Raw genomic sequence first — 144,179 nt, forward strand, 5'->3', positions numbered from 1 at the left:
TCCTTCCCAGTTCTGGAGTCAGAAAAATGTAGAATCGCGGTAAAAAGTGGATTGATATAACAGCGTAGAGTGGCTGTCTTCCTGGAGTATTAAATTGGACGTTTAATGACATTAAATCCGTATCTTCTCCTTTAAATGGAATTCCTGCAGAATATCTCCTCAGCTATGCAGGAGTGCAACAGGATCCGAGGGCCTTGGCACACAACTGATCCGAAGTTGGCAATGATGGTGAGGATGTATTGCCTATGCAAAATGCTGCCTACGTAGTCTTAGATGCCAGGCCAACATCCAGGGAGACAATGTGAATCGAAGCCAGTAAAAACAGGGAGGTGAGGATTTCAACTTGCTAAGAAATCAGGAAGAAGTGCAAAGTGGAGGGTACCTGTGTGCTGCGCAGCTTTCAGCCTACCTAGCCTTGTCAGCACTGTTTGAATACTGCATATTCATTTTCCCCATCCTGCTAAATATCAAAATCTGTGGGGCTACCTTTTCATATGGGATGTATTCTATTTTGTAACAATGGTTTCTGCTATAAATTTTTAACTTCTTGGCATTAATATTGTGTAATGAAAAAAACAGTTTGCCTGTAAAATTGAAATAGAAATATTTCCTTCTTTCCCCCTTCTCAGCATCTAGGTCATGGTCCTTAGGTGTGACACAGACTGTAGCTTTTATTTCATGAGTGCTTTAATGTACATGTGTTCTCTCAGTTACTTATTTCTTTTTAATACTCTGAATTGTGAATTAAAATTAAGAGGATTGGCAACAGGTGGGGTTGTTCAACAGGTATTTATTTGAACATTGGTTCTTTATGAACATAAAGCAAGCTCTGCCAGGACATTAATCTAATTGATGGAAGTACAGCAGGCACCCGTCCCTGTATAACTCACATGGATTTCTTTCATCTATTTACCCTTGTAGGACACACAGACATGTTACTCATCCTAGCGCATGAACTTGTGCATGGACTCACTGTTTATGAGCACTTCCCAAGACACCGTCACTTCCGAACTCTGAAGCCCTCGGTCAGTCATTACCAGAAATGACTCATGTGTCTCTCTCAGAGCTGTCCCTGGGTTTCCTCTTCGTGGTGTCACAGAAGCCCTGCAAACAGATAGTTCAAGGTGCAGCTACCTAAGGCAGAAACGTCAGCTTCAGTACCGAGCGCGATCCAGTAATGACCAGTGGGCAGATTGTGGTCGGGAGAGCAGCTCTAGCTGCCTCTGCACCGAGTGTATAAATATGTGTGCAGCTCTGAGTCAAGGAGGAAAATCTGTACTTCTGCAAGGAGGAGGAACACTAATTAATTGATACTAATGAAAGGACAATAGCAAAAAAAAAAAAAAATATTAAAAAAGTCCCCAGCATAGAGAAAAGTGTTTTCTTGATAGATGAAATAAACCTAGAATCCCCCTCTGCCCCACCCTAAAATAACCTCTGCAGACTAGGATGTCTCAGTTTCCTAAGAAACAATGTCTTTGATTCAGTTACATCATTCTAATTATAAATATACCCTAAGGATACGAAACTTTCTTCCTCATCCAGACACAATGTTGAAAAATAGTTTCTCACACACAAAGACTGTCTCCCAGGGTGTTGCTTCTCAGACCAACATTTGTCTGTATCTACAAAGAATAGGTCATAGGAGAATAGATACTGTGAGAATTATTGTACTCTTCAACAATATTCCCTTAGATTAACACTTCTGTCTTAAATAGATTTTAAGGCATTTGATATCAACAGTCTCAGATAATCCTGAACTGTATATTGCATATTATAGAAACCAAGATTTTCTATATTTTGTAGTATTTCACCTTTTTGACTCTCTACAGCTGCTTTATACATATTTTAGTTTTTCAGAAAAATTATTCTTTATTACAGTTCACCTACAGTGATTAAAAAAAAAATCTAATTCAGAGAATAGTTTGCTTAGTGCTCTTTATATTTGCAATTTGAAATGCGGCATGATACACTCCCTTTGCTCTACATGTCTTTGCTCTTTAATGATGTGTTTTATAGCACCCTGTTGTGTCTGCGTGTCAGTGATCACAGGGGCACTTGCCAAAAGCATCATATCTACCAGAGCTGGTTTGGTTTCAGGCTTGGTTCTATGCACATATGGATTACTTGCACATTAGAAGAAGCTATTTTGTTGGCAAGGACCAAACAAACTTTCTTCTTCACAGGAAGGACTGTGGGAAACAAGTAACTTGATCGGTTCCACTACAGAAAGATCACTAGAATTTTTGTGTTTTCAAGAAAAATTAAAAGTTGCAGAGGGAAGATACTGAGAAAATATTTGATTTTTAAAAGAGATTCTTTTTTGTGGAATTTTACAACTAACGTGTGTTATCCTAGCTTTTTAATGTGATGACAAAATGTAAAATTAATGCCAACCTTCTCAGCAAAACATTTGGGTATTTCCATTTTTGTCATCTGTGAGGGGTGGCCACAGAATCAGAGTTTCTGTGGTATGCAAAACTGAGTTTTTTGTTAATGTATTTCTGGGAGGAGCTCTTGCGAAGGTGACATAATTTACACACAGGAGGCCAAGGTGTATGGTTCCAGGTTGCTCCTTTGATATGATTTGTCTGAAGATGTTAGTGGGAAGGGCTACCAAGTACCAGTTATTATTTTTGGCAGACACATGATGTCTGTGACAAAAATGTTGTGGTAAGGGCTGCACTGAAGGAAAAAAGAATAAGCTACTAAAAAAAAAAAAAATCTAAAAAGGAAATGTTAAAATTAGCTGTGAGGATGTAGTTTAGACATTAGCAATATTTCAGTTTCAGAATTAAACTGGAAAAGGTCAAAAATACACAAATGAGATTTTAGGAATTATTTAGGCAATTAGTAGATAATGAAACAGAAATTTGCTATGCTACTGTCCAAATCACACATTTTTAACACTTTGTGCAATTTTTGTTCAATCGTCTCAAAATGCTATAGTAGAACTAGAAAAAGTTGAGTCAGAGTAAGGAAGGTGGGAATGGCCTCAATACCTATGGCCTCAATACCAAGGTAAATTAGGACTCTGCTCTGGAAAAAAACCATGCCTTTAAAAGGACATAGTAAATATATAATAGAAGGCGCATGGATCAAGCTAATGGGGTCAGTTGAACTCTCTTTTACAATACGTGAGGGAGGGATGTCTGATGACCACATAGCAAGGTTAGAAGACAAACAGAAGACGATTCTTCTCCCAGGGAGCATGCAGGCGCAGATTGCAGGGCTGTAGGGTGGCTGATGTTTAAAGTCGACCTGGGTTCCCAGTCCAGATCAGGGAAGAGAAATCCACCAAGAATTGCTAAACACGTTGAAACCTTCCCAGCCCATGAAAACCTTGAGCTGCAAAAAAGGCTGGAGGCTGGAAGAGTGCTTTTGGAAAGCTGGTCTTATGCTTTTCCCTTGGTATCTGCTTTGGCTGACATGAGACAGGACATGATACTGCATAGACCTGTGGTCTGACCCAGTGTTGGTTCTTTTATGTATTTCCGCTATTGGGCCAATGTATTGTTTTCTATGCAATTGATTTAATTATAATGAATAGTCAGGAAGACAGACTTAGTATAAGGATTGGTTATTTTTAGTATTTAGCTCATTCTATGATTATTGAGAATATCAGGGCTGATTTGACTTCAATAGATATATTTCGGAATTCTTAATATGATATTAGTACCAAGATAGTCACCTTCCCCTGCTGGGAATCTGCATAGAAGGCAGAAAACTAGTGAAGGCTGAAAATATCCTATAGTCTCGCTTCCCTTTGAAATCCTCTGCATGCAAAGGGTGGACAGCTAATTCAGGCAGTAAGACTCCCTCTATGTAGATTTCAGAAACACCTATGCTACTGTCTTGAAGGAAATAGAAGTCCTATAGTTCAGGAGGACTGGTGCGTCAGACACCTGAAGTGGTGTGTAATGTGTAGGGTAATGTGTGAAGTGGCGTGTCGAGCCCCCTCCCCAGGCACACGCACACACGCACACCCTGTGTGAGGCAAACTGAGCCCCACGGTTAGTTCCCATTCCTAGGCTTTGTGTTCACAGTTGAAAAGCCACAAGGTACAGCAGTTAATGGATCACACCTGCCATAGGTGATTTATTCTTTCTGTCTCTCTCTTTGTCTGTGCTTTTAAATGAAGGCAAGTCTGGAATCAGTTTCCTCTTTGCCCAGCTGTGCGTTCCCAGCTCCACCTCCTGTGGTGGCACTAACACTTGTACAAGGGTGCAGGAAGGCAATCGGGGGTTGGTGTGGCTGAAAACTAACACACACCCACAGGCAGACACAAAGGGAGTCACAGATAAGTTACAAAAGCAGACAAAAGGCAAATTGGTTTAAAATCCATGGAGTTGCCTCCTCTACCTTGCCATGCATCTCAAACCCACTGAGAATCATCCAGACCCACTTTGGGAAGCTGATTTTCTTACATGGTGATCAACAGTAACCTACCTTGTTATACAAGCCATCCCAGAGTAAAAATTTTAAACCAAGTAACCTGTTTTCCACAAAAGCTGTGGGAGACCTTACAGCAGCCTTCCAGTACCTGAAGGGGGGCTACAAGAAAGCTGGGGAGGGGCTGTTTGCAAGGGCATGTAGTGATAGGACGAGGGACAATGATTTTAAACTAGAGCAGGGCAGGTTTAGATTGGACACTAGGATGAAGTTCTTTGCAATGAGGGTGGTGAAACACTGGAACAAGTTGCCCAGAGAGGTGGTGGAGGCCCCATCCCTGGCAACATTCTAGGCCAGGCTTGATGAGGTGAGGCTCTGAGCAACCTGATCTAGTTAAAGATGTCCCTGCTTACTGCAGGGGGGTTGGACTAGATGGCCTTTAAAGGTCCCTTCTGACCCAACACATTCTATCATTCTATGAAAAAGGGCTAATAGTGATGACAAAGACTCAACATAGACCAAGACCAAAGGTCTGAAAGTCCAACTGGATCAGCGTGCACTTGCTTTCTTAACCAGGTAATATGAACCTCGGAGGGACTAAATGGGACTGAATATTGAAGAAGTCAGGATTTTAGGGAGAAAACACAGCAACCATAGGTAGTTTAATGCTCCTTTTCGCTACAGACAAAGACAAGTATGCCAGAGTTCTGATCTGAAGAGCAGTCCTGCAGGAATAATATTCATGTCCTTTAAAGTGATTCTATTGAGACACTGGAACAGGTTGCCCAGAGAGGTGGTGGAGGCATCCCTGGAGACATCCCTGGAGACATTCAAGGTCAGGCTTGATGAGGCCGTGAGCAACCTGATCTAGTTGAAGATGTCCCTGCTTACTGCAGGGGGGTTGGACTAGATGGCCTTTAAAGGTCCCTTCCAACCCAACACGTTCTATGATTCATTGTATGATTCTCTGATTCTGCCCTCGGAAAAATAAATATAAAGGTGATATTCAAGACAAGGTTCAAAGTAAAACCACTAAAAGGCATCTAGAGCGGGCATCATATGCTCAGCAATAGCTGTATCACTCCCCAGTCCTTCTCCTAATGCACAGCACTGCTTCCTACTCTAGACGTGTCAGCACACATTTACCTACTTCATCCTAGCACAGAGTATCTACATACTTTTGCTGAAGGAGAGCAAAGCTTGTACCTGTCATAAGGAAATTATATTAATGGGTAATAAGGTAGCCAGTGAAAAAATGTTCCCATTCACCTGTGATCCCCAAAAGTGGGAACCTATATGGAGCCTGCTAATGCAGCCTATATAATTTCATGCTCTCTGGAGCAGCTGGTGTGCTACCCCAGCAACTGCAGCCTATTTAACAAAGCATTAACCTTGTTACAGCTCCAGTAACCACTCGAACTCATAAAATAGTGGATATCTTGAAAATATTTCTCAGACAGGAGTTATAAGTACATGATGAGAATCACACAGAATCACAGAATCACACAGAATCACAGAATGATAGTGGTTGGAAGCAACAACTGGAGATCATCTAGTCCAACCCCCCTGCCAGAGCAGGGTAACCTAGAGCAGGCGGCACAGGAACGTGTCCAGGCGGGTTTTGAATATCTCCAGAGTTGGAGACTCCACCACCTCTCTGGGCTGCCTGTTCCAGTGCTCTGCCAGCCTCAAAGTAAAGAAGTTGTTCCTCATGTTGAGATGGAACTTTCTGTGTTCCAGTTTGTGCCTTTTGCCCCTTGTCCTGTTGCTGGGCACCACTAAAAAGCATCTGGCCCCCTCTTCTTGACACCTACCCTTTAGATATTTATAAGCGTTGATGAGATCCTCTCTCAGTCTTCCCTTCTCCAGGCTAAACAGACACAGATCTCTCAGCCTTTCTGCATAAGAGAGGTTCTCCATTCCCTTGATCATCTTTGCAGCTCTCTGCTGGACTCTTTCCAGTAGGTCCTTGTCTTTCTTGAACTGGGGAGCCCAGAACTGGACACAGTACTCCAGATACGGTCTCACCAGGGCTGTGTAGAGGGGGAGGATGACCTCCCTCGACCTGCTGGCCATGCTCCTTTTAATGTACCCCAGGAGACCACTGGCCTTCTTGGCCACAAGGGCACATTGCTAGCTCATGGTCAACTTGTTGTCCACCAGGACTCTCAGGTCCCTCTCTGCAGAGATACTTTCCAGCAGATCGGTCCCTAACCTGTACCGGTGTACGGGGTTATTCCTCCCCAGGTGCAGCACCCTACACTTGTCCTTGTTGAACTTCATTGGGTTCCTCTCCACCCAACCCTCTAGCCTGTCCAGGTCTCGCTGAACGGCAGCACAGCCTTCTGGTGTGCCAGCCACTCCTCCCAGTTTTGTATCATCAGCAAATTTGCTGAGGGTGCACTCTGTCCCCTCATCCAGGATGCTGATGAATATTGTGAGCAAGACTGGACCCAGTACTGACCCCGGGGGAACACCACTACAGGTCTCCAGCTGGACTCTGCACCGCTGATCACAACCCTCTGAGCTCAGCCATTGAACCAGTTCTCAATCCATATCACTGTCCACTCATCTAACCCACATTTCCTAAACTTACCTGTGAGGATGTTATGGGAGACAGTGTCAAAAGCCTTGCTAAAGTTGAGGTGGACAACGTCCACTGCTCTACCCTCATCTACCCAGCCAGTCATACCATCACAAAAGGCTGTCAGACTGATCAAACATGATTTCTCCTTGGTGAATCCATGCTGAGCACTCCCGATAACCTCCTTTTCCTCTACCTGCTTAAAGATGACGTTCAGGATGAGCTATTCCATTCCTTTTCCAGGGTTGGAGGTGAGGCTGACTGGCCTGTAGTTTCCTGGGTCCTGAGAAGATGAGAACCTCTGTCTCCTCAGAACATGCCTTTATTTACATTTTTGACCATTTCTATTTTGAAAACATAGTAGTTGTTTTCTGTTTTTTGGAATTAAGACCTATCTATTCTTCCTTTTTATTTGCCTGTCACAAAAAGTTGCTCAATCATTTCATAGGCTTTTTTTAGTAAATCTGGCTCCCTTAACAATTCCTACTGAATCACACTGGATTTTAAATTAATTAAGAGAGATGAATTTAAGTCTTAATGCACTGTTGTATTGTTGGGTTTTTTTTCTTTTTTTTTTATATATTGATTGCATTGTAAATGTGTTAAGCTAATAAATAATACTGAATAGAAAAAAATACCCTTTGTTATATACATTGCTGCGGAATTGGAGCTATTTGCAATTGATCATTTGCTACATTATCTACCATTAGCTACTAAACCTTGAGTTAAAGATGAAATATCAGACAGGTTGATGGGGGATACAATGTGGTAACAGAACCAAGAGTCATCTAGTTGACCGGATGCACCAAAGTGCTTTATATCAGATTGCAGAAATCTTACTCACCATATAAGAAAAATTCTCTTGGGGGCGTGATGAGGGGGGGGCAAACAGGCCAACCCTCAGTAATTGGAATGAAACCTGAAGGTGCTTTGCATTTAAGGGATGAATTATGTTGCAGTAGTATCTTATAAGACATATATTGCTCTCTAAATATACTTACTAATGGCTGTTTGCTGAGAGCTTCAGATGTCTTTCCAAATACTGGAAATTCATGACATAAAGGAGGCCAGAGACTGTGAATTAATTTTGGCGGATCCCTCAAATAAACAGCAAAAAGCAACTCAGTAGTTTTTGAGGTTCCTGAGAGTCTCAAAACCTACAACACCAATACCACCAAACCCCATTTTTCTGGCTAACAGGGTAGTGGGAAGTTTCATCAGAACCCTAGAAGTTTTGAGATGTAATAGCATCTGTTGTGGCATAGTGCAAAATGACTGAGGCCAGAGTAATAGGCTCTTGTCAGTGAGATTTTATGATCTGGCAAACAAGAAAGTGAGCTACTGATGGCTATTAATTTAGACCATGAGATGAGAATACGCAGCGAGATTTGTGTCTACAATTCCCCCAAAGGAAAAGCATTATTTTTCCCAGACTGTATCTACCGTCGCAAAATTGCAAAACTTCCAATGCTTTTCAGGGAAAACTGAGAAGCTCCTCTGTTTTTCATCTTATCCTCTCTGGTAAGATGAAAAGGCTCCTTAATGGAAGACAATATGAAGAAACTTTCACAAGAGAGAAAGAGATCTTATTCCTTTACCCCAGGAGAAAGAATAAAGGCACCCTTAATATGAATAAACCTTAAGGACCACATGTAATACTGAATCAGATACTTGAAGCTTTCCAATAAATATTAACTTCCAGTTCCAAATCAAGCTGAAGCTTTCCAATAAATATTAAGTTCCAGTTCCAAATCAAGCTGAACCATAACTGGGAAGCAGGATTTCACCATGGCCACTGCTAAGAGTGGACAGAGAATATGCGAAGGCGATGGACAAAGTATGCCAAGACAACTGGCCCGCTAGATGTAAATGTGCAATCCACTTTGTATACTTCTCCCTCTCCCATTTCTTTGAAAATCCCTAGGAGGTGCAACATTCAGTGAGCCCTTGAGGAATGTCTGTCCTTTCTGAGAAGACTTACAACACTGAGAAAAGGAGACGGGCAGAAGCATAAGTGCACGAGAGGGGCAAAGCAATAAAGGAGCATTATGCCCCACCATACTAGAGTCAGCAGAAAAATCTGCCTGAGGGTCTTTTACTCACCCTTTTGTTTGAATGAGCAAAGTCCACTATCTCTGAGGTGTCAGCCCTCAGTCTTTGTAATTAAGACATAATTGCATTGAGGGCAGTTCACTGCATCATACACTGCTTTAAACAGAATCCGGTTGTGCTCTCTAAACTGTGGAATTGGCCAGTTGTTACTAAAACTTCATCAGTGCCTTCATCTTTAAGACTTCATTTTTACACGACTCAAATCACATCCACTGCATGGACTGCTATTGCCTTTGAACTGTGAAGCCTTAGGGCTGCTTCTGCTAAATGCAATGAATTACAATCTAGTTTTGTGCAAGTGATACATAATATTACACTTCTTGCTGTGAGAAAGTGATGCTAAGTCTTTTTTAATTCCATTGAAAAACAATGTAAAACAAACAAAGAAAAATAGAGGTGACTTTTTTTTTTTTTTTCCTGATTTTCATTGAAATACTCCCATGGAAAATGTCCAGCAACTCTAATGATCAGATATATACAGAGTAGGATATTTGGTGAGCACTCCCCACTCCCCTATGACTGGACAGGATGTTGCTATTAGAGAATTGTGATTCACCATCAAAGTAGTCTCTGATGAGATAACAGTTAAGTAATTACATGGTTTGTAATGTTTTCTTAAAGCTAGATGTGATATAAAAGGTGTAATCTTTGTCTTCTAGGAAGTTTTGATACAAGTGTTTACTAGCCTTTAAGGAAGATGATGTGAATCATTTACAACTATGCAAAATAACGGACTGTTTGGGTCACAGGAATAATTTGTACAGAAGAATCACTGGATAGGAAGAATGGTTAGATAACTGAATGTGTCTTCAACTTTTATGCACGTAATGTTATGAAAACAAGTATATGTCAGGAAGTCATACGGTCCTCTGGAAAGCTTTCAAATGTAGCTATTAAGTACAGAATCCATACAATTAATGGCAATGTATTTCTGACAGCTTGACTACATTTGAGGTTTCCTTGATGTTATACTGTGCAAGAACGCTTATTTCTACAACAGCTTTATATTGACAGCTAGATGGATTAGTTTTCAGGTACTGAGATGCCTTGGTATTATTCTCACATGAATGTAAAGCAAACAAACTGCAAAGGAGGCTTGTTAGACTCTTTAAATTTTTTTTTTAATCAATAAAACACATGGAATAATTTTACACAAAAAATAAAATGCTGTGCAGAATGTTGTGTTTTTCTTACAAAGGATGCGAATTCCCTCTTATTCCTGCTAAGTGGTATAATTAACAATGGTACACTCTGATTCTCTTGCTCTGCTTTTATTTTTTTAATGGGACCATCACCTACACAATAGTTAATACAAGAAATTAAAACAATTAAACAATGTGGAATTCATTAGATGAGCGTGACCCTAACTCCAGCCTCTCGGGGCCAAGTGAGATGAAAACTCTTGGCTCCAGTTGAAGGTGGGTTCCCCGGAGTCAAGCTCTGCAGAAGAGGAATGTCATGCTCAAAATGACTCAGCACAGGATATGTACTAAAGGGCTTAGGTAGTGGGGCAGGATCATTGGGTGGCGCAAAGCCTCCTAATACAGACCCAGGGTGACACCAGACAAGCACAGGAGCGTAAGCGGCAGCCCAGGGAGATTGCTCTAACGTAGCTGCTGTTTTCTGAGTCTTACGAAATTACACACAGGATCAACAGCCTCTGGACCAGCCTCAAAATGAAGCGGGAGTGATGGTTTAAAGGTCTTGCGCCTTTCCAGGGAAGTTCTATGCTATAGAACTTCTATAGCATAGAAATTTCTGTAGAATAGAAATGTATCTTGTCCATCCCCTCTAAGGTTAGCTGCTTCAGTGATGAAGTTTGGAACTGAGGTGGGCTAGACTCCGCCCGTTGCCTAAGTTCTGGTTATACACCCAATTTATTATTACTGGTTTTTTACAGGCTTTTATTCGAATGAAAAAATGTTTAGTGTGTTCATTATTGGAATCATTTTACAACCCTAATGTGTCTTTTTATAGGAACAAAACAGATTACATGCTGTTCTGATGTTTTTTGTGCCTGCTGAATTTTGGTAAGGTGTTCCTGATGTTTGCAATATTGCTTTCAGGAGGCTTTTCTGTTGTATATAGTGAAAAGCAGCAAAACACTGCTCTTGCAATAGTGTGTGGAAAGGGTTTTACGGATAAAAATAATGATTTTACTAATTTATCCTGTGTAAGAATAATGTGCTATAGTGCTATCCCCTTTATATAGTTATATTTTAAATAGATACTATAATTGAAAATCTGATAATAGAACAAACGTGAAAAGAGAAAAAGCATCATGACAAAGACAAAAGCAGTGTGGTTATATGAAGCTTATTACTGCTTTTACAGTGCAAAGCAAGTCTAAAAAGAATGGAACACTGATCTCAAACATACTTTGCATTGATAAAATACTTATGTATCTAGGGAAATAGACTGTTCTATTGACTTATATTTTTTCAGTTAGGCTGATGCTTTAAAATAAGACATGAAATTTCATCAGAAAGGTAAAATGCTCTGGTTAACAGCTTATCATAACTAAAATGTGAAACACTTAAACAAAATAAAAGTATGCTGCATAAAAATGATGTGTGGCTTGCACAATTTGTGAGTAATTTTATGAAGCCAGGAAAAATTACCTCATGGTTAACAAACTGGCTGAATAATAATAAATATAAGCATTTCCTCTGCTACCACAGACTTTCTATGTGTGCATGGGTGAGTCAAAATTCCTTCATAATTCTGTTCCTTTACAAAACCATAATAGGGTAACAGCACTGTTACGCCTTTACAGAGATACTATGAGGAAAAAAAACATTTACAATTCTGAAGCATTTGGATGCCACAGCAACAAGTGCCATTTAAGTCTTTCAAACAAATTGGCAAAATCATACAATTTCTCAAAATAAGACCTGCATCTCACATGGGACTGAAAACACCTCTGTGAATATTAACTTATCTTCACCCTTCAACAAATGGATTTTGCTTTCCTTCGAGGCCTATTTAACTCTCACGGTGAATGAAGCAGGGAGTTCTCACCGCACAACTCCTCCATCTCATTTCTTTGCCTCCGTGCCTGTCCTCCCTCTGTGCTCAGGACCAGGGCAACTCACCTCCTACCCCTTCAGACAGGGTGCGCTTCCAGGCGCGCAGAGGAGGACAGAAAGCCAGCCTGACGGCTCGGTGGCTCTGCCAGGCTCCGCAAAGCGCAGCCACCCACCGCGTTCCCACGCAGGGCTCTGCCTTCTCCTCTGAGTCACGCCGCCACCTTCGGCAGGCTCCTCTTACGAAATAACCACCTTTCCCACAGGCTCGAGGAGAAATTGCCAACGCTTCCAAACTTAATCCTACTCGCTGCGTTCACGTAAGTCCAAGCCTTTCCCAATGACTACTGCCTCTAATTTAGGACCTAAATTGAAGGGACTTAAGAGTGACGGCATCTTTCAAACAATAAAGCACCTTCTGGCACGCTTCCAGAGTTGTACTTGCTAGCACATTCAGCTCAATCTATGGTCTCTTCTTAAAGAAAAAAAGTCTTTATAAAATATATTACTGCTATTTAAGCTATTACTATAAAATCAGTGCTAAGTTAAAACCTCTTGGCAAACTGCAGTGATTTTTTATTTTTTTTTTAATTTCAGTGACATTTGTACCAAGAGGAAGAACAATTTTTCCTGGCTCTTTCCTGGCAAGGCAAAGCTTTTCTGCAAACAAGTATGTATTATAGAACTTAGTATGTCTCCTCAACATCTTCTGATCTTTTGGCAATCAAAACTGAGTTGTCTCATGCTGAGGCAACATCGCACTTTGCCAGCACGCCTGCATTTTCCACTGTTAATTTTGTGTGGCTGCAAGTAATACAGGAAGCTCTCAAGGACAAGGTACAGCCCAAGAGCCCCGGGGAGAGGTCGTCGTGGAAGGAAGACAAGTGCGTGAAAGAAAGGAGGAAATTGGATAGTCTAAATAGAAAGAAAAAAAAATTCTTAAGGAAATCTTTTGCTATCTACATTTCAGTGTATTCTTGTATAAACTTTTAATCTTTGTCACAAAATAAACATCATTTGTTAAGTGCTTATTCAGTATGCAAGTTCTTCTTCACTTCTTAAACTCTTAAGTAACAAAGATGATAACGTGACTTATAATACTAGTAGAAGCTTGTCAGTGCTGAATTTCCTATCTGTGTCTTTTGTTAATTATAATTTTGTACACTTTAAACTCATTGGATTAAATAGCTACACAATAAATTTACAGTGACAGCTTATGAAGCACCCTCCTGGCTACTCCAAGATATACAGTAAGAGTCAAACTTTCAGGGTACCTCAAAATATTTTCTGCATAAATATGGACATTTCAATTTGCAGATACAATTGTGTCCCTGCTTATTTGAGTACAGTGTGCAATCAGGTGGGCTTGAATGTTTTGTGTATACATTTTTAGGCCTGCCAAAAAATCTGTTTCAAGTTCAAACAGTTATGTAATCTAATGGATCAATCCTTTATGGTCTGTTTGACCATAAAAATCTCTTTCTTGGGGTATCCTGCGTTCATCTGGATGTGCTAAAACCAGCAGAAAAGAGAAGTCCAAGGTATTTCAATATGCAGGTGCTTCTATCTTCTGAATTGTCATTACATCAGTTACCATACAGTATTTGGTGCATTCCCAAAGTTTGGGTGTTCCGCTTTGTGAACTGACAGTCTGCTTTCACAGAACTGACATAGGGAGGAAATTTTTAAAATTATGCTTTTTCCTTTTGAAAATCATAAGGTGATAAAAAAGACTGGGATTGCTACATACAAGCTGACGTGTTGCATAATTTGGAATGAAAAGTGATTCCACATACATTTGTATATAAAAATATGATTACACATTTTCCTTATTAAAAATGTTAGAATCTTTGAACTCTGTTACTCTCCAAAAATGAGTAACACTTGAAAGTATGTCCTTGAGTATCACAAAATGCCGTAAGGCTGTTTATTCTTCCTTTGCATCATTCCTTTGCGTGTGTGCTTGATTTGCTTCTTGTTGTTCTGCTTCTTGTTTTTTTTTTAATGCACTAGAGTTTAGAAAACATTGTGACCACTGCATTTAAGTTTATAATTTTACAGTAACATTTTTGAGGCAGACCTGAGCAAAAATTTCTCCATCTTTTTTCTTCATTTTTCCATTTTCTTCTTTAGTGGTCTCTTGAAAAACCCAGCCTGCAGAAAAGAAAAAAGTGACTAAGAACCGCTCAAAGCATAAAACCTGTATTGGTAGCATTCATGTGCTGGTTCTTACTTCTATTTTAATACTTTCAGTAAAGTAAAAAGTCGTTTACTATTTTATCACTGAAGTACAACATTGTTTTTCCTGGAACAGAAAAACTAAAGAGCCATGTCATGACAGCAGACAAAAGGAGTACACTTAATATATAGTGAGCGATTGCCGAATCATTGTTACGCTTGCATAGTCTCAAAGGTTGAAACACTTAATACTATTTGGTACTCAATTGTATAAATAATACTTAATTTTGTACTTGTCAAATTTTTCAAGAGATCATGCATGTTGAAATTTATAAACTGTAACCTTCTAACGCAAGCATGAACTAAATATTTAGCTTGGAGAAGAGTGCCCACTTGTGGCAATACTTACACTACAGGCCTAGCATCTCTTGCACAAAGAGAAAACCTGATTATCAAAGGCCACAGTCAAAGCTAATAAAAAACTCCCTTAATAAACCCTTAATCGTACAAAAATCTCTTTCTAGTTTTCTTTTCATAACGTACTGTCCATACAGATTTCAATTGGTTAGCATTGCACGTTACACATCAGAAAAATGTAGTGTTATTAGTTATTTTGTCATTTCTACAAGATTTCATTCCACTTATTAGACAATATTAGTGTCTCTGAGGGTGAGATACTAATAAATAAAATTGTCTCTGAGACAATATTAGTGTCTCTAAGAAGCATACGGCACAGAATTTAAACATATTTGTTTAGTTTCATGAAGACAAGAACATGCAGCTTACCTTCCACAAAGCAAATATAAGCAGTGCAAGTATCAAGAGTCCAGCGAAGATACTCAGGAGGATAACCCACAGGGGGACTGTACCCGGTGGCAGTTCTTTGGAAATCTTAATCATGGTCTACAAAGTGTTCAGAATGTAAGCAATAAGTAACTCATCTTTCTAAAATATCAACAGAGCAGCATGACTTTTATCAGTATGCAGTGATTTTCCAGGGTACCACTTCATTTCTAAGTATAGGAATTTGTAGGAGGGAATTGGGAAAGTAATCTCCAACATGAAACCCTATGTTTACCTAGTTATCTTGCACTTTGACAGTGCATTCATTTCATGAGGGTTGTCCCTGCTATAAGTCAGTAGTCATTGGCTATGGGACCAAAACCATGAGTAGCTGAAGTGTATGTTAGGCAGTTGCTTTCGAGTATTCTTCATTACTCAATGCCTGCGTCCCTTAAAGATGGCTTCTAAAGCAGTTACAGGAAATAAGTGTAAGTACTAATTTGATTTTAAAGCAGTCATATCTGGTGTAAACTAATCTGAAATAAGGAATATTCACATTTAAATAAATGTGACGACATAGGAGTTTGAATTATTTTAACTTAATAATTTATTAGAGACACAACCTTCAAAAAAGCATTGAAGAGCTGAACACTAAACATTCAATTTGACATTATATCTTAAAAAAAGTTAATTCTGAAATTCTTTAGTTTCTAAAGGCAGGTCTCATTATCTGCAATCCTCTCAGCTGCATTTTCACTCCTGGATTGAATTTGAATCTATCACATAAAAGAAATGCCTGGATAAAATACCAGCTAACACTTGACCTGTGATGTTTGTATTTCCAAAAATATTTTGCACAAGATGTAGTTCACACTGAATATTGCTTTGCTCTAAATTTTGGGGGTACTAACAACAATAACACATAATAAGACTTTTGCTTAAAAATGTACATTGTAGTAAATAACTCCCAGCATGTACAAGTTATCACAGAAAAGCAATGCATTAACCACTATAAACGGAATAAAGAGTATTAAAGGATAAATAACAACTCTAACAAAAAATTAAAGAAATTTCTCTTTATACCTGGCACCCCTACTTTAATGTTATATAGTTTCTTATCTAAGAAAATGATACAGAACTTCTGAAAAATAAAAGATGCTGTTTAAAATATATATCTTGGGCAACGAAGTGGAAAGAAATAATAAATAAAGAAATAATAAATAAAATACAATGTACAGAGTAAGATCACTTCGAAATGACCCAGGACCAGTATTTTTAAAATACTATTAATTCATTAAAAGAATACTAATTATGCTTTTAATTTACATAGATGCAGAAAGCACTTATGCTGCAGCAGACAGAAGTACTTCAGGTAGTACTTCTTACCAAGGTTCATTGGTGGGTAATGGGATTTTGGTATCATCATCTGACTAATTACGACATTTCTACTGTAATATGAAATCACTTATTTTTATTTAGAGTAGGACAATACATTACAACAGGTAACAATCAGTTTGCTAGTAACGAATGCAAGTGAATGAATCAGAGGCATAAAAAATCCTATGAAGAATAAACCCATGAATTATCATGTTCTTACCTCCAGTTTTTGATGGTCATTTCTCAGAATCAGTGATGAGTTCTCACTCCTAAGTAATGCTTTCACAACAAGGGTTAAGCTGTGAATACTTGCCTGGAAGAAGAAAGAAATGGCTATCATTCGTAATTAAGAATTTTGAAGTAGAAAGCTTTGTAGAAATGAGAAGGGTGAAAGGAAAACTTAACGCTAAAGTTTTGGGAGATGCTGAAAAATGTGAAAGTCAGTGGAGCTGCTCGTGTGTGTCACCTTCAGCACACACATCACTGTTTATGAGACAGCAATACACCTTTGAAGGAGTAGAGAGCAGAGATTTCAAATAAGTTCTAATAATCCTGGAATACTACTTTGGCCACCGGGACAGATTTGGACTTCCTAAAGTTCTGTTGTATCTCCCCTCCTGTCCTGCTATTTTCTAGAGAAAAAAAAAGGCACAAACCAGGAACTCAGTATCAGAAATTTATCAGCTGAGGAGAATGGACCACAGCCTGGTCGTTGTTGTCATCAGACAATACTAAGGTGTGGTCTGAGGTGGACCTCTCCTCTCTGCTCTTTTTGACCAAGAAGTCCTTTCTAGACTTGAGAAATCTTTCCAGATTAAAGCTTACTTAAACATTATATGCTGCTCTGTACCCCTCCTTACATCTGCTGAATTAGAATATGTGGATGCATAATTAGCTATTAAAAAAAATGACCATCAATATAGAATAAGGAAGAGGTGTATTCGTACCATGTTTTGAAATTTCTGCAAAGTTCTAAGTACTTACTTTAAGGATAATAAAATGTATGTAACTTAGTTTTGAGGAAATTTTAAAATAACAAGAGAAACGATATCAAACACCAGGGGACTGTGGAGGCTTAAGAAAATGAAAGGTATAATTTTAATAGACGTTAGAAACATTGGCTTAAGTTTCTCAAACCCAAGAGTATTCTGAATACAAACAGGATTAACTTACTTTTATGATGGTAGGTTTCCATACTCTTAATGAAACATTGACTTGATATATGTCAGATGGGACCAGAGCACAATTAATAGATGCACAGCTGTATGTATCACAGTCCTGTTTAAAAGGCACCAGAATGAATCAATAGGAAGAAACTTTTCACATTACTAAAGTAAAAACATGTAAACTACTATATATAGAAAACATAGTCTTGCTATGACACCAATGCTAAACTGATAGTAATTACTGGGTCTTTTGATGTAAAAATGACACTGCAGGATATAAAACGAGTTGAGATATTCATGCTGTGGTGGAATAGGCTCAGTTTTGGCAGGCTTGCTTAGCCTTGAGGAAGCTCTGTTACCGTAGGTATGTAGCAAAAGGCACCAGCAGAACTCCTAAAGGAGGCACAGCCTGTAACAGCAAGTGTTTTTCTGCCAACACAGTTATGGCTTCTCTGCAGTGTTTTTTGATCCTTTCAAATCATGGGATACCTGAATCTTTCAAGCAGGGCAGGATGTTTGTGTACAAATTCAAGTATCTTTACTTCTCAGTATCACTTGCTAGCTGTGAGGGCAGCAGAATTATGCCCAAACCTTTGGAAACATTTGCTCAGCCTAGAGGTTTATCACCTCTGTGAAGGACTATGATAAGCATGGCAAAATACTCTCCCCACAGCATGGTTTCATTTGCACCAGAAACTCAACTTGTGCCTCTATACTGGGGAGGCAGCATGACGGATTTCCCCCTGACATGGCCAACATAATGCGGCAGCAAAACTACTTTGCAACTCTTCCATCTAAAAGTGAGAGGCTAATTCTTTCCAAATGGGATCACCAATTACATTTCTACCAGTTGCATGGAAAATCTGTCAGATCAGAGTGCTAGCACTTGGAAGTATTTTCAGCTGGTTGTCTAAAAAAGTTGCAAGGGAGATGAGAAGCTTTTAAAATATTACTATTTATTAATTACAGTGGGAATATAGAAGGTGAAGATTTACTCAGCTGTCAAATGTGATACTGCTATTTACATATTTGCTAAATTAAAAAAAAAACCCCACCCCAAATTCAGTTCCACATACAGTTCTGTAGCCAAATAAAAACTATAGCTAGTCTACACAAAGATGACTTTTCAGGCTATTAAGACAAAGTGAGTTTCCACAGGATACAGTTTAAAAGAAGCTTTTACATATTTATTGCAGATAAATATAATATCTGTCATGAATATATATACTATATCTGGGCTTACCATAATTGTATCTTTTGTAGGTTCTTTTATTTTTGGCAGCACAAATGGTTTCCCAGCACCGATCTTTAAGGGATCTACAGGGTAACTAGTTTGGCAGATGGCATTCTGCTAGCAGAAATACAAATATTATTTTTATTGTCTGAATATGCATTCTACTACAGAAAAATGCTCTGGAAACAAGCCAACATTAACAATATGGAATATTTAATAACAATAATATTTACTAACAGCTAAATGCAATAAACTGCATATTGCAAGAGTCCAGAACAGGAAATTCACATGGTGTAGGTATCGAAATATCATTATTCAAACAAAAAAATGAGCTTTTTATGAAATAATTTAACCTAAACTCTATCCAGCAACCTAAACATCTGTAGAAGCAAACGAGCTTCCTGCAAGAGGACCACTACATGAACCAGGAAGAGCTGGCTATTAAAGGAGCTAAATAGCTTTTGCACGGGAATCCACAGAGGTTCTGCCTTAGCAAGCAGACAGGCAGGTTAAGCGCAGGATTCAGGAGCCTCTGCTGCAGTACCCAAAAAGGGGGAGTGTGTGCTGGACCTCCATGGCTCCTTCAAAGGCAGCTGGGAAATCTTCGTGGGTGTCTTCGGTGCAGGTGAAAGTTGACTTTTTTTTCAGCCCTCTCAGATTACTAGCATGAAGAGGATTGCAAAGCCCCTGCAGTGCACTTTGGCACACTACTATCACTAGGGTGTAGCTAGTGGTTGATGAATTATACCCACAGAAAAAGCAGAGATTTTTTGAGCTTATGTGCAAACTTGGGTCAAATGTGGTGATTGCCTAGGGATGCAAATAATGGGGGAAGGAATTCTGGGGGTTTTTGATTATTTTTTTTTTAATTTTAAAGTGAACCTTGAACTTTAATTTAGACCGTTTGGTTTATTTTTCAATGGCGTAACACCTCAAAACTAAGTGAAATATTTGCATAGACGTGCTCATGTGTGTGTGTCTCTGAGGGAAAGACTCTTTTTAGGTCACCCCTTAGCAATATTTGCGTTCTTCAGCCATCCAGCTACTGATATAGCTCTAATTTTAATATCTACAGATCTGGAATCATGGGACTTGCTGGAATTGTGATCTCCTCCAGCTGCTCTTGAGGAGTGAAATGGAAAACCTCAAATGAGGGCTCTGATGAAGAACATTTGAAAGACATGACCTACCATCCCCTTCAAGATGTCTCAGTGCCCCAGAGAAGGAGGAAGCCAGAGGACTGCTAGTGCTGGGGAGCAGACGTGCAGGAAGGCTAATAGCAGCAACAGAAAGAAGAGGACTGAACAGCAGATTGAGCTCTAGATGTACACAGCAGGACCAGAGCATTTGCAATAAGTGCTGCTGACAACAGAGATAATTTGAGGCTTAGTAGGCAAAACTAAGAAAGAAACTCCTGTCACTCATATCTCAGTCTAGGCCTGTCATCACTTGGCAACATATCAAATTAACCGTGTTATAGTCCAGTTACTGTTCAACACCATTTTAAATTTGCTTGTTTCCTTTTAAGAAAACTTGTCTCTCTGTCTTCTCATGCATAGCTGTACGTACTATTAAAACATCAGCACCTTGTATTTTAGACTGGAAGCAATATCTACCTTGAAGCAAGGCATAATCCCAAATGTTTTCATTTTACAGTTCTTTACAACAAAATCTTCACATTTAAATTAATCATAAAAATACGAATTCCTGGCTTACTTGGGAATGGGACAATGCAGTAAGATAGAGAAGAGTGTTCTTGGCTGCTGTTACATTGGGAAATAAGATCTGCAGTGTGAGGTTTGGCATTGGAAAGTGTTCACCTTTTTCAATCTAGTAAAAAAAAGAAAAATATTTTTATTAGTACTTTCCTTATTTTGTTGGTATTTGATTGTTTTTTCCTTTCCTGTATTTTTCTTTACTTCTTTGTTGTTTGTTTTTTTTTAGCTTTTCTACAGTCAGTTATGCAAAAGTAGTGTGATGAACTCTTACTTTTTCCCCAAGAACAGCCTGTTGTGAATTAGCAGACACATTCTTCTGTGGTCTTTGGTCTTGTTATCTTGTTTACTGCAACCTTTTATCATCATGAACTTCTATCTAACATAATTTTGTTTCAATTTTTAATAAAGCCCCCCAAAATGCCCTAACATGGGGGGGGGAGCCTCTGTACCAGCGGTGGCTCATGCTGGTTCCTCCTCATGTGTGCTTAGACAACAGCCCTCCTGCTCCCCGGCGCCTCTCCCCTGTTTCCCCTGGGAAGCTCACAGGGCATATCTCTGTAAGCTGCTGCTCCTTCTGAACAGGCCTGCTGTGGCCGAGGATGGAGAAAATGGCTAGGTGGAATTTCTGGCAGGAGAACTGACAATCCTCTGTCTTCAGTGGATGAGCTTAATAAATACTCAAAAACCTGTTTAACTTTTGTTCTTCTGAGTAGTCATTTGTGATAAGCTGCTTGCAGAGGTGAGTTTTGCTCACAAGATCATAAGTGGTATGCTCTGCAGTCCACCAGCTTTTACATTCAGAAAGCAAAGGTTTTGAAATGAGATGAATAATGTCTTAAACAGCCAAAAAAGCCTCAAGATTCTGGATTTTAACTTTTAGACTAAAAGAAGTAGCTGACTGAAACACTGTAGGTGGGCTAAAAAATAGAAAAAAACCCTTTGCCATTGCTATTTAGTGAAAGTGAGAACATTCCCATGGTCCATTTTTTTTCACAGACAGAAGTTGATTCAGAGACTTTTATCACTTTTATATGGGACCATTGTTCAGCTTTAGATTTGACACTGGGAAACAAGAATGCTCTCAAGAGAACTAAATTCAGTCCTACTGCAACTCGAGTCTGGGCTTCTATTCCATTCAATATCTTTTCTATGTGATTTTAGTTTGCAGTATTCATTCCATTAGGAAGACAACATTCTTGGAGCATGGCATTTGCCTCTTTCAAAGCTGACTGGATTTTGGAAATAACCTGTTCTAAACTGCAATGAACGTAGGTCAAGTTGTCATTTACCAGGGCATGCTTTCTTTACCCTGTTGAGGGCAGCAGCTCTAAACCCCACCAGAACTACTCCACAGAGGTGAGCCACTCTGAGAACCGCTGACTCACCTTATTCCAAAGAAAGCAAGTGAAAAAAAAAAAAGGTGTTAAACACAAAATACCCATGTAGACAGTTTAACATATTGCATAGCTGCTATTTAAGTAATAGGCTATCACATTAAGTGATTCAAACCAAATGAAAGGAAAAAAAAAGATTAAGCCAGTACCTATATCATACAGTTTTAATTGGTTCTTACCCTATAATGTAGAGTAACTTCATCCCCAATCTGCTCTGTTGTGTTAATAGCAGTAGGGACGGTATCATTTGCTGCAATTATAACATGGTGCTCTTTGAAAACACTGTGGGTTAAAAAAAAAAAACCACATTAAAAAAAACCAATAAGCACACAAACTTAATAAAAACTCTAGCAGTTAATAACATAGGTCTTTTCATTATTTCATGAATCCTCCAGGACTAGTCTTGGAATTAAGAGTGCACTGCTACTTCTGCTGAATTTCAACTCATCCATTTTCTAAGTAGTACTCACTTTTTATGATGTGCATTTTAAATGTTTTATTCAGATAAAACTACAAAATGAGCAAATGTTGTTCCCAAAAATAATACATCAGGGCCTGATTTTGCTGTTCTTATTCAGCTGTGCAGTTCCTTACCCTCAGTATTGCCATGTAAAACAGGCAGAGTTCTACAAAAGACAGAATCAAGTAATAAAAAGCAAACAAAACCAGCATGTTCTAAATTCAACATTATTCCTGATGGGACAAAGGCTAGATTTGAGCCATGAAATGCATCCAAAATGAATTTGACTTAATTATTTACACCTGCACACCATACAATATAGGCTACTTATAATATTTGTAATGCTTTTCAGGGATGGAATTTAACTGAGTTTTAGCTATTTCTGAAAATAAAGTGTACTACCATACCTGCATTAAAATTTATGTCTGAATTGATAAAAATGAACCCTAAGAATCTAAAATTAAGGCTAATTTTTAAAGCTGGAAGTCAAACACCACACCATGAAATATTATAGTGATACAGACTCATGGCCATCAGGAAGCTGGAAGTATTTGCCTTCTTATGTACCTGAAACACCTTTGAATGAATAGACCAAAGTACAGGAATCAACAAAAGCTGCTGTTGTACTTGCAAACTGCAGATCAAATTTAAATAGATAAAATGGAGATACGGCAAGATAGGGGCAGTAACTGCTCCATCGTTTTGTGTAACTCTGTGGGAAAGTAACGTAAAATCAGTGAGGAGGACTGGAAACACGCTCAAGAGACTCGCACGTGGTGTGCTGGAAAACACATATATCACACTAATTGTTGTTTAGTCTTATACGCTCAACAAGTAGAACATCTGCACCTAGATAAAGTGGGCCTGTGTGGTGGACTCAGGGCACCTTATCAAACATGCCCGAGATTCCTGCCCTGCTGTTGAAGATGAAAGCACAGTGAAAAACTATGCCTGCCTGAATCCTTGAAATACAGGCAAGAACAGCAAGTCTGAGCTCTCGCTCTCTCACTCTCATGCTAACAAGGACTCTCGTCCTAACAAGGACTCTCTCTCGCTCCGCGGTGCCTTGCGTGCCTCTGCCCGGGTGTTGCTTCGGAGATTCCACGATCCCCGAAGAACTGAGATTAAATTTGCTCTTTGCCTTTCATGCGTGATTTTGTGGTTGTTCCCGTGTCCTGCCCATGTCAGCTCACACAAATGGCTCTTTTCCATCAAGCCTGTGCTTCCTGTTCATAAGCCTAGAAGCTGTCATCTGTAGATACTGAGCACAGTTCAACAACAAAACCATACTGTATTCTCTTTGAACACCTGTTATTTACTGTGGTAGCCAATAGAAGTACAGAGAAGCACCAATACCTTACAAATATTAATCCTACTTCATATTTTACTGGAATTGTAACGTGTCCTCTGTTGTCCCTCAAGGTCTCAGGTGGTTCTTCACTGTCACTAAAATAAAACAACATATAGCACTCAGATCAGACTGTGCAGACGCAACAGGTTTCTCAAGAAACTGAAATACCTACAGCTCTGGGTAAGAAAGCACGCTACTTGTTTCCAGTTAATTACTATCTCCTAAAAATAAATTAAAAAGATTATTTCCAGTAACTAGTTAAGTCCTGCACCAGTCCCAGCTCAGAAACACATCTTTGTTAAAATTAGAGACTGCAGTTGGCTGAATGAAAATGGAGCAAGTAAGGACCACTACTCGCACACTATCCCTGGATTTTGCATGGACAGCAAGCACTGAGGGCAAGCGCATTCCTTTATCACAGACAACTTCTGCGACGCTCTTCCTCTTTGAAAGCCAGACTTTTTTGTTTAGCGTGTGATTCATGCTAAAGTATGCAGTAATTTTGTAAGAGAATAAACCTTTTCTGAAGGTAAAACTACTGGAAATTATGACTCATTAGTGACTGTCAGGTTCTAGGGACAAACAGCTGTTTATTTAGTCCACTCAGTCCACTGCTGGACCAAGTACGTCTGTAAAGCTGCCAGCTCTACAGATTGTTTAACAATAACTGAGTTCAGGAAACTCATCCTTGTTTTACTACGAAACACAAAGCTGTAGAGCTTTCTAAGAAAAAAAAAAAAAAGAAATCAGAAGGTAAACAAGTAATGATTGTAACTAACCTTGTTGCATATACATGAACAGTAGCATTTTCCAGGAGATAAGATGCATTGAATTGGAATGATATTTTGAAGGAAATCTGTTTAGAGAAATACATTACACATTTTAAAAGGGAAAAAAAAAGAAAAAGAAAGAAAGAAAGGAAAGCACACTAATAAGGTTTGATCTGATGAAGAATGAGCAAATTTTTGCTACTTTTATCTATAGAATCCTTATTCACATTTTAACACTTTTCTATAAATGAATCCATTTTTTTGAATCGGTTCCAACCAAGAAGGAAATCTAATAGTTATCACTTATTAAACAGAAACCTCAAATTTTCAGAACCGAGAAGCCTCAGTAAAACTTATTATATGGTATATTATAAATACATAACTAAATAATTCTTAATAGAAATCCACTGGTCTTGCAAGCAATTTATCAAAGCTGTTTTGTTTTCTCTAATGAGGAAGAAAAAAGCTTCAAAGCCTGGCAATTACCATGGAGATGAGCTGTCTATAGAATATATAGTAAAACACATAGAATATGGAGCAGAAATGTTTACAATGTAAATAAATGACTACTAGGTCTCACAAAAATTCCCTACTCATTGTAACTAGGGCAAATCTATCGCAATTTGGGACTAACAGGATTTGGGAACATTGACCCAAACATGTCCCTCTTCATGTCCTGACACTTAAGGGTAATTTTATATGAAGCAAAAGATTTTTCAGCTCAGACTTATTTTTTCCTATAACGTGCACAAATCTTTATTACAAAGTGACCCAGAGGAAGCTGTCTTAGATATTTCTTCATAATTAAAAAAAAAAAAAAAAAAAAAGAGCTAGGAAGAGGCTTTAAAAAGGGATGTATTAGGAATGCTTATCGGTGAATCAGAGATTAATTGATTTCTGAATGCAAAGGAGAGTATGAAATTTCTAAATTTAGGGATCTATAGCTACAGGCAAACTAACAATTAAAGCATGAAACGCAAATGTGAAAAACCCAGTAAATCTGGCAATGGAGCATTGTAGGCACTGGCATTGGGTCGTATGCTTACTGGTCTGCAAGAAAGTAACAGCTGACCTAATTCCTACAAGTCAAAGGCACAAGCCAGAACATGTTTGTGGGAGGCAATGTAAGAGGACATCTCTCCTGATCGTCCCTCTGTTATGCATCTGCAACACAGACCTGATATGACAGAGGAACAGGCAAGAAACTGCCAGGAAAGACAGTTGGTCTTATTTGCATGTAATTTGATATTTTCCAATTCAATAGTAGAACTGTTCAAGTGAGGCTCAGATGCATATCTTCAAAGGCTTAGTTTAGCTAAAGCTCCCTCTCTATTCCAGCAAGAGATGCAGCTTTATCACTGGAGCTGTTCAAGCTGGAGCTTGCCTTTAATTGGACTGGCTGGAAAGGCCCCCGATTCCCCACCAAGCGGAGGTGAAGTCTTGATGCCTGGCTTTGGAAGATACACGTTAGCATTTCCACATACCAGCTTATTCTCTTTTCAACCAACTGGCTAAATTTTATATATGAAATAACTAAAGTCCCAGGCTGCAACTTGTGGAAAGCCACAGTATCTAATGTCTTATCAGTATATCTTAACCAATAGCCTCTACACCTGGAGACAGACCCTTCTGACCGGGTGTAGCACTTGCCTCCTGACAGTGTCAAGGATGGCAATATGCACCTATTACCTCCTCACATACCACAGCTGCCTGCCCAGGGGCTGGAGAGCTGATGTTTTCCTGTCTGGCTCAGTGCAGTTCATATCAAGGATAGCTTGGGAAACTTGAATGGACAGATTTTGGGGTGAACACGAGAGAAAAGAAATTCAGAGGTGACAGGGACCTCCCTGGCCTTAGAACTTGCATGCAGGGGGACCTTTTACCTCTTCTGAAGGTTTTAGAAACGGATATCCCACTTTACAGGTGATGTTGTGATTAGATTCACAGCTATCTTTCTGTATATCCTAAAGGAAAAAGAAAGTGAAATTGTGACTGCGCAAACTCTTTTTAAATTTTGACTAAGCATCAAGGTCCTGTTGAACATATATACCGTTGCTGCTTTTCATCATCAAAACATTGTAAGAGTCAAAGCCTTAGTTGAACTAGAACAAAAATGGGAAGCCGCAACTTCTGCAAAACAATTTCCACCTATGGACATCTCCATCAATTAGTAGCCATTATTCCATTCCACTGAAAGTGTTTGGAACATTAGCAATTATATACAAACTGGATATCATGCAAATTAGTCATGGGGTCTAGCAGATCAACTTATATATAAATACACAGGTTTTACATGTAATTTCGTAAATGTGTTCCTAACTTGTCAATAGAAGTGACATTCATTCTCCATAAATGATTGCCACAGGGTCAGCAACAGTGCTATGGATCCCTGACTTCTCCTAATGTGCAACGTCAGGACTGCTGATAGAAGGCAAACCTCTCCTAATGTTTCCCACCTGAAGTGAGGCGAATTCATAGCATATCTGCTGAGGCAGGCCGGAAGGCAGCTACTTTGGAAACGCTGTCTGAGGAAGGGATGAGGCAGGCACTGATATATGGTGCCCTACCAAGATGGTGCTTTTTCTGTATATGTGCAAAAGGAGAATTCTAGATGCTCGGGAGCTGTACTGGTGAATAACACGGCATTTCTGGCTCTACAGATGTACAGATGATTCATGGTGCTGACGTGCATGCAGGCACTTACTGCCTAAGCGTCATTGTGAAACTTGCGTCTGTAGTTAACGGAGGCTAAGCAAGAGTCCACTCAGGTCAAAACAAATACACTCTTTTAGAGGGATAAGCGAGGACAGTACTCCCACGGAATCTCTTCCGATCAACTGAGATCATACCAGAGCAGTGAAATTCAGGCTTAATAAAAAGGCTTCCTCAGATCTCTCTAGCAATATAGGTGATGAAAAACGTGATAATGTGAAAAATTCCTACCTCAATGCCAGCAAAAATAATATTTGGAGAATACTGAACCAAAACTCTGGTATTATAAGCACTGTCTTTTTTGTTCTTCACAGAGAGCTGAATGGTGAACTTATCATTGCGTGACTTTACAATGAATGGAGAAGAGCTGTAAAATAAATTAAGAATGTTTGACACCTTAACTTTTGAATCTGTTTTTAACACAATGTCCAGACTATATTGCTTGTGATTTGGAAATTATGCCACAGCATTATCTTAATAGACTACAGAATTTATAATTTACTTAGAAATTTTGTACAGATATAACGTGACACAATAAACCCAGTGTAGTTACCTGTCTCCAGCTATGCTTGCTTTTACATTCAGAACAAGATCTGAAATGCATTTATTTTTGGCTCCACAATCTTTTGTGAAAGGAATCTGCAACAATAGTATTTTTATTCTCAATTTTATTACATTTATTATTAAAATTTAATACTTGCATTTTAATTCATTATCTAATTTTAGATAAGGTCTTGCCTTTGACAATCAAAGAAGTCTTCCCTAATATTAATCAGTTAAACATGGCAATATCCTGTAAGATGCCCAGGTGAAACATAAGCTTTCTACTCGTTCCCTTTTAAGTTATTCATATATATTAGAAAAAGAGGCAACAGTGGTCGTATGAATCATGCCAAGCACCCTCAGAGTAAATGACTAACATTCCCCTGCTCCAGCTATGTAAAAAATGACAATAAAATTGCTTGTACTCTCTTCTATCTTCAGTTAACACTGGACAGCTTTAAAACCCCAGGCTGGTTCCCAAGCACATTGAATCAAGCTTTTCACCCCTGAAGACTCATTTAGAGGATACATCTTCTGGACAGGCTCAATGACCCTCCCTCTTTAACCAATTTGTGGACAATACTTTCATTTCTTGTGTGGGCTATGAATTTTACTTTCAATGCTTTGATTATTAATACAGAATCTTGCTGACTTACATATTCAGATATTGAATTTGGCAGGTTGCTATCAAGAACAGGTCCACTCTCTGGATCAGAAAAATTGAACTCCAGCAAAACTTTTACAGAGTCCTGAAAGTCAGGTTTATCCTAGAACATAAAGAAAACAAAATTGCTGTTATGGACATTCACTTCAATATCTAAGGAGGTTAAAAAACCCCAAACAATGCTGAGGTAAAATATTTTTCAGTCACACTGACGCCATCCTTGCTAGAGAAGCATTTGAATGCTTGCAACTGATGATAAAGCATTTAATGTGCAAGCCAATCCTTACAAGTATCTATTAATGTTTTTGTGTATCTCATCTCATCATAAACATGTCCCATATCTCAGCATATCCAGCACAGTTTCATTTAAGAATGTCTCAGAACAGTCAACTCATAGACTTTTTCCTCTTTTAGTTGTGCTGAGAGGATCAGTAAGGCGAAGAGCAGTGGTATCACTTTGCGGGAAGTCAAACTGAGGCCTGCTGTTTGGAGAAGTATTGCATATTCGAGCAAATTCTGGGCATCATCTATCGTTAGTTTTGAATTATGATACATCTGTGAAGTCACTAAACATTTTAGAGATGGGTAGGTTATAATACACGTCTCCATTCACTCTGCACATTAGTTACAATCTGGGAAATTTCATACTCACAGTTGCCAATTACATTTCTGTTTTCCAGTGAATAGATATCCTTTATCCCAAAACTAATTTGTGAGGGGGTTTACTATATTTATTAGGAGGAATTGCACCAGTATGCAAACTAGACTTCCAGCTCACATGCTCCTGCTGAGTTTTGATTGCACCTAAATTACTAACCACGATAGCTGCTTGGTTCCTCTAAGTGTGTTGTGCTCTTTCTCAAGACAGACACAAACAAAGAAACAAAGGTAAATAGACTACACATATAAGTAAATAGTTTATATCTGTACACATATACAAATCAATAAATCCTAAGTAGTAAACAAATTTTATACATATTTCTTAAGATTAATTCTGGAGGCAGGTTCTGTTGTCTAATTTACAATTAATGGAATGCATTTGGGTTATTATAATGTCAACACAAGAAAAACACTTTAAATGATTTACTTGCCAACATGTAGAAGTTATGTTTAATACATTCTGACCCTTTGATAGTTATATTTTTTTGCATTTTCCTCTCATGGCTTTCTATGAACAAGCTTCGAGATATTTGTCTTTGTGCATCAAGAGTAATCCAATACTGCAGGTCTGCAAAAGAAGTTGAGATCAATATTATGAACCAATTTGCCTCTACACATTCTTTTTTCCTGAAGTATCTCAAATGCGCTTTGAATATTGAATTTAGAAGAGCTGTATTCCATTTTTGGAGGAATAAATGAATGCGACCATAGCAGTTTTACAGTGTAAAGATTCCATAGCTTAGTGCTTATCTACTTACTGGATTCAAACATATCTTCCTTTGACTTTAGTCTGGTCTTAAAACAAATTGTGGCATTTATGCATATTGTTTTCCTTTTATTTATCTGACAATTTTGTTGTTGGATATTGATGCTTTTGGGTGTAAATTGCATGGAAACATTTACTTCAGCCACATCACGAGACCTTAAAAACACAGAGAGAAAGTGCCTTGAAAATAATAGCCATGACTTTTTTAAACTTAAGAAGGAACTTACAAAATGTGCAACATTCAACATTAAAATACACATATGTGATGGTCTAGGCAAGTAATTAACTATACGCTCGATACATAGTACCACTAAACAAAAAATTACAGAGAAAAAGGTCACAGGGTTTCTCCACAGAGCTGTACTTGTTTTGGAACAGATACCGGATGAAATATTTTCCAAAGCTTTTAAGCAAGTCACATTTTAAAAGAGACTGAAGGCCCACACCCATCCTTGGGGATATCCACAGATGAACATATTCTCATACACGGGCTGGAGGGTAGTGTGCCACCTCTTATGCTGTGGGTAGATAAACAGGCTGAGATTCACCACCACTTTGCTTCCCCTTAACTCCCCTTTGCCCCTGTCCCTGCAGTGAATTCCTGCCTCTCCCTTCGCTCTGTCTCAGTTCCCTTTTGGCCTCGAGACAGAGTATGCCAGTGTACTAAACCAGCAGAATATTTAGCTGGCAAAATAGCTTTCTTCAGATTTGTGATCTAAACAATGCAGTGAAGGGGCACCTCATTGCGTTCACACACGGAGCTTTCAGAAAGGCAAACTAGCAGGTGAAGGTGAGGAGAAGCTCGCAGCCTGAGGATGGAAGCAAGACCTCAGAAACTTTATCACCTAGCAGGTGAACTAGGTGGAACAGCAGGACAGGGAGAGGAAGGACCTGGCTTAGTAGTTGCCTTACGAGAGAGATAAATAGTTTTAGTTGTCCTTTAGAAATGAGGGAATACTTGTTAACTTGCTGATTTTTCCTAATGGTATTTTTGTCTTCTCCCTTAAAAAATATGTTGCTCATTTTGCCATCTGAATCATGCTCTTTTGTAAAAAAAAAAAAAAAAAAAAAAAGAATTCACTGTTAACCAGAACATTTAGTCAAAATTTTCCAAGATTTTCTGGTGGGAGTCAAGCTAGAGTTTTCTTATTAGGAAATCAAATTAGTTTTCTTAGTGACCTATTTACATTTCAACCTGTCCTCCATATTGCTAATAAGATAATATTCGATATACTGTGAAAGAGAGAGCACTTAAGGTTTTTTTCTATTTTACTTGGTGAACAAATGGAATAATTTCTATTTTGAATATTCCAGGAGGACAAGGCCTTCATACTAGGCTCACAAGGTTTCTAAAACATTATCCAGTAAGTTTTATATTCGTTCCTCCAGAGAGAAATGAAAACATGAAGATTCACAGCCAGTGTCAAAGCATGAGATGAAACCAGCATCTTCACAACAGTCCAAACAGTAGCGCATGCAAGTTACATCAGTATCCGAAGACAAATGGTTGTTTTCTGGCCTGACAGCTGCTGTGAGTAACCGTACCAGAAGAGGGCAGCCCCACCAAGGCCTCCAATGGTGACATCAATGAGCCCGTCATCATTTAAATCCATTTCACCGTGCACAGACTGGCCAAAAAATTTCACTTTTTCCCCATCTCCACCTGACGCAATACGCTGTAAAAAACATTTAAGAAGTTTATGCAGTGCATACTGAAGGATTTTTTAAGAACATTCAAGACGCATTTGTTGGCAGTTAGATGGCTTTTAGACTCTTCAAATACATTAAATTTTCATCACAATACTCCAAAACAGTTACCATGGTGATGAACACACTACAAAGTTTCAGAATTTAAAAATATCTACTTTTCTGGCTCAATAGAACGTTTCAGAAGGTTTCTAATAAAAACATGCAAACATATTTTCTAACAATAGTAGAATAAAATTTGTTTAAATCAGTATGAGTTTAAAAGTACAAAGCATTTTAAAAAAGAAGGTGTCATGACAGGTCAAGTCACAGTTTGATACGATGTTGGAAAGACACTGGAAAACAGGATTTAAGCTACATACTCTTACCGTGACTGTCGATCTGTAAAGTTATACATCATACCTGCGAATATTTTTTACTGATTGTGTTGCCATGGCCATGATAAATATAAACAGCTCCCCGATGATCATCCTCTAGGGGAGAACCTATCACAATGTCATTATATCCATCAAGGTTGAGATCCTTCACTGCAGCAATCGCAGTCCCGAAGCGTGCACCGCAAGGCTCATTCTTAAGAACTTTGCAGGTGTCCTGTTTTAACGGCGAACAGCATGTTTGCTTTATAGGTTCCAGACTCATCTGGTATTCAAACTTTGTCTGTGAAAGAGCAGATTTAAAGTTTGTGGATTTCCATCAACATTTTAGCAATGCAGGCTTTAAAGAGCTCTTGTCTAGAAGACAAAGTGATTAATTAAATGAAAAAATTACATCCTATTCTCAAAGATTGACTGCACTGTAGAAACTGTGATTCTGTAATTATAATTTAAATGTTCTTTCTGAGCAGCAGTTGAGAAAGACATTCTTGTTCCCTCTCTTTCTGCATCTAGATGCTTCTGCATGTTTCTTGAAGTTAGAGGCTCACAGGAAAGCATAGTATTACAATATTTGGATGTTATTGCTAGTAAACCACTTCATTCTTAAGATAGTGTAAAGAGTTTTTCTAAAAGCATTCTCTTAATCTGATAAGTAAGCCAAGTTTCTGATGAAACACAGATGGCAATTTGTTATTCCAGAACAAAAGACAGCATGTCTCTTACATAGACGGAATTATGTCCTCAGTAGACACATACTCCATGGCCTAATATATATATTCTTCTGGTCCAGTATGCATCCTAGACCAAACACACACACAGAGTATGGTATGTAACCAATCTTTCCAAGAGGTTGGTCCCATGAGTTCCATGTTAGACATCAGCAGCAGCAAGCAGTGGCTGCATCTCCTTTATTTGGAGGTGGATAAAAAGAAGCACAGGAAAAACAAATTTCAGACCCTCACATTACTGGAGGACATGGAATTCTTGTTTTCTTGTCATCCGTATTCACCAGCAATTTGTTGTTAGCAACATGCATGTAGAAACTGGAAGAGTTCTTTGTCAAAGAGATCCAGTCTCTTCAGGTCATTTTCTTGTAACAGTATTTTAGGACACCATCATTGCTAGGACATATTTTGGTAACTGTTATGATACAGTATGGTAGTGGACTAAAAGAAGAAAATAAGAAGAAAAAGTATGCATAGACATTGGAAGGAGACATTTGTCAAATTAAGAAGCTGAGGTGTAGCTGCTATGTTCCTCAATCTAGTTGCGACGTGTTTAAAAGCTGTTGGATGTATGGGGTTTACCTCTAGGTTGATAAGGTTGGTAAGGATACTGGAGTACACGTTTTTAGGATGGATGAATCCTACTGTTCCCTAAGCCATGAAAGCAAGCAGAAAATGTGATTAATCCTATAAATTTGCATCTATTCCATATTTCAGCTTACAGGATACAGTGCTTATCTATATAATACACTTGGTCAGAAAAAAAAAGGTGAGAAGACAATAATTTGAGAAGATATTTTCAAAAATAATCTGTATTATACTCTCAATTGTCAAAATAACGTTTCTCTGTTTTCAACATATCATCTTCCCCAGCTCAACTTATCATATTTCTTTGAAATAAGGATATGAAGACAGTAAGGAACATGTTCTGTTACTGGTCAATAAACATCATCCTTACCTTGTTCAGTCCATAAACATATACTTTCCCTTGCTCCTCTTTCTCAGTTCCCATATACGTAGGAGCTCCAACAAGAAGAAGGTCTGTAAATGAGTCCCTATTGATGTCGATTGTGGTAATAACACCCCCAAAGTATGACCCAATCTGCATGAAAATATAAGGTATAAATCAGAGACAAAGTCAGCAACATCATGCAACATTCCTATTCAGAGACCTGTTTTATGGCTACTTACACAATGTTGAATGTTAATCATGAGGCAGAAATTTTCTTCGCTACCTAGATCTTTTTGGTCTATTTGCCTTTGAAGCTTGCTTTCTGTTTTAGGGTTTGTTCTCAGATTTTTTTATTTAGGAATGGTCCATTCAACTTTCAACTGTCCTGAGTTTGAAAGGTACAAATGGTGCCTTCCACCTGCTAAGGGGAGTAGGACCTCTTAAGACAGCATTTGAATAGAAGTGTCTTGGGGAAGCTAATTTTCTCTTCAGTCCTGACAATAATACATAGAAGGAGCAAAATCAATGGTCTTAGGCTTGCCACTGGAAAAGGTAGGATGGTGGACAAAAGCTCTGAGACAATGCTGTGCAAGTAGTCTCCAAAATTCCTAAGTTGCCACTGAATGCAGAGGAGAAAGATCTACACAAAGAGCTAGATAGATTCATAGACTGGGTGCAAGGTCCAGGATTTATGTGGTTACGTTTACATCACAGCTACCCTAGACACCCTGCAGTTCCTTTGCACTCAACATGAGAAGCAGTCTCTTCTAACGCAAGATGCACGTCATCTCACGGAAGATGCTTCAAGTCAGCCAGATCCCTCAAACCTTAAAAATGCTTACTTTCCTTCATTGACTCTAAAAGGACTGATTGATTAGCTGAGTTGCTGACATCAGCTATAGGTGAAAACTAGGTAACCTGAATTCTCCTGAAAGAAGCTGGTACTGCAGCCTGGGGAGACCCTAATAGGCAGGACTTTCAATCCTCATGTGCATAGTATTATACTACCATCTTTAATTATGTGATTACATGTTGTTTTCTTCCTGCAGGAACAGCTCCCAGTGAGCTGCTTCTCAATATAACAAGCAGTTATTCAATATTTCATGCTATTGCAGCTGATGCTTTTGCACAGAACCCTGCTTGTCGCACCTGTTTCCTGCCAGTGACATACCCCTTCCACTCAGCAGAGAGAATTGCAAATATAGAGATGGCTACAACCACTTTGATGCTGGTGAAGACTTAACCCTCAAAGAGAAAATTTCCAAGGGTCTGACTACTGCAGAGTTCACTTTCCATGACTTACTATGCCAGAGCATCTACCTAACCTTTCCTTCTGAACTTGTAATAAACCCAATTTCATTTGCTCTTCTGATACAGAGTTCTCATTTGAAGTCATTATTTCTATTTCTCATGCCATATTCTCTTGTATGTTAATAATGAATGCATACTTACTTGTTCTCCATTTAGCCTCTGAAGTACTCGTACCTCTCTTCCTTCCATTTTATAAATGATAACTTGGCCAGTGTGATTGTATCGTGGCTGTCCTGCTATGTACAGCACGCCTCCAGGTGTCAATGCTGAACTCACAGTATATCCTAGGAAGCAGAAAAGAAGTCAAGATGCAGTACACTCAGGATGAACCAGAAATCTTTGATGTGATTCAGAGCCTTTTCGAGGCTTATTCTACAACTAGATGTTTAGCCCTGCTTATGCTAGATCTACCAAGTTGGTGGGGGGTCTGGAGACCAAGTCATATGAGGAGAGGCTGAGGGAGCTGGGCATGTTTAGCTTGGAGAAGAGGAGGCTGAGGGGAGACCTCATTGCCCTCTACAACTACCTGAAAGGAGGGTGTAGAGAGGTGGGTGCTGGCCTCTTCTCCCAAGTGAATAATGACAGGGCCAGAGGAAATGGTGTGAAGTTGTGGCAGGGGAGGTCTAGATTAGATATTAGGAAGAATTACTTTACTGAAAGAGTGGTCAGGCACTGGAACAGCCTGCCCAGGGAGGTGGTTGGGTCACCATCCCTAGAGGTATTTAAGAAATGTATAGATTTGGCGATTCAGGGCATGCTCTAGTGGTAGAGATTGTAGGGGTTTGTTTTTTTGTGTCTGTGTATGGTTATACTCGATGATCTCAAAGGTCCTTTCCAACCATGAAGATTCTATCATTCTATGATTCTATAATAGAATATAATTAGAGTTAATTAAAAGGGCTGTGTGTGTATTGGACTACAGTCTCAGAGTCATGAGCACCACTGTGTTATTAAACCTGTTCACAGGCTGGTGAGTCATGTTCACTTTGCCATTCTTACACGCTTTAAGAATGTGATGGTACTGATGAAATAATTCGCAAATAGCTGGCTGAAAAGCTACTTCCAAAGAACAGTCGTTACCGGCTTATTGTGAAACTGATCGAGTCTTCCAAATGTGATTCTGGGGGAATTTTGAACTTAGGTCTGTTTAATATTAACAACCATTTAACAACTTGCATGAAGGAAGACTTAAAAAATTTGCAGGTGGATCAAAACTGTGGCAACGTTGCAAGTATTAGGGAAGATGGGACTTATTTAAAATTACTTTACCAAATTTGAGATAAAAATAGCTAATAGCATTTTACAAAGAAGGCAAACAGTGTACTTAGGGGAAAAAAAAAAAGAAGTTATTCTAGGGAAAAAAAAAAAAAGTTATTCTAGTGTTGACTCTTCATCAGTGAAAATGTAGCTTAAATGAGATATCAGAACAAACCAAACCATGAGGCATACAAAGCAAGAGCTAGAGGAGAGAGATGCTTTTTTTGGTAGAAAAGGCTGAGAGGAAAACAGCCTGTCAATATGCAAAACATTATTATAAAAAAGATAGTCGTAGACTGTTGTTCTTCTTCATTAATTGAGAGAAATGAGATTAATTTTAAGCAAAGATTTAGACAATGTTGTATAAAGCTTCTTAACTATCAAAGCATAGAGAAACTTGATAAGAATATTAGAATCTGAAATCTTGCCTGAACAGATTAGACTTTTCTATTGGGGAAAGTCTAGATATACTTAGGTCTACAAGTGTTTGGATTTTTGATTGTAGAAGCAGTAATTGTTTTAAAAAAGAACAAGAAAATCACACAGTAGACATGTCCATACATTATAAATTTTCCCAAACTCCTAGAATATAAGATAATATTCCGTAAGAAACTCTTTGTGGATGATACTTGAGAGAGATCTTGTAGCATTTGTGGGAAAGTGTTATAAGATGGGCTATTTCTCTTACCTAGATAGGCTGCAAGGGGTTCATTTTTTTCTGAAAGCCTGTCACGAAAAGTGTCATTAGGTGGCATCGAAATACCACTGTCCTTCACCATGAGCACTGTGCCATTCCAGTCATATGCTCCAACTGCTCCAAGCATGATCCAATCCTTATGCAGAGAAAAACAAACAGCCTGTTCTCTGTGTGAACCATCTTTAGATGTTCATTGATCATGATGCTCACATTTGGATAACGATTCCTGTACACCTACATACTTAGCCCTGCTTTTCCTATTATAGTATGGCCTCTACAATCATAGTATGACTCCCACTTTTTGTTAAAAATGCACCCAGCTTTAAAAAAAAAAAAAAGGCCATTCAGGAAAAGAGGAAAAGCAGCAGAATGGAATACAGCTCCCACTACTTCATCCCACCGTTGCAGGCCAAACCGAAAGACAAAAGGGATTTAGCAAAGCTAATTAGAGAAGACAACACTTAAATGCATTTCCCAGACAAACTTTCAGAAACCTGAATCTTTCTCTGTTGTATCTGTGAATCTTGTATATTGTGGAAAAGCATTTGGTCAATGAGAAATGGTATGCTGACCTTTCTTACCCAAAAGCATGAACACAACCTTCTAGATAAGGCAGACACCAGAGACACCGAGCCTGTCAATGCACCAAGGACTGAAGACTCACTTCTGAAGTGAGGTTCTGATGAAGTGAGGTCAGTTGTTTGTGAACTTCAAAAATATGCTCTACCAAATGGCTAACCTTACAGTCCTTGTGCTCCCTATCAGGATAACATTTGTTTCTAAGGTATGATAGACCATCAGAAACATCATGGGTAATGTAATGCAGAGAGTAAAAATGAATGGAGAACACTTTTGCAATACAGTGTTTATGTTAAATCATATTGAAGGTTTTTTATTCTCTTTTTTACCAGTGATATGCTGAGTTGTAGGAAAAGCCATGTTGAAGGTTTTCCCATGTATGTCAGTTTGTCTTGGATTGCTCAGTGTTTGTTCAGTTCAGTTACTCTCCTATTGTGCTCTTTTCCACTGTCACTACTATTTCATATCTTCAAACTTTAACTCTTACCGGTTCTTTTGATCTCATGTTAAATTTTAATTCAGTTTGTGATGATCTGAGCAGATCATCACAATGGATACTTTTTGATTTTTCAAGAATAAATAAAATATGTAGGGAGCGTTTTTTCTGCTAATACAAATCCCATGGATTTTTGCATCCCAGTTGAACAAATATTTACCCCAATGAGAACTGTGGTATTCAATGTGTTAACAGAACTAAGAATACGTTGTGTTACTAATACTGCAGATAATCTCCATGACAGATATATCCTATTTCAATAACTTCTGTCTCAAATTCACCAATACAATGCAATATCAATTTATACGTTAATATTTAGACAGAACAGTTTTATAGTTCATAGAATCATAGAATGGTTTGGGTTGGAAGAGACTTTGAAAGATCACCTGGTCCAATGCCCTTGCTATGGGCAGGGACACCTTGCACTAGATTAGGTTGCTCAAAGCGTCATCCAACTTGGTCTTGAACACTTCCAGGGAGGGGGCATCCACCACTTCTCTGGGCAACTGTCCCAGTGTCTCACCACACTCATTGCAAAAGTCTTCCTTATATCCAATAGAAATGTACCCTCTTTCAGTTTAAAACAGTTGCCCCTTGTCTTGTCACTACAAGCCCTGGTAAAAAGTCTTTCTCTGTCTTTCTTAACATATTGTAGACCACTATCCTGATAGAAAGTGCTATGGGAGCATTAAATTTAGAGTTCATGTGAAGAAGGTAGTTATTCTCTTAAACTTTCATTGCTTATAATTATTCTTTACCTACATTCAACAAAAGCAAGTGTAAAGTCCTGCACATGGGTAAGGGCAATCCCAAGCACAAATACAGGCTGGGCAGAGAATGGCTTGAGAGCAGCCCTGAGGAGAAGGCCTTGGGAGTGATGGTTGATGAGAAGCTCAACATGAGCCAGCAACGTGCACTAGCAGCCCAGAAAGCCAACCGCATCCTGGGGTGCATCAAAAGAAGAGTGTCCAGCAGGTTGAGGGAGGTGATTCTGCCCCTCTGCTCTGCTCTGGTGACACCCCACCTGGAGTACTGCATCCAGCTCTGGAGTCCTCAGCACAAGAAGGACATGGACTTGTCGAGGTCAGCCCAGAGGAGGGACGCAAAGATGATCAGAGGGCTGGAGCACCTCTTCTATGGAAGACAGGCTGAGAGAGTTGAGGTTGTTCAGCCTGGAGAAGAGAAGGCTCCAGGGAGACCTTCTAGCAGCCTTCCAGTACCTGAAGGGGGCCTACAGGAGAGATGGGGAGGGACTCTTGATCAGGGAGTATAGCAATAAGATTAGGGGTAATGGTTTTAAAGTGAAAGAGGGTAGATTTAGATTAGATATTAGGAAGAAATTCTTTACTGTGAGGGTGGTGAGGCACTGGAACAGGTTGCCCAGGGAAGGTGGGGATGCCCCATCCCTGGAGGTGTTCCAGGCCAGGCTGGATGGGGCTTTGAGCAACCTGGTCTAGTGGGAGGTGTCCCTGCCCACGGCAGGGGGGTTGGAACTGGATGATCTTTGAGGTCCCGTCCAACTTAAACCATTCTATGATTCTATGATTCTTGATTCTACATTTTACAAAAAAATAACTGGATTATGGGAAACTTCAAAACTTCCAACAGCAAACAGGTCTGTACAAAGGATTCTGAAATAGTCATTCCAAATTCACACCTTCACCAACAAACATCTACTTTGTAAAAGAACTTCTCTTTTCAAACAGTTTGCTTACCTGAGAATAGTGAGCACTGAAACCAGCTTGAGACATTTCCATTTCAAATGAGGCTGCCTGCTGGTCTGTTGTTGCTATTAAACAGAAAAAAATAAGTTTCCAAAATAAATTAGTTTCAACTTGAAAGAAGTGTCTGAATAGTGTAATGAAAATGCTCATATGATAGTAAAGGATAGCATAATTAGCTAGAATATTCAGTGCATATAGCTTGCCATAGATTTTTATAATAAATACAGAAATTAAGATCTGTTATAAATGCCACCATTAAGTATGAGAGTTTCCATTTTAAGATCATGTCTCAGAACTTGTCCAAGAAATATTTCTGGGCTAAAACTGACCAGATTTGACCTCAGGCTGATGGTAAATATGTTTGGAATGTTTGATTAATATGGTTAAGCCATTTTCCGCTTGAACTAAGTGAACAATAAAACACCAGCCATGTAACCCTTGCCTTGTATTCAAGCAACTAAAAATTTGTAGGCAGCTGGTAGAACTTTAAATGAAAAACACTTGATGTTTGTATGAACCTTTGTAAAAACAACATAGGAAAATCTCAGCTATCCAAGATTCAAAAGCCTTCAGGGAAGGGCTTGTGCACTATAATCCTACACAGAAAGCTATATGAAAATCTTCCTGTTTCTCTTAAGTGACTTTGAATAAAAAAGGTATCAGGTGATTTAGTACTAGTTTCAGTATCTTGTCAAGTTGTCACATGCTAGTTATTAAACTCTGACGGACTGCTTTGCTCAGAGGTACACTTGAAATATCATCAGGAAATAGAAAGGTCTGCCTCTTCCTCTACTTAAAAGCAATACTCAAGGACCAACAATATTTTGCCACCTGAAGCACCACAAGTAAGGTAACTATATTCTGCATATTGATTCCACCTTGAGAGCAAAATACGGTAATGGGCAGTAGAGGGGAACTAAGAAATCTGTTCTGATATTTCTCTAGGAAGAGTTCACAATTTGCCACCAGCTGGGTGCTGAGGCAAATCTCCAACTGTGCGAATGAAACTGAGGCATAGCAAGCCATGGCTGCATGAATTTCAGGCATCTGGACTATTAAATAATACTGAACTTTTGACCACAGAGGTTGCTCCCTGAGACACGATGTCTTTGCTAATTGTTGGGATTTATAGGCAGTCATAGGAAGGAGACATGATCTCAAAATATTTGACACAAACACAGGCCATCATGTTTCACAAGATGTAGCTGCTTTGCTAAGTCTGAAAAAGTCCATTTTAAGCATAAAACTCTTAAGTTGCACATTTGCTGATAAACAATATTTTCATGCATTAAAGGATGCTCCTTAATGAGCTGAGAAAGACAGGACTCTCACAGTCTGAGGCAGAGGACAATGCTGGTACTGTTGGTGTGTGCAGCTCTGAATGCTGCTTAGATAATGGCCCCCAGTCTAACTTTCCATTAAGTTTCAAACTGCCAAGCATCCTACAAAGGATATTTTGTGAAAAAACATTTGTGCCTGCCTACGGGTTGGATAAAACATAAAATTGCTGTTAAAACCAGAAGTCCATGCCATGAGACACAGAGGCATATGAAAAAGATTATGTGTAAAAATCCACTGGCTGTCAAGTACGGGTTTTTGTTGGATTTGATTTTTCAACTCTCTCTCAATTTTTCTTTGCATTTTTTAAAGGCCAAAACCAAAAACAAAGCAAGAAATCCAAGAAAAAAAATAATCAAGTGTACTACTGTACTAGCAAGAGACTATTTGGATTGAGAATTTAAACAGATTCAGATATAGAATTTCAAGAATAAAGGTTCATGTGACCTCCATGTTATGCACAGAAGTTAATTCATCTACAGTGTATGGGGTCAACTAATCTTTTCCACATTGCACACATCCAATAAACTGGATTGTCACCAGAAAGCTGGATGGGGCAGTATTAATATGCTTTTCTCCCCCTGACACAAAAATGCATCCATGGACACAGTTGCAAATCTAGAATAGCTCCTGAAATGCTTTGGCAAGGGACAGGAAACCATGCCTGAAGAATTGACAGAAACTGATTTAGGCAGCATCTTTTAGCTCCAGCCTTACCAACACATTGAAGCAACTCAAACTTGTTATGTTCTGACAAAAACTTAAGATGCATTTTCAGTTTCTATTCTGATTTCCGTGTAGCCAGATTATGTGATTTCCAGGACTTTCACAGGTGGAGGAGACAACATTTCTTTTCTCATATTTGTTTCAACTATATATTTTTTGTAATACAGACAAGTCTATATAAAATAAAATTTTTACATAAGGCAAATATATCAAGGCACAAATACCCTACCAGTTTATAATAGGTTTATACTACCTAAAAAGTAATAATATCCAAGAAATACGTATTTGTTACTGCATCTTTTTCAGAAAATTAAAGACAAATTCAAGGAGTACTGCAGAACTTTTTGATACTTAAAGAGGTACAACATGCTTCAAGTACCAAAATACTGAAGGACATGATGACGAGGATTAGTCATTTTAAGAGCTGACTATCATATAAAGAGATAACATTTATACAATTTAATCAAACAGTTAGTTTCACCACCAGCACATTTTTTTTACATTTTATCAAGCTACAACACTTTTTTAATGTTCAAATATTTTGTAATTTTGTCTTATGATTAGAGGAATGAATTACCAGTCAATGGAAGGGTTAGAACTCCACCAGCAGGGAGTTCAAGCCAGCGCAATTTACTCCACCATTTGGAGGCTGGGCTTTCATGTGACAGACAGGAACTATCTAATGGCTACTGATAGCTAAAAGGGACAAAGTAGTGTGTGACAAAGTGAGACCATCTCTTTGAGTGGCATCTGGTTGTGCAAAAGGTTGAGCTATGGCATGAAACCTTGAATTTGAGTACACAGATGTCCAGAAACTCAGTCATGTTAGGTCTTACATTCTTCATCTTTTGTCATAATTGTCAATTGGTTAACTTTTTTCTATATCTGTTATATTTAATAGCTGTAACTAACAGATTTTATTCTATTAATGAGAGACAATGATTTTTCTCACTTTTCTAGAAGTACAAAACCCAAATTGAAGACTAAGTTTTCAATTTCTGTTTGAAAAACTATTTTTCCACTGAAACTGTATTCTTTCTAGTAAACAAGGACTTAAAAAAGGAACCCCTTATTCAATGAACTTGAAAGTACTCAGTGAGCTTAAGTAGGTTAAATTTTGGGCTTCAGAGAGATTAAACTATCCTCAAATTAATTTGTTTCAAAAGTAAGGAAACAAAATCTTCCAGAATGTAAAAAGATAAGAACAGAAACTGGACAAAATATTTAGTAATAATCAGCTGAAAATGGCAATGTTTGATCAAGCTAAATGATACACTAAAAAAATACCTAAATATGTCTGAGAAAGATAGCTCCAATTCAAAAAACTTTTAAATACTCTCTCATATTTGTACTATTTCCTGACATTCAAGTCAACATTATCCTCTGTTCCAGCTGTGCTACTTCCAGCTACTTGGAAAGTTGAGATGTTGAAAAAAATAAGTCCAAATAGATGGATGTTTTCTTTGTATAACACGAATCCCTTCAGAGTTGTCCAGTATAATTTATAACTAATAAACTCAGCCTTCTGTTACCAGTAGCATGCTTGAAACAAACAGAGATTTGAACATCATTGCCTAATTTGGATGGAGAATGTAAGCAGACATTATGAGAGAATGACTTTTCTGTGCTAAAATCTGAGCATCGTGAACATTTCCAAAAGAAAAATATATCTTGTCAACTCTATACACCAAGTCTACATTAACTTGTACAGCAAAGTAATATGCTGTAATCAATAACGAACCAAAAACAGAAACTAAAGGTATATGCAGATGAGCGCAGGATTATAGGGTAATTGGGATATGGTATGACAATGTTTTTTTTTACCTAAGGGAAGGCAACTTAACGTTTACCCCAGCTAATCCAGTAATGGTTACTTATCATTTTAGGCTATTGTCTCCATAGCTCTAACCCATCTGAATATATTTCACATCATTATCTATGTTTTTGATGTCTATTGTAAAATATTTTTATGATCAGTATGGAAAAAATGCCTGCGTAATATATTTTATGTAGCAGAATACATTGCAAAGGAAGATAAAAACAGGTGGCCTTCTATTTACTTCAGTTGTAATGCAGTCGTGAAGTGAAATTTTAAATAATGTCATACCTTCCAGGGCAAATATTCTCTCTCCAAGTGCTTCAACAATGGTTACAAGAGCTAATTCATCTGAGACATTGAAGAAATGCTTTTCAGTAGGCTTACTGGCAATTGATTTTATTTCCTCTACAAATTTCTCAGTACTTAAATTTCCTCTACTGTAGCTGCCAAGAATCTAAAGAGAATTAAAAAAAAAGGAAGTCAAGGTTACATTTTATAACCTGTTAAAAAATACCTTTGATGCAGATTTTCATAGAATATTGGGAAATAATATCTAACCTTAATTTTTTCTGTTAAAACCCCCCTCAAATTGATTTGAAATCATTCTTTTCCAATGAGAACAGAACTGTATGAGGGCTCGGTTGTTTTTCTGGAAATATCAACAATAGCAAACAAAGCCACTGTATGGTGTAATGTCTGCTATCCTCAACTGTCCTTTTTTTCCGTCTTCACAAAATTCTAATGAGTTATTTTATTTTTCTAGAATTTGTTGAAATAGGCCCTTATTTAGGAAAAAAACAACACAGCAACACCCAAACCAGAACACACAATTGCACTCGTTTATGCATAGGTACCACCAGTTCCCTCAGAATGAGGTATATGAGCAATCAATGACAAGTTAATTAGGCACAGGATACTTATTTTAATAAATCAATAAATGAATGTAACAATAACACTTGCTTTCAGTGTTAACAACTCCATCACAGTATAAGACTTTAGATTTGGTTTGCAGTTTTAACACCGCTGCTGTAAAAATTCACGATGCCTCAGAAAAAAATTACTCACTTCTCCACTTCTCAGAAAGACAATTATTTTTCATAGAAAAAAGTGCTCTATACACTTAAGTTTCTTTGAGAGGGAAAACTCTCAAAAACCAAACCCCCATGTTCTAGCATTCCTCGACACTGGAGCAATTAAAGTTTAGTTCTAGATAGGGATTTTATTGCTAAAAATCACTGCATCTCCAAGGATGACTTTTTCTTTAATGATCCCTAACTTTATGAGGGAAAACACTGAAAATTTGTGTGCTTCTGGATTCAACTTTGGTTTTATGTCTTTCTTTAAATTAAAGGTTACATCTTTCTTGAAGTTGTATAGTTCAATACCACCTCATTGTACCAAAACAAAGAAATCTAGGAACAGAGAAGCAAAAATCCAACGTACATTCAAAATTAATGAGAGAAAACAGGTGATCTGAGTATAGAATACACAAAGGCAGTGGAGAGTTCACACCAAATCTAACATTAATATTTCCATATTTCTTGATATGTGTTAACCTCCATCATGTTCATCCCCTCATTCAGCTACTGAGTTTGCTCAACATGAAAATGATGACTTTAGAATGCTAGCACAGAGAACAGCCATAATAAACTTGGGTTTTTTGTGATGGTTTACATTTGCCTTTTTTTTTTTTTTAAAGTAGGTAATGTGTCTATAAAAATTGCTCAGAATATTTGAATTAATCCACTGTGTTCAATATTCCTCTTAAGAAAAAGGATTTGATTTTATACTGCCCTCAAACTCCTTCTCCTTTTTCTGCACATACGCACCTGTCATCACCAGGAAGACAGATAGATTGCTTTTTCTTATGTGCTATAAAATCAGAAAGCAAATTTTTAAGGTTTTTTCAGCTTTTTTCTTTTTTTCCTCTCTGAAATTATTATATTCCCATAAAAATTCAGTGAAAGGGGCTTTTTAAACAGAAATTACATTTGGAAGATGAAACATGCTTTTAAGATTCTGAATTTTCCCATTAAATATCACTTACAGCAATGGCAAATCTCTGGATGTTTTCATCTTCACAATTATCAATCACTTCTTTTAATCTGTAGTTGTCATGTGATTCCCCATCAGTCACAATAACCATTACTTTTTGTACTCCTCGTCGTGCGCCATGAGCCTCAGTAAAAGCCTCTTTCCTAAAGGGAGCATAAAGTGTTTGGAGAAAGGCAATGTCAGCAGATAGCACATGCATTATATTTGCATAGTCAACCATAAACTGAAAGACTTCTTATTAACTAAGAAGCAAGAAAAGGAGATTAATATTAACCATGAAGAAATACAAACAACAACAATTTGAACTTACATGACACTTCACAGACAAAGAGTTTCACAAGCATTCATTCGTTATACATTCATTTGAGAGCAACAGCAGAAAATACAGTGCTGCAGAGTGAAGAATTCTTCCCCTCTCTAACTAAACTTCTGGCAACCTAAAAGAGCCCTTGGCAGCTTAAAAAAACCCAACCAACACCCCCCCATCCCAAAACTCACATACAAAACCCCAACCGATTTTCACCCTACAGCAGCACTTCAAGTGGTCAAAGTAATTACTCAGCTACCAGCACACCTCTGCATGTCTACAGTAAATGTGGGTGTCGGGGACGTGGCAAACATAGGTTGCAGGTGAGCAGAGGCAGGTGGGGGTGAGTGGTTTAATTCTACAGACGCAGATGGGCAAACGGGCACTGAGGTTTTGGGCAGCTGCTCACCCAGACTCTGGAGGGGACCAGAAAAAGTGAAGCTGGATTAGGGCTGTGGAGCAGAAGGAAGGAAGCAGGGCTTCCTCTTTCAGAAGAATACCGCAGAACGCTAAGACTGGCCACACGAGTGAAAGCTGACCGCCTACTGCTGACGATGGCCAAAAGTGGGTGGATCGGAAGATGAAGGAACAGAGGAAGTTTTTGCTGATAGTTTCTGTATATACAAGCCTGCAACAGTTTGTGGTGCACAGGACTTTCTGAACCACATGTGGTTTCTGAGTATTTGGCAATTTCCAACTGGCTCTGCTTTCATGAACTTATTCAGAGTCCCTCAAGCTTCTACTTGTATCTAAGGAAAACATTACCAGTGAATATGTAAGAATTTCATTGGATTTAAGATATTACATCAACAAAACCTTAGTCAGATAATCAAATAATTCATCAAAAGATACTGCATATTTCACTAAATGGTTCTTCGGAAAAGTTGAATGCAATCTTTTACAGAAAAAAGTCATGCTGTTATGCTGGAAAAAAAAAATAGAGAAGAAAAAAGATACCAAGACAACACTGTACAGTTTGAAAGTGTCTGAGAGATTTTGCCTTTAGTGTCTGCTCTACAAAAGTCAGATTTCATTTTTCTCATAAAAGAAGCATTTCTAAATAATGTTATTGCTACAACAGGTCTTTAATCTCCCAATGATACAGAAGCTTCAAAGACTTCGGATATAAAATTTCTAGACTTTCTGACAAGTGTGTGCTCAAACCCCGTAATAATCTTAACTTTAGAATAAAGAGAAATTAACATTAAATAGTTCTATTTTTTCCTGTTTCCTCTGAAAAACTTAATATCCTTCATCCCTCTACACACACAGCTCCTACCTGCTCTGTGTGGACATCAAAGATTGTCAGCCCTCTGCTTAGGACTACAACCTTGCTCCATGTCTCTTCTCTTTCCCTATTTCCTCCATTTGAGAGACAGCTGCCTTTTCAGGGTGATACATACAAATGCTCCAGATGCTGGACAGTCTATTTATTCACCCTCCTCCTAAATTTTGTTTGCTTAAGCTAAAATGAAGTCAGATGTCAGACATATCATATTTTTAATTTATACAATCAGAACCGTCACCATATCTGTTTATGTTTGTTCCTACCATATGCAGGACGATATTTTGTGAACGTACCTTGCTGTGTCTATTCCCAGGGCTGTCATAGTTTGCGTGCCACCCCGCTGGCTTATTCTTGTGGCTGCAGCCATCACATCTTCTGTTGTCGAGTATGTATTCAGGAAAAATTCATGGACTACAGTTTGTCCGTACTGGACAATTCCAACCTGAAAGACAGAGTTCATGGTAAAAATCAGCTACCCTTAAAGAAAGCAGCTGTGTCTCCTGCAGTGGGGTAAATGCTCATCTGTACCTATAGCCAAGAAAATAAATGAACTCTGTGTGTTTCCCTCAGTATGAAACACCTGTAAGTATTAGAACCAGACTGGCTAGAAGACACTCAATCCCCTGAAACATTTTGAAGTTTCTAAATAGTTTTTACTGAAAATAGGAACAAAGCCAAAAGCAGGCTCAGCTCCTTGCTCTTCTTGACTTGCGGTAACCTGTGCCACACCTCTGCTCTCCAAGGCAGATCGATGCCCTAACTGCCAGTCACAACTTCTCAAAATAGCTTTCCTTACAGCATGTGAGTCTACGGTTCACTCACAGGTATCTTCATTCCATCCAGATATAATATTCATACATCTGATAGTTTATTTACCCTAAACTTAGTCTCTAAACAGCACTGCATTGACAAGTGTAGGCCCTCAGGGTGAGTGGAAGAATGAAGCACCCCTTTCTTGATGAAGACAGCAGGGCAGTCCAGGACACGACTGTTCTCCCAGCACGACGTAAGCCAAAGTAAGACACCTGGCCAGTGCCAGAGGGGACAATGTGAATAAAGTTGTGGCTTCTGGGATGGGGGAGGATGATGGAAAGATCCTAGATGACCTCAGCAGGACAAGTCTTTGTGTGAATGTTCAACGCGTAGGATTGGAACCCAAACACAAATGCCTGAGGGAACCTGCTGCAAAAACAAGTGTGAAATAAAAAGATGAGCAATATTCTTAAATATTAATTAATTTATCTCATTCGTCTCTGTCATTTTTAATGTTTTGGCAGGTTCCTGACAGCTTTTACTGGGAAGACTCCACACAATGTTCCATTAGCATATTTCAATTTTATGTTACACATGACAATTTATAGGTGTTATTTAGGATAATGCAGTATTACGTGGCATGTTTATGTCTCACTCATCTATTATTAAAAGCACTCTAGCATTTAGGTACTGAAGATCAATAAGTCCTCTGGGATGTTTATGCCGTCATATTATTTTAGAAGAGGCTTAGTATGTACCTGGCAATTGCTTTATAAGTGGTTTTTGACATACTTTCATAGCCTCTCTGATTCTGCACAATGTTTTTTTGCTTGTAGTAGGAGGGTTAGAGTTGGATAAATATTTGATACTAAACGTCAATATCACAAGCATTACAAAAAGCTAGTTACATACAATTATGGGACTACAATTATAATGGTATGTGGTAGCAAAATCTATCCCACTTAATTATTGTATCCTTTTGAAAATACAATCAAAACCAGAAGAACTGATGTAAGTTCAAAGTTACAACAAGTTTCTCCCTTTTAAGACATTGTAATTCTCTCTCGCAGGCATGCCATCACCCACCTGCAGCCGAGAGCATCCAGAGGCTGCACGTTCTCCTAGGCAGCAGCCTATAAATCCTGCAGAGTGTTTACACAACAGGCTGGGGCACATGCTGTTTTACCTACCACTCACAGCAGTCATGGGACACTCGCTAAACCCCAAGCTGAAGATGAAATTTTTAACCCGCTCCCTCCAAGGCAACTATTTTGTGGCACGCATGTAAAAAATGACACACAGCATAATCTGAACAGAATGCTGCTACTCATTTAAAAAGACTGCCATTAACTGGTGATAGACATGAGGTTTCCATAATGTTCGGTCTTTTGGAGGAAGATGTGTGCCTCCAGCATTCCAGGACCATGCGCAAGTGTAGCCAGAGACGAACTGCGTGCCAGGGAGCCTGCTGCTGTGGACTCATGGGCTCCTTATCGGCAGCTTAGAGGATTTCATCGGTACCAAGGATTAAATCAACCATTGACTGCTGCCAGGGTGAAAAGTATCTGCTAGTCTTTCATGATTCTAGAGACTCATGTTGGTGGTGTCATTTTCCTAAAAAAGATTACAGGCTAACATTGAGTTGTATCTTTTCCTATGTGAAGGGAAATGTCGTCCATGATCACAGCAAGTAAACATTTTGAGCATTTCCTTCTCAGGAAGTGAATGGGAAGAACATCTGAGTCTGGAAAACTGCACTGTGTTGCATACCTTGTAAATCAGGAAGGAAGGGGGGCATGTGGTTATCTTACGGGACACAATTGTTCTGTGGGACCCTTCCTTAGCACTAGCTTGAAAACACTGATCATCATGTTCTACATATTTCGTGGCATCAAAGATGAGCCATTCCTCAAAAAAAGGTAACAAAAATCTTCCCAGAACCAACAAAATACAGGATCACAGAATCAATTCCACCTTGTAAAATTAGAATTATATTCTGTTAGATAGCAACAAAGGTTTGAGCTTTTGAGCCTTTTAATCTAATGGAAAGCTATAAATGACACATCTATGTGATGCAAATGCGCCTTTATAGGACAATAAACCTGTTCACACTGCGTAACTTCAGCAAGCCTCTAAAGATGAGACTTACAGGCGTTGTATGTTTTGATTTGCTTGTTTAATTAAAATCTGGAAAATACAACAGTACTACATACTTCTGCTTTACTCCAGAAAACCTAATATTTTTCCCAGCATTACTGACCATAATCTATTGAACATCTTTGTAATTCCTAAGTTTATGTTCCCTTCCCTAGCATTCCAGGGCTTTTATATTACACAAGGGAATAGTTCTTTAATTGTCCCCAGTTCCTGTGAAAAAGCGTTGTACAAGAGAACAGGCAAGTAAAGGACTGTTCTGCTTTGGGACAAAACATTTCTGATGGCCATTATTTACTGTTGTTCTATAAGTGAATACAGCCCCTTATTTGGAAAGTACATTCTGACTTCCCAATAAATTATTAAGATAATCTATTTGGTAAAAACGAACAACAACAACAAAAAAAAAGGAAGGAAAATCATTTAGTACATGAAGATGATATGCTAGGATTTTCACCATTGGGATGTGGCGGAAAATCAGAAATATTTTTGGATGTACTTGAATAATATTTAACATTAAAAAAAGCAGAGATGCCTTGGGAAGAACTAATGGATAATATATTTTGTCATATGTAGAGCTTGCTAAAAATAGCTGAATCAAAGCAAAGCTGAATTAATTCTCCTACATTTTGTTTGCTCTTCAGGACTCCCTATTGCAAAAGTCTTTCTTCATCCTGAATCTTTTAAATACCTCTTTAATACACTTCCATTCTTCTGGAGATAAAACTGATCATAAGGTATGAATGCCATGGCATGACTTATTAGTCCACTGATACAATCCCTTTGAAGAAATAATAAAGTACAGGCCAAAGACCTATAACTGCCTATGTCATATATTAATGGAGAAATAAAACGCGTATGAAAATTTTTGAAGGCCATTCCCACATAGCTTTAAAGCTGGAATTGAACATATCAAAGTATTCTGCCTTCTCTTTTGCTATTCTTCAAGGTAACACATTGCTCATATGTAAAGGATTAAAAAAATCGCCCTCGCATTAAAAAGACAATTATCTCTACAAAAGTTTAACGAAGAGAAAAAAACCTTGCTTTGGAGTTACATTAAAATGTTGAATAAGGCTGGGAGAAATATTTTGTTCCTACTTGTACCATTTTTTCTCATTTAATTCCTTCTTCCTTTTTCACTCTTCTATCATCACTTTCCCTTTACTTCTGTCCCTAAGCTCAGGAGATGCAGCTTAACCATCAGTATGGTGGTGTGGATTTTCTGGAGAACAGAAAGAGGAAGGGAAGGAAATACTTCTGAAAAATTACACCATAAACTTTGGCTTTTTGCATCTAAATATTCTGGCTTTCACTTTCAAATGTGCCAAACTTAGGAGGAATTTCTATTCTGACTTGCCATAAATCTAACGACCATTGTTCATGGAGTGGCTAAGTGGAAAAAAAAATATCTCGCAAACCTCTAATCAAAACAAGGTTTTGAACAAGTCACACCCAAGCTGCTAAGGAGTTATTCTGTAATCACCTCATTCCTTTACCGTGCAAGAGGAAAACAAACTGAAGTAGTGAAAGTCTACTGATTTCTACATACCCAACAATCCCCAAAAGATGAACATGGAAAAATCAATTTAAATAGACAGGAAATAAACAATTGTTCCTTTGTCTCTATTCTGTGCTCCCAGAGGAGAGCGGAGAAATAAGCCTGCTCTGTCATTTCTCCACTTCCCCATTCAACACACATTTAAACACAGCTTCTGAGAAAGGAGACAGTGTGGGTGGAGGAGACGGTATAAACCCGTTACAACCTTTGGCTGTGCCAGGGTTTCCAAGCAGGGTGCTTGGAGGAGAGGAGAGGGATGGGATACACTCTGGGGATGGGGGGAAGGTAAGAGGAACCGAGAACATTCTAACTAGCTTTTGCCTTCCATTTCCAGTTTTTCAGCCTCTGTCTCCCTTATCCCATTCTTATCTCCCTCTCAAATATTTCTGCTCTTTAGCAACCAGATGCCAAATATGACGTTCTGAAGTGAATAAGTGTACGTGTGAGAAGAGCGGTGGCTGTGCCAAATCATGGGTAGAACGGATTTTGTAGGTGGAGATGGCGGGCTGCTGGAGTGCAGGCCAGCAAGAGACCTTTTGTGTGCGAGCTGAGCCACACAGACGAGGCAGGATTCCAAAAACAAACATAACAGAGGTGTGGCAATGTAAAAATTTAGGAATTTCAGGGTGAGCAAGAGGGGTGAGGGTGCAGTAGAGCTGATTGCCCTGTGTACTATTCCCATGAAACTCTGTGAGCAGAAGGTAGTGATGATTTCCCTGCAGCCGTTGCCCGTACTGGGAAGTTCAGGTTTAACTGTTTTCCCAAGAGGGCACATGTTTGAGTAATGAGCAGCTTAAGGGACCAGAAAGAATCCATTTATTTATTTATTTATTTTACTTTCTGTTAAATTTGACAAAGTGTTTTTCCTTCTTCCTCACAATATCTGGAAAAACCACGTATTTAAAATAACAGGACACGATTGTAAAGTTGACAGTTTATAAGTAATAATCGTATCAGTCAATGTTCAGTACAGCCAACAGGGGAGTTGGGTGGTAATTCACAATCCCCAATTAATTTGTAAAGTGATGAGGACGCTCTCTGAAGACAGAGGTATCCTTTACACCTTCTCAGAGTCTCCTTTGTTAAGGCAGGAGCTTCAGGTTAGGAGCTAACCTGAAGCAGCAAAAAAGCTAAGTATTGGCCTGCAGCATATCAAATATCATACAGGATCCCAGAAAATCCTTGATTTTGGGAGGGGCAAAAGGGAGAAGAGAAAGGAAGACTTGGTTTCTTCTGTTGCTTTTAATAAAGCTCGTTGCTTTAAAATGTATCCCAGCGTCAAAATGTATCCCAGCATCCATGTTTCCCCTTCCCCGAGTTCTGCTGGAATTGCTATTTACATACTCTGTTCAGAGGACTGTGAAACATATGTCAGATCCTCCGCTGGGGTAGTTGGTTGTAGCTCCATTAATTCTGGTGGAACTGCACTGATTTATAGCAGCTGGGAATTTGGCCCTCTCCACTTATTATATAAATGTAGCTTCTGCCATTAATAGCATGCAGCTTAACAGACACTCGTTAATTATGATTTCAAATGTTTAAAAGCTGAATGCTCAGTGCTCCACAGTACAAAATATTGAACGCTGTTCCAAAAAGCTTATAACCAAAGGCTGTTTGAACCATGCATGTGCGCCTCGGAGAAGGAGAAATGACCTTTGAGCTACGAAGTACAAAAGAAGACAAGAAGTGGTTGTGGAGAGGAAGGAAGTGGGAAAGGACAATGTTCAAATGGCCTCACTTAGCGCACTTAACTTTTGTCTCTAGGTTAGAAAGCTGGTTTCTTCAGACTGCCTGAGTGGTGGGGGCGGGAGAGCCGCCCTGACATCGCTGCTTGGCTGACTTAATTGTGGTTTCAGCTATTTTATTTTAGCATCTCTTTGCCGTAAGTTCTTGCAATTGAAGAGCTGCATACATGATGCTGTGATCCCATTTCCTGTAAGCCCTTTTTTCCCTCGCAAATTAAACAACCATAAAATATCTACAGCATTACCTGTGTTTGCTGAGGACCTATATCCATGTTTTTCAAAAGGCTGTTTAGAAAGGCTGTGACACTCTCCCATGGATAAATGCTGTTGGACCCATCGAGGACTATGACAATGTCCAGCTGGCTTTTACACTCTGCAACACAAATTAACACAGAAGAATTGATACTAACAAGGATCAAATATATCTCACAACTGCAGTTACTTTTGTGATTAGTAACAAATGCATATCCTTCTGCAGTGGGGCTGAACAGACATGTTTGACGCCAAATGTCATTCATCAGCTTTTGCATCGTATTTTACATCATTTGTGTTCCCTTTATCAGCAAGGCACTTTCTTGCAAGCAGAAATTTAAGAACAGAATTAGGAGATCACATAACTGGAGTATTTAGCAGTGACCCCTAGCTTCTTCAATGCCAATCTGTCCCTCTTTGATTTTTCCAAAGGACAAGGTCTTTAAGATTTTTATCTATATTTCTAAATTGGGTTTGTATTAGGTCTTAACACGCCGTCATTATTTTAAAAGAGTCTTTTGGCCATAAGTAAAAAACATAAGCAACTATTTTTAGCAATTGTGTTTGGATGTTACATAGCACTCTAATGATTGTTTATACCAAGACAAATTCCAAAAGTAGCAAGAATTTAGGTTATATACGGACAATGAAAACATTTACTTAACTTGGTAATGCTGGTAGCTAAGTCAAGCAGTTTATACTTTTTGGTATGCCTATGTGTATACATTCATCTTGTTTGGTACTTTGTATTTTCGGACACAGAAAGAGAACTCCTGTGAGAGACAGGTATTTTCGGACACAGAAAGAGAACTCCTGTGGCATGCATACCTTGCACAGATGGAGCAATTGCCTCAATGGTTTCAAAAGTGGAGCTGACATTAGAGCAAACTCCAGTTGTGTAATGCAGACGCCCACATTTATAAGCATAAAGTGGTCCACATGCCTTTAAAAGATGAAAAAAGTTGAAATGCTTTTGTTAGGGCACCTGAATAAAAAACAGACTTATTTTAAAATTGGCAAAAAGTCCTTTCTTACCAGAAAGCCTCCTTTTGGGTTAGTCACTAAGGTTGTTCCAAGAGTCATGTTTTCTTTTACTTCCACGACGTTAGGAACTGAAGTAGCAGCTATAAATAGATTAAAATGTTAAGTATTTGGGAACATGAAAACAAAATGTTAAAGTATATATCCCCTAGCATTGAGCTTCCAGCTTCTAAAATAAAACCCAGACTGACACTGGTTTTATCAAATATTTTAGCACCCTTCCTCCTCCTTCTTCAATTGCAACAATCAAGAAAAATTTCTGAGACTGGCTTTTATCCCAGAAAATTTGTCTGGGTTGCTGTCTCAAATAGTTTCTTGAACCGCAAAAAAGAAAAAAAAGTAAAAATAACAGCACGTCGTGAAAGCAAGGGATTACTGTTCACACAGTTTTCTTAATTAGAAAACAAACATTTTTTACCCTGGCCTGCTATAAATGACTTAACAGCCTTTAGATTTGTTACTGTTGTGTTACTTTACTGACATTCAAGAGAAAAGAGAAGATAAAAAATACCACAACAGGTGTACTTAGTGAAATTCATATGACAGGAAGTCTCTTCCTGTCCATATTGCGCATCACTTGACATGAGCAACTTGACAGGTATCATATTAAGATGTGTCAGCCTGGTTCTGGCTAATTACGTTCTAATCAAAAGCTTACTGATGGCATTATGAAGGCTCTTGTTGACTTCAGAGAGCTTAAATATATAAATCTATATATTATATATAAATCTATGCTCCATGGCTTTTCTGGCTCCATGGCCAGGACTGCCAACCACAGTCAATCAATGCCACTCAAAATAAATTTGAGATAATACAGCCAAATGCCCATTCTAAAATTATGAGCATGTTTCCCACAGGACAATGACAAGCTTTAAAATACAATTATTTTTGATGTCACAAACACAACTTCCTTCACTTTTAGATCTGAAGTCCTAAGTACATTTTCTCTGCGGAAACAATTCTAATGCATATTTATTAGTTAAAAACCTCCTAAGATCAGACCTCTACTATTTCTCCATGTGACACAGCTATATTTTGTTTCATACCTGGTAAGTTCAGTTTCATGCAGGGTGATTGGTTGTCCCTTCCTACAGGGCATTTGTATACATCTCCTGTTCTTTTCTCAGGCTGGCCAACTAAAGGTGAACCAATAAGTACCCTGCAAATTACATAAGTTACCTGAAATTTCTTGTTTCTTACAAGGCACAAAAGTCAGCAAACAAAACTTACAGAGAGAGTGCAGCTGCAGCAAACTCCATACAAAGAGTACAGGATGGAGAGCAAGAAAAGTACCTATTATGCTAGTTCAGATACAAGCAAAAGCAGCCATTCTGCCTCTTCTTTAATAATGACACAGGATGGAAATGTGCCTATATACCAAACTACACAACAGAATAACATTTTAAAAAATTCCAGTGGAAAATAAAAGCAATATTGCTGGGTGGATGACAAGTATTAAAAGTAATACAGAAGGAGATATTGGTTTTATCTAATACGTCCTTGATCTTTAATATATTTTAGAAGAAAATGTATTTTCAATGCTGAAAGACCAAATGCCAAAGGCGAGGCTCACAAGGACCCAGAAGAATAATTCAGTCTTGAGTAATGTGAGCCAGCAGTGTAAAATACATATTTTTTCCAGGCATTAATGAAAAATAATGTTATTAAAAGGGTTACTAAAAGAAATTTTGAATTTTTAAAATGTTAAGGATATTTATCCTTTGCATTTTTATTCAAAATTTGGTGTGATCAAAAATTGCTATTCTCATATAGCACTTTCTAAGCACCACAAATTAACATCCACTCCTAAATCCAGTTTTAAGCAGGAAATGCTGTTTGGACATGGACACTGTTTTTGTTTTCAGATCTTCATTAGGTACACTACATAGCCTAGCATTACACAGCAGATAACAAGCAGCTCCATTAAATGTGCAAGGAAGAACTTGGATTAAATTAGAATTCACAGCACACACTGGAAACAGAAATCCTGACATTAAAAGTTCAGTAAGATTTGCTCCTGGACACTTAGATGATTGTGAAGAGTTATTGAGAGAACCATTTCAATCTTTAATCATAAATTAATGAGTTCAGGCAGAAGATATTTGAATAGAATGACATAATAGGTAAAATGTAGCCTACGGATTTAAAAATGACAGAAAGGAGAATTTAAACTCAGTACTCACTCCAGCTTCTAAAAAAACCATACTGGAACAGCTCATAACATTCCATTAAGATTTTTTCATTAATAATAAATAAATTAATTGTAAAGCAAAATAAAATGCTCCAAGTATATACGGGATCTGACTGCTCTTTCAATCTATATGCGGTAATGTATGTATTTTTTGCACCAAAACTTACACAGAAACAGGCACCACAGCCTATCGTCCTTGACTCCCATTTAACTGCAGAGAAGTTGAGTGTGCTTGATATCCCATGGGAGCTAATCAATGCTCCACAGGATAATGTCCCCATGCTGCTCTTTTCTCAGAAAGAGCGAGACCCATGAACAGAGAGAGGCGGTCTGGAAGGCTCTTCTGTCTTTTTTGCGTGGGGTTATTTTTAGTGGACCCGTTTTATTGAGAAACAGCCGTGGTCAGGTTTACAGAACATCTGTTGCTGAAAAGCTCTATCTGTGGTATCTAGGTAGTGTTATAGATGTTGATAAAGCACCACAAGGCTGCTTTGTATATTTATTTTTAACTGTCAACCTAAAAATTTCTTGCTCAGGGTGTTGCTATGCCGACAGCAACTTGAAAGCTTGACAACTGTCAAGCAGCTCTGGAGTTTAATATCAGAGATGTTCAGACCTACCACACTAGTTTAGATTCCTGCCTTCCTTCAGCTACTGCAAGAGTTGCCATTTCCAGCTCGTCTTATTTTTTGCTCTTGAAAAGTTTCAGGACAGTTTACAATGACACAGCTTACTGTGCAAAACCCCAGCTCCTAGCATGGATACCATTTCCTGAAGGTCTAAATTAGCTCAAAGAAGGTCATTAACAGTCTCCCATGACCCTCATGCAGATGTGTATTTTAAACATCCTACAACCTGGGCAATCAAGATCTAGCATTTTCAGAAGCAGGCTCTGCAATTTTGCAAACATCCTCCACGGCTAACAGTGAACACTGTTGCCATGCTGGACAGACTCTGGACTCAGACAGCCCCGGCGCTTGCGGGGACGATTGCTCGGGCAGCGCAGAACAGTCTGACCTGGCTGTCACACAGCTATGTGCCTATCGTCCCAGGCTGCCCACAGGAGTCCCTGGTTTTTCCCAGGAACGTCAAATTACTGGCAAAGCTCTGTGACAAGCAGAGCAACCTGTAAAGAATGATGGAGATCTCAGGATTCACGAACTTTTACCATTCCATTGTTATTTCAGTCCTCCAGCCCAGTGGTTGGCCTGTGAAGTTTGTTCTTATGAGGGAAAAGCTTACACAGGTGTTTATCAAAAGACTGAGAAGCAATGATATCAGTAAGCACCTCAAAACGCAACATCTAATTCAGAAGAAAAATGAGAAGGAAAAAACAGATTAAGAAGAAAGCTCCGAGTCCCAAATGTGAACGTGTTACCACCTGCAAGACAGAATTATTAGCCCTCCAAAAGGGAAGGTGGAGTACTGTATTAATTGATATCTCGAAAGGGAAATCTTTCCACCAGTTAAAAAACTCAGACAGAAAACTTTAAAAAAAAACCCCAAACATAATCAGATTAGTTAGGTGAAACAGGAGCAATATCACTGCCAGTACACTAACACAAGGGAAAGGTAAGTAATGATTTTATTCTGTAAATAGAAAAAAGAGGGCTCAGGCATAACACAAAACTTTCTCAGCTCCATCAACAAGAGAATTTACCCACTTTCTGAACTCATGTATGTCTTTGATGAAATAAATATATGATTATGATTATATACATTTGGATCTTGCAGTCCCCCAATCTTTCCAGGTTTCCTTAGGACTGTGTATTAGTTTAAGAAATATGACTGACAGAGACTGACCCTTACGTATGAGGCATACTTACAAATAATAGTACAGCGCCTGAGTCACTAAATACCTGATAATTTGGAGTTTCCGTGTAAGAAAAGAAAAACGGCTTACCATTTCCCTTCCTCATTTTCATACTGTTGGACTGTGTACCCGAACATATCTTCCAGAGGCCCGCTGAAGGTCATTGCATTTTTCACATCAACATTGGAAGAGGCGATGAGGTGAAAGAGAGCTTTAAAAAAAAAAAAAAAGTAATATGTAGCAATACACATAAAACTCAAGACTTTTCATAAATCAAGGTTCAATCATGAGTTAACTGAGGGTACACGACAGGAATTGAAAGTTGCGTTTTGGGCATATTTATCACAGCTGGTAAGAGATTTAAAACATAATTCCTCACACATACATACGCAGCTAAATTCAGAGATGTTAGCAACTGGACTTCTGTATCCAAAACCTATTTTGCAAAGTCCATCATTCATTTGTAAATCACAATTCAAATAACATTAAGTAAAATATTACCTTTAATAGTAAATAAAACAACTTTTTAGTTATTTTTACTCCTTTTAATTCCATGCATTTCTAATCTAAGAGTTTTACACAAAATGTTCCTTCCCTCACTCGAGGTAGTAGTTCTCAAGTTTTCATAAATTTGAGAATTAAATAATTCTCAACTGTTTTCAGAAGACATACATAGGAAAAGAACGAGGAAAAACTTTCAGATTTATTTAATTTTAAACTACAGTAGAGAGAAAAAAAAGCATATATTTTTCTCTTAATTCTATCCTAGAGTACCTGTAAACCTTCCATATTTGGAAAAAAACAGAATAAATTTTTAATGCAACCAGATGCTGTTATTGCAAAAGTACCAGTATGTGCCTATTTGCAGAAATCCAGCATTTACCCATTTAGGAAAAGTTGCTCTACAATGGTGTTGCTGGACTATGATGAGATCAACCATGACAGCAGATGCTTCCTTAGACTAATTGCCCATTCCCTAAAGCTCAGTGATCATCATCAGGTGAAATACTGTAAAAATATTATTTTATAGAGAGTTTCAGAAAAATGAGGTACATAGGGTGAAAACTCCAGCTTGAAGTGATTATTGTAACCCACCGAGAGGCTCATTAAGAAGACAAAATTACTATTTATAGATAAAAATAAAGCTCTAATTTTTTTTTTATTTCTTATAGTGGTCTCTTCCATCTTTGTCCTGTTGAAGTCAGTTTCAAAAGCAACCACTGACTCTGCTGCTGCAAAGATATGTATTTAATACACAAGAGCCAAATTAGTTGAATTTGTAGAACATCAAGACTGCTTGAAAACACAATTATACACAACTCTAATTTCATTTCAATGAAGCATTTCATGATCATTTGCGGACATTTAGCAGCTACATAAAAATACCCAAATTCATAATACTTGCTGCATGTCAAAGAATCTAATATCCAGTTACTAAAATACATCTGTGTTATTCACTACCGAGACAATGATATTCTCATAGAAAGCTTGTTACTATAATTAAGCTCCCAAGTGGTCAATGCTAATCTCTCTCTCTCTCAGCATCTTATTTCCTGCTTAATGCAGTAAAATTGTCACAAAAGACTATTTATCACTTAGTAGGCATTTCCAGTCTCACTGGACAGCAAAAGAGGAACAGTTTCGTTTGTGTTATTTTAGTTCTTCTTCCTTCAGTCAGAGTCAGGAAATATAAAGAAGTGAACTTACTAAAACAGAGTTTGCTTTTGTTCTTCACAAAAGATTTATTGCAAGCAATAAGAAAAAACTCATGGCTGATGGTCTGACAGGAAATAATTTGCCGGAAAAGTAATCCATGTGTCTTTTGTCTTCCTTAAATCTTTATGTTTAAAGAAATTCTGCCATGCTTGTTCATGTGCAATAGGTGTTTTCCCTCCCTACTGTCTGTCATCAAAGCATAATTAAAATGAACAAATTTGATTTTTAAAAATTTGGTCAAGTTATCACCGGTTCAAATCTTCTGTTAAATTTCAGAGTAAAAATAATTGCTACTATTATTTTTGACACCATGTGTGGGATTCAGACCACATCATTTAGACTCCCAACCTACCTGCTAGACAATGAAACAGTTCTAATGAAATCACCTGCTAAAGTAGGTGTCTAAGTTCATTATTTAGTTGAAGAAGAAAGGTAGATGCAAAATATTTCCATGTCAACTTTCCTCTTAAAGATCTCCAGAAGTCTGTTTACTTTAGCCTCTGAGTAAGATGGACAGAACATCATTCTAGAGGTCTTCAGAGGCACGTTTTTTTCACCTTATGATGATATTTAAAACATATTATGATATGAAATACTAAAGGTCACAGATTCCAGCTCATCTCTTCCAGTTTACTTTCTCCTAAAGCTACCGAAGGTTGCACATACACTCTGTGCTTTGTATGCTCCATTGTGATACCTTCCATCATCATTCCATCATTTGCTGACAGACAAGGAATTTCTTCACAATGATGCAGTATTGACAACTACTGTGATTTTTACTGTGCATTCACTATACTAAGTGGTCTTGAAGTTTCCTGAATCTATTATGCGATACACTCAAATCTCATCATTTTAAAGAATACACTTCTAATCGTCGTAGCAGTAACAAAAAATTTGAAAATGTGAAATGCTAACACAAACAAACTAGAAGACAAAAAATGCCAGCTATTTGCTACTAACCCCCCAAATCCTTGTGCTTCTGAGTGAGGTCAAATTAAAACCAGCAATAACTGTTCTTCTAAAAAAAAAATAAACCTAGAGGAATCAAAAGAAGCTAGATAGGTCATACTGGTCAGAAGTAAAAAGAAGCTTACTCCACACAGCAGGGAATAGACCTGTAGACCTTGTTGACACAGGATGTTTTTGATACTAAATGTTATGTATTCAATGGGTAACTGAATAAGTCAATGGAAGACAAAACCACTGCAGGTTACAAACCATACCGAACGCACATCTGGTTCAGGAAATCCTCTCAGCTGGAAATACTTGGAAATTGGAAGAGGAATATTATGTATGCTTGCTCAGTTATTTTTTTGTCTCTAGCTATTGGCTTACATGTACTCCTGCAGACACGATACTGGACAAAACACGGTCTTGATTTGATCCAATATGGCCATCCTTTTCCCCTCTCATCTTCCTGTTCTATCTTAGCCAGGAATCAGTTGCTTTGAACTTTGACTTCATACACAAACCATGTGGCATATTTTACTATGCAAATGTATTACATGACCTTCTGTGGCTTCTGTGTGCTATGCAACGTCATCAGCATAATGTTTTTGAATAAAAGGAGGGGTCATGATAAGCACTGTAAAATTAACTAATAAAAAATTAATAGATTTAAGGGTATCTTATTACATTTTCCACAGGTTCTGTAAAAAAGGAATCTTACTAGTCAAAGATATGTTCATATCTTCAGATGGTAAATGCAAAGTGGAGTTTACAGTGACCCACATTACACTGTTAACTAACAATAATCTACTGATTTATGGCAACCTGGCTTTCACATTTTGTTTCATTTTTCAGTATATGGAACATTGTACATGAGCTGATGATTCAGAACATTTAAAAATATCACCGATTGTGACTGTAAAAATGATGCTTTATATTTATAACAATATCTAGCTTGCACTCTTCCAAACTTCCAATTTCGGTCTAAGATGCACAAATTCTCATCTGTTTCTAGCAAACTTGTGTATATAAATTAAAAAGACTATTGGCAGAAGCAGTGGAAAAAGAAGAGCTACAGGGAAGTTAGGGAGGATTCTTTTGAGAGTTATGAGGATTAAGGAGAAAAAAAACATTTCTTTTTGGTAAGGTACATTGTATTGGACTGTATACTTAATCACAATGTAGGTAAATTAAATTAAGATTTTGAATTATTTCATGCTGTGTTAACAGAATGACTAAAAATACCGATCAAAGCACTGATCAGAAATGCAGAATATAAATGTTTATCAAAGGATAAAACTGAAGTTCCAGCTTTTAACTTGATGGTATACAAGAAAGGAGGCACTGTAGAAAACCTGTGACAGCATCCCGCTAGCTGCCAGCTTAAACTGAGGAGAGAACGCTAGCTGATGCATGCGGCATTCTTTGTTGAGCACAGTTTGTACCTATACGTGAAAGGTTAACACTCAGTCACCAAGACAACAACACAAATATTATTTCTATTACAAACCTGGGGTAGTAGCTCATACTTGTCCAGTAGCCACTAATGAATTTTTTTCTGTTTCATTTAATGAGATCTTTTAACCAAACGTTTGTGCTGTCTGCCTGGTTATTCTGACTCTAAACCGTGGAAAACTAGATTTATCTGGCACTTGTCTACGTGCTTATTGCATGGCCACTCTAATCTTTGCAAACAGAGAACTGCAGAATAGGCACCCTTGTTTTCCTAGAACAGATGGATATAAACATAACCTGAGCTGTAGAATAAAGCCTAATACCTGTCTCTTTACTGATGAAAAACAGATTACCAAAAATCATCCACAATGAATGACGTTCAGTTAGGATATTTTATCTGTGTATGCTTTGTAGCAAATAACAATTACATCCTCTACAAAATGGGAACAAACAAATTTGCACTTAGCATTGAACAGGAATTACACGTTGGCCACACACTACTCCTCCCCACCGGCATGTGGTCAAAGTGTTAACTTTTATTCCATTTCACACTTACTGCTGTAGCATTTCAGGTGTCCTTATCAATTCCTCTGTTTTGCAAGAAGAGACTGAAACAAAGCAGGTCTACGTGCAATCAAGGAGGACAGAAACCAACTAGAAATGTCTTGCAAAAGTATGCACAATCAGAAAATATTGGGAAACTCAAAAAAAAGGTATTAGCAGAAAAAAAAAACAGACACCTTCCACCCTGGAAAATAAAAGAGGACAGAGAAATTTAAGCTGACGATTAAAATAAATTTAAAATGTTTTATGCAGTTCTAATATTCTTGGACCTCTTGCATAAAAAAAAAAAATTGCTTTAGTGTCTTGTACAGCACATATTACAACCAATGATGTAGTAAGGATATTTTAGAGACCTGCAAACAACACAGGAGTGCAATACAGCAACACAGAAGAGTGCATCTGATCAAAATGTACTGAAAGCTAAGTGATATTAAGAAGAATATCCTAGTTTATAAGGCAATAACTGATTGCCTCTAAGTGTATTTTATGCTGATATTGCAAAAAGCTACCTGTTTCCATTGGGATCTTAGAACACATATGAAGCAAATAGCATAAAATGAAGCAGTTGGGATGCTGGTGACAGCTACTCAGTAAGAGGAGAAGGATTAGGAGCGTTGGCTTGGCCTCCCGCAAAAGCTTATTTGCAAAGCGGCGGCAAATAGTATCATCCTCTGCAATTAGAAAACTCTTTCACTTGAAGGAAACTGATACCACTGCATGTTGGCGTGTGCAAGCCTGTGCTGCTGCTCTCAGCTAGCTGGAATCAAGCCAGCAGCAGAGAATTGGCTGCGTCCTTCAGTAAGTGCAGCACTGAGCCTCAGCAAATAAAACCTCCTGAAAGCTGGATCTGCTAGCTGCATCAACACAACGCCACGGATTTGGGTTCAGGGCTGGACTGCATCTGGCTGGTAGCAAGAGAACATTAAACATGCATCTGCTTGCAAAGACATACCTATGATGATGCTACTTTGTGAAATCATGGCTCAAACACGTGAAAGTGGATTCTTTGCTGGTCCAGCAAATTGGACAATCTTCACATTTTATTTTTTTACTTCATTTGCGATAATGTCACTGCAGTATTATTCAGTCTTGTCTTATGGAAAAGAGATTTAGTCACAGACGTGCCAAGTGGAAGAAAATACAACGGCGTGGTACAATTGCCATCTGTGAGCTCGGGGGCCGCAGTGCTCTGGCCTTATTGCGGAAGGCCAAGGAGGCTGCAGTAGGAGTTCCTGCTGCATTCAGTTCTGGCTGGCTAAATTTCAGCGCATTTCAAATAAAGCTGTATATTAAAAAAAAAAAAGTTTCAACTTCTGAAACTTTTTCAGTACTGCTTAAATCAAGCCTTTCATTTTTCGGGGCTACAAAAGAGCATTTGTATAATTTTGCCTCCAGCATTTTTTCTTTAATCTTTAACCTTTGAAGAGTAAAAGACTGACTTTCTGGAATGAGACCAAATAATTTAAAAAGAGACTTATTATTAAAAGTAGATAAATATCCCCAAAAGACAAAGAAATATATATTTGAAAGTGGTTCCAGATTCAGTAGCCACATGCTTTTCAAAACCAATTAAATGCTTTTTACAACCCATTAAATAAGGCTTCCTTTGCTGGTTTTGTACTGAATAATTTGTACTGGAAAATAGCTTTCTAATGCGGTGTCAAGCCCGAAAATATACTGAATCAACGCTTTGTAATGTGGTCCCAAATGAGTAAGACAATGCAACAGGCAAAACTTTTGGAAATACAATAGCAGTGACCAAGAATATGTACCCCACTCATCTGACAGTCATCAGAATAAAACTATTTTGTTCAAAGTTTGATAAGTAGTCCTCTCATTGGCACAATTCTTAGCATTTTGCAGTTTCTCACAGAAGGGAATATGCCTTGGGAATATGCAGTCACATACACAAAACTGTGAGGTCAGCTACTAGACTTGTAGAGATGTTCAGAGGCTTAGCAAATCTAACAGCTTGATGGAAGTGAAACAACTCCTAGAAAATATTTTGGCTTGTCTCCAGTGATGTCCAGTCCATATTTTGGATGTAGTTCCTCCATCAAATCTTAATTCCATTCAAGTCCCTACAATCTTTGTGTTCCCCTCTACGCCCACTCTTTACTGCTGTCAAAGACCGTTTCCTCCTGAACATCCCTCTATAACTTTTGTTTCCTACCATCTAGCTTTATCTGTAAGTCCCCAGGACCCTTCATCTCTTGACCTTTTTTTTTGAGATAGAAGATATTTATAGTCATCTATAATTAATTCAGATTTCACACAGAAAGCACCATTAAAATGAACGTGTATGTTATTTTCTGGAATAAACCCCAGAAGCTTAAAAAGGAGCAAGAGATTAATTTAATGCAAAAAATGCATGAACAAGAACTCTTCAACTTAAAGAAAAACGTGCTCTTCACAATACTCTCCAAAACTGCACATAGACCTGTAGGTTTCCCTCAGCACAAAGTTCCTCTAGCTTGATAGGAAGATTCAACTATGATGTTTCATCTGGTTTTCTACAAGCTTTCTACTTGCTCATTTATGTTGAATCCCAGTTTTCCAGGCTGATGTCCTGCTGCGGTAAGCTTTCTGCTGTGTAGCCTTGTCGAAAACAGCATGCTAAGCCAGGTTCAGCTATTGATGTGGGAAACACACATTAAAATCCTTAGCAAGCCCCAAAGTCACTTTTTCCATAATGGTTTTTCATTTGACTTCACATTGTTAACTGGACTGCTTTTCCCACACTAACAGACATACGTCTTTACGTATTTCCAATTAATTTTGTTGCTCTCAAGCTAAATCAAAGGTGAAGTAGATTCACTGAGAATCTTTCTTTTAAACAAGTATGATGCTGAGTATCCAAAGCCTTATTATTCTTATCATGTGAAACAATTCCTAAATATTTCTAAGTATTCTTTTCAGATTTCCTAAGAAATTAAATTCTCTAACACTTGCAAATGGGAGGAAGCAAACCCTAATTTTTTTCATTCTTAAGCAAGTCACTCCCATTCCTTTTCTAGCATATGAACTCAGATAAATCACCTCTCTTCAAACAATAGTTCCTTCCACATTATGCCTATGATTCAATCCAAAAATGTAGCTGGACTGTGCAATAGGTAGCACAACTGGTTAAAGAGGTCAACTCGTCACAGCCCATCACTACCTGCTTAAAAAAACGGTATGACTATCCTCCCATAGCACCATTCTATTATGGTTAATAATCATTTAACTTAAATGTATATTTCAATCCTGTTTTACAGTATCAGTTTTGAAGCTCATCATAAAAACATGTGAAAGCTTGTACAAATAGATCAGAAATTTTGAGGCAGAAATGTTAGTGTGATACGTGTTCAACAGTGTCATGCCTATTCTCCACCCAAAGTAGGTTTATTTTGAGCAGATAGAGACTGGTGACTTTTGTCATTATGCAACATGGCCTACGTCTTTCATAATCTCAATATACTAATATAGGATTAAGGAAAAAGAAAGCACTGAAGACTCATCACACTGGCCAGTCCTGTGAGCTGGAGTAAATTACTACCTGTCAGTGTTCAAATGTGAATTTCAAATGTCTACATATTTTTAAGTTTCTTTTGAATCCGTGGTGTGTACTTGTTTTGCCCTGCCAGCTAGCAAGATACCTTTGAAAATTAAAATAAAAATACTCTGTCAAAAAATTGGAGAAAACTGCAAAACACCACAGACAAATTAAGGTACTTCTGAGGGTGGCTGTATTGCTACTATGCTGTTATTTACACATAAAAAGTCTATTTTCTTTTAAGACAACATGAACCACAGCACACATACACACACACACAAAAATAAATAAATCAGTCTATCTGATCAATCTAGACTTCATCAGTCTACCTCATCAGACTCAAAAACGCTCATCTAAAAAACGCCTCAGGACAGAAATTCTTTGTGAACATTCTGGGAAATGTTCACTGGGAAACAGATACTCCAGGAACCGATGCAAAATCAATGCCTAGCTGGAAAGTTGTGTTACTATCTCCCTACCAGGATGAAGGACAATTGTTATTTTTCTTGCCTTCCTGACTTGGTATCATTATTCATTAGTTTTTCCCTCCAGTTATTTTCAGGGATTGTTGGGTAATTTTTCTCAAAGGTCAGCAGTCTTAAGGCTAAAATCAGAGTGGAAATGCTTTGGTGGCAATAAAGGCTTTCTGAGAAGCAGCAACTATTTCCATTTTTTTATTTCACAATGGCTACAAACTCCTGTCTTTCACTGCCTTATGCTGAACATAATCATTGGCTTGCTCTCAACTGAATCACTCAAGGCTTCAGGAAGAGAAGAAATCCTCCAAAAGGAAGGGCAAATATCCTGATATGACCCTCTTACACCCAGCTAGCCAGAGCACCACAAGCCAGTTTTCATAGAGTACAGCAAAAACATATGCAGTCAATATGCATGCTAAAAGCCAACAGCTCATATTTTATGTCTATAAAACACATTAATACGAATTCAGCTGCGGACCAAGAAACTGTAAAAAGTGCAGTGGGAAGACAAGATGGAAGCCTACAAATACCTACCTTTTCCTTTGGTCCCATACTTCTCTGATATGTAGTGATTTGGGGGAAAAAAAAACAACCCCAGGAGCATGCAGAGAACTTGACCAAGCAAAAAATTCCAGAGCCAAGTGGGGATCGATACACTTCAGAATTAAATCTCAGACATGTATATTTAAAAGAAAAAAAAAAAAATTAACTTGCAGACTAGTCAAGTTGTCATAGAGACAACAGTCAAGTTGTACAGAGAACACCTTTACTATTATTTCTGCTAATACAGCATCTATAAGAATTTTCAATGGAACACAACAGAACATTTATTTTCTTTATCTGAGCCATCTTCTAGTACAGTATGAGGGGAAACACTATGTTGCTTCAGCTTCTTATGTCATGGCTACATAAAAAGGAATTCCACGTTTCCCGGTTCACAAAATGTACTCCCATACTTCAACCAACAGGGACTTGAAACTCTTAAACTTTCAACTGCTTTGTAGCACAAAGACTTATATTATTTTTCAGACAAAGTTGTTTTATAAAACAAACAGATTCCAGCAAAGTGTAAATCAAAAGGATTTTTACAAAACTGAACTCCATTTAAATGACACAGGGAGAAGATACAACTGTCCAAGTAGAAAAGAGTATTATAAATGGAAGTATCCTAGTAAAGTTTAAATGATTTTTTGTGTATTTAAATAATCATACTTGCAGTTTTCTCACGGCAGAACTGAAGAGTAAGGGATGAAACGTACTGTTGCTAAAAGCAAATTTTGAAAGGTTTAAAAACGCTTGATATTGAGCTTAGACTGAAAAAAACACCATCATCCAGACAATTCCTCTTTTCTATACACATGTTAATTCTTTGCAATAAATCAATTGTATTGTTAATAATATCATTTAAGATGTTTTTTTAAACTTTTTCTCCTATCAGCAACCAGAAAAATGACTACAGTGAGAATATAGCTGATAAGAGATTGCCTACAGGCAGTAAAGGAAAATAAGTTACATATTTGCTGAAATGCTGGAATTCCACCATGAATGGTCCCCAGATGCTAGGGCTGTCACACCATGAGGTCAGATGGAAGTGCCTCTTCATCCCCAGCTGCACAGCAGCGAAATGCCGCCGGGAATGCCGGCTCTGTCCTGCAGGAGCACGGGTAGCAGGCGCTGCCTCTTTGCACAGATCAGCTCTGACCTGCTCACTAGAAAAATCCTGAGCGTGTCTCAAGCACGCACTGGCATGGGTAATCACGGTATCAGCTCTCTACCAAGACACGCAGAGCTTTTCTGGTTTGAGATCTATGACTTCTCACTGCTAAAAGAGAAGATAATCCTCAGCCTGTATGTTTCCTCACCCGTCTCTATCTATGAATTGTTAACAGTGATAAGGAATCTTTTCTTGCACTGGACAGTTTAAAGAATATGGCTCATTGATAACACAACGTTTTACATTTTTAACTGAGAAATCCAAGCAGACAAGAATGTGGGACTGCACATTAAGGAAACCTGAAAATCATCAATACAAAGGTTTGCTCATTTGGACTAAAAATCCCCGCAAGAACAACTGTTATTGCACTAGGCAATTCAGAGTGCTGATACACTTATTTATTTACTTTACTCAAGCAGCTTTACTCATCTCATGGTTTAAAACAATCACAGGGACTTTCACAGCCTCACTGTTTTGTACGTTAGTAGCTAATCTCCAGTCTTTCTGTCAATGGATTCACGGACCAGTCAGTCAGGAGGTGGCATACAGTGTTCACCTGATCATCGGAGAAACTGACAAAGCCAAAAATGCCACGCCAGTATTGCTCAGATAAGAACAAAAGACCTTCCCCCCCCAGTGTATGTTAGAAACTTATTCCCTGAAAGAATGGTGTGTGACATGTTTGAAGTGGAATATGATCAAGATTGGTGCCTCTACCATTGTCATTTCACAGTGCAGTCAGTATGGGAAATAAAGTAATTTTAAAAATTGCATTAACAGTTTATGGGGATTTAATATTCTTCTTTTATGTGGTATATTTTTATAGTCAAGATACTTTTTTTTTTTTTCAATTAAAAAGTTAATCAATTCTCCACAAGCCAGTATACCACCATGAATCATCAATATTGAACAGCAACATATTGTACCGAAACCTTTAGCATAACAATATGCATCATCAACCATACCTACTCATTTTAAAAGACTAAGACACTCAAGCACCAGTAAGAGCATTAGCAGCTCTTTTGCTGTACTGTTGGTGTGGGGATTTTACTGGTAAACCAGTTGAGAGCACTACGGAACTAATCCTAGGTCTTTTTACTGCAAATGTTCTTTTTCACTGGTCAATAAACAATTCAGGGAAATTTGCAACTAGCCATGAAGAGATTATAAGAGGAAGGTTTGTTTCCCTCCCCAAAAATTAAAGCTGGACTCTGGAGGTACAAAAACATCCTGTTTTTTAGATGCAGTTTAAGATAGAGCTATCTACATGAATTACTGGCACTAATAACTTACATTTCCCACCCACAGCACATGAAATACACCCATGATTTTAAGATATCTGTCCACCCCAGTCCTGCTCAGAAAGTATCCTGGTGTTATCAGGAGTTCCATAAAGAACCTGTTACTCTTTCTTTCAAACATCTGCATCAACTTCGGGAAAGTACTGTGGAAGCTTAACAGTGAGGAAATTTTATCTTCTTGAGTAGATGCCACTTGTCCAGTCTAAACTGAAGTTTGCAAAGCTAAAGTCAATTTTGGTATTATTTAAGAGTGACTCATACTTCTAAAGTCAATGGGAGCTGTGAGTGTTAAAAAAAGGACCTCATCAAATGGCACAAAAGAAACTTGTGCCACCACCTTACGTCCCACAATACTCCTTTTGCAAATACGTGCAACGGTATCATAGATTTAATATGAGCTTTATGCAAGTAGCACCTCAACTACAGTTTCAGCAGCAGAGAGTGGCAAAGGGTCACTTCCAGCTTTTCCTTCCAGCCCAGCCATGAGGCAGCACAGCAGTGCTGGCGCTGCGCTCTGTTTTTATTCTTCTTTGGTCCATGGATCTTTGGATACCACAGTTGCCTTTGTCTGAAGCAGACTTTTCTAAACCGTGCCGATACAGGCAGAGGACCAACTCACTGCAGCTCTCTTCAAAATCATTGAAGAAAACATGCTTTCTAAAGGAATCACTTTTAATGATCAATGACTTGAGCCTGATGCCTATTTACAAATAAAACGCTCAAAAATTATTTTTTAATAGGTCTTTAAAGCTCCTGGAGGACATCAAACTGGCAGAGATCGAAAGGAAAGCACTCATTAAACCCGTATCAGGTACCTAATCTAAGCATCTTTGCACAGCCAGCTCAGACAGCTAATCCCTGTCTGACACGAGGTCAGTATTGCGGTGCAATCTGGAGCCTCTGCTGAGATGGGGTGGGAACATATGCCCTAAGAGTTGGACTGACACACATGGGGCAACACAACACTCTGCTAAAATAACAGCAGCAAGCGCTCTGCTTCTCTTCAGAGCACAGGGTACAGGATTGCTGAATTGATTCCTATCTATTGCTGGCAACTACCTCATATTTTTCAGGATAAACAAACTCCATAGAAAAGCGACCTTTTGCTCTGATTTTTCTGACTGGAAGGCTGTTCCAACTTCTCATTTTTCCAGTAGTAGGAACTTTCTGCTCTCCAACATACATTTATTTCTTGCCAGTTCTTATGTCAAAATAAAAGTTCTCAAGCTAGGGAACAAAGTAGTTTTAAAAGTGTTCTAGAAGTAAAAGCGAAAACTTCCATTTCAAGCATTTGGGCTACTGCTCAAAGCTCTAAACATTTTTCAGTGATAATGTCAACACTCTCCCCTGGAAAAAAAGACGACTATTACAAACTTATATAATCTATTTAGGCTAGAAAGACAAGTCTTCAAAATTAGGAAAGGTGAGACTCACAATTATCAGCATTAATTGTCCACATTAAGTTCTTTCTTTATGAACACTTGGTAGGATTTTTGTTCTGATAACAAAAATATACAGGATCATGAAAGTAGACTTGGATAAAACATATGCAGACAGTTTGCAATTGCTTAAGCAATCATAAATCTGTTGTTTACCAAGATCACAATGCTTAACTGTGTATTAAGAGAGTTTTAATAACTGATTTCTGAGGCTTCTAAAAAAAGAAGTCTAAAAACTTGGGTTGGTATGACTAGACTTACTAGTATCTTAAAAAACAAATCTTTAGTAGAAACAACCAGAAACACTGTTAAAAAAAAACAACAAACCTTTTAACATTATTTTTTTTGTCTTTCCCTTAGTGTTTCACTACGCACCCCCTCAAAAACTGTGGAAGGTTTATTTCAATCAGCTGCTGTTGTTGTTTGTTGTCTGTGTTTTTTAATGTCTGACTAGAAATTTTTCCTTTGTTTATCACACTGAGTCCCAATGCAACGCATTGAGGTGTTTGTTTCACAAAGCACTACATACTACTTTTGAAAAAGAAGGCAGCTTTCAGACAGGTATGAAAGGAAAACAAAGACCACCTTTCACAAGCCTTAGATACAGCAATGACTCCAGGGGTGACATTTGTGTAGCAGGCTTGTCAGAAATTAGTTACTCCACAGTGACAGGATTAGCAAGGTCCTCAATTTTATCAATTTTAGTCTCGGCCTTAGGCTCAAGGTTCTTGTACCTCGGACACAAATTTAATCACATCAGACAGCATTTTACCCTCAAGCTGAGGACGAGCTGTCAGAACTGAGTACAGATATTTCAAACATCCACTGCAGCTCTCCTTGTTGAAGAAGCCCCACACCCAACAGACCATCTCACGTTTTCCATTGAACCAAAGCTTTTCATCTTTCCTCAGGGCTCTGGAACTTGGAAGAGCTCCTTCATGAGGCAGCTGCTCCATTTCTGCCCCTCACCACTGTTGTCCCAGCAGCTCCCAGGTACAGCCTTGCAGCGAGGGCAGCTGCTGCACCAGGAGGCACTGCTGTCCTTGCAGACATCTGATGTTCTCCCAGCACCGTATCTGAAAAAAGGCCATTTCAGCTTCTTTTAGCCACCCTATCGCAGAACAGCAGTTTCCACTCGGGAGAGGAATAAATCACATGGGATAAAACAGTTCTCCAAAAGGAGTGGAAGTGGTCTTTTGGCAACTATTTGGGTAAGATAAACAAATGCAATTATTTGTCTCACACCTAAACTAAAACATCTACACCAGTATTAAACATGTTAAGTCACCAGGCTGAACACTGCAGGTCAAAGAAAAGGCAAATTCTCTTCAGCAACACCTGCTGCAGCTTTCAGAGCTTCAGAAACGGCTGAAGGAGACCTCAATGAGCATTCAACATCCTAAATGTAGCACTTGATACAAAGCTCCTCCTACCATAAACAAATCTAAGGCCTGAAGATAACTACCTAGCCTGTGCCCCTAGTCATTCTTCCTTCAGCTACCAAAGCAACTACAAGCTAAGAATAAAGTGACCTTTATTTTTATATGAAGATACCACATTCTTTGAGGGTACTGCATCTTTAAACACACACAGACATATCTTTACATACATTTTGTTCTGAAGTCCTTTCAGTAAAAAGTCAGCTGAAAACTTTTGTACTAAGTGAAGTAAAGGTCTAAGGATTTGTATTAAGGATGAAATTAGGCTGTATTAAGGCAGGAAATAATCTGCCTGTCTTCAAAAGTAGATTTGCTTGGCTACCACCAGGTCCAAAATCTTTTTGAAACACGGAAGCCTACTCAGGGCTTTTTTCTGAAACATGGAGACTACCGCTGGAGTGTGTTAGGTAGGAACAGTCCCACTGTTCAATCACTTTCCTGTCTCATTCAGATCAGAAATCTGAAAATTGTCTCCCACATCCCAAGAGACATCACACCTGAGTCAGTTGTCATTTAGCTATCTCGGCCAAAATATAAAAATATTTACTTGGTTATACAATGTGGAACTATACTCACTAAAGACACTGACAGAAAAGGGAGCATCTTTAGCCTAGTGTTAACAATGAAAGAGAAAAGGGTCATAAGCTTCGTATCTTCTGTCCCATATGACTCTTTAAACCCCGAGTCTCTTTCTTCGCTATTCTAGGCTTGGCTTTGATTAGAAATTCCATTTCAGACTAGAGAAAAAACTTCCCACCAAGTCTGGTATGTACATTCCTAAAAAGGAGGACTGGCTTCAACTAATTAACATTCTCTAATGGAACCGCTATTTTGTCACAGCATTCATGATCAGCTCTAATTTGACTTCTAAGTAATTATTAGAGTAGCATGACAGTAATTACATTAGCTGTGAAGATAGCATTTCCCAAAAAGAGGGCAATAAATTAGATATCGATATAGCAAAATCTGACAAGAGCTGGCAGGGCTTGAAAGCTGCTGCTTCGTGTTGCACTTCCCAGAAGACACTGATTTGGAAGCAAGTACTGCTCTGCTATCGGCCCCCTCTGTTTCTTGTACAGCCCTCAAGTGGGACAAGAGGAAGAATTACTTTCAGACAACAGAATAAACAAGTATGATTTCAGAGACTTTTTCCTCACACTCTGTTTTAGGCTAAGACACCTTAGGAAACAATTTTTTCACAGAAAAGCTATACAACATTTCTATAACAGTCAAGTTCAGAAGTTTACAGAGAATATGCACTACAGTTTGGTTGTTAGACGAGAGAGATTTCTTTCCTTTACATTCTGTATCATGCAGTTATCCTCAAATAGAAGTCAATGCCTTACTTGAGTCAAGCATAAAAAATGTGGCAGGACTAAACATTGCGCTTATTAAGCAATTCTTTGGGCAACTGTCACAGAAGCAGTTCCACAGCCTAGCCTATGTTTACTCTTTCCACTGCTGAAAAAGCACAGGCTTGACCCATGTCAGAGCCTGAATTGAGAACTGTAACAATAATCAGAAGACTCAAATGCTTAGGCATTTTCTTAACTCTAAATTAGGAGAATAATGAGTTTGCAAAATACTATTTTCACATGCGAAATCTGAATACAACAGTCTCTAAAAGCAACTTGTGTCTGTTATAGAAGAAATATGGATACTGCAAAATAATCTACTGCAATGCCATGTTGCTCTTCTGCTCCCACCCTGGGCTAAATCAAACCAAAACTGAGAAATCCTAACAGCACCAAAACTGTTATCACTGACTTTGTAACAAGTTGCAGGTGTGTACTTAACAAGAACTGAGAAGGGACCGTGTCCCAAGCCTGTATCATTCCCCACATTAGCACAGCTTGAACAAAATTCTTTTTTGTTTAATAGTCATCAACTTGAACCACCTCAGCTGCACCTAGCTCTATGTTTTAAGAACTTCATTCCAAAATAAACATTTTAACTTTATCTTAAAAAAAAAGGGGAACTGATAAAAGCAAATTCAAGTCTGAAGTTGTGCCATATCTAAAATGTACAAAGACAAGTAGTTTTCTGAAGTCATTCCTTCATTTTTTTTTGTTATTAAGTGTCTTGCAGGAATTCCAATTTTGGGTTATAAACAAGGATTCCGAATTGCAGACCACCTGATTGCAGTTTCACGTTTTTAAAATTGCTTTCTTAGCTCTTTTGTAAAAGAAATAGGCCACACACTGCACAAATGTGACTTCAGATAAATCAACACCACAAACATTACGAGAGCATGTCGTTTTCATGCAAAACTAGGCATCTACTCCCTTATGAAACACGCTTGTCTTCTTTAAAAATAGAGATATGAAAATCTGAGATAAAAGTGAAAGGACTGTGTGACTAAAAAAGATCGCATGCACGTGATACACCTTTTATCCCCACTTTGCCTTTATGAAACTGAGCGTATTTTCTGGATGGATATTGCAGCTTCCAGAAAGAGGAAGAGAGGCTCAAGCTGTAAAGCAAGTCCACTGAGAAGGCAGCTATAACATACCTTCACAGAAAAAGGCAAACCATGGTCAGCAGATCAGAAGTTAAACTAAGAAATTTTCAAAGTGTAAGTAATATAGTTTTATATATTCAGGGCTACTTAACCTTTGAGAAAACAGTAGCAAATGAAATTACTTCATACATTTACATGGCTTTAAAAACATCATGCTATTTATGTTAACATGTTATGTTAACAACGCTAGTTATGTTACAAATTAAGCTGAAGAGTTATGGGCTCTTATCACACTGGTGGTCAGGGAGTGGTCAAAAGATCATTTATTACCAGCATTTTACTCATATAGTGTTCAAGGGTGAAGACAGGAAGGGAGGGAGATGAGGAATTCCATAGGTCAAATACTGTTAAATGCTTTACAGTTTTACTAAAAGTTTTATCTTTTATTTTGCTTTATAGCTAGTAGGATTATTTCGATCTCTTGCTGGTGGTGACCTCATGTTTTGCATCAAACTTTATTTGGTAAACAATCACAAAATAATAACAACTGGATTCAAATGCCAAAGGTGACAAAACTAACAAACTGGGACCTGTTCCAAACTGTAAGTTTGCAAGAGAGGCTTTCTGAACTAAAGTAATGAATTTATTTGAATCTTTGAAGCTAAGAGCACAGCAGGGTTCAGGATCAAGCTGATTTCATGATACTTTTTAAAGCTTTCTTCCTACCAAATTTAATAAACATTAAGAAGGCCTACAATGTGTATTTGTCTATTTTGAAAACTGAAAAATTGGAAGATAAACCATGCTACTAATTCACAGAATTGTTAGAACATAATCAGAACCTGAGACGCTGTTCAAAATTACTTGAATATTTTATGGTGCAAGAGAACAATTTTCATATTGCGGACTGGTTTTAGTTCCTGTATGTTTAGTTCCAAAGAGAAGACACAAAAAGTATTTTCCCATGGCTCTAGCACTTAACTCATTTGATCTGCAGATAACATGCATCTTCCGCGTAAGTGTTATCTACACACAGACATTAAAGTTTGTGTTAGACAAGCATCTTTGTCAATCTGGACTTTTCAACTATTCAAAATTCCTTTAAATGTAAAAGATACTAGCAACCCTGGAACTTTGCCAGGTCAAGCATCTGCAACTACTGAACACAGCCTACTTTCAATACCAAGCCCTTAAGCTGTTTCCTGAAACAGGATGTATTTGTCTACATAGTGATTGTATATTTATTTTACTACAAAAATGCTTACCAAAAAAAAAAATCCCACCCTTCCATACTTTGGGCAACTAGATGTGTATTTCTTTCAGAGACTTAATGCCATGATAGAAATAGCTAAAAAAAGAAACAGAAATTGTAAAGTCAGTGCAGAATTTTAGTTCTAAGTGTAAATAATTCAAAGAATCACTACGAACATGTTTTCTTATCAGATGTTTGCTGTTATACCTTAAAAAAAACAAATAAGCAGCAAAATAGCTGCTTGTTTTCCTTGGTCATACACCACCACAAGCACAAAACTTAAGACTTGCAGAACGGCCATTGTAATCTTCTCATAGTATACATCAAAAACTCTTAATTTCTTGTTTAAAATTGAACAACTAGAATCACTTTGGTCTAATAAAATAGCAAACCATTCCACAATCAAGAAACAGTTTGATTTGTCTCTCAGTTTGCTGAGAATGAAAATAAGAATTTCCTGGTATATTACAATTTTGAATCTAAGTTTCATTTGTGTACAATTTTAACAAATTGGCATTACTTATAAGAAGAGAAATACCAGCTTATCTTAAAGAAATTAACAGCTTTTAGACATCATGTACCTGTTTAAAGCTATAATTTGCTGCATATAAGTTACACTTTTTGAAGGTCAGATTCTTCTACCTGTTTCATATAATCTCTATATTTAAGTCCATATACAGCAGGGATCAGAGTGCTTTCTAGCTGGCAAAGTGTATAATCAACTTAGGCAGATTTATAAAAGAAAAAAAGAGAAATTTTAATTTAACCAGTCCTGACTGCTGAAGGAAACCTACCCGAACATTCTACAACTTCTGGCACTCAACACCATTGAAGATAAAAATGTAAAGCTCAAGTAACATAGCTTATCTGTGTAAACTGACTCTAAACAATTGTCTTAATGGGCTTGTTTGTCTTCAGTGAGAGAAGAATCAGTATTAATAAAGTACAGCTCTAATGTAAGTTCTGTTCACTCGCTCCTTAGACTGTGGATGATGGGAAAAGGGGAGATGGCTTTTAATCCCAAAGTACTTTTCTATCAAGGAGTTTAGGCTGACGTTTCAGCTAGCAATAGATAACACCAAATTCACAGAGCTGGCACACACCAACATATGGCAGTACCATTAAAAATGCTTTTTCTAAAATTATTCTACCCAGCCTAAAAGTTTTGGTGTTTTCATTTTTAATCTTCCATTGCTATGTCCCTTTCTGTATTTCAGCAGTCTGTCTTCCACATTTTTCTTAAATGAAATTATTTTTGGCAAGTCTCTCCTGTTGCCCCCCTCCAACCACATTTAAAAAAGGAATGCTTATTTGAACACACAACCTACACAATCAAACATTTGTTTAAATTGAACAATCCCCTTGCAGATATGTCAGAATATGAAATCTTCGGCTGAGAAAGAAAAACTGCTTTATTGTCCAGTGAAGAAAAAAAACTTTATAGTGCCTCTCAATACTTTGAGCAGATCACATAATCGGAAAATTAATTTTGATTTTTACAGCTGTCATTATCTTAAACTGAAGTTTGATTTATAAATTTGTAATCCTTCCTTCTGTATCACAGCTTATGTATGTTTTTAAAGAGGTACACAAATAGACAAATACCAGATTATGAACTGTCTTAAACTATTTGTTGTCAGAAGATTCCTCATGGAAAATAGGGTCTTGATTTTGAAAGCCTTTTCATATACCTTCTCTGACCTGAGTGCTAAATAACCCCAATGCCAATTTACCAGAACACAGTTAATGACAAGATACTTATACCTTGTTAGCCTTCAGGACAATCTCAAGATAACAGCATTCAGAAAGATAAGTGAAATCGGTGCACTAAGCTTCACAATTTATCTAGCACCTACTACCATATTAGGGAGGAAACGGTTATTTTAAAGGGTCTAGTTTCTGAAAGATTGCTTCAGGTGTTTAACAGAAATATTTAAGTGCTTAAACTCGTAACGCCAAAAAAACCCCTAACAGATTATGTTGATCCCACTCCTTTGCCACATTTTACGAAGAACGTTGAGTTCCTAAGAAGATGAAGCACAGCTTTTGTAGGTCTTACATGAAGAAGTTTACATTTGTTTTACAATATGGTTTTCAAGCATTTAAACAGAATTAGACAGTCTGACATAGTTTTCTCCCTTTTAGTTTATTATTTTTTCATACACATTCCAAAACAATAAGCTGCCAGTCTGCTTTAAATGCAGAATGAGCAGCTTCAGAAGTGAAATTAATTTCTTGTACTGCTGGAGGTCCACGGTATAACCTGCAAAACCAGTTAGCTCCAATGCACAGTATACCAATAATCATTACCACAGAACAGGTATCCATTAGTGTGCTGAGCAGAGCTACATACTGTGAGAAATACTACCAAAAACACGTCATGGCACATCTGCACACAGTATTTAGGAAGGGAGGACCTTTAATGTCATTTCAACATGACTTGGAAAAGAAACTGTGAAATGAAGTCACTGTTATCAATCCTCTTCAGAGCTAGATTCATCTTCCTGGTCAGAAAGCTCAGCAACAGGAAAGCGCAGGATGGCTGCCACCCCTGTCAGCTGGCCAAGCTGCTCTCCAGACACATGAAGGCTGGAGAAAATGCGTACTGTGCCCATGTTCTCCCGTACACTATCTACCAATTTAACATATCGGGCACGTGTAGCCACATCCTGGTGTCGGAAAAGCTCATCACTGATCAGCAAGGTATCGATGGCCATGGCTTCATTGGCCTTCTCCACATGTTTTAGACCATAAAAAGCACGGTCAGGCTCATGCTGCAGCATTTTATAGAAGTCATCTAAGGCTTTGACCTCACCAGCTGCCTTAGTGTCAGAGAGACGGCTAGTTACAGCTGGGTCGCAGAGGGCTTCCTTCAATGCGTATTTATGTCCGGAGGAAGAGTGGACCTACAGTAAAAAAAGTCAAAGATTTGGGTTGTGTTTTTTTTTAAATAAAAAGGACCATTTTCTTGATTAGCCAACCACAAACAGCTTCCACTATACATAATCTTCATCTCGTTAACTATTCAAGGAAGTTATGTCTTTCTTGAAATCTACATGAATCTTTTCTTAAAAGATCCCTCCTGCAACATATACCAAATCCCTTAAACTGTAGTTTGAGAAGTGCAGGAAAGCTGTTTCTCTTACTCAAACATAGGGCCACTTGAAACAAAAAAAAATAAAACTTAAGCCTCTTCTTTTAAAGCGTTCAAGAAGAGAAATACCTCTTAAGACTGCACACATACAGTGCAAAAGCATCAAGTCTCGCACAACTGCATAGCTACTATGCTTACAAAGCTGTAAAGTACATTAAAGCTTCTCACACTTATTATTACCACTTTGCTACAAATGCAAAAGCAGGCTTATTGGATCAATTTGTCTCCTATGGGTTGTGGCCATTAAGTATTGTGACACATTTCGCAGTCTGCTCCCCCCCCACCGCCCCGCCCATCCTGCCCCGCCCTTTTGCAAGCATAGATTACTTTTATCTATTAATTGTATCATTAATTGGATCTATTAAACGCATCGTTTTAAAAATGATACAAGTATCCTTAAGAAAAGGAAAACTTATTTTAGGCTCTGAGTGTGCCTACTTCAGTGAAATCAGGCAAAAAAACCCACCCACTCAATCAATGAGACGGCTAAGGAAAAAATGCTAGGGCCTGCACAACCTTTAGCTGTTAACACCACAATTAACTAACCTCTATCATATCCAGTTTTTTTCTTCTTTAAAAAGCTTTAGAAAGCTGTTATTAATTATGCATGCCATATGCTATGACTGTACACAGATTAACATTACAGCTAAACTATTTTCCAACTTGCACTTCACTCTTGATTGAAGATAAAATATGCCCTTATAGGGAATTTGAAATATTTAATACTTTCTCTGCTACACATTAAGGTATCCTAGGAAAGGACCATCCCTGTATCTTGCAAAATTACCTTATAGTTTGGGAGACATGAGAATAATTTCCTTATGATGCTCAGACAAAAAAATGTATTTTCTCTAATAAGTTAATTCCTTCCCATCACCCTTGTAATTATCTTCTATTATCACAGACAGCTCTTAAACCTCCTTTTACCCACTCTGGAAGCTCCTTATCTCCTTACCTGCAGGAATTTGGATCTGTTCTCCAGCAGAAGCTTGTTGTCCGTCTTGATCGCCTGCTGGAACATGTAGTCACAAAACTGCTCCCGTACGAAGCCCGGGCTAGCCACCAGTACACACTTCACCACCTCAAAGTTGATATGCCGCTGGATGGCTTGCACCACCTGCTCATAAAACCTCTCCAGGGCCCGGTCGTGCTGACTGCAGTTCCCTTTCCGTTTGCGGGGGATGTTCACCTCCACCTTGGCACGGGTAAGCGTCATGCTCGGCGTGACCAGGCAGACATGAGCCAACCCTTCCTGCATGACCACGGCTGCGACATCGGCGCTCCAGGCTGGGTCGCAGGCCTGCTCGATGCGCTCCAGCACCACGCTGTCCCACTGCTTCTTTGCCAGCGTGAACTGCCGGTTGGGCTCCAGCTCGATGGTGTGGTAGGCCCCCATCTTGACATACTCGTTCTCTTGGATGTTAGTGCCCTTGACCCGCAGCTGGCAGGCCTGTGAGTCAAAGTCGATGGTCTCCACGCAGAGGGTGAGGGTGGTGCGGATGCGGTTGCTGCCCACGCTGCCCGTGGCCGACTCGGTCTGCACCTTCCGGATGGTGGAGGCCCGCAAGCTGTCACCCACCTGCAGCAGGTTGTAGGTGTGCCACATGTCCTCGGGCTCCTCGGGGATCAGCGTCACCTGCCCGGCATTGTCCTTCTCCAGGTCCTTCCTCACCAGCTTCATCCTGGCGGTTCCTTGCGGCCCTGCTTCCCCTCGGCCGCGGCGGCAGCGGCCTGCAGGCCCGCCCGAGAGGCCTGGCGGCGGAAGGCGCGCGGACAGACAGCCTACCTCGGGCCGCGACGGACGGCCCTTCGCGAACAGCGGCGTCGGTCCCGCGGCGAAGCGCGGCCCGGTGCCTCAGGCGCGGCGAGACTGCTCCTCCGCGCACCCCACGGCGCCTCGCCGCCCCACAGCGCGTGCGCACAGCCCGTCCTGACGGGCGCCGGCCGGGGGCGCGCCTCCCCCCCCCGCGCCTGATCGCCTCTGCGCCCGGCACGCATGCGCGCGAGCGCCTTCGCCTCCGGAGCCGGCGCATGCGCGGGGGCGGCGCGCGCGGGTGGTGGTTCTGAGAGCGGTGAGGGGAACCGCCTCCCTCCGCGTGCGGGAACGGGCTCTACGGAGCGGAACCTTCTGCGGGGGTAGGAGGCGGCAGCCGCGATGCCCCTGTGTGCCGAGAGGCAGGAGAGGGCTGGAAATCGGCGTGTGTCTGTGCGACAGGCCCTCCGTGAGGGAAGCGGCGGGGGGGAAGGCCGCTCTGGCCCTTCCCCTCTAAGATGCTTACAGCGACGATTCAAACTTCCCAAGGCTTCTAGCGCGGCCCCTCACGTTTGAGACGACAGGAAAAAAAAAAAACCCGCAAACTAAGTAGTTGTGGAAAGTTATGGTTAAAGACCGAGAAAGGTACGGCCGAGGAGCCAGTTTTCTGGGGGCGGTGAGAGGAAGTGGCGGTACCTCAGGCAGGGGGCACGGGCAGCGCCGAGGAGGCGGCAGGAAAACCAGAGCCGGGCGCCGTCAGAACCCGAGCCGTTACTTTGACATCGCTCTTATACTGAACTTCAGTTTAGAAGGTTTTTTTTGGTTAAACTTGAAAGGTACACTTCAGCCTATACCGAAACTTGACCTGAGTCCGCTAATTCTCAGTCAGAATGAAGCAGGTCTGAGAAGCTTCAAGAGGCAGATGTGGATGTTTCAAATGAAGTTCGATGTTGACAAGTGTGAGTAATATGCCTCATAGAAAACTTTTAATTAACACACAGATTAGTTCACTGATATTTGCACGGAAAAGGGACCTGAACAATAACTAGACAGCTCAATTTGCAGCCTAGACAAATTTATCAAGCCAGAAATAACATAAAGAAAGATAATGTCATTATGCAAGTACTGCAGATTATTTTGAAATGATGCAAGGCAAGGAAAATTGGATTTCAGAATGAATGTTGCAAATTTAGAAAGAGTGAGAAAAAATGAAAAGAATGGATGATAGAAGAAATGCTTGTATGAAGAATGACTCAAAAGAACAAAAATATTCAAGAAAGACAAACTGTCAGGGCAAGTGGAACAAATACAGTAAGTTTGGAATGTCTACACATTCAGTCTGGTAACTAAAAAGAGGACATCCTATTAGAGATAAGAAAGTGGCAAATTTAGAATTGCTAAAAGGACGTTTCTGGTTTCTTTTAGTGATTTTTTTTTGAAAAAAGAACCAACCCTAAACTACTCTGGATTATGGAATTTGCCAACTTGGAAAGGGTTTGGAGTCAAGGATTTAATGAGATACAAGGCTACTGTGAGCAAAAATTATCCCATATCTCACATTATGGTGTACATATAAATTTCTCTGAAGTACTTAGGACTAGTCAGTTGTTGTGACAGGACACTGAATTCAGATCTCACCCCGTAATGTGCGTTCCTTGTTTCTGAGCTTGATACTAATGTAAAAACAACTTTATCAGATATTACATAATAGGATTTATTTATGCGTCTCTTCCTGTGAGTACACATGCTTAACTCTGTTAGCCTGAATAGTTTCACAGAAGGAAGCTGGACCACCCAAGGGAATATAACATAAGCACACATGTAAATAACTGTTTAACTTGGGCTAGCACATACTCATAATTTTGTATTAATGTTTTATGATTTAAGCAGAGTGTGCATTCAGCTTTTCTTTAGGAGTTCATCTCACTTATCTATGTAAATGCTGCATGGTGAATTTGTGGTGAATTTTTTTCTTTATGTTCTTTGCAATTATAAAATTGACTTCATGCTATTCTTTCAAGAAAAATTAGTCTTAGTGCATATTTACTTTCCACATTAATATTTATTTTAATTTTTATTCTTTTGCTGCTGTGTATTTACAAACTTTTCTCTGCTTGCTGGTTCCAGTCTAATTATTACAAGCAGTCTTACATCCCTGGAGATGCAATATATTTTAGATAAAGGTTTGCAATTTGCATCCAGTACCATCCAGCAGAAAATAAGCATTCACTTCATGTAAGCAAGTGACTCTCTGCATTAAAAAAAAATCCAAAAAAAACCCAACCCAAAACAAAGAACAACCACCTTGAAACAAAGTTACCACTCAACATGTTGACTGTTGTGTAAAGAGAGGTGTCGAGATTCACTGAAGTCCTTTCTTAAACAAAAAAATAATGATTGGCAACTGTAAACTTCAATGGTGTATCCACAATTAGCAAGACCATTGTCAATTTATAAAGGAAAACATTTACTAGTGATGATACTTTGCCTACTCTGGCAAAAGGTAAGTACTGGGTATTGTTATTCGTTTGAATATGTCAAAGAATGGGCAGTAGAAGAAAAACATTTCCAAAAATTTAAGAACCATGTAACTGCAACTTTGTAAGTTCATACCAGTTTTGCTAATGTCTGGGAGAGAGATGAATTTGGCTTTGGTAGAGCCAAAAGAAGTGGGTACTTTTAACTCTATGTGCAGTTTTAACATGAGAGTTCAAAATTTATGGTCTGTTTTCAGTCTTGTTAAAGATTAAGTGTGGAACCTGACAGTTCTTACCATTATCACTTTTAAAAACCAATTTTATATATACTAATAATTGCAGCAATTTGGCATCCTTCTCCAGACCTTCTTAAGCACAGTACAAGACAAAATAAAGATTATGATAGTGTATATTCATAGGGATTTTGAAGCTATGCTGTATTTGTAAGATTATTACTTTGAAAACATTTGCCCTACATCTTCAATTCCTGATCAACTGCTTTATGAAGCTAGGTTATGTGCAGATTTTAGACAAGGGTTGGTCAAGTTCATAGGAAACCCCCTCTTCCCCATATCATAGCCATTTTAGCTAGAATTCATGCAAACAATCTTAAGTCCTGGATAAAAAGAACTAGTGGGAAAGAATCTCAAAGATAGGGGGAAATCTGCTGAGAAGTGTTGGACATTATTGTTGCAAAAACAAAGGAAGATAAAAGATAAAGATGGAGAGAAAAACTGGGAAAATGTATTTTTTCATGTCTTCCCTTTATCCTGTGTCTGTTCTGCCTTTGCAGGCTCTGGACAGAGACCACTTCATTTTTTGCATACCATTCTGTCTTTATGATTACTGGTCTTTCCTATTATAAAGATGAATACTCTTAATCAGTACCAACAACATGATCATCTCCAACGAGGAGAGAATTCCAGGAAGGTGCAGACTACCCGTAAAAGTATAAGTGAAGAAGCATTAAAAAGTAATGGACCCTTTGGATTGATTTCTTCCTTTCTCTTCTGTTGAAATGTAGAGCTGGAGAAAAACTTCAGTAAATCCCTAGTCAAACCACTTACACGGAGGCCAGGTGAAGTAAACCTCAGCCATCCCTCACAGGTGTTTATCCAACTTCATCAAAACTTTCAGTGAAGGAGATTATGCAGGGGTCGGGGTTTTTGCCAGCCTGTTCTAGCAATTTATTACCTGAAGAGTAAGAAAGTTCTGAATATTCCCTAAGTTTTTTGCATAACAAGTTACCTAGATTTTCTCTTGTCCTTTCTTGGACATGGAGAACCAACTATTCATCAATCTCTTTATAAACCAACATATACGATACAGAAAGTCATGATTGACATGACAAAACAAAAAAAACATTGACATTTGGAAGAATAGTGTCACTAATGATACTTTGGTAAAAACATACATTTGAAATGCTCAACACTTTGCCCCTACTTTTCTCTCTTCTAGATAAACAAGCCTAATTCATTCAGTCCTTCATAGATCATTTTCCTCAGCGCTTATCAGGCTTGTCACTTCTCTGCACACTTCTGCCTGTTTGTCTGCATCTGTCAGACTTCCTGTACTCAAGGTTCTCAGAGGCCTCACCAAGTTGAATTAAAAAAAAATAAATCTGCAATAAAATACACAAACATATGCCTGTATGCACGCCCTTTATTCTAGAGGTGCTAATTTTGTCTGCTAATGCATGCCAGATTATTTGCCTTTTTTTTTTTCTTTTTAAGGAAGAGGAGCGTGTAATTAATTTGCATTTATTTTTTATTTCACTGTAATTCTAAAACTCCTTGTCCTTATTTTTGTGACATTTTGATTGTGTAGGAGTACTTCTCTTACTTATCTGAGAAAATTTGAATCCCATTCCTGGTATCCGTAATGCCTTCTCTTACTTCTAAGCCTATTCTATTTCACACCAACTTTAAAAAAAACAAAAATCACCCCACAGACTAATAAGCCCCTGACAGATCTGGATGGGACCCACGCTTGAGTTTCCTATCTGACAGTAAACTCTTTTTTTTTGTCATTACTAATGAATTATCTGTTAGCAGTACAAGTGGCAACTTCGCAACCCTGAAGGGAAGTTGTGGCACGCTAAATTGTTGCCACTTTACAACGCCTCCTTCTGTGAAGGAACACAAACAAAAGCATATTTTGGCCAATATCACTGTGTATTAAACGTAATAAAGACACCTATGTGGAAGGGATAAATAGTGCACACTAAAGCACTACATTCAGATTGTCACATTTTTCTGTATCTGTTCTTTCTTGCACAGTAAGTATGGAATGAAGAGGGAAAAACCCTAGTCTTGCCTTTTCCCCACTTGCTGCCGCCTGCATTTTGACGATTCTTGTGAAACCGAGTTCTTCCTCTGCACCGCCTCAGGTTCACTGTGCGTGCTCGCTGCCCGCGCAAGAGCTGCTGGGGAGCACAGTGTCAAAGTCTGCAAGCACACGAGTCCCAGCGTTGCCTTACCCTCTTCCCCACTTCTTGGATTCCCCTCATTTCAGGTCCAAGATGTTACTACAGACTGACTAGCTAGGGGGATGTTGTTGCTTGCTATATTTGTTTTACTAGAAAAGCAATTAATTCCCTAACAATAAATGAAACCCTAAAAGGAAATATTACATATTCCATCTCCGGGTGATCTCGTCTGTCTGAAGTTAGTTGTGTGCAGTTAACCACTTCCTCACTTCCCTTTTACCACTCAGAATATCTGAAAGTTTAGCAGAGGAGAACAGAAAAGCTACCCTAGTTAAAAAAACAAAACAAAACAAAAAACCCACAGAACAAAAAAAACCCCAAAACCACCAAAACAAAACACAAAAAAACCAACCACCAAAAAAAAAGTTGCCAGGTGCACCTCTTTTCCCAAGCCAGATTCAATTATATTATTTCTTCTAACCCATTCATCCTCATCTAGCAACATTTCCGACCCCCCCCCCCCCCCCCCCCGAGTTCTAAAATTGGTTTTGGGATTACAGTTCCCAGAGAGAGGCAAACCGAAGAACTCCCTGACGGGCTCCAGCTGGAGGGCAGTTCCAGGCAGGGCATTCCCGGAGCAGGGGTCGGGGAGTGGGGGACGCAGTCCCTCGGGTGCCAGCCCCTGACAGCTTCACCCCCCTCCCGCAGCGAGCAGAGCTGCTTTCGGGACCCCGGGTCTTCAAAGCAAGACAGAAAGGGGGGCTTTTCCTCACCTGTCAGTATCCAGTAGGAGGCAGCCATGCCTGGGCTCCTGCGAGTCCGGGGCCGGGAGCCCGGGGCGAGGGCAGGGGTGGCGGGATCGGTCCTGTCGCCGGCGCGCCCGGCGCTGCTGCGCTGCGAGCGGAGCTCAGCGCTCTGCGCCGCCCGCCCGCCCTGCAGCCGAGTTAGGCATTTCCTGTTTGTTATTCAGTCTTTACGTTGTTTCTTCGCATCAAGAAGAACTTAGCTTCCTCCCCCCAGCGCACAACTTTCCTCCCACCCCCCAAAGACCTCTGAGCTTTGGAAACCTCTCCGTAGAACTAGCCTAGCGCTAAGATGTACAAATAAAGCCAAATTTTTCCCACCCTCAAGCCTCCGGCTGTAGCCCTTGGAAAGAGCAGCAGACCTTAAAGGGACATCTGCGCGCTCATAATTAATTTAGAAGTGTCTCCCTCCAGCCAGCCCACCTCCCACTATGGCAGGAGAGAGCTGGGCATGCTCCACGGCCACCTCTTTCGACCTTAGCAGGAGAAACACATTGTTGAGGTAGGGGGTGTGCTTGGCTGGTCAAGCTTAATTTCTCTTACATCACGCCTTAAAAACGTACTTTTTTTGTGGCCGGTCATTTGCCTGCAGGAGGAAGCCAGCAACCCCCTCCCCATTCTCAGCGGCTCTGGGGATGCAGTAACTCCTCTCGAGTCTTTGCGTCTCTCTGGGCTTTGCTACCAGGCAGCTGCCTTTGCCCTCGACTACCAACCATTTGCATGGCAGCCCTTCCCCCTCTTTCCCTGGCCCCTGAATGACTTCATTAATAAATAACCAAATAAATTGCAAAGGTAATCATCAGCCAGATTCAGGCCTGCAAATAGGGATCTCCAGGGTTCATTAAACACTCAGTAAAAGAGCAGTTTACAGGGCTTTTGTGTTTTCCAGAGTGATGCTCAGGTGGAGTGACATCCCTTCAGCAGTGTATGAGTTCTCACACTGGACCTGGTGAAAAATCATTTCCCATGGTCCCTCAAGCAAGAAAAAGAGAAATCAAAATACTCTATAAGGATTTGGAGATTTTGGTGCTATTGGAAAAATCCCCCATTTTTCCTTTGAATTGGAGCAAAGAATTTGGTGAGTAAGTGGAAGTGAATGGATTTTTTCTAAGTTCCTCTGACACTAATAAACTACAACAGTTAATCATCACTATAACAGTTAAATACATCTTCCAACTTCTGTCTTAATTTTATGAGAACACTTTGGGTGCACCTTTACTTGTAGATCTGTGGAAATTTTAGAAACCACAATTTCAAAGCTGGGTTTCAGAGAAAAGGTCCTCATTCAGTAATAATTTATGCATATGCTTGTCTTTATGTGTTATGAAATACGTTTAATTACCACAGTGGGACTACTCAAAGTAGCACATGTGTAACTTTTGATGAATGAGGGTCTGAGCTCTGTTGGCACCAGTTTAAAAGACTATACGCATTTTTCCAGTTAAAGGTTTTATGCATAAAATTAAAATAAACCAAAATGGCATTCAAATTAAAAGAAGACTGAGATTTTGGAAAAAGTTGTAAATTAATTTTTTGTAAGTGAGTTGTATTACTATTGCCGGTTTTACTCCAGCTTAAAAGGTGGCAGTAACTTGCTGTGTTTTTTTGTTTTTTGTGTTTGTTTTGTTTTGTTTTTTAAACAAGCCTTTATATTCCCTTTCTGTCCTTATACTTCAACGAAATGCACATGGAGAAGTTGAGCTTGCTTTCAAATCATGGTGAAGGATTTCTTTCTGTGATACAATTAACTACACCAGAAGAAGAAACTGGGAACCTAAGGACTTTCACATGGATTAAAATAATCAGTTCAAACCTGTTTGAGATATATGTGACATTTGGTGTGTATGTAGGGAATGTGCATCATGTTGGAGAATAATGTTTCTTCAGAATAAAAAGAAACATTCCTGAAGTAGGATTATTTCTTATTTCTTCTAAATTATTCTTGCTATTATTATTTATTGATTTCTTTTTTTCCATGGTGTCTTGCATCAGGCAATGTCAAAAGGAAGACATTAGAAAAGATGAACCGCTGGAGTGAGATAGCATTTCTTATTAATTTGCACACATTCAAAAAAGTAAAATACATTACAGAGTTACAGACCATTATTTATTTTGGAATGCCAAACTAATTCAGAAAAATATTTAGTCCAGAAAAATGTTTAATGTCTTTATCAATGATCTGGATGAGGGGATTGAGTGCACCCTCAGTAAGTTTGCAGATGACACCAAACTAGGTGGGAGTGTTGATCTGCTTGAGGGTAGGAAGGCTCTACAGAGGGACCTGGGCAGGCTGGATCGAAGGGCCAAGGCCAATTGTATGAGGTTTAATAAGGCCAAGTGCCAGGTCCTGCATTTTGGTCACAACAACCCCAAGCAACACTACAGGCTTGGGGAAGAGTGGCTGGAAAGCTGCCCGGCAGAAAAGGACCTGGGGGTGCTGGTGGATGGCCAGCTTAACATGAGCCAGCAGTGTGCCCAGCTGGCCAAGAAGGCCAACAGCATTCAGGCTTGTATCAGGAATAGCGTGGCCAGCAGGAGTAGAGAAGTCATCGTGCCTCTGTACTCGGCACTGGTGAGGCCTCACCTCAAGTACCATGTTCAGTTCTGGGCCCCTCTGTACAAGAGGGACATTGAAGTGCTGGAGCGTGTCCAGAGGAGAGCTGCCAGGCTGGTGAGGGGTCTGGAGACCAGGTCATATGAGGAGAGGCTGAGGGAGCTGGGCATGTTTAGCTTGGAGAAGAGGAGGCTGAGGGGAGACCTCATTGCCCTCTACAACTACCTGAAAGGAGGTTGGAGAGAGGTGGGTGTTGGCCTCTTCTCCCAGGTGAATAATGACAGGACCAGAGGAAATGGTGTGAAGTTGTGGCAGGGGAGGTCTAGATTAGATATTAGGAAGAATTACTTTACTGAAAGAGTGGTCAGGCACTGGAACAGCCTGCCCAGGGAGGTGGTTGGGTCACCATCCCTAGAGGTATTTAAGAAACGTATAGATTTGGTGATTTTGGCGATTCAGGGCATGCTCTAGTGGCAGAGATTGTAGGGGTTTGTTTTTTTGTGTCTGTGTATGGTGTACTCGATGATCTCAAAGGTCCTTTCCAACCATGAAGATTCTATGATTCTATGAAAAGTGAACTCCTATTGCTCGTAGGAGCTTCATTTTTTTCACAGTTTTTGTTGCTTTGGGTGCATTAATTCAGGCAACTCTACATAACGTATTGCTAAATGCTCTTCTGGAGTTTAAAGTTTTATACATTAGTAGTAAGGAACACATGTATATTAGGAAGGCCTAGAAGAGGTGTGCCCAGGCCCAGATGTAGTTAAGATATTAGGTAATTTCAATATCTGTGTAAAAAATATTATTAGTTTCAGTGGATCCTAATAGTATAGAAAATATAAAAAACCTACAATAATGGATAAAACAGAAAAGGTCAAATTAGTTTAAAGACTATAATTGTTTTGCATATTCTTTTATGCCTTTGTAAAATGTCACAATATGCCGAGGAAGGATTTTTTTTCTAGTGCTATAAATTAAACATGATTTGTCATTTTGAACTCTGCCTCCCAGTTGGATTTCAGCAAAATATTTTAGAATACACATTATAGAATAACTGTAATAGTAGTCCCATGGAATCTGATAGAAGCATTTGTGGTTAAAGACAAATTTAAAGACTTTGGAAGATTAGGCTGTGAAAAGACAACAAAAAAGGAAAAATATCATTAAGACCCAATTCTTCTCCCTTCAAGAGGGTGGGTGTTTTTCCTGCAAAAAACAGTGGAAATATGTTCTGCCCCAAAAGTGAGGGATGAAGGAGCAGGAATGAAAGCTTTTCAACTAGTTTCAGAGGCAGACAGTCTTCTAATGTGACTATAATGTACATAGAACTCATTTTCTATGGGAATTGTTCTTCCACTCTTATAGAGGATATGAGCAATTTTAATTTATTTTCATTGTTAGGTAAAAAGGATCTCTAACCTATAGCACAAGACAGCAATGAGTAATGCAAGACTTTAACTTCAAATATTCAGAAGCATGCTCAACTTACTTCCATTAAAGGAATAGTATGACAACATCAATAATTGTAAGAGAGATGTAACATGTTTCTGCAGTGTTCACTGTTGTTATTACACTGTATTATGCACTGCATGGAAAATACTACAGAGCTTATTCATATAGCTTCTAAGTGAATATTTGTCATTCAAAGCTCTTATTATCATCTTTGATGCTTTACATTGTACTGTAGATTAACGATAATTTATATTTACATTTTTTTCTTACACTTGCTTATTCACGGTCTCCAAGATGTCTTTCACCTTGATTACTCTGTTGTTCACTTTCATAGTCTCCATTTTTTCCTATGTGATGCTGGGACCATGCTAGAATTCACTTGGCAGAACTTGTGGGGCTGTAATCTTATTTTTATTATGTCTGAGATACTCAAGGGCTCCTTCTTCAAGTACCAGAACTAAGACCTTGCAGGATTTGATATGGTTCCAGCAATACTCGATGCATAAATCTTTTCATGTTTTACAGCTCAGCTTTTAGCTGATACTTGATATTCCTGGAGAATGCCCATGTTTCTGCTCCATCTGTATTAACCAGTGGTACAAATGTGCCAAAAATCCTTTTTGCTGTACAATGGGATCTTAATAAAATTTTTGTTTTGCGGCTTGTGTTAGTTTAATTAATGTTGGTATGAAATGTTATGGAAAATGCTCTTTGTCTTCTGTGTTCTGTTTGTTCTCTACAATCTTTTATGTCATCTTTGTTGGCTATTTTTGGATTATATACTAAGAATCACAGAGTAGTTGTGAACCAAATTAATATACTGTCTGTATTCCTACTGAAATGAAATAATCTGATTTTCCTCCTTAACGGATTTAAAGTATCTCACATCCTCAGTCATGCTGCTTTTCCTTCTGCATTTTTTCCAGATGCAATTTTTTCAATATTCATCCTGAATTTGTAGAGATCAAAACTATCTGTATCACAAAAATACAGGAAGACCGTGAAGAGATGAGTTTGTATGGCATCATTTGCTGTTATAAATCTTCCACTAACTTCTTTATTTTATAATTCTTGCTTTACACCCATGTAGATGGATTTTTATATTAGAACAGAATTCAAGACTTTTGCAGATAATACCTCTATTCTTTTCATCTTTTCTTATGCCATTTCTATTTCCTTTGAGTCAGCTTCTTACAATTTAAGTTGCAGTTTCATATCTCCTGTAACATGGAGGAGATTTTCTGCTTGCTCATTTACTTATCTATTTATCTATTTACTATGTCAACAGTAAATCTTTGAGCTCTGTAGTACATTACCAGACTTTAAAATTAATCTATATTTCTTCAAAGTATACACTACAAATAAGGCTAGAAAAACACAAGATAATTTATCTATTCAACTTGAATGAGGTACTGATCTCTCTGGCCCGAGTATTTCAGCCATTTTGTGCTGAAGCGCTTTTTCTGGCACAATGAAGTCATTGGAGCTATGCAATTGAGTCTGAGGGGAATAGGACTTGTAACTTCAAGTGCAGGGAGATGAAAGAAATAAATTTTATTGTACAAAATAAAGGGTCTGAAGTAGAAATTGAAATATTTTTATAAGTTTTTGACTAAAGGTACATATAACATGCCAGCTAATGTTGATCCATCAGGGCATTAGTTCCATGCATTATACAGGTGAAGTTATTTGAAATGAGGTCAGAATTTAGGGGCAGAGGATTAATTGATTCTTATTGTCACCTTGGGTTTTCTGCCCTCTACCCACACTTTTTTTTTTTTTTACAGCTGCTTAACAATTAAATGTCTTTTTTTGGTTTGGTTTTTTTTTTTTTTTTTAACATGCTGCTCATGGTATGTTGCATAACCTATATTGTTTATTGTTCAGATAGATTCCAATTATGAAACTTTATAAAAGAATAACTTACTGAGAGCGTGCTGTGGAGGGACACTAATAGATGACAATAATTTCTCAAAATAGTTACATAATCTGCAGAGTTTTACAATTGCAATGCAAGTGTATTGCATTGCACTGCATTCATTGCCTTCACAGCTGGTCTGCATAATATAATTACTTGTTACTGTTTGGTTACAGAAAAAAGGTAGCTGTGACTGCAATAACCATAGTGAAAACTCTCCGTTTATTTTATTTTTTTTCTTTCTGTTCTATATAGATAAAAACATTAACTCTCCCCTTTTTCCTCGATGCATGCACACATTTCTCTTCCATTTCAGTTATTTTGCTCAGTTAGTGCAAAAGCAACATTTAAATATAGATCACTGCCCAGGCTTTCCTTTGAACTTCACGATCAGGAATAAAATCTTGCCTTTTGCAGGAATGTGAGCCTGGTCATGATGCCAGTACATGTTTTATGGCATGCATTAAAAACAAAAAACAAAAAAAAAACCAGAACAAAACCCCCTAACAAAACAAGAAAACCCCTAAGGCCAAAAAAACAAACAAAAAAACCCACCCCAAACCAAACAGAACAGCATACACACAAGAAAAATATTCCTTTAGTGCAGAAACTTCAGCTTTTGCAATGATTACCTTTTTTGACTATGAGATTTTAAGACAAATTACAAGTTTGCAACAATCCTTGTATAATGAGCTACAAATTGCTACTTCTTTAATAGTTGTTGCAAACCGGACTCCTGCTGGGATTAGAGTTTCTGGAGGTTGCTATAACTCGTTGTTTTATGGATGCTACAATAATTTTTTCTGAGACCTGTAATCTAAATCCCACTGCTCCACCTGCCTGCCCATGTGGACAGTTTGGTTTTGCGGTCTGAAACACTTTATGGTTTTATCATAGAGGTTAGGTTGCTCTGGTCAGAAGGCAGTCCTGGGCTTCATACAGAAGCCCAGATTGGGTTTTATTAGCCCATGTTGGGTTTTCCAGAAGTAAGATGATTATTAAACACATGGGTAAGCCTGAAATCCAACCTCTTTTTCAGGTGTAGGTATTTTAGTGAAAGACACAGACAGAGAGGCATCTCTGGCCACCTCCAGGCTGGAGTAAGGAACCTTCTAGAAGTGAGTTATATAGAAGCAGTGAGCCTTTTTTACCCATGCAAGCTGAGTTACATAGCTCTTCATGTCGTGAGATGTGGTCTTCTCAATTAATGAATGTGTTAACATATCTGTCACATAGCTGCATACACATGTATATGCCCTGTCAGATGACTACAATGGAGATATTCCATTACCTTGTGCTTTTGCATATCATGCCTTTTAGATATGATAGGCGTGCATGTGATCATGTGATGAAAGAGGTGCTGCCAGGCCCTCATGAAAGAGGGTGACAAAAGACTATGCTGCCTACTCCATCACCATATCCAAACAGCCTTCAGGTAGCCAGGAGGGAGGCCTTAAATGTGGCTGGGTTGTTCTGGTGGTCTGGATCCACCCAGTCACATAGGAATGTCCTGAGCTGATAGAGTCGATATGGTCCTAGGAGAAGGAACCAGAGACCACCCTCTTATCACCACAAGAACAATTTAGCCATCTTGTCAAAGGACTCAAAAGTTGGGACACTTTCCTTGGGGTGTAAGGCATTGTGAATCTGTCCAGACTAGGAAGGGAAGTGTATCCAATTAATGCTGTAAACAATAAGCTATTACAGAAAAGGATGTGTGCTGGTTTTGCCTGGGACAGAGTTAATTTTCTTCACAGTAGCTAGTATGGGGCTATGTTTTGGATTTGTGCTGAAAAAGTGTTGATAATACTTTTATCAGGGGTGTTTTCTGTATTGCTGAGCAGTGCTGGTAAAGTCAAGACCTTTTCTGCTTCTCACACAGCCCCACCAGCGAGTAGGCTGGAGGTGCACAAGAATTTGGGAGGTGACACAGTTGGGACAGCTGACCCCAACTGACCAGAGAGGTATGGAATACCTCATGTCACGTCATGCTTGGCTTATAAAGCTGGGAGAATTAAAAGGAAGGGCGGGATGTTCAGAGTGATGGTGTTTTTCTTCCTGAGTAACTGTTACACGTGATGGAACCCTGCTTTCCTGGAGATGGCTGAACACCTACCAGCCATCTGGTAGGTGGTGACTTGGTTCCTTGTTTTGCTTTGCTTGTGTGCACAGCTTTTGCTTTATTTATTAAACTGTCAACCACGAGTTTTCTCACTTTTACCCTTCCAATTCCAAGAGTGTCTGGTCTGGAAGTCTGATCCAGACACTAAGCTGCTTTCAAAGCACAGTTCTAGCCATGCAAAACCAAAATGCTAAATGTCTTGAGAACCTTATGGACTCAAACAGGTTAGCACCCAGAGTAGTTATCTCCAAGTTCAGAGAAAAGGTGACAGAACAATTTTTTGATCACAGTTTTGGATTTAAGTACCCAGTTTAATTTAGGAATTGCTTTGTTAGTATCAGTGGATCTCGATCATGGGGAAAGCATAGCTTTGGATTTAATTTAGAGAGAGAGATTTCGCATAGTATTTTAATCAAATGGTGGCAATATTTGCTGATAAGAATATTAAGCAGCTGTGTTCCATTTCTGTAAAATGATCCTTGGATAGAACAAATATAACTTTAGAACCCAGAAGCTGTTTAAAGTATATAGTCATAATGAAAGAGGAAGTTCTTCTCTGACGATAGGAGTTTGTGATTAGTAACTTCTTTTAAGCCTGAAAACTCATTTACTGTAAAACACAGTGAAGTTGCTCATGCTGTATTATTCTCCTTTCTAGCTTATCAGCAACAAAGCTATAAATTAATAGAAGCTATACTCTGTCATCGTTATGCCATCTCTGTGATGTCTAAATATTTTGTTGGCTGTAAAAGTATAATCTGAAAAAAGAAAGATGCAGATATTCCCTCCAGTTCACAGGAAATTTAGAGACCAGAACTAGCTCAAAACTCAAACGGCAAGGAGAAAGTTCTCTCTTAGCTGGAAATTTTCAGAACTGATGGTTATCACTGTCATAAACAGGAATCCCATGGACCAATGTGCAGTGTTCTACTGCAGCATAGTGTTGACTCAGATGATACAGCATTAATAGAGGCAGCCTCAGAATGACCTGGGTTTTGTACACAGGTGGAAGTAAAAAAAATCTTATTTCATACATATTTGTAAGGTCTAAGGAAACAATTTTCCTTCATCCTCAAGGTATTCTCCAGTGTAACAAGCATGAAAAAATCAGCTTGTTTCTCTGGACTATGCAATATGCTTTCTCTTAGAAGAAATTGTGTCACCTTCATCAAAGATGTTTTACTAGAGTGTAGCAGAGTCCAATCAAAAAGGGACAACCATGGGATTGTTAAAATAACCAATGTATCTGCCAGAGGCACAGTTAATTTTATTAATAACAGTGTGCTTATTGGTGAGTCAGTGGATATGAGTGTTATGTCTGGATTAATTTGTGTTTATTGTCTATGGAAATCTTGTTTCTCCACTAGGGCTGGGCTCTGAGCCAAGACCTCGGTTCAGGTCAGCACCCTTTGCAGGGACTTTAAAGCTAGCTCAGCAATCCAAATAACTCCCTGTGGAGCAATTCAGGAGAACATTCCCCCCAAACTCTGCAGCCAACTAGCCTTTTTGACCTTGTCCAGAACTCATAGGTTGTAGCTTCTTGATTAACTCAGTCTGGCACTGTTGTAAAATACCTGTGCACCTAACATGCGTTTATCTGTCTGGGATCTTCATCTCTTTTAGAAGCCTTTCAGGCTCTAAAGTGAGGTCTTGTGTCACCAGGATGTAGTTTAGTTTTGACTCCTAGAAGAATACCATTTGTTTTCTTTCATGAGTGCTCTCTGAGTGCTCTTATTAAAGTAACATGAATGGTTATATCCTTGACCATGTTTGTTTTCATTCCCATTTCCTCTCCTGTTTAAGTCTCATGGCCTTTTCTGAAAGTAATTTACTCAGCCAGGGTGGCATACATGTCTCACAGACATCAAAACTTTATTTCTTCTAAGAACCTCTTGCCTCCATTCCCAGATAAGTCATTATGGCTCCTGTAAAGCCGATTGAAAAAGCTGTAAGAAAAATATTTTTGGTAGGGCTTTGTGGAGATTTTGAAGTATTCTGCAGATGAGATAATTTTTCCAGGAATGGTTGAAATTTGGTATCTCACCAGCTTGTCCACCTGATGTTTGCAGCCCACTTTGTAAGCTGATATGGGGCCAGCCACCACAAAGTTCCAGCAGCTGTATTTTGTAGATTCACAGCACCTTATTAGATGTGGTTCCTAGGCTACTGGATTATTGGCCTGAGAAGGAGCTGAAAATATAAATCCCAGCTTTCAGGTTTATAACTTCTTGAATGACATGGATACTGGTGTATGTAGATGCAAGTAGGCTGCCTGATGGACTATACCAATTAGGAAAATGAGGCTTGTGGCGGTATGGAGATATGGGCTGGTGAGTTGTACAGTTATGACAAAGATGTACAAAGATGAGTTGTACAGCATAAAAATCACCTTTTCACATATAGCTGAGTAGATTACACTGTCTGTACTGTAGTGATTCCTATAACTCATTGTCCCAGTTGGAGCAACACAGGATTAATTTCTCTTTCAGTAATTTTGCTTTTCAGTGAAGCCTCTTCTAATTCTTGGGAAAACTGCATTTTTAGAAGACTCACATGTCTGAATTTGTGAAAATACTGAATTTATAGGCAGTATGTGGGTTTCAGGGTCTCAGTGTTTTCAAGCCTTGCCAGGTGTGGGGATGAGGAGGAGCAAGACCTGGGCACTTGACCCAAGCTGACCAACAGGACTATTTCATACCATGAACGTCACATTCAGTGTAAATTAGAAAGTTTGCTGAGGAGGCTTTTTCTCTCCCTTGATGGCTGCAATCCTGAGAATTGCTGGACCCCAGAGACCTTCCCTTCCTCCTGAAACTGTAGGGCTTACAGCGCCCCACATTTGCTGTCCACTGCAGGGAGTACACAGCTTCTACTGATAAAATGGGTCGAGTATGATCCTTGTGTATTTTATATTGGTGTCAGGATCAATATCGATTCTTTAGTATTATAATTGTTACTTATTTAGTCTTATTCTATTTAATCTGTTTATATTCCAGCCCTCGTGTTTCCTTGTTTTTCCCAATTCCCCTATCAGTTGGGCAGGGGTTATTGGGAGACAGAATAATTGTCTGAACGACAATAAATTGCTGTGGGTTCTTCAAACCCTAACACTCATGTAGACACACCTGGAAGTGTGTCTTTTATAGCAGGACTTTTAGTTACATTTAAACTAGCTATATTTGTGTGTTTGAGCCATGTAGCCAGCTAGTACTTAGAGCAGCATGGAGACCCTCCTAAGTAGCAAGATAAAAAAAGACATGCAGAAAGAGCGGGATTTAGACCACAGTGATCACCACACCGGTGTGCCTTGTAGTCACAATATCTAATTTTAGATAAGAGCCATCTTAGCTGCAGCTATCACAACAAGATTCATAGTGACTACAATGCTGAATTAGCATTGCATTTCATGTGGGAAACAGCAAAGCTGTGGAGAAGCGAACCTTGAAGAGTCACAGGGTTTCCAGTTGTCAAAAGGAAGTCACTCAAACTAAAAGAGAAAGAAACTTTGAGAGCAAATTTTTTTAGTGTTATCAGTAATACGTACAACAGCAAAGGAATTTATGCAGCTCGGTACGTAATAGCAGTGTAGGTACATAGTAAGATTTTCTGAAAAGACTGAGCTTTCAGGTTAATGAAACCCAGTTTGCTATTTGAAATTTTGCACATGGTATAGGCATGTGTTTTTTGTGAACCAATAAAGCTATGAATTCATGTCAAGAATATTCTGAACTTGATGATTTTTTTTTTTTAAGTTACTGCTTTTTCCAAAATTTGTCTGCATATAGAACTTGACTGGCAAATTGGCAAGGGATTGGTTTTTGAATCGGACTGATAGTAAATTCATGCATTTAGTAGAATTAAAGTTAGAATAAGTAGTATAATGATGTAAGACCTATAATGATACAAGCACTGTAATGATAACATTATATAATAAATCTGTCTTCTTATAATTTGATTTAACCCTTCTTGATACATTATATTAGATTAATTGTTTACATTTATTTATTACTGTTTGGACTTCAAGGACTATTTTGGTGGGAAAAAATAGCTTTTAAATTCAGCTAAGTGCTCAGTTTTGTACTTCGTTTAGGCATTCAAAATCCAATATATAATACAATTTTAAAATGTTCGAAGCTATTCAATTAGTTTGATTTGATACTTTGCATACCATATTGTCTGCAGTCCTAAGACGCTGTTATTTTATGTTACAAAAGTAATTTATTGCATGTGTTTCAAGACATATTTTATTGACATTCTCCACATCTCTAGGCCTGCAAAATCCGTAAGAAAACCTGTCACACTGGACAAAATATATTTCCAGTGAGATGGTCGAAAATTTATTTCTGAGTGAACAGACTTTAAGGCCAAGGGCATTATCATGGTTGTTTAGTCTGACCTACTGTAGAGCGCACAGTTCTGGTTTAATATTCTCTTTAGGTCAGATAAAAGTATGAAGTACATTTACATAATATTAGACCAAATACAATTCCACCAGTTTAATAGACAAATTTAAATTATTTTATCTGAGATCTATCCAACCCCCTTTTCCACCAGAGCTGAGAATTTTCAGATGCGGCTTCAACTCAAGCCAGTAGGGTTGAAGGAGAAGTTAGCGAACCTAAAAAGGAACAAAATTAGAGCTGATATCCATTTATATCCATTTGTTAAAACCCTTGCTTTGAACGTTGCCGATGACTTTTGTCTAAGAAGGCAGTGAGTTTATAACAGACTTAGGTCTATTTTTCAACTTTTTCATGGATTTCAGAAGGCAAGCATCAGCCAGTTTATGACAGCTAATATATTCTTAAAAGTATAAAAAGGCATGGTATGTTCTTGTTGAAATGCAGCTGTTTACATGAAAATATTACAACCAATCCATAAGCAAGCTCAACAAGCTTTATGCTGTTAACAATTGAGTTACAGTAATGACTGTATTTTGACTGTTTTTAGAAGGCATGATGAAAAATCAGAATTTAAAGATATAATGGTTGTTTTGGAGTACAAGTGCAAGTTGATTGGATTGGAGTAGGTCTTGTGAAATTTAAGAGGGAAAGTGAGAGGAACTTAAAGATAAGTCTTGTAATATCTTCAAAATATAAGGAATATTGTGAAGAAAAGGACAAAGCAGTATAATCTTACATAGTGGGAGCTAAAGAGTTAAACTATAAATAGTAACATCATTAGTCCTGTGTTTATTATGAACTCAACCTATTTTCCTGTTAACAAACTGTTTTCTTTCCACTCCCCAGTATAAAAAAAAAAGTCACAACCAAAACATTAACTTAACCTGTGTTAACGTTTATTAGAGTTTCACATGTAAAAAATCCTATTAAATCAGCTGAGGAAATAGATTAACAGATGTGCATGTAATATCGAGTATTTCTGACATTGTCTCCTGTCATGGCCTCATAAAATGAGTTCCTAAGAAATGGAGTCTGAACTCCATAGTCATAGCATAGTCAGAGCATCCAACAGAAAGGATCCTTAGTCCCTGTGAACTAAAATTCTATTTATTTTTTCTTTTATTGGTTTGTTTAAATGATAAAGTTTACTTAGGAATGACAGTTAAAATGATGTTGCAAGAGGAAAACTGTGACCATTTTACCTGAAGAAGGGAAATACGGCTACAAAGAAGTATACACTTTACACTGATAGATGCTACTTGTAGTTCACAAAGAACGTATTAGTACTGTCTGTCTTTGCCTGCAGCTGAACTAAGTCCTGTGAGTAAAATTTATCTGAGTAAATGAAGATATCTTTATCTGAACTAGTCATTTCAGGCTTTTATTATAATCAGTGAAGAGAAAAAGACTTTCGCAGTATGTGAAAGATGTCATATTTTAAGTCTAAAATGTCTATGTCTAAAAATGGTTAGATAACTCATGACCCAAACCACCTTTTTTCTCTTTATTATCTATAAGGCATTCTGGTGGATAGCTGAGATATAGAAGTCTCCGCTGTAGACATATAAACCAAAGAGGTTCATCTGTCCTGGGAATTAAATCCTTAATTTAGAAAAATCCATGAAAAATCTTTTGATAGCTACATTAGGGACAGGATGTCAACACGTGTTCTGAAAAGGGATGTACACACTATATGGAGGGTAGCTAGGCTTACAAGGGCTGGTTTTCTACTTCTAATTTTCCACCTACACAATTGATGTAACTGCCAAACATTCATTATGTGTTTATTGGTAGGGAGAAAATCTTTCTATTATGTTGTGACCTACATAATAAACACAGGGGGATTTCCTTGTTCAAAGAATCATTACAAGAGAGAAACCACTTCTGACATGCTTTGTTCAAAGAATGCTAGTGGGTGTTTTCAGGGAGATAAGTCAGACTTAAAATGTGCTCGATGTGTATCTATAGTAGTTACTAATCTTTTCTACATATGTTGATGACAAAGGAAGATTTGTCACTATAGTTAGGAAGGGAGAAAAAAATCCACTTGCTTTAAGATAAACTACAAAAAATACTGTTTTCACATGTCTTTATAATGGTTGACAGTATGAAGGTTCATTGTTGGAATACATAGGTATTGGTCAAGTGTTGTTTGGCAATGAGCTCTCCTGTCACAGAAAGAGAAAAAGGAAAAAAAAAGAATTAGTAATGAAGAGGAATAAAGGTGTCATAATATGGAAAAGGCATTGGAAATCCACCAGGCAGATTTTCCATTCAACTTTTACATGTTTATTTGGGCTATATTGCTAGTCTCAAATACATGGCTCACATAGAATTCACAGTCATAGTGCCTAGTCTTTTATTGTATCCCTTAAAGGATGTTTTTTTTCTGTTTTCATGTCTTTTTCCTTACAAGGGCCCTTCTAAAATGCAAGAGAATAATGTTGAGTAACAATGCTTACCCCATTTGGTCAAGAAAATGGTGTTTTCGAATGATGACATATCCCTTTTACAGCTTTTAATTTTCTGATTATAATCACCTTTCTAGATTTGAAGATTGCGCAATTATTCTGTCAGTTTATCAGTTTGATTGCATATGTGCCATTTTGGTCGTTGAACCTATCAGTCACTTTCAGCTGATTTCATTTGAGGAAGAAGCAGAGGATTGAGCATGGTCCCACAAGTTTGGGGAAGTGTGGGCATTAGTCAGAGCAGTAGGGGGAAATTAGAGCCTCATCTTTTCTACTGGTTCCCCTGCAGGATGATGTTAGAGCCTTGCTCAAGTAGTAGATATTATACCAGATAGGTAATTATGACACTTAAAAGTTCAGTGTAGCAACAGCACTGTTGGTCTCACGCATGGGAAAGGTGTTTGATAGGAGATGTGGGCAAAGGGAAGGAAGGGGAAGTTGAGATTGCCACAATAGGGAAAGAGATTTACAAGATAAATTTACAGAAAAATAGCAATTTTTCCATTAGTTTTGTTATTCAGACAGCATTATTTTTTTTTTTTAGATTAAAAATAATTAACCTCACTTGTATTTAAAAAAAATAATTAAAAACAATTAACCTTTTTGGTCTTAAATCAACTTTCAGTTACATATTGAAAGTGAAAGAATTTTGTTCCCTTTACAAGTAACCCAGTTAAAAGAATGAAACTTGTGGTAAGTTTAGTGGTATTCTGTGGCAACATCTTGGAACTGACTGAGCAAAGCTATCTTTTCAAAGTTAACGAAGAGTTTGGTACACTAATGAAAGAAAGGTGTTGTGACTTTCCAGACACTGTTGTGGAAAGTAGGACTATATTGCAAAATTTTGAAGAGATATTGACCTCCTGTCATTTATACTTATAATGTTGAAGAAAAATCAGATCCTTTGAATGCTCAATTCTGTCTACTAGAATTTTAAAGATGCTATTTTGAAATAACAATTGTTAATTGATATATAATACATGATTTTTTTTCTGGTTTTGTTTCTGTTGATTTTTTTTTCACTGTGAAATAGGGAGTGAAACACTATAAAGTAAAAAAATGCAAGAAAGAATGTAGAATTTAAAAGAAAGGATAATTTCAACAGTATCATTATAGTATGATTTTTTTTTAATAGTTACACAATTTGAATTTGGAGTACTTTTACTATTTAAGTACAACGTCTATAATTAGAGGTATAACTGTAATCCCTATTTTTAGTTATGAGTCAAATAATTATATAGAGTTGTATCATCTTTCTAAACAACATTTGTGTACTATTTGCTTATAAAAATAAGATCATGAAGTAGTTTTATAAAGTTAATTTTCAGGTCCATCTTAACAGCTTCTTTCTCCAGCAACTTTCACATAAACACACAGATTTCCTCCAGTGACTTTCTGCAGTGGGACAGTGTGAGTTACGCTGTGACACAGGCCATTCAGAACTGCAGAAAGGCCGACACAATAGCAAGAAAGCAAGATGTTATTTATATTTTTTATCACCAGCTTTATTGGGTTGCTTGTGCTCTATTTCCTGTTTCAGAGGTCAGTATGAAAGCAGATGCTATAATAATTAATAGATTATTTTTCCCACCTATGAAAGGCAATGCAAATTTTCATACCAGCTTAAGTTCTACCTAGAACAGAAATATTTGAGGCAAAATCATATACTATATTTTGCTGTAGGAAACAAAATCATTGGGAGATGTATATTCCCAAAAGAACAGTGTTCAATAAGAAGTGGAATGGATTTAAAAGCTTTATAACAAAGCAAATTCCTTGTAAACATAGTTTTCAGGAAATTTCGTATGCAAGCTATCCACGCCTTTTCCTGACAATGCATTGTATGATATCTCTGAAACTACAGTTCTTTATCCCAGGTCTAATACTTGCAAGCATTTTAGTTATCTCAGACAAATGGAGGGTCAAGGTTTTTAGGTTTTTTTCTTTAAATAAAAATCGCTGAGGACTTTTACATGAAAGATAGGTGGATTTAAAAGAATGTGGAGAGGTCAGTGTGGAGAGTGCCTGATGATTCAGTGCCAGATCACTGAATAAATGTATTTGCATCTCATGCTGTCATATACTAGACAGTTCAAGCTTTTCATACTGGTTGGAATATAAAAACTGGTTTTCTGAATCAAATTTGTACAATATCTGCCGTAAGAGATAAACACAGTTTAATGAAATTTCCCTGGCTTTGTTTTTTACTGAGTCAGAGAATATTTTTTATCTTATTTCCCCAAAATGACAGCTTAACTTTTAAAAGTCCTCTTTCTATTGAACAGTTAAGTAATTCTTTATCTTCTAAGAATCAATTATCTCTAAAATGTGCACTATTTGGTTGCTATAAAGTCTCATCTCATTTTTATCTCACATGATAAAATCATTTGACAAAAGCCAGAATCCTCATATGCAACCAAGTGAAATAAAAATATGACCCTTTGAAGGCTGGAAAAAGGACATAAGATCTGAAAGTCAGGCACAAATAAATTGGATCCAACCTTGGATAAAATCTACTGCCAATACAGTGCATATAAGATACAGGGGTTTTGATTTTCATTTATGTTACATTTCTAAACAGCCTTGATCCTGAAATTCAGTATTGGAGTGGATTCCTTAGTAAGTGATGCCACTGCATTTTGTTAAGTTAGATCTTCTGGATTTAAATTGTGTCTGTCTAATCTAAGCCATTTGTCCAGGCTTGTTTTACCGTCCACGAAATGAAGTACCCCCCTAGCTGTATCTAGTCTATTTTTCTCAGAACAGCTACAGTAGCTCTCCTGCACCCTCTTTTATCCATCAACTCTAGAGGGAGCCTACCTGCCATCTTAGGTTAAGAGTATAACATTTAAATGGTTAAAGGTAGGGGAAGTGATGTCTATTTTTTTGTTAACTTTCTATGTCTATATATAGTATGGAAGTATCACCATTTTTATTATGAGGAAGATATCCATTAGTATCAGCTAGATCATGATTTCCTACGTATGGGCATTTTTGTTTATTGCTTGTTTCCTTCTCGTCTAATTCTCTAGCCTTGGGGTGCTTTTTTCTCCTCTTCAAATCCTTTTTTCATTACCAAAATTTGATTAATGTTTTCTTGGAAATTGTTCATAAATTTGGGTGTGTTTCTTTTTGTTCAAGTTAATTAAATTGGAAGTGAAAGTAGCTAAACAATGCATGACCTTGAATAAACTAACATGATTTTAACACAATGTGAGTGAACCTCACATCCAAAATAAACAATGGGGCAAGTTCTTGAAATGATACAACACATGCTGTTAACCACTAAAAAAGCACTGTGTCAATAACTCCGTATTTGAGCATTCGGTATAAAACCATTTAACACCTTTTCCCAGGTGCTTCAATGTTCAGGGATGCAAAAAGACATTTCATTGCTTGTCTTCCAAGAAGGGAGCTGCAGTTTTATAAAATAAAAACAGAGCTTTTATTTACTGTCAGGTTTCTAGCCTGGCAAATAGACTGAAGATAAGATGAGACAAAAAATGTATCTGCCGAGGTTTTGCCTGCAACTATAATTTAATCCATGGGTGGTTAGAAGCTGGATTGCCATAGAATGAGGTACTGTAGGAGAGTCTGAGAGGTTTTCAAGCAGCCAAGCAGGAGATTTGAACTGGAATTAAAGGAATTTCTTCATCAAACATCAAGAATTTGCAATATTGTCTTTTCTGTTTCAGTTCTTGGATAGATCTGAAAAGATTTTTTCCTGACACAGATACGGTAAAATACTACACTCCTTAATCCTCAGGTTTGTTCAGCCTCAAACTGACCCAGGGGTTTTATGTATATTTTGCCAAAAATACGATTGATTGTATCTAATTTTTGACATCTGAGAATGTGGTGAAAGCTATTTTTTTTAGCCCTCCTCTATAGTTAAAGAAGAGGGAGAGTTTCTCCAGGAACTGATTCTTCCCATCTTGCAATAGGTGTTATGAGAACTTATGCTCTGGAGAAGCTATCTCTTGGGAATGTATGCAGAAGAAGTCGTCTATTATAGGTGTTATTCCTTGACAGTATGAATCTCCTCTTTGCCTTCAGGAAACGACCCTGTTTCACATGTAAATATTGTCCCCAGACTAACCGGGTCCCTTAGAGGAGTTCTACTCAGAGATAAAGGAATCTTATCAGAGATCCTTTGTCTTCCTTGAGAACTGCCCAACAGCTCTACTACAATATTATTTTTAGACTGATAAATCCTTTCTTACTCCCCCTGTGAGTAATTCCATGGAGAACTATATAGTAGGAAATTCCTATTAATAATAATTATTATTATTAATAATAAATAATAATTATTCCTATTAATAAAATAATAATTCCTATTATTATTCCACTCTGACTGGAGTACAGGGATTCATGGCCAACCCATGTATCATTACAATCTCTGACAGATCTTCAGAAATCAGTGTACATATTCAGCAAAAAATGCACATTTCAGAGGTCAAATACCCTATCTGTGAGGGTTCTCACCCAATAGAGCAGAAAACTATTGTCTCTAAATACAGATGTTTCAGAGAAACCTCTATCTCCGTCTTAATATGAGTAGGGATTCAGGGCTTCAGGGCTGGCATCATTTGCTTCCACTCTGGCAACCAAGTGTGGGCTCTGCCTCATGTTCAGAAGCTGTGTCAGTTTCTGTTGTAATATTGCTACAAAGAAAGAGGTGCTTTAGATTTCTTTCAATAGCTCGCATTGGCTGTCACAGTTTCAGGTGGCCTTCCTTACAGCTGTTACAGTTTCAGGTGGACTTCCTTACAAAAGTGGAGGAAAAAGCATCTGTATTTATTACAGCTTGGCTGGTGATTACCTAATGATTTCTTTTGGAGCTTGGTAGGAAATTCCAGTGGTTTTAAGGACCACTGCAATACGAAATTACAGGGATTTTTGGTTTGTTTGGTTGGTTTTGACTTCTTTTTGTTTGTTTGTTTTTCAATGGAAAAAAAAACCAAACCAAAAAACAATGCCCCAAAACCTTAAAGAAGTGGTCTTGTTATTTCTGCCAATATCAGTACAGGTCTGAACATTTCCCATTTAAGCAATGGGACCACCAGCCTTCAGTCTTCCTGTTAAGTCACAACCTTAGGAGCATGGGTATGTAATAAGCAGATATTTTGTTTCGTCCCTAAATGGACTTTATTTCTAGAGAACTGTAATAATAATTCAATAATCTCTTTCTACATAGTTGACAATACTGAGATTCTTCAAAAATAATAATTTGAAATAGCATATGAACTTTAAGAGCAAGAAGAACATTTTAGTTCACTGCTGACTGCAGCATGAGAACTCTCTTTGCTGAGTCAAGTGATGACCTCTAGTTTCCTTTTAGCAAGAAAAGTCATAATAGATCAAGGTAATTTTTGCAGTCCTAGTGTGGAAAAGACCAGTTGGCCTTCAAGCTTGCAACAACAATATACTTCCTTGTAATTTCTGTAGTGTAATTAACACATATTTGTTCTCAGAGCATTTCTACTTGGAAGAATTACTTCTTGCTTATGCAAGTAGTCCTTTCAGAATAATTTGATTTATTCACTTGAGTAAATATTGTTTTAGTAAACAAAGACTACAGGGATAAACTCCAAATACATTTTTTTTTTCCTCAGTTTTTATCTATACAGGATATAAATAAATGATAAATTTAAGATTATTGAAGCAACACAATATTTTAAAATTTCTGGATTTTAAATGAAATTTTCTCACATTTCCATATTGATTTGTATGTTTGTTACAAAGACTTTCGTATATTGTTGTCTTCATCCAAAAGAAACAAAACAATTTACAATGGGAATTGATTCCTATTAACTTCATCCCACAAAATCTTAAGTCTGTTCTTCAGGTGGCTATAAGGCTACTATGAAATTCTTCCATACTGAGTGAAATTTAAATTTATAAGGTGCTTAGGTATTAGCACAAAGATTAATTTCATTGTCTGTAAATTGCACCTTGTTGCGTATGAAGGATGAAGAAGCAAAACTGTAGCCAAATACTCTAATAAATGTCTTTTTAGCGTCTCACACTTTTAGAGATTGGCTTGGATTCAAGTCCTGTTTCATGGTTTGAGTATATATGAAACCTGGACTTTTCCTTGCCTCAAGACAATTTCTTTGATATGTTACCCAAAAGAACCACTTCTGTTCAGACTACTTTTATCCCACATCTTCACTAGGACATGCATGTGGAAGGGCCTTCCATTTCTTTGATTCTGGCTCTTCTCCACCTCAATGACATTAACAAATGGCCAGAACAGCTGGACACAACAATGCTGACGAAAAAACATTGCCACTCAGTTGGAGTTGAGCTCTATGACAGTGCAGACTAGTCAATTGCATTTCCCAAGTATTTTTCATGATCCCAGCTGAGGACTATAGATATAGGACTATAGATATAATTCAATGTGGCAGGAATATCTGGATGGAAAGTAATTTTTAGGAACAAATGTCATTTTGTTGTCTAACTGAAATAGTGTATTTTGGAGTTACTAGGTATCTGAATCAATTCAGGCCCTGTTTTGAGAAGAAAGCAATAGTGAACACCTTGGAGTCAAAAGAGAGCCCTTCTACCATACGGGGCAGCTGCATCTGGGAGAGTGACATCACAGTGGAGTACAGCACAGCGTCTGTGAGGAAAATGTGGGATGATCTCTGAGACCAGCCGTCATGTGTAATTTTCATGTCTACTGGGGACTGATGTAGTCCATCTGTCAGAGAAGGGGAAGAGCATCTTCAGTAATAGGTTTGCCAAGCTGGTAAAGAGGGCTTTAAACTAAAATTGCTGGCGGAAGAGAACCTCAATCCATCCCACTCCTACCAGTTTGATGCCAGTGCCAGCATGGGGAATAAACAAGAGGTGTTAAAGATATGTGCATGCCTGCAGGGCTGTGACCTTATTGGCATCACGGAGACGTGGTGGCATAGCTGGGGTGCCTCCTGTGACTGGAGTGTTGTAATGGAAGGATACAGACTCTTCCGGAAGGACAGCAGGGGAGACGAGGAGTGGATGTTGCCCTCTGTGTCAATGACTAACTGGAGTGCACGGAGCTCTGCTGGGAATGAATGGAGCTGAATGAGAGTTTATGTGTCAGGATTAAAGGGAGGACAGGGACAGGTGACATTATAGTGAGGATCTGCTACAGGCCACTTGACCAGGAAGACTGAATAGATGAGGCCCTCTATAGACAGACAGGAGCAGTCTCATGTTCACGAGCCCTGGTCCTCATGGGGGACTTCAACCACCCTGATATCTGTTGGAGGGACAACACAGCAGGGCATAAGCAATCCAGGAAGTTCCTGGAATGTGTTGATGGTAACTTCCTTCTCCAAGTGATAGACAAGCCAATGAAGAGAAGTGCTATGATGGATCTGTTCTTACCAACAAGGAGGGACTGCTGGAGAACACGAAGCTTTAGGACAGCCTTGGCTGCAGTAACCATGAAATGGTGGAGTTCAACATAAAGTCCTGGAGGGAAGAGGGGACGAAGAAAGCTGGTTAGTATTCAATATATATAATTAATATTCTATAGGTACATCAGTGATAAAAGGAGGACTAGGGAAAATGTGGGACCTCTCTGGAAGGGAACAGGAGACCTGGTTACCCCGGATATGGAGAAAGCTGAGATACTCAACCACTTTTTTGCCTCAGTCTTCAACATCAAGTGTTCTAGCTGCACTGCCCAAGTTGCAGAAGGCAAAGGCAGGGGCTGGGAGAATGACGAACTGCCCACTGAAGGAGAAGACCAGGTCTGAGACCACCTAAGGAACCTGGAGGTGCACAAATCCATGGGACCTGATGGGATGCATTTGTGGGTCCTGAGGGAACTGGCAGATGAAGTTGCTAAGACACTATCCACATATTTGAGAAGTCGTGGCAGACTGACAAAGTTCCTGCTGACTGGAAAAGGGGAAACATAACCCCTATTTTTAAAAAGGGGAAAAAAGCACAACCCGGGGAACTATAGGCCGGCCAGTCTCACCTCTGTGCCTGGCAAGATCATGGAGCAGATCCTCCTGGAAACTATGCTAGGGCACATGGAAAATAAGGATGTGATTGGTGACAGCCAACATGGCCTCACTAAGGGTAAATTGTGCCTGACAAATTTGGTGGCCTTCTATGACAGGGTTGCAGCATTGGTGGCTAAGGGAAGAGCAACTGACATCATCTACCTGAACTTTTGCAAAGTATTTGTCACTGTCCCGCATGACATCCTGGTCTCTAAGTTGGAGAGACATGGATTTGATGGATGGACCACTCAGTAGATAAGGAATTGGCTGAACACTTGCACTCAATGAGTTACAGTCAATGCTTGATGTCCAAGTGGAGAAAAGCAATGAGTGGCATTTCTCAGGGGTCAGTACTAGGACTGGTGCTGTTTAACATCTTTGTCGGTGATTTGGACAGTGGGATTGACTGCACCCTCAACAAGTTTGCTGATGACACCAAGAGTATGGTGTGGTCAACAAGCTGCAGGGAAGTGATGCCATCCAGAGGGACAATGACAGGCTTGAGAGGTGGACCTGTACGAACCTCATGAAGTTCAACAAGGACAAGTACAAGGTCCTGCATGTGGGTCAGAGCAATCCCAAGCACAAACACAGGCTGAATGGAGAATGGATTGAGAGGTGCCCTGCCGAGAAGGACTTGGGCATGTTGGTTGGTGAGAAGGTCAACATGAACTAGCAATGTGCATTTGCAGCCCAGAAAGCCACCACATCCTGGGCTGCATCAGAAGCGGCATGGCCAGCAGGTCAAAGGAGGTGATTCTGCCCCTCTACTCTGCTCTCATGAGACCCCCACCTGGAGTACTGCATCCTGCTCTGGGGCCCCCAACACAAGAAGGACATGGACCTGTTGAGGTGAGTCCAGAGGAGGGACACAAAGATGATCAGACGGCAGGAGCACCTGTCCTATGAAGGACAGGCTGCAAGAGTTGGGGTTGTTCAGCCTGGAGAAGAGAAGGCTCCAGGGAGACCTTCTTGCAGCCTTCCAGTACCTGAAGGGGGCCTACAGGAAAGATGGGGAGGGACTCTTTATCAAGGAGTGTAGTGATAGGATGAGGGGTAGTGGTTTTAAAGTGAAAGAGGGTAGATTTAGATTAGATATTAGGAAGAAATTCTTTACTGTGGGGGTGGTGAGACACTGGAACATGTTGCCCAGGGAAGGTGGGGATGCCCCATTCCTGGAAGTGTTCAAGGCCAGGCTGGATGGGGTTTTGACCAACCTGGTGTAGTGGAAGGTGTCCCTGCCCATGGCATGGTGGTTGGAACTGGATGATCTTTTAGGTCCCTTCCAACTCTAACCATTCTATGATTGTATGAATACTGAAGAAAACTAGAATGAGAAATATCTGCAGTAGAAGATTCCAAAGGAATGAAGTCTAAGAAAGAGGTAGGAGGAGAACTTCTGGGAACCAGGAACCTTAAAAAAGATGTCCGGAATCTATAAAGTAACCTGGCTGCCACAAAAGAGGAAAAAAAATCACTTCTGTGGACACATTCTTCCCTCTCTTCTTTTAGCCGCCTCTTTTTTGTGGCTTTATGGTACATTTTTTGTATGTAACTTTTTTGATGGGAAGATGCTTCTAGTCTAGGTTCCTTGTAAGCTGAACTTTGTCAATCATAGCTTGCATTATGCTTTCTGGAGCTCCCTAGTCGCCTCTACTATAATGTTCAGGTCACACAATAGCAAGTTGAAGGGATCAAATGGAACCACAGATGTTCTTGGTTGACCCAAAGCATAATTTCTGTATGAGTGAAGCATCTTGAGCCAAAGTCAGCCTGAATTAAGAGCTATCGAAAAAGTAGTGGTTGCTTTTTAATTGTGTTGCTCACTGTTAACCTTTTGACCCCAAATGAGTTTGTAATGAAGTGGGATGAATATGGATTACTAGATTCTGAGTGATCAAATCACCTTTTTAATGCCTATTGGCATGTTTGTTTCATGTCTCTCCAAGTAAGGATCTTGCTCAGGGGCAATCTTCAAATTTCACATTTCCTCTCCTTCAGTTTTTCCTAATTTGGTGGTCTTCCCATGTTTTTAGCTTTTGTTCCTCTGATTGCTTTGCTCAGGTTTGCTCTTAGGATTAGAGTTGATAACTATGGGCAACAATACAACTAAGGGTATACAGGAACTTGGGGACTGTCAGACTGGTTACCTTCTTTCCAGAGTCCTTACATACAGCCACTTCCAAATGTGATTTCTGATCCCACCAGCCTAGAACCTGAAGGAGCTGAGGAATACCAGAACGCATCGTGTGGAGAATTCTATGTCAGACACAGACAGAACTGGAGTAGCTTGAGGACCTGGAGTAAGAGTAGGCTGTCCACTATAAAAGATTGCTGCATTTGCACCAAGACCGTGCCTTCTGCAGGTACAAGACCTAGGCAAGGGTATACTACTTCTGATGCAGATATACTCATAAGCTAGACAGCGAGGGATGAGACAATGGAAGAAGATATTTCCTTTGGGATGTGTTCAATTCTGAACCTGCAGCTCTACTGCTTGCTGTAGGCACTGTCGACAAGGAGCAGTCTGAGTATCAGAAGAGATGGTGATTCCTCCAAGAGAAAACTGGTTCTTTCTGGTTGATTTTACTAGCTGTGCAATTCTGTCCAAATTTGTATGGACAAGTGAGCTAGTAATGGACAGAACTGATACAACAATTATTTGAATGTTGCCTGAGCCATGTTCACCATGAGCTAACTGAGGGATATGTACCACAAAACTGCATGAAACTCTAATTTGTATTTAAAAATTTGTTGCTGGAAGAAGAACAGAGAAAGTAAGCTTGCTGGAGTTCTCTGTATGCGACAACTTTGTAATGCAGGATTCTGGTTCCTCTTTGTTTATTCTGAAAGTAATATACTTGCTAGGGTTCTTTTGTGAGTGGTTTGCTTCATTGGTAATGCTGTTTGCTGTTTTAACACTCAATTTTATTTCTGGCAGGACACTGGCAGAAATAACATAGCAGCAGTTGGAATAGAATCATAGAATCACAGAATTGCCTAGGTTGTAAGGGACCTTTCAGATCCTCAAGTCCAATCATTGACCTAACACTTACAAAAGCCATCACTAAACCATATCACTAAGCACTACATCTACCTGTCTTTTAAATACCTCCAGGGATGACGATTCCACCGCTTCCCCGGGCAGCCTGTTCCAATGCTTGATAACCCTTTCAGTGTAAAATTTTTTCCCAAAATCTAATCTAAACCTACCCTGGCGCAACTTGAGGCCATTTCCTCTCATCCTATCACCTGTTACGTGGGAGAAGAGACTGACAGACCCCTCTCTACAACCTCCTTTCAGGTAGTTGTGGAGACCAATAAGGTCTCCCCTCTGCCTGCTTTTCTCCAGGCTACACAATCCCCACTCCCTCAGGCGCTCCTCATTAGACTTGTTCTCCAGACCACTCACCAGCTTCGTTGCCCTTCTCTGGACACATTCCAGCAGATGGAAGCTGTAATTAAAAGAGTTACTGAAATTAACTGCAAGGGTGGGCAGCATCGTCTCAGTGAAGAATACATTTATTTAATCAAGAAATATGTTACATACCATTTATATTTGCTTCCCAAGTCTGTGCAGTAACTTGAAACAAAGTAGTAATGCTTGTCTTCCCAACCCCCTTCTCATAGCATTGTAAAACTTTTCAGATCTGGATACACAACTCTCAATATTGCTGATAAAAACCAGAAGGCCATTTTAATGAGAAGAAATCATAAATCTAGGATTTAGCTCCCAAGGAAACAGATCAGGAGCTAAAGGAGAGCCAGCCTGTTTCTAGTTTAGCTAGGTCTAACATTTTAAAAAAAGAAAAAGTAAAGTTATTCTACCTCTGTTCTTTGCCAAATACCCAACAAAAAAATACCACTCTGCATAGAGGAGATCGTGTTTTGTCTCCCGTGAGGAACAGTGGAGGTACCAAGCCTGAGGACAGCTGTTGTGCCGATAGTGGTGAAAGCCGAGGTCCATTCCTTTGGATGGAGTCTGTGTTGCAAAATTTTGGCTGTACTTCTGGGTAGGGGTGTTAGAAGGACTGTTTTTACCTTCTCCTTGTCTCTCCTTCAGCTCAGAGATGAATAGTTGTTCCTTTAGCCTAAAGCAACCTGTTGCAGTCCAAGAACTTGTCAGGAGTTCCTGTTTGATGTTGTGACACAGATATCAAGAAGTACCTTAGTGTCTAAATCTACTATGAACTAACGAGGCCACTACATATGCCTACAAAAATGAATCATTAAGCCTTATAATTGCCTAATCTAGAGGAAATGCCTTAGGACAATAGATGGCTAAAGATTTGGTGAGCTATGCCAACCATGTTTCTCTGCAAATACAGTTTTGCAGATTGGAAAATTCTCAAGTCAGGCAAAAAGGGCTGACGTAAGGCTTTCTGAACCACAGACTGGTTGGGTCAGCAATGACTCTGTGATCTGTGGTACATGCTTGGGTCAGGAAAGGGAAGAGGTGGGGATGTTATATGATATAAATGTGCAGAAGTTCCTGTTTGACAGATGAAGAGCTGAGGAATAAGAAGTGTTGGGGGGGAGACGGAGAGAGAGAGAGAGGAGGGACCCAGAATTCTGGGGACATGCCACATACATGGTGACATCCTGCCCGCCTCATATCACAGTTTTGTTTTTTCCTGTTACTTTTTAGCATTGTATGGAAAGAAGGCAGAGAATGTGTTACCATGAGATTTTCAAAATGTAATTTAAATGTAAATTATGTATAAATATACTTTTGTTTGAGTGGGGAGGCAAGTGCTGACTGAGGGCTGTGGAGTCCCTGTTCTGTGAAGGAACATGTCAGGCTGCTAGGAGAAACAGTAATGCTTCCCTTCTGGGCCCGGGGAAACTTCAGAGCCCAGAGGCCCTGTAAACCAGAAAAAAAAAAAAAAGAAAAGAGAAAAAAAGGAAAAAAAAGGCCAGTATTTGGATTATGCATCAGGAGAAATATAACAAAGGCTTTAATCTGTCAGAAGGAAAGATCTTAAAAGATCTTTCCTGCCTGAGCAGGACCATTGCTGCTAATAAGAGTAATGACAGCTCATATAAGATGGAGAGGCAAGATTTATTACTGAACTCTGGGTTTGTTTGTTTGTTTTTTAATAGATGTGTCTATTTATTTTTAACTGTTTTAAAACAGATATATACTACTTGAGTATAGTAATGTGTAACGTCATTTAAAATGTAGATGCCAATGAAGCATAGAGTTAAGGGACAAAATGCCATTAAATAAATTGAGGAAAATGACTCTACTATCATTACTGATGGAGTGACAATAGTGTCTATAGCATGTCAAATATTTTTGACATTTCTAGGTCCTCTCAGGTCAGATTCTTAGGCAACTTTCATAATCAGTGACATTAACGGGGGCTATATTTATTGATGGACTCTGTGGGTTTGTCACTTCATAGTTTTGCCATGAAAATGTGAGTATGTCTCCAGGTGAACCATCACAGTAGCCAAACTTTTTCTTTCAGTATTTCTTCTTCACTGTCTCTTGTGAGTAGGATTCCCAGAAAAATAAAACAATATAGTAGGCCTGATACCAAGATTGCTGACATCTAGGGAATCTGTCCCTTCCCTCTCCCCTCTGCCCCAACATGGCTTTCGGATCAAACCTTTAACTTAGGAGAGGAATATAATGTAACTGTTGAGTACCTGCTGAGTTGCACCAACTCTTGTTTTGGTTGCTAACAGGAGAGATGGATTTTATAAACAAAGATATTTTTCATCACTTAGTTGTCTTCATTTTCACATACAGCTTCTTTTTCCTTTAGCCTCAGTTATAAAATCTAGGAGTTACTGTCCTCACTTGCTAGATAACGTTCAATTCCAGTATGAACGACAGATTTATTAGGAAAACAATCAGGAAATGTCTTAAACACCATCTTTAGTTTTAGTGCATTATTGCTCATAGTAATGTATTGCCTAATTCACACCTTTTTTCCCTTTGAGGGACAGACTGAGGCACAGGTGAGTAATGTGAACACGGAATGATGCCTGAAGTATTCTCTGAACCCCCTAACAAAACCCACTTTATTCTCTGAAATTACAATTCACTCATTTCTGCTCTTCCCCATCCTTCTTGGGAGACATTCTGAAATCTTGAGCACCCGGAGACTCCCTCAAGCTTGCCAGTGCTTTTCTTTACCCTGACCTCTACTAACTATTGCAACCTGCTAAAACTTTCACTGACATTTCCCAGGCTCCCTCCCACCTCCGGAACTTCATGGACCCCTCTCAGTTACTTGTACAAAGGTACTACACTGCTGGGCACGAGGCTGGCCTGTTCAGGTAGACCATTACCAAGGTTTAAACAGCAATATACTGGAATATAAAACTTGGATTCAGAAACCATTCACAGACTGCAGAAAATGCTAAATTTTTTACAGGTGCTTCCTGTCTTCCATTAACTGGAAAGCATAAGGTGAGGGAATTCTGTCAGGAGTTACAACAGCTATTGCCATACCCCAAATCTAAAAAATAGAGCTTGTTTTAATGTTCAATGGAACATATCTATTTCTCTGTTTCAGTAGACACCTTACTTAAAGGTTCACAGCCAGAATCACTCTGAGGAATAGAAGGCAATATCCAGCTATTCTTCAAAATACCTTGCTTAAGAAGCAGTCCGTTTTGGGTCAGATCTCTAGTACCTGACATGACTGCATAAAGCAATTGTGGATCTTCTTTAACGCAGAAGTTGTGAAGTCTTCCTGGTGTGTAAGAATACTGGTTTTTGAAAAGCCCTTGAGGCTTGTTCTGCTCCACTACATGCTGTGGCAAACTGAATGTAAGATTGGGATATAAGATCTTACATCACTGTGGTACTAGTACAAAGACAGGAACACTAAGGGACTTTCCGTAGAAGACAACTATTTGCATACTGGAGAAAATGGAAAAAGAGGAAGAAACATAAGGGTGATCAGAAATTATTAATCAGCTGGACAATAAAGTTCTTTAACCAGCTGCCCACTCAATATTGTTCTTAATACAGAAGGGTTTTTTAGAGATATAAAATTTCTGTCTTCAAGAAATATACGAGTAATAAAATTGGCCATTTTTGATTTATAGTAGGTAAAGTCATTCAAATATTAAACTATTAAAACAGATTGATAGATAAGGAGAGGAATAGTAAAGGCTTCATTCAAACTAGCATGGGAACAGGACAAAAGAATAGAATGTGAGACAATGAAGCCATAGGCAAAATAGGTGTTTTAAAACTACAAAACTATAGGAAACATTGTAAAAATTAAACAGAGCTAGAGAACTGAGTAAAATATTTTCAGATATATGAAAACAATCCAGCAGTATCTCGTTATTTCTGCAAAATGTCTCTCTACCCTGAAACATAGGGCAAATGAACTACAGAAAAAAATAGATTGATCTTGGATATTAATCATAGATGAGTTTATACACTGACAATGGATAAAGCAATATGTACTCTGAAAGTTTAGGATTGGCATGAAGAGGAATGGAGATAACAAATGAACATCATCCTATTGGGCATTCGCATTCAAGGAGAAGGAAAAGAAACAACAGGCTGTTCAAGTTACTTGAATTAATGTTTTGCCTATCATTCATGAAAATACATTGTGTTTATGTTCTTAGTTTTTGTAAATTTATAATTTTTGCAGAGACAGACTCAGCTATGATCCTAATCCAGAGATACTGACTCTTTTTTTTGTGTCTTTAATATAATTGAATAACACTATTTCCTAGAATCTTGACTGATATTACAGGAACAGTGAGATTCTCGGAAGTGTTTGTTGGCAGGAAATAGTGTGCAATCTAAATACCAAATTTTTCTGCATGTAAAGAGGCCAATCAATTGCACTGTGCTAACAGGCATCACAATTCTAAACCAAGGCAAGATGTCTAGTTTGCTTGGGATGATGTGCATTTGTCCTCACTTCTATGTTCTTTGTACTTGTTCTAAATCTTATTAAAATAACTGGAATTGATTTTTTTTTTTGACATTTTCTTTACTGCTGCCCTGTCAAAATGTGTGTCCTTGAGAAATGAGTTCAAATATAATAAAAACATGGAGAGTTATATTCTAAATAGCCAGGACCGGTTAGTTCTTTTCACGTCAGTTCCCCTACAATCTATAGCAGAAAAGAGTGTTCAGAAGTAGGCTTATTCTTAACTGGTTTTCTTCAACGCTTTACATCAGGGAAAATGACTGTAGTTACAATAGTTTGTGCTTCCTTTTCTTTACCTGTTGCAAAAAACTTTAATAACCAAACCAAACAGCAGAATGGCACTTGAGTAGCATTGCATTACCTGGAATGGCAGTGGAGGAACTGAGACCTGCCCTAAAACCTCAGTTGTGTGTATATTAGCATGTGTGTACGCCAGCCTTGCTAACTCAGTATTCTGCCCTTATTTTTAAACAACTTCAGTGCTCCACTTATAACCACATCGTGTGGCTTGTGTGTAGGAAAGTACTTATCAGGAATTCGAGCTTCATTTCCTGGGAATGCAAAGAAAATACAGATACAAATCTACCTAGAAGAATAGTATAATGGATTCTCCTTTTGCCTTTAAATGCCTTTATATCAATGTATCCTCATTAGTATAAGGGGAACCTCAGTGGCTGTGAGGGGACAGTCTTGTTTTTTGTAGAAAATATGACTTATGCATTCCCCTGTTCTGCCTCCCATACCTACTGTTATACACTGAGCTGCTGATACAAGTCCTGGGCAACAACTTCAGGCTTTTGAGATGGGGAAGTGCAGGAACCAACTTAGTATAGGATTTTCAGGTACTCTTTTGAAATGGTTGGTATGATTTTATTTGCTTTTGATTTGTATTTTGTTCACAGAAATAATATATTCATCAATCATGCTCATCATTCCATCTTGAAAATGTCACCCCAGGAGATGACAGATATGACACAATTACTCCTTGGTCTTTGAACTTTACATGATTGTGCAGTTACTTGCAATTTTGAAAGGGGAATAGAATAAAGAACATCCTGAATAGAAGTACTCTGGGCAACTGTTGAATATATCTAGGATTCATATTAATGCACTGTGTATATCTAAAAGACTTAATACAGTGGAACTGTTAATAACGACCCTGCAGTAGTCCTTATTCATACCGACATGAATTTCAACAGGGATTTTTTTGGATGAATGTTTTAGTATTTAACAAAAAATGTCTCTTACTAAGACAATGCCAATGATATACTATTGCTATTACCGTATGGTTTCTTTTTTCAAGTGTTCTATAATTTCTCTAAAAATACCCTAATGTTTCTTAGATTCTGGCTGATCTCTTATGTTCTACAGAGGAATCCTATTCTGCAAGAAAAATGACACTAGTGCAATTATTTTTGAAATGTTAGAAGGGCCCCTGGTTTGTCATGTCATACATCATTGTGTTTGTTTATATACAGATCCCCAGGAAGTATTACAATTTTTATTCTCAGCCTTTCAATACACCAGGAAAATGAATGTGGGAACCACCATGCTAAATCAGACCAGTTCTCCACTGAATCCGTGTTACTGTACAATCTGTAACCAACACCAACTGGTTCAGAGTAGGATATATAAAACCTACAGAAGATTGGTGATTATATCTGTCCTCATCTTCTTGACTATGAAGGTTTGACCACATCTTAAACCTCATTGTTAACATTAGCAGTCTTTGCTTTACATTTGACAGCTGTATTTCAAACATTCACTCTCTATAAAGCACTACCTTCTTCAGCTTTTCCAAAATGGTATCCATTAAAAGTAAAATAAGAATTGAAGTGGTGGAGAAATCAACATGGTATTCAGTTTATTGTGTTTTGGCTGGACTTGGGAAATCCTTAGTTACCAAGTATAGGTGTTCTCAGGAGAGGTAAAACATTCTAGACTATGCTGTCAGGCCAGCAAACAGTAAAATGCTATATTGAGTTTCTGATTAGATGTGTTTTTCCCTGATTATGGTTAACTACCACCCAGCTAAAGTACTTTGGGGGACTCATACAGAATTAGATATGTAATTGTTTTTGTTAAGGCTTTAGTAAGTTGATATAGGATATAAAACTTCTAAGAACATGCACAAAATTTTGAGTGGAACTTATAGGGTGAGTTAGGCCCTATCCAAATGGTAACTGAACAGCTCTGACGTTTGTGTATACGGTATGCCTTGTTATATGTATCACTGCAGTACAAAATAGCTTGTCCAGCAGAGCTGCAGTTGACATTTCCAGTCGCCCTGAAGTAGCATGTCAGCTAGATCGGAAGGTAGTTCATATACCTCCAAGAAATTAAGTTGAAAATCAAATTAAGATTGTTTATATCTTCAGATACAAGGGTCCATATAATATCTCCAAAGACAAAGATACAGATAATACAGATGCTTATTTTGCCATCTACTGGTTCTCTTTTTATGTATGAATAACAAAAAAAATTTTTTTATGTACATTTTCTATGTAATAATTTTCAGAAGTTGTAAGTAGAAAACAGTTGTCACTTACTTTACCTGTATTATATATTAAATCTGGGCTATGAGATTCTACAACATTTTATTTTTAGTTACTCCATTATTGACAATTATAATGGTGCACTGCTAGTCAATTTAATATTAATTTCACTCTTTCTTATGTATACATTGCCAGTACTTCCTAGATATCTTTATAAGGTTATGAGTTTGGAAAATTTGCCATGCCCTTTGTAAACAGAAAAGGGATCAGCAATTCCATAGCATCAAATAATGTAGTAAGAAACCTGTTTTCTGACCTGGCTGAAATGATAATTTATGCAGTGTTCTGACTGTATCAATAGACATAAATAGAAAGAGAAAGAATGGGAAAGGGAGGGAAAAAGAGAAACCAAAGCCTATTCTAAACATCAAACGCTAATTGCAGCTGAAGACAAGCACCTGAATTTCTGCCACAAAGGGAGAATAGTGTTGCCAGGAGCATTGCAATGGCCATTTGGCATTTCATCTGTCGTCCCTGCAGCATATAATCACAGGGTGTATTTAAGTTCCCCAGCAATTGCAAGTCTACTAAAAATGTAGTATTCTGACATCCATCAAGCTGAAGGAATGACAGGTAAAAAATACATATGAATATAAATTACTTTCTTCCTGAGGGTGCTTTTTGTGTAAAAAGTGATTGAGCTTGCATTTGAGTAAGGTTTTTTTCATTCTTCTTTGCGATCCTCAAAGTCACTTGGTAACAATAACACAGTGTAATTGTTTTATGAAGCTATTATGAGTATTTAGCTTCATAATGACTACCTGTGCACTATGCAAAGAGAAATTTTCCACTGCCGCAGTACGAGAGTCTCTGTGCATGCCTTTGAAAAGTGCATGCCATTTCTCTCAATGTATCAAACAGTTTTAGGGATGGTTGTGAGGGTTTTGGAAACCATAGCTGTCTTTCTTTCCTGTTCCTTTGGAAGCTATCTGTGTTAACAATAACCTTTGTTTCCTTCATTCCTAGAAGAAATGTCTTTTATGCAATAGCTTCCAGGTCATAGAAAATAAAAGTTACTGAGTGGCCTATGTGGCAAAACCTAAAGGAATGAAATACCAGCTTGGTGAGAAACCTACGAGTGGAAACCCCATATCATAGCCAAGTAGCAGTTAAGCCCCTATCATCGTGGGTGTCTCTTTGAAAGCTTATCTTCAAGAGCTAAGATATTAACGTTCCTATCCAACACAGCATTTATACATAGGCTAAACATTAAGTATATTGGTAATTCTACTGAGTCAAAAATAGTCTTCATGTCATACAAGAAATTTCCAGTTAAAAGTCTCAAGTAGACAGTGCTATACAGGCATAATGGTGAAGCCAGTTTTAAGCCACTAAATCAGCAACATTTTTCCACTGTAGACTGAAACATGAATTTTCTTTCTTTTCTGCAAATATCTTCCTTGAAACAAGTGTTCTTCAGCTTCATCTCAGTAGCGGCAAAGGGACAAGTTTGAAGGTCAGACCTTAAGAAGATCCTTCATTTCAACACCTGCAAACAAAACAAAGCTGTGCTGCAAGTCAGTCTCCTATTTGGATTGGAGGCAGGGTTATTGGCAGCTGCCTAAACTCATTAAATTATTTGTTCTTTTGGACTGAATATACCTTGCTTACCTGGATATAATAGCTTGATTTTTCTGCATGGCACTTTATTGGATTTTGGAGGTGTAGTTTACACAGCAAAACCTTAATTCCTTATTCATTTTGTTGGAAGTCGTGTCTACATAATGACAAAAAAATGAACTTTCTGCTTCTGGATGGTTCACCTAATTGAAAAAGCACAAAAACTCTCCATCCTGCCCACAAACCTGGCTCAACATTATACACATTCGTCTGAGTTTACAAGCAAATATACAGCTAAAATAATGTCTCCCTAGAAAACTGCTGCTGCAAGCATCATGAGAATATCTGCATCAAGACATGCCAAAATAATGACTCTGGACCATCTACTGTAACATTTTTTTTCTTGAATAGCAAGAGGATAAAGAAAGTACACCGCCTCCACTATAACCTTCATGATTTCTCTAACAGTAGGAGCACTTGAAAGCTCAATGAATTTTAGTATTAAGAACAGCATGAATGTAAGAAGACACATCTTTTGTTCTGATGTGCGTAGAAAGTAAATCTTGAGAGCAGTCACAGCTACCACAGACCCAAATTCAGGCCAGTTTCAGGTTTGACTGAGTAGGAGATGTGTTAATTCAGTGTAATAGCTAGAAAGCCTCTGCAAACAAGACTGCAATGGAGAAATAAAAGGAATGTAAAGCTACTTCTCTGATAAAAGAATTAAGAAAGAAATATCATATTAAATGCAGGACGAGAGGCTACATACAATCCCATAGCTAAATATTCCTGAGGGGGAAAAGAAAGGAAAAGAAGCGCACATGAAGAGGTGCCCTTAAATTAGTCTTTAATCAAAAGTCTGTGGTGACCACTGATCCAAGATTATTTATTCCCCATCTCAAGCTGTTAAGTTTACAGATCTCAGCTGGGCCCATTTGGTATTTATCCTTTCTCTAGGGACAGAAGGGAAAAAACAGTGTACAGACTTCCCAGTCTTTGAAAGCCCAAAATAATAGCTGTTACCCTTCACATTGGCTGACCTTTGTGAGTGAGGACATGTCTCCAACTGTCCCAGCTATTTTCTCAGTAGAGATGTTAGTGTGCTGCACATACTCCACGTTACCAAAGGAAACTTTAGGCACATCTTAGTAATCAGGACTCCAATGAAAGCAGATTTCGTTTTCATGAGAAGATTCTTTCCAAACTGCACCTGGAAAATTTAAGAATTGTTTGGAGTTCACTGTGTTTAGATTGTGTGACACTGCTAAACCTAACAAATGGTATTACTTCATAAACTAAACACATGTTTTAATGTAGGAATGCATCAAAAGATGATGCCCTAAGACAGTCCTTCACATGACTCTGCAGGCAGTATAAAATGATTACTTCAAAATATGAAAACATAAGAAAGACTGTTCTTCATAGCCTGTGCTGTAGATGTTATGACCAAGATGCATCTGGTCTAGCCATTTTCTTTGAAATTCAGAACTGTGACAATGAATTTGGCTTAAAACTAAGATTGATTTTTGTAATGATACTATGGCTGCCTAAGAACTCTTTTCTCCTTGATATTGAATCAGCCCCTATAGTAAGGGCTGGGATCGAGTTTAATAAGGCTGTGTCAAAAAAAAACGAGGGAAAAAAAGCATGATAAAAATAAGATATGCTTCAGAAGAGAAGTGCTTCTTATTCCAAAATGCTCCACTGCCTGGACCATAAGAAGATCACAAGGGAAAAGGAGGGCAAATAAAAAAAATGTTCTTTCTTCTTCCTCTGTGCATGATACCAAAGACCTTAGTATTTGGGTAGCAAATTTATAAGAAAACAAACCTTGGGGACCTTGTGAAGCACCTAAACTTGTGGATGGATTTCAAAGCATGGAGAGTAGTGGAAAAGACTTTCCCAGTATTGGCTTAGTGGTAGGTTATATTTTAGGTCCCAATCCACAGGAACTTAAGAGAGGCTTGGAAGCTCCATTTAGACTTCCATGTGAAATGGCTGGACTCTAGATAAGAGTGCTGTGAGCAGAACGAATGAAGTGGAGCCTTTTGGGTTTGGGGTGTGAGGTATCAGTCTTTTACAGTTACTGGTCAGAAGAATAAGTTCTAGTTTGCAGCTGCCATATGGCCACCTCGTATACATTTCCAAGTCCTGACAGCAGCTGGTGTGAGGTTCAAAGTTATTTTTGTTCTTTCTTTACTTATTAAAACTTTCTCTACTGCATTTGAGATTTTAGAGGTCAGAATTAGAGAGGGTGCTGAATTCTTCCTGTTTCAACCAAACACAACAAAAGTTGAAAGCATGCAGTTTGGACGTTTTGAAAATACCAGTTGAACGTCTTGTGGGAAAACTGTTTGTGCTTACATGATCATGCTGCTCTGTGTATTATGCATCTTAGAAACATAAGATTAATGTTGTGCAGAAAATACCGTAACAGGCCAGAAAACTAAACAAACAGCAGTCATTCCCCACTCTCAGTTATTTCATCAGCTTTCTGCTATTGTTACAGATGGTTTGACTAAAAACAAAGAGAAGTGAGTCTGAGAACCCCTCCTACAGGAAAACCTGCGGTGCAGCATAATGGGTAAGGAAATCTCTGTGCACTCTATTAGAGGGTTCTTCTCAGTCATTCCAAATGGGGAGGGGAGGAGGCAAGATTTGCTTTCCTGTAAAGAGACACAGAAAATTCCTGTGGTTATCGGCTACAGTCTGACGTCACAGTGATCCTAGGCAATCAACTGCAGACCAAACCATTCAGCCATGGAGGTATCAAAAAACTTGCACAAAGGCTTCTTCCTGGGGACAAGCCTCTGCAATAATCACACACATAATCCTATTATGAAAGAAGTCCCTTGTAAGCTTTAAAGGTTAAATGACAGCAAGGCCCTCCCAAAACAAAAACAAAGCAGATCATCAGGGAAATTGTTTCTGATTGTTAGAATGTCAGAATAGTGTTGCCAGTGCAAACACTCTAAGGGACATTTGTCTGAGAAACCGTATACAATTAATTGGACAATGACCTGCACACAGAGCAAGCTGCTGTCTAGGTGCTAATACTGGGGTCATCACGATGGGAAGAAAAAAATTTCTGTGAAAAGAGCCACCATAGGATTGCAGGCAGAAAATTCATCAAATGAACTAAGGTCTTGTGGAACTGTGATTCACAAAAAGATAACTTATTTTCTGGATTACAGACTAGGAGAGGTGTATGGGTTCCTAACTGTTAGAGTTTCAGGTAGATATGATGCCTCTGCACTGAGAATACTTCACAGTTTACTGAGTATGAAGAGTACTCATGGTATTCCTAACCAGTCATGGTTTGATGTGTCTGAAGCAGGTCAAAATTGTGTGTCTTTGTTTAGAACGAAATACAAATGCTGCAGCATGACAGGAAGTTCAAAATGAAAGAGAAAACATAAAAATGCTTTCTTAAAAAGGGTGGACGTGAGAAACATGCAAACACTGTGTGAAACAAGTGAAAGGGAATGTATTCTGAAAGAAAAGGCTGGCTGCAATGTGAAGTCTTGTCCTTTCATGAACATGTGTATCTGGAACATATAAACTGTCAATAGCACATCTAATTACTACCCTGCTTATTTAACTAGGGCTTACATCCTCCAGAAGAAAACCAGAATGTTATAAGTTGGTCATCAGGCATTTGAGTTCCTGCTGTAGTAATGGCAGACTGATCCACATGCAACACCTTACAGCAGTTTATCCTTTATTTTACCTGTTTTGTAGTTGAAGTTCTTCTTCCTACCTTCAGTTGCCCCAGGACTTCAGCTGCCATTACTCCGTTGTTGACTTTTCAAACAAGCACTGCTAGATCTTTTCCAATCCTGCCATTTGTGTTTGGAAGGAGATTTCCAAGATAAGAATGCCTCTATCTCCAGCCAAACCCATCTTATTGTTTTCCGCTGTGATGTCTACAAAAGCTTCTGCAATTGTTATGTTACTGACATGCAGACCATTGCTTAGGATGGTAAGACAGTATCTTTGTTGCCTGTTACTGCTTCATTTGGCTCTTTCCATCCGTTGATATCTTGTAGACTGCAAGACATTTTCTGCCAGGATCATGATTTTCTTCTGTGTTTGTAAACAGCATAGAGCTGGGACTCCAGCAGGGCTCCTAAGAGCCCTGGTAAACAGCAACAACACCAATCAAAAACACAACAATGCATGTGGTAGAAATAATTTTGTGGATGACTATGTGTTTAATGGAGAAGACAAGAAGTATTTTTCTTAAAATTTTTTTCATATTTTTTTATGAAGTGAATGGCATTACCAATGTAAATAAATTAAAAGATTTGCACTGAAAGGATTTATAGTCAACTTGATGTTGCAGACATGAAGTTTATGAGTTGCTTGGATTATTTTGAGGGAAATAGCTAAATGGAAGTTGTGGTTTTTTTAGTGAATTATATGATAGCTGGATTCCATGCAGGTAGTCTTTAATGAATGGGAAAGGAAGTCAAGACACAAGGGGGTAATATACACAATGAATGAACACAGGAAGGAAGAATGGTCTGAAGTAAGCAAATGGTTGACAGAAAGAAAACTATATTAAGTAGTGAAACAGACAGATTAAGGAAGAACGAAAAAAAGAAAGAGGAGTTTTGAGGGAAGAACAATCAGAAAGTAGAGATAGGTATTGGGTAGTTAAGAGCTTCGGTATTTGAAAATGTTTAAGATGCTCGTCTTTCAAAAGAATACATGGGAAATGCAATTAAATAAATCGAACATGGAGTACTTTAGCAATCAATTAAAAAGCAGCATGACTAAAATAATAGTAACAGTGTCTTTTTTTTTTTTTAAACAAAACAGTCAAAGGATTTTGCAAAGAAAAACATGGACAAACGAAAGATTTAAACCATTATTACTGTAGGTTGCTATTAAAAAGGAAAAAAGCAAACTGATTGCCTTTTATGTCACTGTAACCTGGAAAACCATGTTCAGAAGCTAAATTCAAAAGGTATAAATGTGGGAGCTGAAGCACACTAAACAAGTGTGAATTGTGTTACACATTTTTCAAGTTACAAAACTACCTGATTCTGTGGCATGCATATGTTAAGATGCAGTTATTCATACTGCTCCATTGGAAACTTTAATTGGAGATTTGATCTAGCATTTCTGTGAGGGGTTTTAACTTAGTATATAAGAGGATGGTAACAATAGAGTTGACATTCTGCATCAGGCCCGTGATCCAGATCTTTCTGACTGGACACCAAAGACATTTAGTTCAGGAATATTAGAACTAAAACAAACACTGAGCAATACTTTCTGTATATGTATACAGCATTCATTTCATCATTGATATAATGATGCTTCTCCTTTACTCCCTGTTTCTTTCCTAACTTTGTTTTTATTTCTTGTGTTGGTTTTTTGTTTTAATTTTATTTTGTGCTTCAGCCAATCATTGAGTAGGCATTTCTCAGTTCTCTGAGAAATGGTGGTTCTCTTTTCTGACCAGTAAGAGCTGATTCAAAGGCCAGCTGTTTTTTCCTGGATACCCTTAAGAAGAATTGGGCGACGAACAGTCCCACAGGAATGCCTATTCTTTCCCCCTGTAGCTTTGTGAAGATTCTCATAGAATAGTCCTAGCTGTTTTTTTTGATGAAACCTTGTTAAAAGTGAGTTTGTGACAAAGGGCTGCCAAAAACTAGGAATAAATCCAGTAGGCTTATTGCATGGAAAGGGCACTGTATGTGGCAAAATGCTGACAGTATGACAAGACATATACAGAGTTTGTGAAGTGTCCCTGTGGTCTACCATGTAGAGCTTATTCTTGCTTTCTTGATGAAACATGGAGGGAGGACATGTTTCAAAGAGCTTTGCTCTCTTACCCTGAATTTTGCAGCTGAAAAGGCCAACTGAACCTTTAGCACAGGCAATCACAGACATGAAAATGTGTTTACAAATACAAAGAAAGTAGGGATATAAACCTAGGGTAATTTGTACATTCGTGCAGGGACAAATTCTGCTCTCAGTTATAGCTAAGACACAACCTTGTTGACCCAATTAACACTACCCAAGGGCCAAATAGGCCTGAAGCTGAGTTGGGCCCTTATTTTTGAATAACATTATTATGGGGAGAGGCAGCTGTAGGGTAGTCTTAAAGCAGAGGTTAATAATCTAATTGTATTACATTTTTGGCTAATAAAACTGTAGCATCTGAGTGTGATGAATTATTGAAGAAGACAGAAGATCCTGGGTGAAGTAATAAAGAAGAGATGATAAACATATTACAATTAGTAAGTATCACTGAGGTGACACATGGTAGCTTATGATTAGTTTACTGCAAATGAAGTTGGGACAGCTACAGTCAGTGAAAAAGAAAAGTAATGAAGTGAAAAAGAAGCATCCCGGGTATAAATATGAAGCATGAAACGACGAGTACAGAAGGTTATAAGATGGAGCATAAACAATTATAATGCAATCAGAAATTAACAATATTTAAGAAATAAGTGCCCAACTAAAACAAAACTCTCCTCATTACATAAGGAATAAAGGTAAGTTAAAAGAGACAGCAGGCCTTAGGATGTGATATACTGACAGGAAGAGGTATACAGAATCACAGAATCACAGAATCTTAGTGGTTGGAAGGGACCTTTGAGATCATCAAGTCCAACCACATAAAAACCAAAACAAAACAAAAAAAAAAAAAAACCCAAAAAACCCCAAAAAACCACACACAAAAAAAAGCACCCAGCAACTAAACTCCACACCCACAACCCCACACACAGCACCCCACCACAAACCAATAATCTTGGGCACTAGAGCATGCCCTGAAGACCCATGTCTACACGTTTCTTAAATACCTCCAGGGATGGTGACTCCACCACCTCCCTGGGCAGGCTGTTCCAGTGCCTGACCACTCTTTCAGTAAAGTAATTCTTCCTAATATCTAATCTAAATCTCCCTTGCCGCAGCTTCATACCATTTCCTCTGGTCCTGTCGTTATTCCCTTGGGAGAAGAGGCCAACCCCTGCCTCTCTACAGTTTCCTTTCAGGTAGTTGTAGAGGGCAATGAGGTCTCCCCTCAGCCTCCTCTTCTCCAAACTAAACATGCCCAGCTCCCTCAGCCTCTCCTCACAGGACTTGTTCTCCAGACCCCTCACCAGCTTGGTGGCTCTCCTCTGGACATGCTCCAGCACTTCAATGTCTTTCCTGTAGTGAGGGGCCCAAAACTGAACACAGTACTCGAGGTGAGGCCTCACCAGTGCCGAGTACAGAGGCACGATGACTTCTCTACTCCTGCTGGCCACGCTATTCCTGATACAAGCCAGAATGCTGTTGACCTTCTTGGCCAGCTGGGCACACTGCTGGCTCATGTTAAGCCGGCTGTCCACTAACACTCCCAGGTCCTTTTCTGCCGGGCAGCTTTCCAGCCACTCTTCCCCAAGCCTGTAGTGTTGCTTGGGGTTGTTGTGACCAAAATGCAGGACCCAGCACTTGGCCTTATTAAACCTCATCCCATTGGCCTTGGCCCATTGATCCAACCTGTCTAGATCCCTCTGTAAAGCCTTCCGACCCTCAAGCAGATCAACACTCCCACCTAGTTTGGTGTCATCCACAAACTTACTGAGGGTGCATTCAATCCCCTTGTCTAGATCATCAATAAAGATATTGAACAAGACTGGCCCCAAAACTGAGCCCTGAGGGACACCACTGATGACTGGCCGCCAACCAGATTTTGCTCCATTAATCACAACTCGCTGGGCATGGCCATCCAGCCAGTTTTTTATCCAGCAGAGGTTACACTTGTCTATGCCATGATTCTCCAGTTTCTCCAGGAGAATGCCGTGGGGGACGGTGTCAAAGGCCTTACCAAAGTCCAGGTAGACAACATACACAGCCTTCCCCTCATCAAGAAAGCAGGTCACATGGTCATAGAAAGAGATCAAGTTGGTCAGGCAGGACCTCCCTTTCGTAAACCCATGCTGGCTGGCCCTGATCCCTTGGCTGCCCTGCACTTGCCTTGAGAGCTCACTCAGGATGATCCTCTCCATGATCTTTCCCGGTACCGAGGTCAGGCTGACAGGCCTGTAGTTTCCGGGATCCTCCTTCCGGCCCTTCTTGTAGATGGGCGTCACATTGGCCACCCTCCAGTCATCCAGCACCTCTCCTGTTGACCAGGATTGTTGATAGATAATGGAGAGAGGCTTGGTGAGCTCTCCTGCCAGCTCCCTGAGAACCTTTGGGTGAATCCCGTCCGGCCCCATAGACTTATGCGTGTCCAGGTGCATAAGTAAATCATTAACTACTTCCTCCTGGATTACAGGGGAGTTGTCCTGTTCTCCATTCTTATCTTCCAGCCCAAGAAGCTGAACACCCTGGGGGTAGCTGGTCTGACTATTAAAGACAGAGGCAAAGAAGGCATTAAGTATCTCAGCCTTCTCCTCGTCCTATACATAGCTAGACTTATAAAAAGACTTATTTAAGTGAGAACTGCCAAAAGAATATAGGAACAGACCATAAAAAACCTCATTCCCCAAGGGGTGAAGAAGAAGAAATACTGGAAAAAAAATTAGAACTTTCCAACAAAGATGATCAGGAAATTAGAATGTCTGAAGCCTGTGAAAATGTCAGGACAGACAGATCCATTACAGATCTCCCAAGGAAGTGACAGGAGAGATAGGGAAGGTTTTAGCAGATACATAATAGGCAAAGCCAGTCTGAAGGAGACTGGGAATAGAGCACTGTCTTTACTTAATATTTTAGAAGATATATGCGGAAGATTGAGATGACAACCAACCTCTGAAATTAAATCAGTACAGTGTACATCTGGAAGGCAGCACTGACGAAAATAAATAGCACAGTGGGTGTTCGTGCATCTCACGGCTATAACAGGAAGTTGTTGGTGGATATTGGCAAAAACTCAATTTATGCCTCAGTTTCTCCATCTGGAAAGTTAGGATATTTATATTTATTACAAAAAATTCTAATTGTAGCTAATAAATTATTTACAACCCTTTTTTTTCTTTTTTTTTTTTTTTCAACTTAAGAAGAAAGGAAGCCTTCCGTTAATGAGAACTAGTTTGTCATGATTTCACACACTTTGGAGAATCCCAGCCTAACTTTTCTGTAGTTTCCACAGGGCTGTGTGGTTTGCTTAAAGTATTTTTGATAGAACTTCAGTAGCAAAGGTCTTTTTCATATGAAATCAGGGAGGTTCAAATACTCTGGATTTTAGCTTTGTTTGGTGTTACGATCCTATCCAACCCAATTGTTTCTGGTGATTTAATACAGAGGAGAGGCTCCTCATTTTGTCAGCACTAGATGATTGTTTGCTTATGCAATAACATTCAGCCAAACAGGAGATGCAAAACACTGACTTCTCTTTCTAAAATTCAGTCAGATCTATTTTTTTGAGTCAAACAGTGAAGCTGTAATATATTTGGTTTTCTCTGTCTTAATTTCTATTCTTAAGATTACAGAAGTTTATAATAAGGTGATTTATTGAAAATTGCTTTGGTTGTTTTAAGGATCAGTGGGGTCACGACAAACACTTAGAATTCATATTGGAGTTGAGGGTTTCTGCAGAGATGTTATGCTTTCTGGTAACAAATTAGGGGTTTACTTCTATTTATAATAACAATAGGTGCACTGTGAAAATATGTATCACTGTTGGAGTGGCTTCACATTGATTATTTTCACAAGAACATGTTTCAAAATTGCACAGCAATAAAAGAATGTAGTAAACAAACTGAAATGCTTCCACAAGACAACAGTCAGTATTGTATGTAACCCTGAAAAATTCAGAATACGGCAATATTTTTTAATGCATAAGTTACTAAAAAGTAAAATGGGAATTTTGTGGAGAACTCAGGGGTTATTTCATCAGCTTTAGTCAGTTTGGGATAGGCCAAGACAAAAATCTCATTGTGAAAATAACTGTATGCTACTGGAAAAATAGCAGAAGCAATTAATAGAAATACAAAAGCTTTTGAATGACAGAAAATATGTCTCAGAAATCAGGTCTTTTAAAAGCTGTTCAGAATTGTCTGCTTCTATCTGTGGGGACAATTTGGTCAGATTTCAGCTTTAGAGACATTCTTCTCATCATGAAGTCCATATTTAGGCACAGATTCCCAAGCTGATGATTTGCTTGAGAGAAAAATTTATCTATCTCCAGCTAAAGTGATTTGAAAGGTTCCCATTGGCTCCAAATGGGAGTTGGAGCTGGCTATGTGTAAGAAGGTAGGCCCTAATCTCTCTAGCAGACTCTGCTGGTTTTTAAATTAAGTTTTCTAGCACTGCCAGATCAACCAGTTTCAGTTGCTAAACATGATATCAAACGGAGAGATTTCTAAGCTAGACATACTAGAACAAGGCAACCTGGTTTAAATAGCCAGCACTGAGCAAAATATAGTAAAACAGAGACAAAACTGTACAAACAAAATAAAATAGGATCAACCCAAAATAAAATTAGCCTCAAATCCTCTCTTGCTGTTGTTCAAAGTATCACTTTGGCAGATATTAATGAAAATAGATTTCTATCAGTATAGTGGGGAATTTTAATACAGTCAAACAGGGAGGAGCATTTAACTTTTGTGGTGTGACAAAATATTTCCTTTCTCTGCCTCATCCCTCAGTTTTTGTGTATAATGCTATCCTTTCCCCACGTACACTGTTTTTCAAAACAATGAAGAATATTTCCAGACATTAGGAAAATTATATGCTAAACACATTTTGTATTGAAATGGCCTCAGTACATTTATTTGTTGTGCAACAGTGCTGTAAAAATCTTGATGCAAATAGCAACACAAAGTTATGGGGAAGCAAACCAAGTGGTCATTGATCCTTGGCTGGTACGCTTTGGCTCAGTGTCCGACTCCTTGCAGGATCTAACCTCTGCAGTGGATGTCAAGCTCTGTAATTTTGGGTTTGGAGATTGTCCCACTTCACCACATTAATTAATGTCTCTCAAGCTTCTGCTTCATACAGTGCTGTTCCTAGGAATGATTGAGATGGAGGAGTAAGATGATCATTCACAGAATTGCTATGCTTTTGCAGAGTGAATTTGCAGACAGTATTTTCATTTACATTTCTGTTGAAATAAGAGGAGAAGAGTCGGAAAGTTTCCTGACAAAGCAGATGTGTCATTTCTTCGTTACAGACTTTACAAATTGGTATCTATTCATAGATAAAGAAGCAGCCAATTTTAGGGGTAGTTACAATCCTCATATGTTTACATTGGCATAAAGTTTAGCTATCTTGATTTCTACATCTGAAAGGTGAGAACAATCAGTCCTTTGCAGCTGACGTGTGTAATAAGATACTGTGCTGCAGCTGCGTTATGTATTATTAATTCAATTTTGATAATGCTGTATACTGTAGATAATGCCGTATATAATGTTGTAGGATACAGGGGGAATGATGGAAGGAGGCAGAGAAGATCAAGTGAAAACCGATTGGAAGCAGTTTCAAAACAAATAAAAGAGGTAGTTCTTTATGCAATAGGTAGTTTACTAGAGCCACTCCCTGCCAAATGATGCTGTGGATGGTAAAAATCTACATAGATTCAGGAGGAAAATGGAAAATTTAATGGAATAGAAATTCATCAAAGATTACTAAATGTATAGAAACCATTTCTAGCTCATGAAGAGCTGAAAATACTTGAAGGCTGGAAGGTTTTAGGGAGAGACAATGTATATTCTTGTCCTGTTCTTACCCGTACTTACATATCTGCCTGTGATCCCTGACGGAGACCAGGTTCTGGGCTTGACAGACTTTTGTTGTCATCCAGGATGGCTTTCTAATGTTCTCATGTTTTAGGAATCAAAGTTTATTATTTATTAAATACAGTAAATAATTTTAATTTACCATAAATTATGTATAAAATATCAATATATAAAATATAAATGTATAAAATATAAATGTATAAAATATTCCTTACCTGGAAAAGAAATATATACCACAAATACATGTAGTCCCTCATTTTCTTGTGATGTAATATTCCATGAAAGAATAGTGATCTCATTTTTTCACTGTCTGTCTCCCCATGAACCATAATTTAATTAGCAGGAAAGCTTAAACTGACAGTGCTTAGAAGTAAGATTTTCACATGGGAATTTAAATCCTCTGCTTTGCAGTGGCTTCATTTGCCCAGAGTGGGTAATAAGAGTTCTCTGAACACCAGGTGTCTTCACCATGTCATTGAAAATAGAAACATTAGAGAATTTTGGTGACATGACATATGCTTTTTCTAAAAGAAAACATTTGTCCAGCCTAAAATGAAATACGTATGGACAAACCCCAATTGTCTTACAGTGAAAATCAGTGCAGGCAGAAGGCTCCACTCATATAGATTGAATTGTGTGATTGGATTCCAAATATGTAACCCCCTCATTTCCATGTATATCACACTGAAGGTTTTCCAAACACAAAACATGTGCTCAGTCATATATCATTTTGGATGCCTTTCTGATAGCATCCTATGACCCCTTTAGCAATTTTTCTGCCTTGATATTATAAACAATGCCATGCGTTATGGGGTGAGAACTCTTTGATTTATGAGCATTTCAAAGGAGCGATGTGTACTTGTTCATTTCGTATATGCAGGAACAAATTCTAGAAAAGCTTGTGTGTCTTTTGCTTTAGTTTGTTTGGCTGAAACATTACAAAATTCAGTTTTAATATTTAAAACGTGCAAGAAAAAAATGCAGAATTTTATTCTTTTCAGAAGGCTGGTCCCAAACTCCTTGGAATCAATGGGAGCATTGATTTGATTTTCATTGGTCTTGGATCAGCCTCTTAGTCATCACAAAATAAAGATAGATTCTTTTACAATCAGGACTTATTAGCACAAACCTTTATATTTAACTCTGTACTTTAGCATTATGTTGGTGTCTTTTGAAATATATTGTATTTTAATGCTTATTATGCATTCTGTATGTTTAAATTGATTCCTTTTATTCACTTTTCAATTATTCATCTCTAATGTCTACTAAGTTTCTGCTGCTTCATGACGCTAATTCCTCTATTTGTGATTTATTCTCTTTTTACAAATAGTCATTCTATTTTGTCCGTGTAATACCCTGCTTATGTGTAGAAACATTTGTAGAAGACTAAAGTTATTTCACTGTAGTATTTATGCATGAGGAATTATGTGGCAGTAAAGTAAATGGTGAGTGGAAAGAGGTCATGTCTTTACTCTTTCCTTCTTTAAAGCGGGATCCAGTGGTTGTGATTAGCAGCAACTTTTAGTTCAGCATCTGCATTTAATCAGAAGTTATTTCCCCATTTCCTAGACTGCTTAGTGTAACACTTCACCACTTCATCTCTCTTGCCTACCAACCAGGCAATAAAAGAAGGGTTTCTAACACTCGCCTCTTTTTTTTTGGCCAACCTTGATAAAACTTAAACAGTTGTTTTTCTGTAAAGAAGTGATAACACAAGTAAAGTAAATGACTAGACAAAACTTTTCAATTTTTTCTGAAGTTTTTGTACAGCATGGTGCAGGAGTGAATCAACAACACAGGATGAACAGGTTTAAATAATTGCCTACATTTCATTTTAAGTTCAAGTATTAATTTGAGCTTACTGTAATTAGAGGTGCAAAGAAGCAGTGTTTTCTTGTTTTCTGGCACAGTGGTGATGTTTACCGTGTATCAAGACTTATGAGTTTGAAGTAAGGAATCCTCATCCCTGAATCTCCCCTCCGTGGTGCTACAAAAGTGCTTAATCTGATCTTCCATGTAAGCAGTGGATCAAAAGCAATTCATATATCCATGGGAAATCACATGAAGAAATTATATAAAGCTGAAATAAATTTTTGCCTTTTTTTTTTTTTTTAAGAAAAGAAGCCTCCCTTTTCCTCTCTAAGATTTGTAGACAAAAAAACATTGACATTAAAATTCTAATGTACGTAATTCTTTATAAGGTAGAATTGTGATTTTCTTTTTTGGTTGTTGTTTTTTGGTTTTGTTTTGCTTTTGTAATCAGACACCAAACATGAGTTTGGTTATGTTGAAAACAAAGATGGATAAAATATCTTTAAAATGATGTCTTGCATGAAAATCTGCCAGCAGGTTTAGTATTAGTATTAGGCAAGTAATAAATTAAAAATTAATTCCCTATTTCTTTTCTTTCAGCTAATCTTGCATTAGATTTCTAATTACATTCTGTTGCCCTTCTGCTTCCCAAGTTTTTGCTTGCCATTGTGCCCAAAAGCTGTGCAAAGTTTTTTATGCTATATATTATTCTTATAAAATATCATCACCACCAGGATCAGACTGGATAGGACCATATGGCTATGCCCAGAAGCTGCAGGTAAGAAAAAATCAGTAAAAATTCTCAGTAATTCTTACTCCCTGTAGGTGAGAGGTTTGTGTGAGCCTGTGCAGTTTGATGCCAGACTGAAGCTAATTGCTTGTTCACTTACAGATCGTGGGAACTGGGGAAGATTCCAAGAAATTAGTAAAATACGGAAAACAGTGTTTAACAAGTTTACAAGTTAAAAGTTCAGAATCCTGTATCAACTGTTACAATTTTAATAGACCTGTTGCAGAACTGTCCTCTGTTTATGAAAGTGAAGGATTTTGAAGTGTTCTGCATGGGCGCTAAAATAAGTCTCTAAATACTTATAGAAGGTGATTCCTGTCATCTAAGATCTGAATTGCCTCAGAGCTCAGACTCTTGAGGAAACCTGCCCTCGAAGTGCAGTAGTTAACATTAGGTAAAGTACAAACTAAAACAGAGAAAAAAGAGGAAGTCAACCTAAATAGAAGTATTTTTCAGTCTGCAATATATTGCACAAGCACAGACAGTAAAGCAGCTAGTATTCCTTAGAAGTCTAGAATAGGATTGATTGATAATGATATTTAGCTTCAAAATCTTTGTTTCCCTCTTAAGAGTTTAAAGAGAGAAAAAGAACCGTAGTTCATGGGTTGTGAAATACAAATGTTAAGTCTTTGTCTTTAATGAGATTTTGTTACACATTACACAGATTTTCCCATCACTGAGCTTCCAGGCACAGCTGAATGTTACCATTTATGTCATTAAGGAATGTCTGGGGGCTGTTTTTTAAGGGTGGGAGGAGAAAGCTATGTGTGGTTGTTTCTTTTTTTAGATATATGCTTTTCTTATCTGTTCGGACATCCATTACATCATATAAGTGGCTCAAATTAAAGTTCTTCTGCTACCTTGTGGCAGTAACTTGAAATACCATATCCTCAGTGGTTTAATTTATAAAATTCTACATTAAACTGATAGTCGTTCCACTTGGCATTTGTTAAACTGCATCCAGAATACTATATTCAGTTTTCAACCCCTCTGCAGTAGGAGAGATAACTCTTGTACCAGAGGCTGAGTGTCAGAGATGATTAATTCTTTTTTTTAACTCATTCTTGTTTCTCACCTTTGAAGCGCAGAAAGAGAGCACGGAGGGAAAATCTGCACTGCTGCTGTTCTTGTGCCTGAATGTGTTTCAAACTTTGATGAGAGCAGTCCAGAGACGATGGAGAATATCATACATAATCCTGGAGAACTAAAAAATGTGACAACTTTAATGTTTAGATGACAAAGAAACTGCATGTCTTCAGGATCAGAATTTTTTGTGCTCCTGTATTGTGTAGATCCAGCCTTAGATACCCTTTTTTAGCTCTTCTTACATATTCTCCTTTTGAATATTTTTTCTTTTCTTGAAATAAAAAAGGCATTTAGTTCAGATAAATCATCTTGCAGTGACCATGCGTGTCAAACTTCTTCGTCAGTCGTGGGCAATGCAGAGCACAAAGCGTTTATCGTCTTTATGAATAAGTGACCGATAGCTATCTTCAAAACACTTCTCAAAAGGCCTTCCTGTGGGCCTTTAGATGTGAGAAAGATGTGATTTTGGAAAGCTGAACACTTCCATTAGCCTCTTCTCTCTTTTCCTGAGGGCTTTGTAGTGTGATATCCATCATGTGCCCAGACATACATTTGTCTAGTAGTAAAATGAGACTGTACATCCCATTTTAACTGAAACTTTTCCTACCCTAACTTAATTAAAATGAGTATAAATGGCTTATCATAAGAATTGCTATGCTGAGACTTAGAATCTCTGGGCCTTTCTAATGACATAATTTTGAACATATTATGCAAATGTTATTTAAATTCCTAAGTGTTCGGAATTCCTGATTTGTGGTGTCTGGTTGTAGACACAGGCACATTAAAACATCACTGGCTTAATACTTAAATAGCATAGAAATAGTGAGATAGTCTCTAGCCTCAGTCTTACCATAATAATAACAACACTACGACAGTTCAAATATCCAGGGTCTCATTCTGTTGCAGATATTTTGAGAAATACTTTGTATGGCTCTATTTGCTAGACCGTCTTCAGATGACCTCAAAAGACTAATTGTCACTGAATACAGCTTTAGGACTGTCCTGGTATTTTTAGCTATTCTTAGCAGGAACAGTTTGAATCACTCAATTAGCTTTCAAAATAGAGAAAAATAATGTCAGAATAGCACCTTAATAACAGGAACTTTCAAGCCATATTTTAAGCTTGAGCAATAATTTATTTGTACTAATATTGACAATAATTATAAATTACTGCAATGAATTGTTATTGTCTATTATATTCCAGAAATGCAGAGAAGCCTTCCTTTAGTAATCTCCAAATAGTGCTGTACTGAAAAAGATTTCCTGGATAAACTGTCTTCGCCTTCTATTTTATATAAAAACACGTTAACTAAACTTCTCAACAATGTTTTACAACAAACATTTTTTATTATATTAAGACATATCAAGGGTCATGCTGGATAAAGCGAGAGCTTTAGAAAATCTGTTTAACATAAGAGAAGAAAAAGGCCTTCATTTTTGAGTTACCAGTTCAAAATTCCATTAAAGGTCCAAAATAAACACTTTAGTGATATTTAGTGGTATTTTAATATTAAACAGATTTTTGCTTTTGAAACTGAAAGACAAAGTCCCACTCTATATTGACAGAAGCACATCTAATTCAAAAGTATAGATCAATGTCAGATAGTAAGAAATTAAGGAAACATTATGTAGTGTAAGTTGTTTCAGGAAGTGGCTACATCCAGGGAAGCTGCTGATAGAAAAGGAAAAAAATCTTCCATTCATGTTACAACTAAGTCATTTAGGTATGGAATGACAATATTATGTAAAACAGAAGCCTTCTGTTGTTTTGTAGATTTGTATGGGCGGACACTGAACAGCATATTTGTACAAGAATACAAATTTTTAAACATTTTCTTATATTTTTATACTAAGATGATGTTCAGCTGGCATACAAACTATTGTTTCATCTTACTGTAGGAGACAAACACAAAGTATAGTCTTTACCTTGCTATGGAATCATATTTATGTCTGGTTACTTTCGGTATCAAGATACTTCTGCAATATAGAAAACAAATCTTCTTAGAGGGGAGTGGCATGTACATGATTTAGTACAAATTAACAAATGCTCTTTACTGCCATTGATCAAATCACATACCAAGTTATTTTTAATAGCTACATCATGTTGACAAAAAGAGAGTTATTTATTGTCAGTAACGTTGAAAGTGGCCAAAACTCCACAACTAAAAAGCCTTATTTATTTTTCTTACAGGAAATGTGTAGCTGTAACTTTATTGATAATGGCAGGATACCAGAAATACTCAGACTGGGATGACAACACAGCAAATCCATGAATCTGAAACTGTTGTTTTCAAAACTTTCACAATAAATGTCTTCCTTAAAACATAGCTGCTGGCTGACTTGGATTAAAAACTGCTATGCATATTAATCCCATTTATGTTGATGGGATATGTTAGTATAGAAGCTTATATGCCTCACTAGTTTTTGACATAGCGTTATGACTTTTCTCTCTTCAGTCTACACCAGGAGTTCATTAAAGGGAGACAGAATTTTTTTGTGTGTGGATGTCACTGGACCACAACAGGACAATGCTAGTTATAAAAGTTATGTATGACAAAAGAGAAAAGAGAAAAGAGAAAAGAAAGATGGAGGGAGCTGTTGCTGGGTTGAGTTCCTTGGCTATGTAGGATAAGAAATAGAACAATATAATGTCTGGAAAGATTTTCCGGAAGTCTACAGTACTGGAGCATTTTGTGACTATTGTACATGAAAACTGTGTTTATGTGTTTTTTACAGCTATGAGTGTTTAATTTCTGAGAGAAGGATGTATATAATTTCCATGCAGGATGGCTTTTATGTTGCTTATGAAAAAAGTCTCTAACTCTTTCTTAAGCTTATGGTAGGCAAGAAGGTCCACTTTCCTCCTTTGGCCTGGTACCATCAATGGCCAAGAATTGGCCAGCTGATTCTTGACCAGAGAGCAGCTTTTTTTCTATTGTATATAGGACTGGCTGCAAATATTTGAGTTTTGATCATTTATTTTCCAATGCACTCTGAAATTGAAGACCAAATCTGTCCAAGTGGCTGCTGGAATTGGTGAGGCTGAACAGCTGAGTTTGGAACAAAAAAGTTGAAATGGGGACTGGATGATTCCATGCCACTGTTCTGGAATATCCCAGACTCAGATACAGTCTTGTCTGTGCAGTCTTGGACATCATTGTGAAATCAGGACCCAGATAATGCTCTCAATCTAGCAGATAAGATATTGTAAAGAAAGAGCAGAGATGAGTCAATCAGAAAACAAAGCTGGCAAAACAACTGTTAACATAGGTTAAACAGAGAAGAAAGAGATCTAGAAAGACTGTTAGTGTTATCTAGAGTTCTGACTAGTTGCTTTTTCCCTGAGAAAATCAGCTAGGTGATTCAGTCCCTTCATACGTTTCTTCTCATCTGTTTAGACCACCTTTGCTTGTCTAGTTTCTGCCTTCTGTACCTAACCCTGTATACGCGGTCTGCAATGTTACAGTGCATATTGCTTATATTTTTTTTTTTTTTTCTCCAGCTTTTCACTTCTCTTGCCTGTGTGGAGGTGGTGTTTATAGACCATCGTTTTCACTATGGATGGTCCTGGTTTTGTTTCTACAATTAATAACGATACAGAAATTACACAGTATGTTAGCCCACACATGGCATAAGGGTAGAACAGTACAAACTGTCATTTTTTCAGTTCAAAGGCTCAGTTGAGTATGATAATAACAGCCCCATTTTACATTGAATAATGTAAAATTACTAATCTCAAGAATAACATTATGTTTATATGCATAATGGAAATTATTATTCAAAGTTTCCTTAGCATTCAGGGTTTATCTGTGTACAGGTAGGTAAACTTATGTGGCATCTAAGCTACCCTAAGCTCTGTGAAATAACCACAGAGGAATGCAGTGGTTAATGTCATTCTAAAATAGGTGTCTAAAACCGGTCAGATGAATCATGTCTTAAAAGTGACTGTTTCTCTTCACGAACTATACAGAAAGCCTACAAGGCTGAAATGAGGTGAGATGAATCACACCTGAAAGATTTTGTTTACATTTTCATTACTATTAACAAACACAAAGCCATGAAGATGGAAAACTAAATCTATATACCTGTCAAAAAACCAAAAGGTGAAAGGGAAGCTACAATCATGACTTGGTAAGAAAACAAAGCTAAAATACCCAACAGCTGATTTTTAGGATGCCACCCACCTGGGGTACTCATTTCAATTAGGGCCATTGTTTGAAGGCTTCCCACTTTCCAAGAATTATGTTCATTCATAGACTATAAGCTTTGCGTAGTGAAAACCTGCTTCCACTATTATTGTTGATGCTCTGCCGTTGTGAGTGGCATACTTAAAAATGAGTTGCTGGATACTTAACTTCTGATGGACTGAAAATTTTTAACCTTGTGAACACTGGCCTAATGTGATTATGAAAGAGACAGGTATGGTGTACTGCTACACACTCAGCACCCACAATATCCTGTCTCAGATAAGCAAGAGGGCATGTAGTTTTTCGTTTCATTTTTTCTGAAATGTCAGGTGAAAGAGTGAACAAGCATGAAAATCCCCTGTAGCATGTTGAGGAGGAGCAAACATTGCCAGTTGTCTGTTTCATTTCTACCAAATGCACTTGTTTCCTCCTCTGGAGGAAAAAAGCCTCAAACAAAACCAAAATAAAAACACCTACACGAGGAGAACAGAGATGAAGATTTCACCAAACCTAAAACTTTTTCTTTGAATTATTAAGATCCCGATTTCATAACTGATAGGTGATCTAGTAATCAGATCAGGTTTGCTTCCACGTTTTGCATGAAAGCACAATCTGACTTTATATGATCAATGTAATCTCTTGTAATAGAGTTATTTTAACACTGTCTATCAGTATCAACTACTGTTTAGTAATGTAGAATTCATGTTGCACTTGAAGATCTGAAACCTTATGGTACTAGCAATTAAATTCAACTTCTATTCTTAGCATAACAAGTTAGTAACATATTAGTAACATAATTCAGCAAGCAGGAAGCCTTTTGGAATTCTGTACTTCTAGGAAGCAGTTGTGTGCTAATTTGTTCATTATGTGTATCTCCACTTGGCATATATATTTCAACAATTGCTGGAGTAGAAAGTCATGCACGTAAATCTTGAAGATATGTCCTCAGGAGCTGTCTCAGGCTGAAGAACATTATATCTATTACGCTTACTCCCTCTAAGAACAGTTACATCCTGAAAAATCTATTTATCTGTAGCACATTACAGCTGCACAGTACTTTTCTGATGTAATCTTTTCTATGGGAAGAACTATTCATGAAAATCTGTGTGTTCTGTAGGAATATATTAATATGACAAAAACTGTAAAAGTTGCTTGAAGGAAGTTAAAGAATTATGACTTTTTCTGGACTCTCAGTATTCCCTACCTATATGAAGATGAAACACAGCCTTCTTCAGTTTAAATAGTTTGTCACTTGAAATAAATGACAGGCTATAAATACAGCTTGTCTGACCCAAAGTAACATTTTGAAAAATTCTGTTCCCTGGAAGAATTGTGTTTTGCTCTCAGGAGCAGGAAGAAAAAAATTTGTGCTAAGAATTTCTTCTCAGCTGTATTTTACCTCTATTGCATTAATGCTATGATTAAAATTAATAAATATATATTAATATCAATATTTGTATTGAGCCTAGAAAACAAGGCTTATGTAATCGACAGCTTGCTCATACACCCTAGGCTTTGAATTTGCTAGCTAATTTCAATCACATTTGGAGGAGGGACAAGTCCCAATAATAAGTGTGTTTCTACCAATGTTACTAGCACAGCAGCTGGATGGGGAAGTGGAACCCAGGTCATTGTGTCCCCAGAACAAAATGGAGGCAGAACTCAACACATTTTATTTGGCATCAGATGGCTGCTGACTAGTCCTACAGACCAGCCACAGCACTGCTGATTCTTTCCCTGGTGAGGATATGGAAGATGTGTGTTGAATAATACAAGGAAGCAAAGAAAACTCCTGAAACAAAGCTTCACTAGTTCTGCTGACCACAAAATCAGTTTTTATTTGTTAAAGTAGCATTCTTAGCCTATAGTCAGCAAGTAAATGGTTAACCTCAGTTTATCTTTGACATCTATCACATTGGACTAAGGTTTGGGATACTAGATCGGACTGGCAGAGAAGCTGTGCAAATTGCCTTTGAGGTTGCTG

The 144,179-nt window shown here is 38.4% G+C and overlaps 2 protein-coding genes across 4 annotated transcripts; both read right to left on the minus strand.

Annotated features, from left to right (window-relative positions):
• Nucleotides 1–10,195: 10,195 nt before the first annotated feature.
• ITGA1 (integrin subunit alpha 1) lies at nucleotides 10,196–88,396 on the minus strand. 3 transcript variants are annotated; one of them, XM_063321385.1, is made up of 31 exons: nucleotides 88,237–88,396; nucleotides 87,644–87,803; nucleotides 58,846–58,966; nucleotides 55,798–55,910; nucleotides 54,746–54,834; nucleotides 54,539–54,653; nucleotides 53,704–53,831; nucleotides 47,539–47,687; nucleotides 45,643–45,793; nucleotides 43,884–44,049; nucleotides 39,704–39,777; nucleotides 36,905–37,049; nucleotides 35,101–35,243; nucleotides 33,655–33,798; nucleotides 32,000–32,254; nucleotides 31,436–31,566; nucleotides 29,883–30,046; nucleotides 29,556–29,692; nucleotides 28,457–28,567; nucleotides 27,811–27,896; nucleotides 27,489–27,624; nucleotides 26,429–26,509; nucleotides 24,555–24,631; nucleotides 23,781–23,870; nucleotides 22,144–22,246; nucleotides 20,569–20,682; nucleotides 18,862–18,969; nucleotides 17,626–17,730; nucleotides 16,673–16,765; nucleotides 15,079–15,195; nucleotides 10,196–14,268 (listed from the first exon to the last, which is right to left on the minus strand). In XM_063321385.1, exons 2-31 carry the CDS (start codon nucleotides 87,669–87,671, stop codon nucleotides 14,224–14,226), a joined length of 3,519 nt encoding a protein of 1,172 aa, XP_063177455.1. In that variant the 5' UTR covers nucleotides 87,672–87,803; nucleotides 88,237–88,396; the 3' UTR covers nucleotides 10,196–14,223. The 3 variants fall into 3 exon arrangements, with proteins under 3 accessions (XP_063177455.1, XP_063177456.1, XP_063177457.1); XM_063321386.1 differs by having other exon boundaries at nucleotides 18,862–18,966; nucleotides 88,237–88,395; XM_063321387.1 differs by lacking the exons at nucleotides 55,798–55,910; nucleotides 87,644–87,803; nucleotides 88,237–88,396 and having other exon boundaries at nucleotides 58,846–58,945.
• PELO (pelota mRNA surveillance and ribosome rescue factor) lies at nucleotides 79,186–87,361 on the minus strand. The gene is made up of 2 exons (XM_063321388.1): nucleotides 81,168–87,361; nucleotides 79,186–79,964 (listed from the first exon to the last, which is right to left on the minus strand). Exons 1-2 carry the CDS (start codon nucleotides 81,891–81,893, stop codon nucleotides 79,533–79,535), a joined length of 1,158 nt encoding a protein of 385 aa, XP_063177458.1. The 5' UTR covers nucleotides 81,894–87,361; the 3' UTR covers nucleotides 79,186–79,532.
• Nucleotides 88,397–144,179: the final 55,783 nt, after the last annotated feature.

Source organism: Chroicocephalus ridibundus, chromosome Z, assembly GCF_963924245.1.
Source record: "Chroicocephalus ridibundus chromosome Z, bChrRid1.1, whole genome shotgun sequence".
Lineage (NCBI taxonomy): Eukaryota > Metazoa > Chordata > Aves > Charadriiformes > Laridae > Chroicocephalus > Chroicocephalus ridibundus.

What these genes read in the sequence shown, in the direction of transcription:
- PELO (XM_063321388.1), bottom strand. Translation starts at nt 81,893, where the DNA reads ATGAAGCTGGTGAGGAAGGACCTGGAGAAGGACAATGCCGGGCAGGTG. An exon ending in ACAGATCCAAATTCCTGCAG is followed by an intron (nt 79,965 to 81,167) that starts GTAAGGAGATAA and finishes TTTTTACTGTAG; the next exon opens with GTCCACTCTTCCTCCGGACA.
- ITGA1 (XM_063321385.1), bottom strand. Translation starts at nt 87,671, where the DNA reads ATGGCTGCCTCCTACTGGATACTGACAG. An exon ending in ACCCCTTGCAGCCTATCTAG is followed by an intron (nt 35,244 to 36,904) that starts GTAAGAGAAATA and finishes TCTGCTTCCTAG; the next exon opens with GATATACTGTGAGTTCAGCA. An exon ending in ATGTTTATGGACTGAACAAG is followed by an intron (nt 32,255 to 33,654) that starts GTAAGGATGATG and finishes GCTCTTTCACAG; the next exon opens with ACAAAGTTTGAATACCAGAT.